This window comes from Sebastes fasciatus, chromosome 20 (assembly GCF_043250625.1).
Source record: "Sebastes fasciatus isolate fSebFas1 chromosome 20, fSebFas1.pri, whole genome shotgun sequence".
Taxonomy (NCBI): domain Eukaryota; kingdom Metazoa; phylum Chordata; class Actinopteri; order Perciformes; family Sebastidae; genus Sebastes; species Sebastes fasciatus.
The window spans coordinates 13,006,064-13,144,828 of record NC_133814.1 but is presented as its reverse complement, the minus strand read 5'-3'; the positions used below and the strand labels follow the sequence as shown (position 1 = coordinate 13,144,828).

At 39.9% G+C, this 138,765-nt stretch overlaps 14 protein-coding genes and 2 long non-coding RNA genes across 48 annotated transcripts in view; 8 read left to right on the top strand and 8 right to left on the bottom strand.

The window, feature by feature from the left end:
- Window positions 1-1,486, bottom strand: part of irf3 (interferon regulatory factor 3) — a 7,239-nt gene extending 5,753 nt beyond the window's left edge. Inside the window, exons 1-2 of one of the 2 annotated variants that reach the window (XM_074620876.1) lie at window positions 1,235-1,486; window positions 1-70 (exon numbers count right to left, since the gene is read on the bottom strand). The exon at window positions 1-70 is cut by the window's left edge and continues 91 nt beyond it. In XM_074620876.1, coding sequence (XP_074476977.1) covers window positions 1-68 — 68 coding nt within the window. In that variant the 5' untranslated portion in view covers window positions 69-70; window positions 1,235-1,486. The remainder of the gene's footprint in view (window positions 71-1,234) is intronic. The other variant, XM_074620877.1, reaches the window with a different exon arrangement.
- A 1,969-nt stretch (window positions 1,487-3,455) lies between these two features.
- On the bottom strand, window positions 3,456-19,719 carry prr12a (proline rich 12a). Its single transcript, XM_074620685.1, has 15 exons — window positions 18,481-19,719; window positions 16,484-16,641; window positions 15,939-16,100; window positions 11,038-15,677; window positions 10,608-10,835; window positions 9,804-10,494; window positions 9,092-9,576; window positions 8,663-8,779; window positions 8,341-8,474; window positions 7,589-8,061; window positions 7,366-7,485; window positions 6,708-6,805; window positions 6,236-6,367; window positions 5,726-5,821; window positions 3,456-4,840 (listed from the first exon to the last, which is right to left on the bottom strand). Exons 1-15 carry the CDS (start codon window positions 18,561-18,563, stop codon window positions 4,706-4,708), a joined length of 7,752 nt encoding a protein of 2,583 aa, XP_074476786.1. The 5' UTR covers window positions 18,564-19,719; the 3' UTR covers window positions 3,456-4,705.
- On the top strand, window positions 17,505-25,959 carry LOC141758898 (uncharacterized). Of its 2 annotated transcripts, none has more exons than XR_012591979.1 (4): window positions 17,505-17,579; window positions 23,952-24,072; window positions 24,920-25,032; window positions 25,584-25,959. It is a non-coding gene; the product is annotated as an uncharacterized LOC141758898 (long non-coding RNA). The 2 variants fall into 2 exon arrangements; XR_012591978.1 differs by lacking the exon at window positions 17,505-17,579 and adding an exon at window positions 18,423-18,548 and having other exon boundaries at window positions 25,584-25,955.
- A 4,268-nt stretch (window positions 25,960-30,227) lies between these two features.
- On the top strand, window positions 30,228-44,635 carry LOC141758897 (serine/threonine-protein kinase BRSK2-like). 3 transcript variants are annotated; one of them, XM_074620688.1, is made up of 19 exons: window positions 30,228-31,246; window positions 31,342-31,436; window positions 31,661-31,746; window positions 32,042-32,182; window positions 32,509-32,625; window positions 33,228-33,261; window positions 33,644-33,712; window positions 33,859-34,005; window positions 34,405-34,436; window positions 34,593-34,757; window positions 35,566-35,663; window positions 36,405-36,558; window positions 36,693-36,753; window positions 38,820-39,450; window positions 39,691-39,739; window positions 39,869-39,992; window positions 40,317-40,527; window positions 40,719-40,808; window positions 42,029-44,635. In XM_074620688.1, the coding sequence occupies exons 1-19, from the start codon at window positions 31,162-31,164 to the stop codon at window positions 42,226-42,228; spliced, it is 2,589 nt and encodes an 862-aa protein (XP_074476789.1). In that variant the 5' UTR covers window positions 30,228-31,161; the 3' UTR covers window positions 42,229-44,635. The 3 variants fall into 3 exon arrangements, with proteins under 3 accessions (XP_074476789.1, XP_074476788.1, XP_074476787.1); XM_074620687.1 differs by having other exon boundaries at window positions 40,274-40,527; XM_074620686.1 differs by having other exon boundaries at window positions 35,566-35,765.
- Window positions 44,636-46,516: 1,881 nt separating this feature from the next.
- On the top strand, window positions 46,517-63,086 carry LOC141758486 (carnitine O-palmitoyltransferase 1, liver isoform). 4 transcript variants are annotated; one of them, XM_074619959.1, is made up of 19 exons: window positions 46,517-46,653; window positions 50,901-51,046; window positions 52,616-52,755; window positions 53,241-53,412; window positions 54,048-54,149; window positions 54,569-54,706; window positions 54,916-54,993; window positions 55,701-55,808; window positions 56,906-56,990; window positions 57,892-58,087; window positions 58,187-58,372; window positions 58,460-58,565; window positions 58,645-58,761; window positions 59,340-59,504; window positions 59,596-59,724; window positions 59,926-60,081; window positions 60,214-60,324; window positions 60,708-60,800; window positions 61,655-63,086. In XM_074619959.1, exons 2-19 carry the CDS (start codon window positions 50,906-50,908, stop codon window positions 61,778-61,780), a joined length of 2,349 nt encoding a protein of 782 aa, XP_074476060.1. In that variant the 5' UTR covers window positions 46,517-46,653; window positions 50,901-50,905; the 3' UTR covers window positions 61,781-63,086. The 4 variants fall into 4 exon arrangements, with proteins under 4 accessions (XP_074476060.1, XP_074476063.1, XP_074476062.1 ...); XM_074619962.1 differs by lacking the exon at window positions 56,906-56,990 and adding an exon at window positions 56,279-56,366; XM_074619960.1 differs by having other exon boundaries at window positions 46,552-46,706.
- Window positions 63,087-71,257: 8,171 nt separating this feature from the next.
- LOC141758236 (troponin T, slow skeletal muscle-like) lies at window positions 71,258-74,149 on the top strand. Of its 2 annotated transcripts, none has more exons than XM_074619441.1 (10): window positions 71,258-71,279; window positions 71,665-71,680; window positions 71,776-71,833; window positions 71,962-72,078; window positions 72,183-72,260; window positions 72,392-72,505; window positions 73,253-73,362; window positions 73,531-73,621; window positions 73,704-73,744; window positions 74,020-74,149. In XM_074619441.1, the coding sequence occupies exons 4-10, from the start codon at window positions 71,980-71,982 to the stop codon at window positions 74,063-74,065; spliced, it is 579 nt and encodes a 192-aa protein (XP_074475542.1). In that variant the 5' UTR covers window positions 71,258-71,279; window positions 71,665-71,680; window positions 71,776-71,833; window positions 71,962-71,979; the 3' UTR covers window positions 74,066-74,149. The 2 variants fall into 2 exon arrangements, with proteins under 2 accessions (XP_074475542.1, XP_074475544.1); XM_074619443.1 differs by having other exon boundaries at window positions 71,263-71,279; window positions 71,776-71,848.
- Window positions 74,112-78,813, bottom strand: dnaaf3l (dynein axonemal assembly factor 3 like). Of its 2 annotated transcripts, none has more exons than XM_074619437.1 (12): window positions 78,739-78,813; window positions 78,425-78,507; window positions 77,484-77,590; window positions 77,300-77,393; window positions 77,046-77,200; window positions 76,737-76,937; window positions 76,477-76,599; window positions 76,275-76,397; window positions 75,341-75,479; window positions 74,996-75,110; window positions 74,755-74,829; window positions 74,112-74,543 (listed from the first exon to the last, which is right to left on the bottom strand). In XM_074619437.1, exons 2-12 carry the CDS (start codon window positions 78,504-78,506, stop codon window positions 74,402-74,404), a joined length of 1,356 nt encoding a protein of 451 aa, XP_074475538.1. In that variant the 5' UTR covers window position 78,507; window positions 78,739-78,813; the 3' UTR covers window positions 74,112-74,401. The 2 variants fall into 2 exon arrangements, with proteins under 2 accessions (XP_074475538.1, XP_074475539.1); XM_074619438.1 differs by having other exon boundaries at window positions 78,661-78,789.
- On the top strand, window positions 78,419-83,337 carry LOC141758239 (uncharacterized). The gene is made up of 3 exons (XR_012591840.1): window positions 78,419-78,557; window positions 81,485-81,644; window positions 81,779-83,337. It is a non-coding gene; the product is annotated as an uncharacterized LOC141758239 (long non-coding RNA).
- syt5b (synaptotagmin Vb) lies at window positions 79,385-86,723 on the bottom strand. 2 transcript variants are annotated; one of them, XM_074619440.1, is made up of 9 exons: window positions 84,772-86,723; window positions 83,366-83,621; window positions 81,685-81,860; window positions 81,492-81,590; window positions 81,196-81,363; window positions 80,660-80,827; window positions 80,404-80,521; window positions 80,133-80,266; window positions 79,385-80,046 (listed from the first exon to the last, which is right to left on the bottom strand). In XM_074619440.1, the coding sequence occupies exons 2-9, from the start codon at window positions 83,562-83,564 to the stop codon at window positions 79,837-79,839; spliced, it is 1,272 nt and encodes a 423-aa protein (XP_074475541.1). In that variant the 5' UTR covers window positions 83,565-83,621; window positions 84,772-86,723; the 3' UTR covers window positions 79,385-79,836. The 2 variants fall into 2 exon arrangements, with proteins under 2 accessions (XP_074475541.1, XP_074475540.1); XM_074619439.1 differs by having other exon boundaries at window positions 83,366-83,569.
- A 132-nt stretch (window positions 86,724-86,855) lies between these two features.
- Window positions 86,856-90,454, bottom strand: LOC141758238 (ferritin, lower subunit). 4 transcript variants are annotated; one of them, XM_074619444.1, is made up of 5 exons: window positions 90,300-90,454; window positions 88,214-88,317; window positions 87,890-88,036; window positions 87,676-87,801; window positions 86,856-87,431 (listed from the first exon to the last, which is right to left on the bottom strand). In XM_074619444.1, the coding sequence occupies exons 2-5, from the start codon at window positions 88,313-88,315 to the stop codon at window positions 87,282-87,284; spliced, it is 525 nt and encodes a 174-aa protein (XP_074475545.1). In that variant the 5' UTR covers window positions 88,316-88,317; window positions 90,300-90,454; the 3' UTR covers window positions 86,856-87,281. The 4 variants fall into 4 exon arrangements, with proteins under 4 accessions (XP_074475545.1, XP_074475546.1, XP_074475547.1 ...); XM_074619445.1 differs by having other exon boundaries at window positions 90,280-90,409; XM_074619446.1 differs by lacking the exon at window positions 90,300-90,454 and adding an exon at window positions 89,399-89,552.
- Window positions 90,455-94,363: 3,909 nt separating this feature from the next.
- Window positions 94,364-110,923, top strand: LOC141759050 (receptor-type tyrosine-protein phosphatase H-like). Of its 12 annotated transcripts, XM_074620937.1 has the most exons (25): window positions 94,364-94,687; window positions 95,679-95,802; window positions 95,954-96,211; window positions 96,596-96,850; window positions 97,088-97,345; window positions 97,717-97,974; window positions 99,112-99,363; window positions 99,577-99,831; window positions 100,071-100,328; window positions 100,623-100,874; window positions 101,125-101,382; window positions 102,283-102,549; window positions 103,560-103,817; window positions 104,001-104,231; window positions 105,177-105,446; window positions 105,619-105,712; window positions 105,800-105,850; window positions 106,038-106,119; window positions 106,279-106,369; window positions 106,495-106,568; window positions 106,825-106,959; window positions 107,214-107,336; window positions 107,619-107,779; window positions 109,113-109,248; window positions 109,742-110,923. In XM_074620937.1, the coding sequence occupies exons 1-25, from the start codon at window positions 94,619-94,621 to the stop codon at window positions 109,868-109,870; spliced, it is 4,599 nt and encodes a 1,532-aa protein (XP_074477038.1). In that variant the 5' UTR covers window positions 94,364-94,618; the 3' UTR covers window positions 109,871-110,923. The 12 variants fall into 12 exon arrangements, with proteins under 12 accessions (XP_074477038.1, XP_074477040.1, XP_074477041.1 ...); XM_074620939.1 differs by lacking the exon at window positions 96,596-96,850; XM_074620940.1 differs by lacking the exon at window positions 97,717-97,974.
- On the bottom strand, window positions 110,879-113,929 carry LOC141759053 (putative nuclease HARBI1). Its single transcript, XM_074620951.1, has 2 exons — window positions 113,095-113,929; window positions 110,879-111,557 (listed from the first exon to the last, which is right to left on the bottom strand). The coding sequence occupies exons 1-2, from the start codon at window positions 113,870-113,872 to the stop codon at window positions 111,157-111,159; spliced, it is 1,179 nt and encodes a 392-aa protein (XP_074477052.1). The 5' UTR covers window positions 113,873-113,929; the 3' UTR covers window positions 110,879-111,156.
- A 464-nt stretch (window positions 113,930-114,393) lies between these two features.
- On the bottom strand, window positions 114,394-117,493 carry pigp (phosphatidylinositol glycan anchor biosynthesis, class P). Of its 2 annotated transcripts, none has more exons than XM_074620952.1 (5): window positions 117,361-117,493; window positions 116,298-116,382; window positions 115,405-115,477; window positions 115,141-115,259; window positions 114,394-114,832 (listed from the first exon to the last, which is right to left on the bottom strand). In XM_074620952.1, the coding sequence occupies exons 2-5, from the start codon at window positions 116,377-116,379 to the stop codon at window positions 114,717-114,719; spliced, it is 390 nt and encodes a 129-aa protein (XP_074477053.1). In that variant the 5' UTR covers window positions 116,380-116,382; window positions 117,361-117,493; the 3' UTR covers window positions 114,394-114,716. The 2 variants fall into 2 exon arrangements, with proteins under 2 accessions (XP_074477053.1, XP_074477054.1); XM_074620953.1 differs by lacking the exon at window positions 117,361-117,493 and adding an exon at window positions 117,232-117,358.
- A 778-nt stretch (window positions 117,494-118,271) lies between these two features.
- Window positions 118,272-123,808, top strand: rexo4 (REX4 homolog, 3'-5' exonuclease). Its single transcript, XM_074620950.1, has 8 exons — window positions 118,272-118,746; window positions 119,173-119,516; window positions 119,602-119,748; window positions 121,757-121,950; window positions 122,076-122,164; window positions 122,255-122,329; window positions 122,434-122,508; window positions 122,711-123,808. The coding sequence occupies exons 1-8, from the start codon at window positions 118,501-118,503 to the stop codon at window positions 122,861-122,863; spliced, it is 1,323 nt and encodes a 440-aa protein (XP_074477051.1). The 5' UTR covers window positions 118,272-118,500; the 3' UTR covers window positions 122,864-123,808.
- Window positions 123,809-135,238: 11,430 nt separating this feature from the next.
- Window positions 135,239-138,765, top strand: part of LOC141758858 (voltage-gated potassium channel KCNC1-like) — a 63,324-nt gene continuing 59,797 nt past the window's right edge. For 3 of the 7 annotated variants that reach the window (XM_074620613.1, XM_074620614.1, XM_074620615.1), the window contains exon 1: window positions 135,240-136,041. The gene's annotated coding sequence lies outside the window, so the exon portion shown is untranslated. Of the gene's footprint in view, window positions 136,042-138,765 lie in introns of all 7 variants that reach the window. The other 4 variants (XM_074620612.1, XM_074620611.1, XM_074620616.1 and 1 more) reach the window with 3 other exon arrangements.
- The window catches only part of LOC141758856 (liprin-alpha-3-like), a 107,312-nt gene continuing 106,362 nt past the window's right edge, over window positions 137,816-138,765 (bottom strand). For both annotated transcript variants that reach the window (XR_012591970.1, XR_012591969.1), the window contains exon 33: window positions 137,816-137,826. The gene's annotated coding sequence lies outside the window, so the exon portion shown is untranslated. The remainder of the gene's footprint in view (window positions 137,827-138,765) is intronic.

Genomic DNA, 138,765 nt, shown 5'->3' with positions numbered 1-138,765 from the left:
AGGACACCGGGATACCTGCCACTGTCAATCTGGCTCCGCAGCCACGGCAAGAGCAGCGGTTTAGACATTTCTGGAGGAGCAAGAAAAAAATGTCACATTAACAGTGTCATCAAGGCTCCATTTGGCATCCCTGATCACCAGTAACATGATTCCCAGATAGTCTATAATCATCTATAATAGAAGGAATCTAATGTTGTTTTTTTATTTAAGATTAGTTTTGTTATAATATCTGAATAATATCTATTAAATTTCAAACCCAGATGCCTGTCCAAATGAGTGTTTTATATAGTCTTGTAGCTATCACTGTGCAGAGTACCTCACACTGAATGAAACAGTGAAAAACAGAAAGAATCAGAGAAAGGACTAATTAATATTGGTAGAAGAACCATAATTATTCATATGTATTTATAGGTTAATATTAATTAATTATTAGTGTGCAGGTCCATCTTAAAATATTCTTTGAGCCTGTAGAGGGCGCTATTTAGTCATTTTACAACCAGATAAAAATGTAATTAACAAATAGTAAAAGGTAAAAGGGAGTAAATTAAAATACAAAAGTAACATAACATGTTTTTTTGCATGTTTGGATGAACTGTTTATTGAAATGTAGAAAAATCTATTTCTAATGCATGTATAAGTTATTAGAATGAGGAATTACTCTTTCTGTCTTTTCCCCACTTAATTATAACATTTTAATAATTTAATAAGAAATAATAAGCAGCACACAGTATCTGAGCATCAACAGCCTGGTTTCTGCAGTTGTAAAAATCTGCTTATATTGGCAACTTCTGAATTGTGAGAGAAAGAGGAAGCAGGAGGAAGCAGGCAGATTGGAGGCCAGGTGGTTCAGTGACCAAAAATACTCTAATATGTGTGCAAAAAAAATTAAATTACTCAAAAACACTAAAGTTATTACAGTAAATTATATGCTGAAAAACACTTCCTTACAAAGAATCAACATATTAATATTGGTGCAGTAATTTAATGATTGTATTGTTGCATTTAAAGTCAAATTAAATAAGTTATAAAAGTGGAAATACTCAAGTACAACCAAGCCAAGTCTGAAATTGAATACAGCATGTAGTATATTTCATATGGGTATATATAGTGACTTTCCCTCTCTCTATATAGATTTACATGACTTGCATATTTGTTTACAGGTTTAATGGATGCAAACAACAGATTTAAAGTCACCTGAAACATGTAAACACTGATAGTATGACAACTCTCCTACCTGCAGTGATGAGGCTTCAGCAAGGTGCGTGTTGCGTTCAGGTGCAGTCGTTTTGAGGGTAAAAAGGCAGAAATACGATGCTGGATAACACTTGTAGGTAGGTATTGTATGAACACGAGCTGTGTGACGAAGTGTCATTCAATCCCAACTTCTGTAATTCTTTAAATACCGTCAAGGAGTCCGCCTGGTTTCTGATCTCATAAGGTCTTCTCGGGAAACTCCGAGTCGTTTAGTTTCGTTTTCCTGATGTGACGTCAGCGAGAACGTCATACCAGCTGGGCCCGCTAGGCGGGGTCAAACACACACACACACACACACGATTATATTCCTATACTTGTGAGGACCCTTAAGGACATAATACTCTATACACCTCTATATACTTTATTTTTTCCCTTTTTTCGAGGTTGTTTTCATATATGCAATTTACAATTCGTAATTACAATAGTTTATAAAACAATTTTTTTAAGTAGTTGAGCTTAAAGACAAACTCATTAAGTACACTAGAGAAAATAACTTCAACATTCAAAATTGAAATAAAATTAAGAAAAGAAATAATAATAATAATAATAATAATAATAATAATAATAATAATGATAAAAAAAATAATAGAGTTAAAAAAACAAAACAATAATAATACAAAAATAAGACAGTAATAATAAATTAAATAAACAAATAAGTTAATAGAAAATAAAAAGGGGAGGGTGGGGAGAGCGCAAATATATAGTAATATCATTAACATGGGCACACACATGCATCCTTCACGTCAGATCACCTTTAAGCATAAGTATATGTGCTTGCGTGTTAAACCATTTAACTATATTTTTCTTTCTGTTAGACTCCATCTCTTCTCAAAAACTTCCTCCGTATTCCTTATTTTGTGAGTTCCCTTTAACATAACTTTTACTTCTTGAATTACACTTTTCCATTTTATAAAATCTGGGGTTTAGTTTTTTTTTCCACCCTTTTGTTATTTGCTTCAGTGCTATGATTCGGAGTATTCTAACATCTCTATGTATATTCTATACACCAAAGTTAAAGATATTAAAAGACATTATACTTTGCTTTTAATAATCATTGGTGTCTTATGTGTTTTTTCCACAGAAAAAAGTTTAGTTAGAAATTCTTAAAGCACATCTACTCTTCCTACCTCATTGAAAAATACAGAATTTATGAATTTGTGGGGGAAAAAAATTGTTTCAAAAGTTTAAGTACTGGATGCAAGATGTCTCCTACTTGACTAAAAAGTCAGTTTACAATGTTTATTTGCTTTCCACATCACCATCGAGTAGGCTGCATTCTGGACCACAGTTGTGATGTCACAAATCATGCTCGTAGGTGCACATCTTAAATTTGATTATCTTAGCAAAATATTACATCCATAAAATGATATGGCTTAAAAGAATACCCTGCTTTTATACTTTTAAAGATACTGATTTAGAAAAATATTTGACTACAGTTGAAGACTTAAAAACTCCAAAATTCTAAATTGGCAAAAACTATTAGATTATTTCAAATTTATTCCAATTGTTTAACAGGCCCAGATTGTTTTTTTGTTTTATTCATCTTTTCCCTTCCTTACATTTTATTTGTTGTATAATTTATTTTATTTTGATACTGTAAAATATTTTTTCAGATTTTTTTGTAATGAAAAATGTTTTGGGATGTTTATGTAACTAACTTGTTGACCTTTGAAAATTAAGTATGGAGAAAAAAAACAAAAAAGTGCACGTCTTAAACTTTCCTTGATTAATCGATTAATTGTTTGGACTATAAAATATCAGAAAAAAGTCTATCCCAGTTTCTCAAAGTCCAAGGAGATGTATTTAAGTGTCAAGTTTTGTCATTCCAAATCCCAAAGATATTCAGTAACATTATATAAAACAGAGAGAAAAATGATAGAAAACAGGATTTGCTGCCATTTTTGCATGAAAAATTACTTTAACGATTAATGGATTATTAAAAGTTACCGATTATTATTCTTTTCGACTTATCGTTGCAGCTCTAAAGTGAGCACAGAGAAATGTTCCTCCTGAAAGCAGATGAATGTGAAAACAGGTTTTCACGTGTCAAACTCTGCACATAGAAGGCCAAACACCCAAATCAAGAAACAATAAGCACATCTTACCACAGCCTTACAAATAAGTGAGGACCGGTAAAAAAAATGTCCTCACAAAGACGGATGTAACACAACGCGCACACACTGTAGGGAAATGAAACAACATTTGTTCTTTGCAGATTTTATTTGTTTCTCAAATACAGGAGAGTTAATGTACAGAAGGACAAAGAATTTCATCAAGAACTGTACAATATTTACACGCCTTTTTTTCCTTTTTTTATGGAAAATTAGATTGTTTTCAAAATAAGTCATAGTATGCACAAACATCAAAATGATAAAAATGAAATGACTATTTCCTCTTTAAATATTACTTATTTATACTCCTTCTTCCCGCACGGGAAATGGATAGTTTACTTCTTTTTCTTTGCACCTGCATGACTGATGATTGAACTGAAGCACAACAATGTTAAGTTTCAAATAGATTTTCCCCCATTCTCTTCTTTTTTTCTTTTCTTACGTTTTTATTTCGTTATTTTACACCCACTGTATTTGATACAATATTTCTGTCTCGACGTCTGTTCTTTTGTATAGAGGGGAAGACGGCTTGGATATGTGGGTTACGACTTTATACTGATCCTGTGGAAAATAAAAAGGTATTTAAAATGTTAGGGCAGCAACCCAGCGCTTGTGAGAGTTTAAGTTAAAAACCTCCTCATATAAATAATAAAAATGTGTTTATATATTATCACACAGCTGACTGGTGCTGCCCTTCACATAGCACAGGATGAGAGAGAGAGCGTCTTATTAACACATTTCATGTTTTCCATCCGCGGACGAGTCCCATGATCACGCTGCTCACGGCACACTCTACAACACGCAGTTTAAAAAGCATTCTCACCCTCTTCCACTCTTTTCAAAAGCCAACAAGCTGATGTTAGTCTTCAAAAAAATAATTTATGTAAAAACTAAGTGGTAATAGTTTCTCTTTGAACTATTGTCTTCATGACACACAGTTAACAAGATGTCAGTGGCTCCTCCGTTGACTTGGCGTTGCGGCTCCTTCTCCTTTGTCCTTCCACTTCGCGTCGCTCCCTTTTTCACTAACGGTCAATTCCCTCTTGACCCCGCCAGTGACCCCTGATCCGGTGGGGTCCCCCCTTTCTCACAGAGTAAGACATTTCTTTAGTCAGTGATCAACAACAAGAAAAAGAACAGAGGCCAGTGTCCGAGGTCACGTGAACAGAGCCCCTTGTGTCCGTCAAGGGCCTTAAAAATTCATCCTCAGATCTTAGAGACTTGAAGAGGGTCGGGGGGGCTGTACAGTAGGATCCATCTCTTTGCATCTTCATATTGTTTTTTTTTTTTTAATCCTCTTGCTTTAATCCATTATCTCTCTCTCTCTTTTTGTGGTGGACTCAGGCTTTGGTGCTGAGCGTGAGCAGCTCGATGAAGGAGCTGAAGAGGGTGTCCAGCCAGCTCTGGTTGGCCATGCACTGCTGCACCACTTCCTCTTGGCCCGGGTCCTCCGTTGCCTGCTCAATGGTGTTGGTCTGTAAGAGTGGGACGGAGACAAAGAGACTCAAAACCAGTGTCTTAGACTACACAGAGCCAGCTTGTATGTGCTTTCTTTTTTTGTCTATCTGAAGAGATTCGTGCTTTACCGTATAGTATATTTGCGGGAATGTGTACGAGTGCCTACATGCTAAAGCACGTGGCTGAAGCATATGCCAATTAAGGCTGGGACGATACATCTATCTCCTGATACGATACCATCACGATACTTGGGTGGCGATTAGATTTTTTAAGTATTGCAATTCGACAAGTATTGCGATTCAGTATTACAATTTAATGCGATTTTTATTAACTTTTTTAACACTAGACCATGGGGGAAAAGTTGGTTCATACACTTCTAGGGACTTTTAATTTGAAAAAATATCTAAATTAATACATTAAAATGTTTGATTTTCACCATGTATGTAGTCAGAAATGCCCTCAAGTCAAATATATCAGTCATTGTCAGGGATTATTTATTACAATTTTTTTCAGCAACCCAAAAATCAAAGAATAAAAGACATTTCCCTCACAAATTAGTGGTATTTTCTTTTTAATTTATAAAGGGACATGTAATGTTCTATACTTCTGGTTAATATAATCCATTCAATCATATTTCCATATATGTATTTTATATATACAATTCCCTTTGTTAACATCTTATTTTGAAAACCGGACGTAGTCACATGTGTATACTTTCGTCGCTAGCTCTCCCCGTCAGCTCCGTTCTCTTTATACATCCATGGTCAGTTCTGTTTGACTGTATTTACCATAAATGTCAGTATATGGATGCTCTACAGTTGTAGCATCAAAAAAATACACATAGGTGAATCGATTTTGTTTTTCCAACCCCTAATACCAATACAAGAAAATTGCTTGCATACCTCTTTCTTGCACTGTAAGAAGGTGTGGTATTTATAGTGATGCAGGGAGTGGAAGAGACTGTAGATCCGATACGTCTCCGTTGACAGTTTAAGGTCCTAGAAAAAAAGAAAAATAAAGGAAATCAGATTAAGATCAATTTCAACACATTATAACACAGACGGAAAAATATAAAAGCTACGGTGAATATTAACCTTACAGTTCCATGTAAGAAAGAGTGAAACTCGCAGCAGGTGTCGAGCTTTTTACGGTAATGGTTAATTTTGTTGATGCAGTGGTTTCGGTATCACCCAGAAACAAGAAAGAATCACCTGCTTATTTAGGCACCAAATCTCCTACTACGGTCCATAGAAGTCCCGATAGTGTATGAATAATTGATAATTATTAATATGATTAAAAGGGTATTCATTAGTGGGGACATTTTTGGTTGTAAAAGTTTCTTTAAAATACATTGAATTATCTATTAAGGGCCTAAAAACACTCCCAAGCCCTCTCAACACTCATACACCTACCTGTGGTTTAGGCAGGGTCTTTTTGACTCTGTTGAGGGTCTTGCGGTTGTAAGCGTCCCCGCTTAGCCGCACCCTCACTGCTCCTGAGTCCAGGGGGTCTACAATGATCTGGGGGTACGCATGCAGGACCTCCTGTCAGGGGAGAGACACAGAGAGACGGACGACAAGGTATTAAGACAAATGTAGAAAATGTGCCCGATTTTTGTACTCGAGTTTGTTTATTTTCATTACCAATAAATCTGTTGATTATTTTTGTGATCATTTAGTATATAAAATGTCAGAACCCGAGCAGCTAATCCTCACGCATGAAGCTGGAAACATTTTTGTATGATAAATGACTTAATTGATTAGTAGATTATTGTTTTAAATTAACTCTGTTTATTGACTAACCAATTCATTTTATGATTAAATCCATGACATTATTTCAGTCGTGAGGGACGGAGAGAGAAACCGTACGTTCAGGAGAGATTACCTGGTGCTGAGAGCTCATGCTGACTCTCCTCAAAAGCCTCCTCTTCTGTTCGCTGATGATGCTGTCAATCTTCCTCATGGGTGGGAGGTACAGCTCGTCTGGTTGGACCAATCAAGGTAAAAGGAAGATTCATTAGTCATCATTCATGTAGCTGCCAATCATTTTTAATACCGAGGGCAGATTCAAAGCAGCTCTCTCTGGCTATCAGCGTTCCCGGGGCTTCCCTTCCACCTGTCTCACCTTGTTCATTTGGATTTCCAAAAATTTTTAAAATGCGTCTAAATATGTACGCTGTAGAATTCAGAGCGATTCCCCCTGCTATCGTAAGATCGGTTTTGTGCAGCTGGATGGCTCGAACTGAAACTTGGCAGCTGCTACTTGTTAGCGGTGGTGATGTTTATTCAACCTGCCTAAACTGTTCACGGATACTTGAAGCCACTTGAGGAAAATAACCATCCAAACGCCTCGATACATCCGTTTCAATGCAGACATTTGATCTGCAGAAAACATGCTACCAGACTGGCAGGTCTGGTTAGGTTAGAGACCTCACACACAGGCTTTCTCACTCTCTTCCTGTCTCCTACATGTCAGTAGATTTTTAAATGAGGCCTTAATTGAAAACATGCTGAGGCGGCAGTGTGCGTGTGCAGTTTCTCACCGTCGGTGTCCTCCAGGGCTTGGATCATGTCGGGGTCCAGCGCTGTGCTGACCAGCATCTCCACGTAGCTCCTGAACATCTCCCTCATGGCACGGTTGTTCACTCCGCCTTTCACTGGCACTGAGGAGCGAGACGAGAACCAGAGTTTAACCCAACCTTCTACCATTACAATGACTTCTAAATGGCGAAAATGCGAGCACAATAAAACAAAAAGGCATCTCACTTTCATTCTCACTAGCTGCCTCCTCCGATGAGTCCGAGTCAGATGATGAAGGTATTTCCTTCAGCCACTTCTTCCTCTTCTTGGGCGGTGGCTCCGCCTTCACTTTGGCCGGCTTGGACTTGGGTGGGCGCTCTGCCTTTTCCTTCTCCTTCCTCTCCACCGCTTTCTTCTCCTCCTTCGCTCGGCCTCTTTCCGCTGCCGTGGTGCGTTTCTCCACTTTGTCCTGCTGCGGCTGCACTCGCTTCTCCCTCTCCTTCTCCTTCTCCTTCTCTGGCTCCCTCTCTTTCTCCTTCTCCTTTGCTTTGGGCACAGCAGCTGGAACCTCCTTCTTCTCCCGCAGTTCTTTTGTTGTCGCGGTTCTTGTTCTCTCCCTCGGTTCACGCAGGACTGGCGGAGCCACTCTCTCCTCTTTCTCTATTTTCGGTGGCGCCTGGGTGGCAGGAGGGGAAGCCATTCTGGGGAGGGACTGGCGTCTGTGACACATGAAGAGATTGTTTTAGAGATGGAAACCATATAGATATGAACAGAATGTGTATAACTTGCCAAAAGTACTTAGGAAAGGACATCAAAGGTATCAGCAAAGTAATTCACGACATCATAACACAAAGTTCATGACCACAGGTGAGAGTTGGAACCTAAATCAACTGGGAAATCGAGAGCAATGCTATTCCCTGATCTGGGCAAATGATCCAAACTAAACCTAGCAAGTCTCAGTTATGAATAGGATTTTTGATAAAGGCAAATATTGGTACCTGAGAGCAGGTGTGGCTCTGCGCCAAGGTCTCCGAGAGCAGACTCTCACATAGTCCTTCTTGTTGACATTCTCCAGAAACTTGACATAGATTCGCTGGTATCGCCTCTTGGCATCTCCAAAGTAGCCAAGATACTGTGCCAGAAACAGAGTAGAAAGATTTGATTACAGCACAGCACAACTTTCAGTGTCATTAATTTGACTGATGACACTGGGACAATACGGTGTGCAAGAATATGCTTTGATGTGGCCGGGACTGTGAAAAGTGTCTAACTGTTTGCAGGTGTGGTTAGATGACTGAGTGCTTGGTGCGGGGAACTCACGTTGCTTGTAGCGCAGAACTGTCTCTGTCCATCTTTGATCTCTGGGCTGAACTTCTGCAGGAGGGCTTTCTGCACCCTCCAGATGGGTGGAGGCTCGCGGCCCATCTGCAGGGCCAGCTGGGCACAAACACACGGCACACAGGTTAAGTATAAAATGTCTCTGTTATCTGGCAGCTACTGAAGGACTCATGTTTCAAATCATTTTACTCATTAAAGTGATTTTCCCTAATGGGTTTTCCTTGGCTATAACAATATCTTAGATTGCACTATTTTAGTCTGTGCAGACACCGTGTCAGTGTGATTTGGTATTAGTTAAAATCATTTATTCACTTTGTTGACTTTACACCAAAAAAGCAAGTAACTTTTCTGTATTTTTGGCCAAACAAAGTATTCATTAACTGTCAATAACACACATTTCCACACAAATACCTTGAGAGTTCGAATGTCTTCCACCCGCACCACAAACTCGTCCCTTTCTCTGAAAATGCCCTCGCCTCCACTCTCGCTCTCGTCCTCCTCGCTCTCTCCGGCGATGGCAGCGTCTTCTTGCTTCTGGGCGAGATGCAGGGAGGTGTTCTTAGGAGCCGGGGGCTCTTCGGGAGAGGCGGGGGACTCTGGAGACGGCATGGGAGACTCCTTCTGATCTGAAGATGGGGGAGGAGGGGAAGTGGCAGGAGGAGGAGTGGCAGGCTGAGGGAGAGTAGCGGGCGGGGGAGGTGGCGGAGAGGGGGATGTGGGAGCGACGGGGCTCGGAGTCTGGGAGTTCTCCTGTTGTTCCTCTGGTGGAGGCAGGGGTGAGGAGAGGGAGAGGGGAGGGAGGGGGGAGTGAGAGGGAGAACAGGATGAGGCGGGAGATGGAGGGACGGAGGGAGGTTCAGGAGTTTCTGGCTCTGGAGGAATCTCGGGGAGGGGCGCTGGAAGGAAAGAAGGGCAAGATTAAGGTTAAGGTCAATTTTACAGATCAATTTACCACAAGAATTTAATCTAATTAATTATTTAACAAGTATATAATGGGTCATTTTATTAGACAAAAAAAAATACAGCAATAGCTCAGCCTGAGGGGAAATTATTAATTTTCTTAAGTTGTAAAAAAATCAATGCAAGAAAATGGGACACGAGAGGAATAGAAAGCTAGTCTTACCATCAAGGCTGGGGGCGCAAAGGGTTTCCAGCTGTGGCTCTCTCTCCTCTGTCATATCACTCTCTTCATCTCCTCCTATGCTCCTCTCCTCCTCATTCTCCTCTTTGTTCTCATCCATGTCTCCATCTTCCAGCTCGAGGACATCCGGTTCGTTGGACTGGGGCATGTCGTGAGGGGTGTGCATGGTGGGCTGTGGGCTAAGCGTGGGAGGCTGCAGCGTGGGAGTCAGCGGGGACTGGGTAGCCTGAGGCTGAGGCAGCGGAGGTGAAGGTGGCAGCGGCGTCTGCATGTTAGAGTTGAGCTGCGGAGTGTCGTACAGAGCAGAAATGGCCGAGGAGATGCTCTTCTGGAGGTCCTGGTTCTTCCCGACCGAGTCCTCCTCATCGGAGGAGAACGAAGGCAAGGTCTCCAGGTTCCTCTTCAGCTCATCCTCCAAGCGCTTGGGGCTGTGGCAGTTGCCCAGAGCCAGACCCCCATTCCCTTCACTGTCCCCGAATGAAGGCGGCGGCGGTGGAGGAGGAGGTGCGGGAGACAGCGGGCGCAGACCTCCTGATTTACAGGGTGAGTTTTCACCGTTGTCATGTTCCATTCCTGGTGAGATATCCAAGCCTGGAGGTCTCTTCCCCGTCTTGAGGAAGTCCAAGAATGAAGCGACGAAGCCGGCTTTGGACTCAGAGTCCTTCTCATCGCCCTAGAAGTAAAACCAAAGAGAGACTTACCACCTCTAACATAGTCAACTCGACAATTATCAAGCAACTTTTTAGCATTTATTGGTTAACTTAGATATAAACGTGTAGCTCTTACTCTTTCCTCCAGCCCCTCGTCGTCCACTCCTTCACTCATCATCTGGATTTTCTGCCTGTTCTTGTCCTGACTTCTGTTGCTTTCAGTGCTGCAGGGGGGTCCAGGACTTAAACCGAGTGAGGGAGCGGAGCCCACCGAACCGTCCGACAAAGCGGGGTCCGTGCCAGACAAAGAGTCCGTCCTCAGCAAGGCATCAGAGGAGGACAGGGTACCGATGGGTAACTTGATCTAAAACAAAAAGAAAAAAAACGTAAGATTTAATGTAATTTGCCTGAACACACAGATATATACTTCTTGTTTATCTTTTTTTCTCAAAAAGGTACCATATATAGCTTGTGAAAACAAACATTAATTTATTAGTAACACACCTGTGCTTAAATGACAATTTGTTTCAATATATCCACGCTTTTCTAGACCGAATGCCACTGACCTTCAGAGGAGGAATCGGCTCGTGTAGCTGCTGCTGCTGCTGGTGATGGAGCTGCTGCGGCTGCTGCTGATGGAGGGGATGTTGCTGTATCTGATCCGGCTCCTTCCCGCTCATTTCCATGTACATATCTTCCCTCCTTTGTCCCCTACCCCGGCTTCCACGGCCCCTTCCTCTTCCTCGTCCCTCCACGGTGAATCCCCCTCCTGTTGTCGTTCCGCCCATCTCCCCCATCATCCCTCGTGGAGTGTAGGGCTCGGGCATTGGGCGGATGCGAGGCCTGCCTCGTGGCCTAGGAGGACCCTCTCTTTTGGGTCTGGAGGGCTTTCGGCCTCTCTTCTTGGGTCCATCCTGAGGCAGAACAGAGTGTGAGCCCATAGAAGAGTAGCCAGAGGAGTGGTAGAAGTCAATGTCACCCATTAAAGGGCTGAGAGACCCACTTCCTCCTCCTCCCTTTCTGCAGCTGGACACCAAGTCTGGCAACAGGTCCGGTAGCCTCCGGCTGTTCAACCGGATGTCAGCTGGCTGGTTGTCTTTATCCTCATCATCTTCAAACTCATATTCTTGAGCGTAACTTTTCTTAGGCAGTGTGTTGGGGTCCCGGCGCTCCTTCAACAGGTGGAAAGAGCTGGACTTGAGGAGCTTCTTGGGACGAGATGAGCAGAAAATGGGAGATTGGAGGCCTCCAGAAGCAGCTCCTTGGTTGGTTCCTCCAGGCCCGGAGGAAAGTTTAGCTCCAGAGTTGTTGGGACCAGCAGGATTGGAGCCCATACCCATAGCTGGGGCCTGGGTCTGTATCAATCCCAGCTGTTCAGTGTTCACAGTGGAAGGGAGCTCGTGGGTTTTAAGGGAGTCTAGATCCAGAGTCATGGTGTTGTTGCTGGGTTCTTCCAGGCCATGACAGTATGGCTCATAACCCTGATCGCCACCATGGTGACCCATCATGTCATAGCTAGCTCCGCTACTTCCCCCTGCTCCGCCTCCACCCTGTCCAGCTTTCATGGAATCCATTCCCTCTTGCCCAGTGTGGCTTTCATTCATCTCCTCCTGTCCTGGTCCTGCACCTCCAGCACAGCTGGACTTGTAGTCCTCTGCACAAAACATGTCTTCCATTCCTGGGAAAAAGGAGCGGTCCTCATCTTGAAGGAGGGAGTCCGGGAAGCAGATGGAAGTCAGGGGTACAAAGCGGTTACTTTGTTGATTCTGGTCTGCTTTCTCCACCGGGCTGACGTTGTCAAACTGGTGCTGCTCGGAGCGCTGCTGGTCCAGCTGGCTCTGCTGAGGGGTGAGCTGGGATGAGAGTGGCTGCTGCGGGTCGGACTGAGGCTGGGAGTGGGCTGAGGCGGACGGTGGGGGTATGTGGTGAGGGTGTGGGGGCTGCTGCTGAGAGTGCGGGTGGTGAGAGTGGCTCTGTTGGTGCTGCTGTTGCTGCGGGTGGTGCTGTGAAAGGTGGTGCATGTGAGGCGGAGTGGATAAGCCGATGTCGGGCTCAGAGAGGAAGGAGTGGAGCTCGGAGGCCGGGTGTTGCTGCGAGTGATGGTGGGATGGGTGCTGCCTCTGCTGCTGCTCCTGCTGCTGTCTGTGGCGCTCACTGCTACCTCCGCTCCTCCCCACGCTGCCTGGTCCGCCGCGTCTGTCCTCTGCGACAGCTACGTCCGTGCTGGAGGTCTGAGAAAGGGAGCGCTCCAGCATGTCCAGGGAAGACACCACTGAGCTCTGTTTAACCTGGCTCTGCTCGTGTTGATGTGGAGGGGGCCTGTGGTTGTAGTGAGCCGCCGCCACCTCCAAAGCCTGGGACTGGAGCTGAAGCTGGAGCTGGGTGGTTTGGGACTGAGACTGAGCCTGGTGTTTACTGGAGCCAAGCGTCCCACCGGCACTTTCCATTACAGCTTGCTGTTGGCTAATAGAGTGCTGCTGCTGTTGGGGATGAGAGTCCATTTTATGGTGCTGTTGATGCGGTTGGTGCTGCCGATGAGAGTCCATCTTGTGGTGCTGTTCTAGTTGATGTTGTTGGTGAGAATCCATCTTATGGTGCTGTTGATGAGGCTCCAGTTTGTTGCGGGTGGTGTGCGACAGCACCGACTGAAGCAGGTGCGGTGGCTGACGGGATTGATCGGTGGGAGAGTCCATGAGGGAGGCGGCAGCTTGAGACTGGGAATGCTGTTGCTGGACTTCCGGCGTTTTCCGAGGATACGGGATTTCGGCGCGCTCCTGTGGCTTCTTTTGGAGCTCCATTTGGGTGTGGGACGGTATCTGTGAGTGTGAGGACACATGCTGACTGTGTGAGGAGTGTTGGGGAGCAAGGGAGTGTTGACTGTACGGGTCACCCCGCCCGTAGTGGACTACCGAGCCCAGGTTGTCGTGGTGATGGAGATGGGAGTGCACTTGTTCAGCGCTGCCTCTCCCTCCGCTGCTCCGGCTGCTTCCAACAGACCTCTCATTCCTTTGCTGCTGCTGCTGCTGTTGCTGTTGATGGTGGTGTTGTTGTTGTTGATGTTGTTGCTGTTGTTGTTTCTTGAGAGACATCTCCAGCTGGTTCTCCAGCCCTGAGATGGCCCCTCCAGACCCTGCATTACCAGTAGATGTGGCACTGTGGGTGCGTATAACACTCTGGGGGTGGTACCTCTCCTCAGGACTCTTACCCATGTCGTAGCTCAGGCCTTTGCCTGAATCAGTGGTTGGAGGCACTGACTGGGGCTGAGGCTGCGTTTGCTGGGATGTCTGTTGGGGTTGTTGTTGAGGATGGTGATGAGCAGCCTGAGGACCAGGACTTGCTTGGGCTTGCAGCAGGTGCTGGATCAAGAACTCGTCGTCGTCGTCCACTTCCTCTTGGGATCTCTGAGAGCCCACTCCTAGCATGGAAGTGTCCTTTGTTTTAGAGGAGGTGGAATGATAGGACTGAGGTTGGGAGCTGGGGCCTCTGGTGTCGGGGTAGCCCTGTGGGGAGGCCAGGAAGGTGGGGGAGAGAACTGAGGGAATGTACTTATTAGAGCCTGGACCTCCTGGAGACTGTGTGGGGCAGCTGGGCACTGGGGAGTGCAACCCTGGACGGATGATGCCCGAGTTGCCTGATGGAGAGGGGCTAGAGTCTGGAATATGATAAGACCCTCCACCGCTACCACCTCCACCTCTCTCATTGGTCATACTATTTCCCGCTCCTCCTGCTGACCCGGAGTTCCCACTTCCTGTGCCGCTACTGCTTCCTCCCCCAGACGCTCCGCTGCCTGATGAACCACTTGACCTTAAAAGGGCCGGGGAGTGACCTGGGGCTCCGTAGCCTAGTGATGGGCTTCCAGCTCCACCCAGAGAGGATGGAAGGGATCCATAAGCGGAGTCAGCTCCATAGATATCAGTGGGGTATGACTGACTTCGCCCTCCTAAACTCCCATAGCCTTTCCCACCCGTACCTGAGCTCAGGTCTTGGGCTTGTGGTGAACTGAAGCCTCCGTAGGACTGACCCAGGTGGGAAGTAGGGGGCTGATTAGGTGAATATGACTGCGTCTGTTGTTGGGGTGGGGTCTGACCAGTAAGAGCAGAGGTGGGGGTCTTCACCGGGGGCACAGGAGAACCATAGCCTGAGAGGCAGGATTTGGGGAGAGACTGGGGGGCTGAGGAGGAGGTGGCAGGGGGCTGCTGCTGCTGCTGTGGGGCAGGGGGAGGAGGAGCTGCTTGAGGGGGTGGCTGCTGCCTGGAAGAGGCTGCGCTGGAGCTGGATGTGGGGATTGAGTTGGAGGGATGAGCGCCAGAGGTGGCAGAAGAAGAGGAGGAGGATGAGGAGGTGGAGGAAGCAGAAGGGGGCGTGTGGGGAGTTCTTGAGGATGACGCTGAACTGGCAGAAGAATAGCCACTGCTGGAGCTGCTTTTGGTACCTTTCCCAGCTGAGGAAGAAGACGAGGAGGACGAGGAGGAGGAATAGGGAGGCTGTATGATTGGCCGATACTGCTCAGTGCGAGAGGCAGACTTGAGGTCAGATGAGGGGCTCTGGTCGCCCAGTGGGCTGCAGGAAAGGCCAGCGTGCCTGTGGTGGGTGGCAATCTGCTGGTACCCCGCCCCTCCACAGCTGAGGTAGTGCTGAAGGGAGTGGGCAGCAGAGGACGAGAGCTGGGACTGAGCTGGCGTGGGCCGCTGGTAGTGCTTGATAACGCTGTCCTGCCGGGGAACAGCCCGTTCCTGAGCCGAATTGGACTGGGACTGGGACTGAGGCTGGGGCTGGGCCGAGGAAAACACCGACGCATTGTACAGCTGGGACGACTGGTCCTGGAGCTGTGATGATAGCAGGTTGAACTGGTGGGACTGCAGGTGCCTGGCAGATGACGCCTGGGCTGATGTGGCACTCGTGGGATCCTGGCTGCCCCTGTAGGCAGCTGCTGCAGCACCCTGCGAGGACAGTAGTCTATCAAAACCCAGGCTGGACTGGGAAGGGGCCTTGATGTGTAGTAGGGGGTCATGTGGGGAGAGCAGGCCATTGGACGTGGGACTAAACGTGGGCGTGTCCTGGAGGGAGAGGGAGGCTGTGGGGAAAGAGCGGCTGGAGAAGGATGCTGGATGCTGATAGGCTGAGAGGGCTGAGGAGGAGGGGAAGGAGCCAGAGCCAGGAAGGGCTCCAGAGATGAATAGTTCAGGAGGAGCAGGTGTGTGCATCGCTGTTAGAAAAAGGAAGACATATTGCAAAATTACTAAGTATCCATCAAGCTATCATTTAAACTAATGAACGCAAGAATGAGTATTTTAAAAGTATTCTATAGTAAGACTATTAACAAGTTAAATGTTATATGAAAATGCTCAAATAGTAACAATGTCAGAATAATAATGAAGGCAAACATTGGGCGGTTCTTTAAATGTCATATTGACTGTGGGGCCTGTTTGAATGTCAACACATGAGGGAAGATCTAACGCAGCCCCACCTGTCTGCCAGGATGGCGTGCGGAACTGGGAAAGAAGGGAGGAGGCGGAGGGCGGAGGCTGGGGACCCCGAGACTCCAGGGCTGAAATCAGATTCATGACGGAGGCATCGGGGGCAGAGGGGCTGGCATGGTGCAGGCCAGTGTCAAAGAGCCCCGACAGACCTTTGGGAAGGAAAAAACAGAACCATGAGAAATGATTAATTAATAAAAAAAAATGCAACTATGAACAGCTAATTGCAGAGATGTAGATGAAATCAAAAATCTAAAAGAACGGATTTTAGGATCAAGACTTAAATCAAAGTTTATCCGGGGAGCCTGCTGTCCCAATGATTTAAATACATCAACTTCTGTTGCTCAAAACAAGATAAACTGTATGAGAATGACCGCCGTGACTGCAGGCTTTAACATCTAGGGCTTCAACTCAATTGAGCTATAATGTGCACATTTCTCAATGACAATCTACCAGGGTCTACACGGGGACACATAATAATTCATTGCTGGGGCCCCTTATGGTGGTGACATGGAAGGTATGACATTTATCTCACCCAAACTCCGTCCAGCTGCTCCCCAAGCCCCGCCTTGGCCAGAGCTCCCTGGGTGGTGATTGGTGGCATAGCCCTGCAGAGGGTGTGGGGTGGCGTAGGCTTGTCGGTGAAGGAGCTCAGACTCAGGGTGGGATGATCTGGAAGTCCCATATACAAGACTATGGAGAAAAGGGGGAGTGAGTGGGGGGAATTGTGAAGTGTCATTAATTTCAGAGGCACATTTGCATAAACTTAATCTGTTCCCCAAAATGTGACCCTTGAGATAAACAACAGTCTTGGCTTTGGGTCACGTTTTTAAGATGCACAAAAGTCTGACATGCAAGTTAATTAAAAATCCAACAAATGAGATGTCAACTCAAGCCTGTTCATTTTGTTTGGGCTCCAAATGTACAACATGTGAAAACAAAAAATCCCTGATGAGCATGATCTACAAGTTAAGGGGAAGGATTTTTTTTTTTTCCCCAATTAACATCTAAACAGAATTAAAAACTTGGGGACATTACACCAATGTATTACAGTAGATGCAAATCTGTCAAATGTAAGTGTCATGCAAAAATAATGGGATAGTTAATTTGCAAATATTATAATGGACTCCACCCTTACATAATTTATACATTTACAAACTAAATAAGCTTCTTATTCAACGCTGAAGGTTTGCAAGTTGCAGGACTTTGCTTTACAACAGATAGATGAAATGCGTGGCTGCCTGGCCAGATAGCATGCTACAGTAGCATCTGTGCTATAGTGCTAGCACCGCCTAGCAGCAAAGCAAAGCACAGCAGCTAGATGGTAGAAATGCAGAGAGACTAGGCCTCAAAACTGAAAGGCCAGGCTTTTTACGTGTAAATAAACCACAAATAACCAACGTGCATGATTTAAACCAAGTGAAAAATACAGTTTCCTATCATATACACTAAAGACAAACGACTAATTAGTCTGCAGGCATTGATTATGTCGATGAAGCTAACAGCTGGATTGGTGCAAGTCGACGCAAATGCATGCTAAGCTTGCATGCAAACACCAGAGACATAGCACAGGGTTTGTTTAGCCAAATATCACTTCACACACCAACAGGAAGCCTGGGTGGCTTTGGACTGTAAGTAAGGCTGCTAACTACTGGGGTAAAAAATATATATCTCAAAATGTGTGCAGATAAATAAGCAATGATGCTTGCACTGTGCACAGGCCTCCACTGACTTCCATGCAACACAGCGCTAGCTTTGCAGGCTAGAAGCTATCCTGCACAGCACAGACGATTTTCATCATCTTATAAATACACATTTTTATGTTTGACAAATTGCAAATTTAATGCATTAATAATATCCCACAATTTAATTATGCAAATTAACACAAACCATGCAAAAATCCCTCAATTTATCTACATCATGCTTGGACAAAAAATGCATTAAAAAAAAAAATAATCACAATTTTATTTGAGTTATTGCACCACCTCTACCTTAATATTTTCTTTATAACAATTTGCAAAAATGCATTATTCTTGGTTAATATGCATGCATCATATGCATTATTCTTGTTGATGTATGTCTTTGCTGCGTCTGCACTCTTCGCAGTTTGCTATAATAAATCCAATGAATTTATATATGTATGGATGGGTCTGTGTCCACCAGGCCTGCTGCTGCACACACACACAGGGAACAATAATTCCTATGGATGCTCCAGACATACCCCCACCTCCACCTAACCACCTCCACCTCCACCTAAGTCTGTCAATCACATCCAATATATACCCACCAACCTTTTCCCTTTCCTCCACCCCGCCCACCCCTTTCCCTTTACACACACTGCCTCTCTATATTCCTGATTATAATATTATTACTGTGTTTGGATGACACATAATGTGCAATAAGCATGGCAACCGTGAAGTGAAAGCCCAATGGCGACAATTTGTTTACATGGAGGCCACACATCACTGCAAAAAAAAAGTCCCATTTCATTTCATGCATGCACATTGTCTGCTGAATCCAATGCATTATTACCTTGCTTTAGCAGATCTCTCGTAGCTCCATCCTGCTCCTGCGCCCAGATCACCGAAGCCTGTTCCCGGGTAATTTCTATCCATTTATGTACACAAATGTGGTGCGATGATGATGATGATGATGGACAGAAAGCAACGTCGCAGTTGTTGCCGATTTTACGCACAAAAAAAATGGTCTTTTCAGGCTATTTTCCCCGGTTTCATAAGCAAGAAGTCCTCAGGAGTGGAAAACAGCATATTGAAAGAGAAATGGAGGTGGAAGAGGAGGAGGAGGAGGAGAAAGCTTTGGAGCTTGTGGATGAAAAAAAAAAGAGAGAAGAGGGGGGTCTACGGGGTTATAATCCAAAAACAGCCTCCAACAAAAAACAGTCTTTCTCCTTTTCCTTTCACATGTATCATCGCAGTCTCCAAAAATCAAGTCATGATGGAAAGATTTAGCTTTGCTGCTCAGGCGGTGGACGAATTGCTGATAAACATTTGATTTGAATGCGTCCCTTTTTTCTCTCCTCCAACACCACCACCGTCTCTCTCTCTCTCCTCCCCTTTCTCTTTAGGCTAGCGATGCTAACACCACACAGAAACGATTGCAAACGAGTGGGCCACGTTGGTAGAGCAAAAAGAAATCCCCGAAATCTTTTCCTTTCAATGCAAATTCCCACCAGCACCCCTCCTCCTCTGTCCTCCTCTCTGTTTGTGCGCTAGCTGCTAGCTGTCACTTCAAAATACGCATCAAAATAAAACAGCTTTTTATTTCCCCCTTAATGCTGGCTCTTCTTCCTCTGATTTCTGCTTTTTCTCTCGCCATTCAAGTAAAAGAAGAGTTCCCTAAGCTAAGTGTAGAATACAAGCTGATAAAACAACACACAAATACCCCGGTTTGGAAGTGTAAAAAGGAAAAGCAGGCCGCGTTTTAAAATATCTTTTACAAATTTTCCTCCGGAGACGCCATTTTTGAAGGCAGGCTTGTCCGTCCTCTCTCTCTCTCTGTCTCTCTCTCTGTCTCTCTTTCTGTGTCTCTGTCTCACCGCGGAGACTCACTCAGTGTCTGCGGTGACCTCCATTCACCGGCCTCTTCATGCTTTTCCAGATTTTCATCTTAATTCAGACTACATTTTACGCGAACAACAAAAAAAAGCAGTCAGCTGTTTGTTGTGGATGCTGCGATTGGCTGAGACGCGTTCGAGTGCACAAATATTTCCAGTGATAACCAGATTTATACATACAGGCCTGCAGCCTCCTCCAGCAGCAGCTCTGCAAAGCAAACTCACATCACAATTGTGTGCAGCCTGTTTTAAGAGAGACTTTTCGTGCATCCAGTCGGATACTTAATTAGGCAAAACTTGCATGCAAAATAAGGGGGTCTTTTTTTTCCCCTTTCATATGCCAACATTTTTAAAGATATATATATTTTTTTGGTGATATTTTTATTACAGGTATTTGTGTTTGCTAGACCTCATGTGTACTTGATTTGTGCACCAGTAGATGGCACACTGGATTTTTACATTGTGTACATTTATACACATTTATATATATATATACATATATATATCTATATCTATATCTATATAGATATATATACACTGTATATTCATGTCATGAAATAAGAAGAAGAAGAGAACAAAATTAAAATAAAAATGTTAAATATCTATATATACATATATATATACATACATACATACACACATATACATACATGTTCATACCTACATACACACATATACACACATACACATATGCATAAACATAAATACACACACATACATACATATCAAAATAGAAAAAACATTTTTTAATAATAATAATAACAATATATGACAACATTTTTAAAGATACCAATACCTGTTTATATTTGGTGATATTTTTTATTACCGGCATTTGTGTCTGCCAGACCTCATGTGTACTTGATTTGTGCGCCAGTAGATGGCACACTGGATTTTATAAAGCCATCATATAAAGGAGGAGGAATCACTGAGACAGACAGAGATGCTCATATTTCATATTTTGACCAGAGACACTTAATTTACTTTACCATCATATTAACCTGTCACTATCTCCAGTTGCAACCTAGATAATATTAGAAAATAATAACAACACCTGAACTGGCATCTAATCTAGTTAATATTGCTGAATGCACACACACACACACACACACACACACACACACACACACACACACACACACACACACACATTAGAAGTCCATTTGTCAGATGCTTAATTAGGCAAAACTGGCATGCAAATAAGGGGGTATTTTTAATCCTATTTCATATGCCAACATTTTTAAAGATACCAATACCGAAACGCATTTTTTTTTTAGGATAGCATTATTATTGATATGTTCTGTGATGTTCTGTTTTAGCAGTTACCATATCTGTTACTTTATTTATCTGCTTTTATTGTCTTGTGAAGCACTTTATAACATCTGTTTTGAGAAGTGCTATATAAATAAATGTATTATTATTATTATTATTATTATTATTATAATACCTGTTTACGCTTTTTTTTTGGTGCTATTTTTATTACCGGTTATTTGTGTCTGCCAGACCTCGTGTACTTGATTTGTGCGCCAGTAGATGGCACACTGGATTTTATAAAGCCATCATATAAAGGAGGAGGAATCACTGAGACAGACAGAGATGCTCATATTTCATATTTTTAACCAGGCACACTTAAATTTACTTTGCCATCATATTAACCTGTCACTATCTCCAGTTGCAATCAAGATAATATTAGAAAATAATAACAACACCTGAACTGGCATCTAATCTAGTTAATATTGCTGAGTGCACACACTAGAAGTCCATTTGTCAGATGCTTAATTAGGCAAAACTGGCATGCAAATAGGGGGTATTTTTCCCCTTTCATATGCCAACATTTTTAAAGATACCAATACCTGTTTACGTACGTTTTTTTGGTGCTATTTTTATTACGGGTTATTTGTGTCTGCCAGACCTCATGTGTACTTGATTTGTGCGCCAGTAGATGGCACACTGGATTTTTATAGCCATCATAAAGGAGGAGGAATCACTGAGACAGACAGAGATGATCATATTTCATATTTTTACAAGAGACACTTTAATTGGCTTTGCCATCATATTCACCTTTGAGCTTTCTTGTAGTACAGTGAACAGAAAACTTGCCACAAAATGACAATTCAAATAAAAAAGGTCAAAATGTTTAGGTGTTTCTTCCCCATGACACTCAACCCTGGAAATGTTTCTTTTCTATAAATCTCTGTTTTACTCTACTTTTTGTTAACTCTGACTGCTTACTGTACTATACCAGAGTGTTAGGTCTGTCTAGCTGAATGCTGCTGTGTATCACACAGAGCTTTTTAGATTCCCATTTCAACATTATAGGTAAAAGTTTACTAGCAAAGGTCAATACTGTAGGCTACAATACTGTATACACAGAAAAGGGATATGCACATTAGTGTTTACAGTAAATGTATTTGTGTGGCAATGTGTTTCATGTATTACAGTACAAACAGAAGATTCACCATTGAGCTTTCTTGTAATACAGTGAACAGAAATTTTGCCACAAAATGACAATTAAAAAAAATTAGAAACCCAGTAATAATGAAAAAAAGCAACTATCTCCAGTTGCAACCAAGATAATATTAGAAAATAATAACAACACGTGAACTGGCATCTAATCTAGTTAATATTGCTGAATGCACACACACACACACACACACACACACACACTAGAAGTCCATTTGTCCAGAAATTCATTGTGTATATGAGTGTTTGTGGCCCTCTAGTGGTGAATTTAACTAAAATACTGTAAATACTTAGTGACTGCAACATTTTATCCATTTCAACTTTTGCACTTTTTGACACTATATGTGCAAAACATGGGAGAAAAAGTGTTTGTTTGTGGAATAAGCATTACTTGTCATTTATTGTAACTTTGCTCAGTTGTTGGTATAACAGTTTGTCTTATTCGCTTTGGCTTATTTCTCAAATGAGATTATTTATTTATTTTCAAAACAATGAGTTCAGATCTCTGAACAATTAGTTTGTTGTTCAAAACAGATTAGAATTTCTCATGCATTCAAGCAAATTGCACGTGTTTAGGCACAAAGAGTAAGAACAACAGTCTACAAATTGCGCAATAACCACTTGCACATGTCTGGCTGAGCAAAACTGATGAGTTGATTCTCAGTGAAATTGTCATCTTTTGAGCCATCACATGCAAAATGATCCATTCAATTATCAAAATCTATCGGATATGCATGTATATTCCATAAATATCTATGAGGGGGTCTCAATTTGTTGTTTTTCACTGAACTATCGCAGCTTTTTTTCATTATTACTGGGTTTTTGATATTTTTTAATTGTCATTTTGAGGCAAATTTTCTGTTCACTATATTACAAGAAAGCTCAACGGTGAATTTTCTGTTTGTACTGTAATACATGAAACACATTGCTACACAAATACATTTACTGTAAACACTAATGTGCATATCCCTTTTCTGTGTATACAGTATTGTAGCCTACAGTATTGACCTTTTCCAGTAAACTTTTACCTATAATGTTGAAACGGGAATCTAAAAAGCTCTGTGTGATACACAACAGCATTCAGCTAGACAGACCTAACACTCTGGTATAGTACAGTAAGCAGTCAGAGGAAAAGGTGCTTCACATTGTCACCCAGATGCCATCGGAAGTTACTCAGTGTTAAGTAAACCTCACAATTTTTCTCAAATACACAATCAGAACAAGACAAGTTGGATGTTCAAAATAAGAAACAAATGTGTGTTCCTATAGGGATTAACCTCAATAATGCTACACATTTATTTTTATCTTTAAAAACCTCAAAATTCTGGATCATTTTTAATGATCAATGCTAATTTGACAATTTCTTGGTGAAAAAAATGCTACAACTCTCAGCCTCTTAAGCCAACAAAGCCATGTAAAACAAAGTCAGGCTTTCCAGTCTCTCTTCAGGAAAAGGCCCTCCCCTGTGGTGAGTATTTTAGATGCATTATGAGGTCTTTGTAATGCACAGTGCTTGACTCAAAAGGTCAGGTATCTGCATATTCATTAGAAAAAATGGCAAAACAAAAGGACAGGAATGAAAGCAATTAAGAAGACCTAAATGATATAGGTTGATGTACATAAATGGGAAAGAATATCAGAGACAAAACTGAATTGTTTTTCTGCTATTTTCTTGATAATCTCAATATTACTTGACACTTTGGCAACATTGTCCTTGTTACATTCAATGCCAATAAAGCATATTGAATTGAAAAAGTGGTAAACTAAGAGAAAGGAGCAAAGAACTCAATTAAACATCTTGCAAAAAAAGTAAATAGACTAGAAATTAAAGTAAGAATTTCAAATCAAACTGTATAATCTCTTGCAGATGATTAATTTCAGTCACTGTCCTGCCTCCTCCCTCCCTCCCTCCCTCTCTCTCTCCCTCCCTTGATCTCTTTAACCAATCTGTAACCACACTTGACTGCAGATCTTACAGCGACGCACCACCACCACCACCACAAACTCCAGCTCTTCTCTCTCAAAATGCCAGACTCTAACGAAGCAGCGCCAGCACCATGCCAGGTTATCAAAGAGGATGTTGACAAATGGTGAGTTCTGACAGGAATGATGTACAATTATAGATGCTGAAAATGGTATTTATACAAATATACATACCAGTGTGACAGTCTTTGGTGAGTTTAAGTGCCAGTGCAGAGTGTTTTTAAACTGTGTGCCCTCAGGGAATGTTAATTAACTGTGTTTGTGTTCCATCTAAATACCGGTCACTTTCCATTACATCAATGTAGCCATCTCAGTTATCATTATTGGCCTCTTCAATGTGGGACATCGTGTGTATTCATATTAACTTCTCATGTGAGCTCAACTTGTAAGAGCGCCTGTGGGGTCATTAATTAGATTTAATGTAGAATTCTTGTTCACAACTTTCAGTGAGTCCACTCCACATCAAAGTGTAATGACATTCACAGAGGGCACTTACAGTAACAGAAATGTCTTGAGAAGTACAAATAGACCTGAGGTTTTAAAATAGGCATCCACATGTATGACCTATAGCAGAAGATCGGCCCATTCCAGGCTGGTTGGTTCGTGTTACATGTGAAGAAGCGACAGACGTTTGGTGCACACGTCCACGTGCAGATTAGTGGAGCTGCTGCACAGATTACTCAATCTTCTTCTTCAACAAATGCAGATGAAAGCAGATGTGCGGGATTGAGTTGAAATACTTTATTATCAGGCTGTACTGATAATCCCTTTGATGCACATGTAGGCTAAACTTAGACATATTGCTTATGTCCTTATGTCCTTCTAATGTTCATTTACTTCATATGATTTGCACAATTTGAACTTAAAATACCATGATATATGTCAAAGAGGATAACCCAGTTACATGTGCAGAAAGTAGTAAGTGTGTATTGTAAATCTGGCTTTGTGTTTCAGTATCAGAGAGAAGGGAGCAGAGGCCTGTAAAGATCTCATAGATGCCTTCCAGGCCTGCACAAAGACGCTGTCTGAGGGATCATGATACACACGGAAGCACATCGTAATAAAATGTAAGTTTGTAATGTAACTATTAACATTGATTTTTTTTTCCTGAATAAAGAGTGAAAAAAAAATCATAAAACATAAATGATTTGCTTACACGTGTAATCACCAATCTCACTTGATACTGGGGTGTTACTTGTTTGGGATTTTTCTACGTTTTTCTTGCCACTTTGTTGCATCGCTTTACTATTTTCACCAGCAGATAACCAAGAACGCCATCAGTGAGTTTATTTGGAGATGAATGCTGAAGCTTATAAAGCTTAATTCTACCCAGAATTACACTAAAATGAAAATTTAAAGGGGAAAATGGTAAAAAAATAAATCTGATCATAAAAGAAACTGAGAAAGGAAATTGGATGTAGACAAATTATAAGTAAGTTGCTTCAATAATAATATATAAGACGAGTGTTTGAGCTTTGATTGTCTATTGTAGGATGAATATACCTTTGAGGCCAAATTGTATTGTATTGTATTTGAATGATATATTTTGTCACATATTCTACATTATATTGCAGTCTCATAACATTTCCCATCTTTTTTTTTTTTTTTTAAATGACAGCTTCACTTTATCAAAGTCCTCCACTTTCCCAGCATTCCCTCCGTTGCTTATTGCGCTGGGCCGAACCATCTGAAGAACTGAAGAGGGGGGGTGATGATACTGAGCTTCTGATACTGTAAAGTCAATGTGAAACTTTGTCTTCATAAATGTTATAACTCCATTATGCACTCTACTATAACACAGATTACCTATGCATTGTAACATTTCATACAATAAATGTAAAGCTTGTCTATTTACCACAGTATATTGTTTTTCTTTGGTAATCACAGATGTTATTATATCAGCCATTTTTCTTAGATGTACTGGCTGTTGAAATGTCTCCGCTGGCCGAGCATGAGTATAAGCTTGTATGTGGAATAGCTACTCTTAATGGAATAAAGAACAGTTCGTTAATCTCTGCTTAATCCTCACATTAGTACCTTCACTGAGCAGTGTAATGTCACTTTTCCAGTCTGAACTCTTGCAATGAGTGTGGGGATGAATGCACAAAGAAAGGACCTGGAAGAGAAGTTCCTTGTTCTCAGTAGCAAGAGTAGATCCTGGTGCTGTTGGCTGAAGGGCAGGTTCAGGATCAAGCTCTGGAGAGACAGAACTCACACGAAGGACTGTAATTAGTTGTCAAACATTCAATAGTGAAAGAAAACTGAGGTGTATGTTTGCAGGTTTATGAATAAGGTAAACTGTCCTCAAAACAACTGCAGACTGAGACATGTTGTCCTACTTTTTCTTTGCTTCTTGGACTCCGTTGTTGCCTTAATTCTTTTATTTCAAATACTGCTTATGGGAAAGCCAAACAATGTTTTACAGTGTATCGGTCTTGTTTGTTATCTTCAATTAATAGACATTTATCATTCACACACGCTGATTGAGGCCTATTATTTTCATTGCACTTAGTACTTTGAGATCAAAAGACCACGTATGTCCCATCAGAACGAACCATAAAATGGTACAGTAGGATGAGTATGTTCTATTTCTGCTCCATGGTTGGAGACAAATCCTCCTGGCTGCGTGTAAATCAACCAGCTAGGCGCAGATGAAGATGGGCTTTGGGGAATTATCCGCCCACGCACAACATTTCAAATTGAGATTTTAGAGATTTTTCAAGGCACTTTACAGATACATTCAAATGTCCTACTTACCCCCTTTTTTTTTAAATATAAAAATGTCATCCCAGCGTGAGTCATTTAAATCAGCACCTAACACTTGTCTTTTCAGTTTCCTCTCCAGATGAGGAGGTGTGATGGGTCACCCTTTCTTTAAGAAGGTGTGCTCATCAGAAAATATATATTTTGAGTGTGGTTTCAGTGAGGTTTAAATGTCCCGACTGCTGTTTAGACTTTCTGGGACATTGCTGTTACATGGTATCATCACATTTGTCATGATATTATGTAAAATGTGGACAATGTACGTAGAAGGTGACACAAAATATGTGCTTTTTATATGAACCACTATGATAATGCATTCAAGTAAAGACATTTTGACTTGTCATAGTCGGAAAAGCTGAGGCAGCTAAATGGAATTCAACCTTCATTCATTTAATTTTTTACACAGTTGTTACATGTCTTCAGTGACAACAGCCCATCAGAAGACATTAAAACTAAATGAACACACAATAATGAAAATCTTAATGAAGCAGTTTAAATGTTTACTAGGGGTTGAAAGTACATTTATGCCCTAAAGTACAGTTTTGAGGTACTTGTACTTGAATATTTCCATTTTATTCTACTCAATACTTCTACTTCACTAATAAATAATCCCATTTTTACCCCACTAAATGTATTGATGGCTACTGAAGGTTACTTTGAACATTAACGATTTTACATTAAGTACAAAATATATGGTCATCTTATAAAATATGATACATTTTTATAGATTAAACTACTATAGTACAAAAAAATGGCCCACGCTGCTATTTTTGATTAGAACATTTTACTGCTAATACATCTGTGCTTGAGTAAAATGATTATGAATGCAGGAGTTTTACTTGTAATGGTGGACAGGGGTGGAATAAGTAGTCCGATTCCAGTAAAAGTAGTAATGCCAGAATGTTAAAAATTCTGTTTCAAGTAAAAGTCCTTCATGTTCACTGCAAGTAAAAGTAGTATTATCAGTAAAATGTACTTAGATAAAACTGCTCATAATGCACATTCACAGTGTTGTATTTATCATATGTTGTATTACAAGCCTGTTTCATTATTATGAATGTATTAAGCAATGTTTCAGAGTTTCAGCTGGCCCAGGTGGAGCTCATTTGAATTACATTACATACTGCTGGGTTAATCTATAACAATGCATCATATTCTATAATGAATTACATGTTTTGTATGTAAAATATTAATCTGAAAATCTTCAAAATTGTGCATAAGTAAAGTATTTGAGTTAGGGCTGTCAAAGTTAACACCATTGTAACGCATTTACGCTAATTAACCACTAATTTCTTTAACGCATTAACGCAACTTGCGATTTTTAGGTTGTAGTGGGCTCAGTTCTAAAGCTAGAGTGAAGATACAGCATCATATGAAACTAGAAAACCATGTCATACTAGCTTGTCATGAAGGAGGCTAAATAACACTCCAAACGTATGCTAAATTTTGGCGAGGGAAAAACTGGCATGGCCATTTTCAAACGGGTCACTTGAACTCTGACCTCAAGATATGTAAGGGTTTCTGGACAAGATTTGTTTTGTGTTGTTAATTGATTTCCAATAATAAATACATACATACATTTGCATAAAGCAAGCATATTTGTCCACTCCTATGTTGATAAGAGTATTAAACATTTGACAAATCTCTCTTTAAGGTACACTTCGAACAGATAAAAAATGTGTGATTAATCACGATTAAATATTTTAATCAATTGACAGCCCTGATTTGAGTATATTTAATATAATATTTAATTTCACCCACTGGTAATAGAGTATTCTTTTTGCTATCCATACTAAAGTAAGAGATCCCAATGCTTCTTCCACAACTGCATGCCATTAAATTATATAAGTTATGCTTCACTTCATGTTTTACACCTGTCATCCATGATGGAGAATGACTCCCACCCCATGCAGGACACCATCTCAGCACTGGAGAGCTCCTTCAGCGACAGGCTGCTCCGCCCAAAGTGTGTGAAGGAGCGCTATCGAAGGTCCTTCCTTCCTGCAGCTGTCAGACTCCACATCCAGCTCTGCTCCCAGTAGACCACTTACACTTGCACACCAAAAAACTGACAATTACCTGATATTTTCAGGTGGAATTTCATTTCATTCTCACTGTGCAATATCATTTTCCACTTGTGCAATTTTGTTAATAGTCTGTTTATTGTCAATACTGTATATACTGCTTCTATTTTTATACTATCTTCTATTTAAAAGGATCATATTTTTGTCACACTTTGTTTAGCTCTTTTTTTTACTGTGTTAGCTGATGCATCTTGTTTTTTGCACTATCCCCTTTGCTGCTGTACGCTGCAAATTTCCCCACTGCAGGACTAATAAAGGAATATCTTATCTTATCTTATCTTATAAGCAGTAAAAAAGTTAGTAGTGCAAAGTACAAAGTAGAAAAAAAATACCAGATATAAAAATACAAGGAGATGAAGAAAAACTGTTAAATCTGAATATAGATGAGGAGGATGAGGAGGAGGACGAGGAGGAGGATGATGAGGAGGAGGGAGGGAGGGCGGGGGAAGTGTGTGGAAGGGTATGTGTAGTATATAAACGTATTTTGAGGAAGATAGATAGATAGATAGATACGGTAGATAGATAGATAGTAACTTTATTGATCCCGAGGGAAATTTAAGTTTCCAGCGTCACAGTTTTTGTTTTATGTTGTGGCGTCTGAAACTTTAATGTATGTTTAAATGCTGCTGTCTTGGACAGGTCTCTCTTGCAAAAGAGATTCTTAATCTCAATGAGTACTACCTGGTTAATTAAAGGTAAAAAAAATGAAAAATCATCACAGTTCCATAGTGCAAAACATGTTAGTTAAAAAGGCAGTTAAAAAGTTAGTAGTGCAAAGTACAAAAAAATAAATAAATAAAAATAAAAATAAATAAAAATAAAATAAAAATAAAAATAAAAATAAAAATAAAAATAAAAATAAAGTAAAATAAACAAATGAATTTAAATAAAAATAAATGTGGTGAAGGGGTCGGAGGTCAAGTGTGTGGAAGGGTATGTGTTGTATATAAGCGTATTGTGAGGAAGATGAGGAGGAGGATGCTGAGAAGGGAGGGAGGAGAGGAGAGGAGAGGAGAGGAGAGAGGATGGAGAGAGAGAGTAGGGACCCGGATGCTGATGCTGAGTGAGACGAAGGGAAGGGAAGAGGAGAGAGAAAATATCGATTTACGGCAAGAAAACCAAAGGGAGGATAATACAGGGGGGCCTCTAAACCCTCCTGCGAGATCAGAAGAGACGAGAGGGAATAAGACATAATACATCTGTGCGTGTTTTGGTACCTGCCGGTGAGGGATGAGAGGAGGAGGACACGCCAAGAAGATGCTGTGATCCTTGATGCTACTTGCAGTGATGTAGAGAGAGAGAGGAGGAGAGAGGAGACAGGGAGGGGGACGCTAGAAGGATGCTTGTTTTGCTCGGAGTTTGCACCTCGACATATTGCGAGTATGCCGTCCGATAAATCTTTCTGTTTGGCCAGAAACTTCCGGAGATGTCGGTTTTTTTGACAGCGTTTTTTGGTCCGGAGAGCTGAGAGCTACAGCTAGCCTCGCTGCTGTCTGTGCGCTGGCGGCGAGGCTACTACATACATAGCATGTTGTACCTGTAAAAACAGGCCTGACAGAGAGGAGAGAACTGATTCATTCTCACTGCTAACAACCACTAGGACGTGTTTAACGTTTTGTTTGTAGTCTCAACCAGCAAAAAAAGCAATTAAACTGCGAGAAACACGGTTTGTTTTTTTTAAGCTAGCGATAATTTTTCTTATTAAACCGTCATAGTTAACGTCATGACGTCATAGGTAACGTCATACATGTATAGTTATACCAATAAGCTAATGTACAGGTTTGCCTATACTGTTGTCATGTTAATCTTTAGGGTAGTGGTCAGTATTTAACACATAAAAACAGTAATTTACTGTCATCTCTCTGCTTTAATCTACTGTTTTTTTGTTAAATATCAAGAACACAAAAATATTTAACCAGGTTTAGATGTTCATTTGTCATCCAGATGTTGTGTTTTTTTTTTACACCCAGTTTGCCTACCTTGTCATGTTTATCTTTAAGGTAGTGGTCAGTATTTAACACATAAAAACAGTAACTTACTGTCATCTCTCTGCTTTAATCTACTGTTTTTTGTTAAATATCAAGAACAAAAATATTTAACCATTAGATGAATAATGTTCATTTATCATCCAGATGTTGTGCTTTTTTTTTTTTTTTTTTACACCCAGTAACTTCAGAGTAGCAGTGTTATCACTGAAATAAAATATCTTCTAAGTTGAGCACCATCACCATCTTGTATCAAACAGTATAACTGTATAAGCTGTATAATAATCACAGTGTTTTCAATAACCACTGTGCGGTAGTAGTAGTTGTAGTAGTAGTAGTAGTATTAGCCTCCAGTAAGAGCAGTATGAGTAAGGAACTGTCTCTAAGTCAGTCAGCTCAATATGTTGGGCCATACCGACTGGAAAAAACACTTGGGAAGGGACAGACAGGTGAGTACACCAAACTGGATTTTAAACTACTATTTAATGTAGAAATGTATACTGATGATGTCTCTTATTTTTGTCTCTCTCATTGTGTCTTTCAGGACTGGTCAAGCTCGGGGTCCACTGTATTACGGGTCAGAAGGTAGCGATCAAAATAGTCAACAGAGAGAAACTGTCGGAGTCAGTCCTGATGAAGGTACAGTATGACGCTTGCTGAGGTTGTTGCAGTGACGATAATGCTAATTTAATACATATGTGTGCACAAACTGCTCCACGTTCTCTATATTTAACTCCTGTATTAGTTCATAGATTAACCTCTGTTCTGTTGCTTCAAAACTGACACTGAGTGGCTTGTGTGCTCTGCTTTACTATATCTTCATCTCTTTTCCTATGCGCCTGTCTCTTCTTCTCTCTAACCAGGTTGAGAGGGAGATTGCCATTCTGAAACTGATCGAGCATCCGCATGTGTTGAAGCTGCATGATGTTTACGAGAATAACAAATACCTGTGAGTTTCCCTCTGCATTCAGAAGAGCCTCACGACTAGGCTAAGTGCAGACTGCATGCTATTTTGTTGTTACTACTGAACTTTGGAGCAGGATGGGTATTAATATTACTCTAAGAACTATATTAATCTGCTCCCATCACTCTAATCCTCACTTTTCCTTCATCTCCTGCAATTATTCTGAAAAGTTTTTGATCTATCTTGAGAAAAAAATACACTGCTGATACAAAACAAGCAGTTGGAGTAGACAGGCACAGAACGTTTTTAAATCACACTGTTGTCCCCTGTATGTCGGCAGGTACCTGGTGTTGGAGCATGTGTCGGGAGGAGAGCTGTTCGACTACCTGGTGAAGAAGGGCCGGCTGACTCCGAAAGAGGCCAGGAAGTTCTTCAGGCAGATCATCTCTGCTTTGGATTTCTGCCACAGTCATTCCATCTGGTTGGTTTTTGCCAGAGAGCAGTGGCTCTTAAATTAAACTCTTTAGACAATAAAGAATCGATGCCAATTTGACGTGTCATGGCAGAAGCTGCTTTAGTCAGTAACATCAAAAATGTATCTTAATACTGACTTGATGGTTGCAGGCACGAATCATCCGTAAATACATTCTTGAGACAGCGTATCAAGTAATAAATGAGTGGAAAAACTTGTGATTGTGTAGCATGAACCAATATTAAAGCCACTTTATCAAACCCTTGCGGTCACAGTTAGGCTGAAATGCCATAATCAGCACTAGAAGACTTATAGTATGTGTTGTATTTGTGCAGTCACAGAGACCTGAAGCCTGAGAATTTGCTCCTGGATGAAAAGAACAACATCCGCATCGCAGACTTTGGCATGGCCTCCCTACAGGTGGGAGACAGTCTGTTAGAGACCAGCTGTGGGTGAGTACCAACTTTGGGAGTGTATTCATAAATAATGTGCAAACACATAAAAAAAAAAAGGGTTATACTTTGTATTTCAGAAACAATGGAAATCTATGCATATTACATAATGTTTTTCTTCATGATAAAAAGTACGGATGTTGCCACAGAAGCTAAAGACATTTTTACGATTACTATTATTTAGGGCTGCAACTAACGATTATTTTCATTGTCGACTAATCCGTCCATTATTTTCACGATTAATCGATTAGTTGTTTGGTCTAGAAAATGTTAGACTGGTGAAAAATGTCAATCAGTGTTTCCCAAAGCCCAAGATTACGTCATCAAATGTCTTGTTTTGTCCACAACTCAAAGATATTCAGTTAACTGTCTAAGAGGAGTAAAGAAACCAGAAAATATTCACATTTAAGAAGCTGGAATCAGAGAATTTTTATTTTTTATTTTTTTTAAAAATACTCAAACCGATTATCAAAAAAGTTGGCGATTAATTTAATAGTTGACAGCTAATTGTTTAATTGTTGCAGCTCTACTAGTATTACTGCCAATTCTTCCAGAACTGTAAGCATAGTGATGTTGCTTGTAACACATTTCTTTCATTTCAGATCACCACATTATGCTTGCCCCGAAGTTATACGGGTAAGTGTTCCTCAAATGTTGGTACCTGTAATATAAATGAGCAAATTATGTTAAGAAATTATTCATTTAGTGGCAAACACAAACACATCACCAAATATAGTCAAGTCAAGTTTTTATGTTTTTAAGAAGGCTTGTCTTGAGGGATTCTTGAAGACGCTCAGCATACAAGAATATTATCTGGTTCTACAAATAAAAAGATGGTTTCACTTTGTTTTGGACTGAGATTGACTAAATGCTGGATTATAATGGATTACAGTGTTTGTTTTGAATGAGATTTCTTGGATAAACTTTAAATGAGCTGAAATTATCTCAATGACATGAATCAATGTGGCTCATTTGTGTTTTCAAATAGTGTAATTCATGTGCATTCTGTCTTTGTCAGGGAGAGAAATATGACGGGCGGAGAGCAGACGTGTGGAGCTGTGGGGTCATCCTCTTTGCTCTACTGGTGGTAAGTCTTTTACTCCTGTCTTCACAACACAGTTTTGTCCTTTTGTTAATCCCCCTTCATATGTTTGCAGTTCTTACTTACTTCCCCCAGAGTTTATTTTATCACATCTGTTTTTCCTTCCTTCCCTCTCTCCTCTTCTCCTACAGGGTGCGCTGCCCTTTGACCACGACAATTTACGCCAGCTCCTGGAGAAGGTGAAGAGCGGGGTGTTCCACATGCCCCACTTCATCCCCCCGGACTGCCAGTCCCTGCTCAAGGGCATGATTGAGGTCAACCCTGAAAAGAGGCTCACGGTATGAGACGGAGCTCACACACACAGAGGGGGGTTTGAATGCCGCAAAACACTTGGAATTGATACAGATCTCGTATGTAGACCATATCCAGAGATGATCTAGTCAGATTTACACCTGTGTTGAATTGTCCACATTGAATTGGGATTGCCTTTCATTCACACAGTTGCATTTACAGTGTATGATTGCATCATCAGAGTGTTTTAGGTGAAGATATCAGAAATCAGAAGGACACATGCAAATTGCGATTTTAATGTACAATGTTCCGAACTGATAGGGTGTCTTGTGCGTGTAAAGAAAGTATCTGGTGGTGTAGCGTTTACACAGCGCAGCTCTGTGGCCATCTGGCTGTTAACAGACTGTAGAAACTAATGGCCCCATCTGCCCTGCCGCCCTTTACAGCTAGAGGCCATCCAGAAACACGCCTGGTATCTGTGAGTATACGTTTCACATACATGACTGTTGAATGAAATACTAATATTTCTAGTGACGCTGCATCATATTTAATCATATACACTATATCTGTGTCATTCATTGTGTGTTACGTGTGTGTGTGTGTGTGTGTGTGTGTGTGTGTGTGTGGCTCCCAGGGGTGGTCGTAATGAGCCGTGTCCTGAGCAGCCTCCTCCCAGGCGAGTGTGCGTGAGGCGAATCCTGTCCCTGACTGAGCTGGACCCAGATGTGCTGGACAGCATGCACTCTCTGGGTTGTTTCCGAGACCGAGGCAAGCTCACACGTGATCTGCAATGTGAAGAGTAAGTGTTTTTTCAACTCTTATTATGATTGTTTCACAGTGCACGATTGTACGCCGAGTGACCAGGAAAATAGAAACACTTCAACATAATGCAATGCGATAGCCATGTAAGAAACCCACTACTGCCTTACTTAAAACGGGCATTTATCAGGATACGGTATGGTATGATTTGAAAACTGTAGTAAAACAATTAAATATTATATGTTGCACACATGTAGTATTTATTACAGGACGGTTGTGTTGGACTGTGCACAGGAGTTAATACTCATCTTTATGAGTACTTAATGAGTTTCAGCATCTGATTTTTATTGACCCCTGTGTGTTGTGGACAGACATTTTGAGTGCTGTCTGAAAGCGGAGAGGGGATATGGTTTCCTCTCCCATCACGCCATGTGAAACTCCTGTTCTGAGTCAGGTTGACTGACTCACCAGCAGGGTTAAAGCATGCAAGATGGCGGATAGACTGAAGCTGAGTGGATCAGGCCTCACAAATATCAAAGTCACGGTGCAGTCAGTCACAACAAAGTCATATCGAGGGCTTCAAATGATGCGCACGTTTGTGCTCCAGAAAGCGTTTGTTGTTATGACGTATTCGGTCGAGGACTGCAGCCTTTGGAGGATCCAGCCCACCTGAACATACCTTAGTATAGGAAACATAGTATGAGGAGTAAGTATGTGGCCACATGTTTGGGCGCCCAGGTGACAATTCTGTCCAGTCTGTTCCAGTAAATATATGTTTTCTTTCATTCTTTCCAAATCTTAACATCTCATCCGACGAGTGTCTTTCTCTCTCACTCTGTTTCTCTCAGAGAAAACCAGGAGAAGATGATCTATTACCTGCTGCTGGACAGGAAAGAGCGCTACCCCAGCTATGAGGACGAGGACTTGCCTCCGCGCAATGACGTAGGTCAGTCATTAGGGGGCAGGAGGGATCCACTCAAGGGAGGGAGCTGCTTTTCACAGCCTCAGTTCCCGGGAAGCATTTGTACCACAGTCTGTGAATACACAGGTACTCATTACCCCTGCCAATGAATTTGGGATTCTTTGAGATTATGTTCTAAACGTTATTACATTTTTGGATGACATATTTAGCCATTAGCCTTATGAATCATATACTGTGTGCAATAAAACATGAGCAATGTGGAAGATAGACAGAAATTTGTGTCCAAGCCTCAGCAATAAGTCATAATTGTCTTTATGATATTCAGACATTGCAGGACATCTGCAAGATTTCTCTATGGGACAACACTGGGAGAAGGCAGCTATTCTGTGTGCAAATAAAGCAACGTTTGTCACAGTCACAGATGGCGCAGTGAGCCAAAGGCCTGTGGATATTCAACATAATCATACTTTTTTAGTACTGCAAAAGACAAAATAAATGCATTGCGAGAGAGTAGCAACAGGGAGCGGGACGATGAAGATGCAGCAACATCTCTTACTGACAGGGAGCAATAGGGTTCATTAGAAATGTGTCTTTTATTTTGAGAAACACTTTAACAATACCACCTCCAGGGAAAGAAACAAACTGAGAGTGGTCTTATTTCTTTATGACAGTCGCACAACATATCATGTAATTATTAAAAAACTACAGCCTCAACACAAGCTTTAAACTGCTTATTGATGTTGGTAAATCCTGTCATAACTATAGCAGACCCTCCTCGAAAGCGTGTTGACTCTCCTATGCTGACGCGCCACGGCCGCTGTCGCCCCGAGAGGAAAAGCCTGGAGGTTCTGAGTGTTACTGAACAGGGGTCTCCTACCCCGCCTCGCAGGGCCCTGGACACAGCTGCACACAGCCAGAGGTAAAATTTATTATGCTTACACGTATACAGTACACACACGTTAAATGTTGCATAATAAGAAAGCACAGAGTTTCTTGGTGGTTATACTCTTTGTCCTTTGTTGACGATCTTTTGACCTCTGGTCTCTTTGTCAGGTCTCGCTCAGTCAGTGGAGCGTCAACTGGCCTCTCCTCCAGCCCTCTCAGCAGTCCCAGGGTAAGGGCCTGTTGGCCAACTTTTAACAAACTGTTGCTGCTTTGATTACCTGCACTATCTCTGAACATGATGCATTGCAAGCATGTATTATAAAATATTGAATTTCCAACATTAATTTGTATTATTTAACTCCCCCCTGTAACCTAGTACAGTTAAAGGATGGGCTCACAGTTTTTTTGAGTCCGTCTTAAGACAATAGTCAGGCCATTGAAAGATCCCTTCCTAATGCTCAGTTACCACGACAGAAGTTTAGCCCTGATGTTCCACTCGCCAACAGTTTTTGGAGCTCCCAGACAAAAGCCCCAAATCAGAGGCAAATCGACGTTGCCTCGGCGCTCGCAAATCAGCGCTCGAGCAATACGTGTGAACTGTTCAAGACATATTCCAGATATCTAGCATGCTAAATATCTCGACATGTTGGGGAGCTACACCCAATGAGAGTGCAAGACACGGGTTGAAGGGAAACCTGGCAGAGGGTTTGCCTGTAACAACAGGAACTTTACTGTATGTGTTGCATTTTCAACACGTACCAATGTTGTCGTTGCACCTAGAGGAAACAGGCTATTTTATGAACACGTGTGCCAATGACAATATCAACAAGCGAGACTACGCGCATGGTGTTTACCGTGCAACTTCTCGCGTGTGTTTTCATGACAAAACATAGTTTGGAGACCAGACATACTCATCAGGGATTCCTACTGGTGAAAGATCTTGTAGTGTGTGACCCTCTGTCGTTGGTCAGTCATGTAGTGTGAAAACCACAACGACTTGAAGACTCCTGATTACAAGACAGCAAAGTGTGAACAGTGCAGCGATCTGACGACTTTGAAAATCAGCAATGAAACACTGTCCAGGAAGCCTCGTATTAGCTTAAGATAAGCTTCAGAAAGCATATTTACACAGAACAACTGTGGATTTTGTCCCCCGTCACTTACATTGGAAGCACATCTCTTTATAGCCAGTGTGAACAGGAGGAATGATTACAGCAAGCAAAATCTGTTTCAATGTTTATATGGGCACCTGACTATTGTTTTAGGACAGACTTGAACAATTGTGAACCTATCCTTTAAAGCCTCAATCTTCTATTTATGTGATCAACATGGTTAGCATTTCCATTGCGCCCTAGAGTGTACTTTGTGCTCAGATGATAACAGTACTGTTAACCAATTGCAGTTTTAGTATTTTAGGCTGGGACTGGGTAATAATTCAGTATTATTAGTTGTTATCGCTTCATTACTTTGTGACAATATTTCCATATCAACATATTGTGGTTCACATGGCTAAATGACAGATAACTTCAATTTTATCTGTATAAGATTTCGATTTTTTTTTTACCATAAAAACCATTACACTTAATTGTATGAATTTGTGTTTAGCTTTTTACATGTAATTTTGAATGTTTTACTAATTACATTGTAAACCATCAATATCGGTACGCTGTGATTACTTTGGAAATTTTTGTGCCGACATTAAACCGCTTTAAAAACATTTAACCACACTTCACAACCCCTTAAAATATCCATTTATCAAACTCCCCGGTCATTCTTACACATCATCACAACACCAGTTCCTCAGATTAAATCTCACCCAGCAGGAGGTTTGTGTGGCGTTTTTTTCTTCTGTCTTCATGTCACTTCTCTTCCTCACCATGCATGAACTAGTTGTATGCACAAGAATATAACATAGAAGCTTCAAATTAGATGATTCATTTTGGTTTATGGGATAATTTGCTCATGTTCAGTTCATAGATGTTAAATAAATCACTGAAGAGGAACACCTTCACTGCCACTGTCCTTTGTCACTGCATTTTTAACCCTGTCACTACCACAACTGTCACTAGACCTTCACTCACATAAGATAGGAATGGCACAAAAAGACTAAAGGGCCCAAATGAAAGCTTTTATAATCAGTCATAGTCAGGTAGCATTGCATTTGACACTTTCACTACTCACAAGATTGCACTCTTTTGTCATGAAGCATGATATTCATTTCCATCCTTTCTCCATGTTCCATCCCCTCTCTTTCTTGTTATCCATCCCTCCCACCCCCACAAATCCACTCCCCAGTCCTATCAAAGCCCCGTCTTCACTTTCAGCCAATCAGACGTCACCTCTGCCACCGCCACCCCCCTCTCAAAGGAGCCCAAACAGGGAAACGCCACCACTCCTCGCTCAGCACGGGCTCATGACAAGCTCAAAGCTCCCCTCAACCCAAAGACCCAGACCCTGCCCACCAAGGGACCGGCAGACCGACCCCATCTGCAGCCCATCAAGTCCCTGCCTCTGCACAACCCATCCTCCCGCTCACCCTCCCCCTCTCCGCTACTGTCACCCATCCCTCGTTTCTTCTTCCCGTCGTCCTCTGTCCTAAAGTCAGTGACTAAGAGCTTCTACCCAAACTCTGCCCACTCTGTGCCGCAGGTAACCCCCCAAGGCTCTCCGTTGCCCACACCCTTGGGCACCCCTGTCCACCACCCTCACCACCCTTCCTCCACCCCGCCCTCCTCTTCCTCGTCCTCGTCCTCCTCGCGGGCGGAGGGAGGGGGAGGGGTGGGCTCGCTGTCACTGACGCCGCCTTCCAGCCCAGGAGGGGGAAGCGGCATGGCGGCCAGCAGCTCGGCCCACTGGAGGACTCGCCTCAATTCTTTCAAGAACAACCTGCTGGGCTCGCCGCGTTTCCATCGCCGCAAGCTGCAAGGTGAGTTTTGTATGTTTCGATGTTATGCGGGCGTCGTGTCTTTACAGATGCTCCAGTATCTGCACGGGTTTCCTCCGTTCTACCACTGGTAAACATTACTTTTCTGTTTCAGCATACTGTATTCCAGACCTCTAGAATGGAAATGGATCATATCTCAATTCTTTTTTCCCCTCTAGCTTCCAGCTAAAGATCTAATATTATACTCAAATGTTCATTTTAATAGCGAGTTGTCTCTTTCAGTTCCCACATCAGAAGACATGTCCAGTCTAACACCAGAATCCAGCCCTGAGTAAGTCACACTCCTTGAGATAATTGCTGAGATGTTTCCACTCTATAAAGCTGTGTGTTTGTGCTCTGGGATGTTTTCTGTGGCTTTGTGTTTTTCCTCCTACTGTATATTTTTTTGTCTGGCTACCAGGCTGGCTAAGAAGTCTTGGTTTGGGAACTTCATCGGCTTGGAGAAGGAGGAGCAGATCTTTGTGGTGATCAGAGACAAACCTCTGAGTTCTGTCAAAGCCGACATTGTCCACGCCTTCCTGTCTGTGAGTATCTGACGTGGTCTGTCTCTCACGCCTCTCACTGTCGTTTGTAGAAAAGCATGGCTCTCACTGGCAAAGCTGTAAGGACTTCACTCACCGTCTCATACTGTACGCACTTCATTTCTTTCATTATTTTCTCTTTTATGTTGTTCTCGCTCACTCGTGGCACGTTGATGGATCACTTTTTGCTTTCACCAATGGCTCACTCTGTCTCTCTTCTCCTCACCCTCACCCTTTGTCTCCCTATACTCACGTTGGCCCCCGTACCTCTCCCGCCTCGTAAGTCTGTCGGTCTCTCTGCTTCTTCTCTGTCTCCCCACCAAACAGATCCCATCGCTCAGTCACAGCGTTCTCTCTCAGACCAGCTTTCGGGCCGAATACAAGTCCTCCGGCGGCCCCTCCGTCTTCCAGAAGCCCGTCAAGTTCCAGGTGGACATTGCTTTCTCCGAAGGCGAGAGGGAGCGAGACAGGGAGAGGACCGAGAGGGAGGGCAGGAGGGAGACGGGAATCTACAGCGTGACGTTCACCCTCATTTCAGGCAAGTGGAGCAGACGTTTAACCCTTTCAATTGAGTACTTGTATAGACATTGGGCAGTGATGCAGCTGAGAAGTTAGTGGCCTATTTGACCAAATTGTTGAAAAATATCCTTAAACACACCAAAATATGATCTGAAAATGGTATAGTTATTGTTTCGGTAGCTAAACTCAACCGTCATATTGTGTCTCCAGGTCCGAGTCGCAGGTTCAGACGAGTGGTGGAAACGATTCAAGCCCAGCTTCTCAGCTCCCATGATCAACCCATGGCGCAAGCCCTATCTGGTGAGACTGCTTATACACACTTAAATTAACATTTTTAACCTTTGACTTTATTCTTCTAGGTATGCACAGGAGCAGTCTTATTTAACAATGAGGCAATTTTCCCGTTTTATGTGGGCTTTTTTTGCGTATTTGTTTTGAAATATCTTTTAATTTCATGTTCCTAACCACATGACCAATACTTCTTCTTACAGAAGAGGATGATGCTGTTTTCAGCATTGACTCTCCAAAACCAACCATCTGTTATGAGCTTTCTGACTATATTTAAGCTTTTGTTCTTTTTTTAAAAAAAATATTTCACACAGTGGTTTGTGTGGAATCAGCATTAACTTCCATTGCTGTCTGCTTAATGTTCTTTAATGCAGGCTAAGGACTTAGTTTCTGTTCAAACAATACTCTTGTTTACCTTGAAAGGTCATAGGCTCCCATCACCTGCAGTGGCCGAAGCAGAGGGAGAACGGTATTTTCCGCCTTTGACTATTTTGCAGTTGAACAACTGACTTCCAGGCTCAAACAGTGGGCAACTCTGGGGTCTGAAAAGTGAAGCAAATGCTGAAGTGCCTTAAATTTGCATTCTTTCTAATAGCCAGCAGGGAGCGACTCCTCTGGTTGCAAAAAGAAGTCAGATTGTATAGAAGACTATGAGAAAATGAGCCTACTTTTCACTTGATTTATTACCTCAGGAAACATCGTAAACATGAGTTTATGGTCTCAATCTCTAGTTCCAAGTCTTCTTCAATACAGCATGATGTTCATGTAGTAAATTATGGTCCCATTTAGAGTCAAATAGACCATAAAGCAGGGGATACTTTAGGGCGTGGCTACCTTGTGATTGACAGGTTGCTATCACGGTGTTGTCTGATCTGGGAGTTGTCTGTGTTTTTGTTTCAGAACTTTAACCCTTTCACGGTGTGTTTTCAGTTCATGAAAGATAATTGTAACATTTTGTTCGCCTAAAAATGTCTTATTCAGCGTTCGGTTGTACTTAGCTCACTTTTGGCTGCAAAAAAACAAAATGCCGAACTCAAGGCTTCAAGAAGGCAGACCACAAACCAATGACGTCACAGTGACTACGTCCACTTCTTATATACAGTCTATGGGCTCGTCCTCCACTTTTTTAATCACACCTACAATTCATTCATTTCTGGTCCGGACCCATAGATACTGTCGCATGTATACGTCGAGAGTGACTTTCCTGTTCTCCTCTCCTGATCCCTTCCCAGATGAGAAGAACGGCCGGCCCCACGGGACCCCCACCCGACAAAACTCGAGGCGTTCCGAGGGTGGGGGCGACAGGTGCGAGTGGGGCGACCGGGCAGACGGCGGAGGCATAGGCGGAAGCGGGGGAGTCCTGCAGCGCAGAGGCTCGGCAAAAGAGAGAACCCGACTGCTGTCCTCCAACGGAACCCAATCCCAACCGTAGGATAGAAAGCGAGACCACGCAGCGGGATGCCTGAACTACACCGGAAAGAAAACAGTGTAACTTCATCTCCAAGTATCCCTGCAAGCCATGAGCTACTCCTATTCTTCCTTGACAAAGTTATTGAAGGTGCTTGACCTTAGCAAGGATTGAGCCTTTTCCCCCTCGTCATGCTTTTTTTTCCCGTCATTCTTTTGATCTTCTAGATCACCAGGATTCCTACCCTTAAATGAGAACCAAGTGTTAAGGAATCCCCCTTTTAATGAAAAAAATATAACATGTGAATGAGCAGTTTTGGTACCCATCATAGATACAGCTTCACAGATCAAACTAGGAATTTTGAAGTGCTAATGTGCATGCCAGTTAGCAAATCAGCCTGCTAAAGGATGCTGAAATGATCAGATAGGCTAGTCTACCATATCATTGTAATACAGTACCTGACACCAAAAAGAAACTTATGACGGTTCTCAAGATTACTCTTAAAATTTAACCAGTGCGCTCATGTCATTATCAAGCAAACATGGAATTACCAGTCCACACTGAAAGAAATATAGATGTATCTCAGCAGATGAACCCTAAGAGTTAGCAACCTGCTCCCACTTCAGTGAGTGGTGATGAGCTGATTTTCTGAGGAGAAACTCCGTCCTGGAATTCCAGCAGTGTCTTCTCCTGAGGTAAAGAAAACCAACAAAGTAAGCTAAGTAAGTGAATGTGAAAAAAAAATATTTTTTTATTTATTTATTGTTTACATATTTCTTTTTTTGAGGATGTCAGTAGCACAGTGATGGCAGTAAAGACGGGGACTGAAAACACTCGGTGTCGGAGAGGGGAAGCTGACCAGTTGCTTTTTAGAAAGTTAAATGTTTTGATTCTTTTGTATTTTCTTTTTACTCAGAGACAATATGAAACAATGCACCTAAGATTTTCGCGTTGGACCCCTGTTGCTCTGAAGAAAAGTATTTTTTGAGTTGAACAGAAATATGAACATTACTATATGAAAAAAAAAAAAAGAACACTATGCGTGAATAGTTCCATGAACCTCATCACAGCTGTTTGTGCCCAGATTGAATGAGAAGAGCATTCCCGTCCTGTGTGGATCAAACAGAAGCCACCTTTTCTTGTCGAGCTTGTCTCCTATCGCCATAGTATTCATGTACTGACTCAGAACAAAATAAAACAACAAAAAAAAGGACATTTATCAATGGACATTTTCATAATGCCGGACTTAAAAAGGCTCGCGATGTCACTTCCTTGTTGAACAGGACTTCAAAATGGGAAGCAAGCAAAGAGTCTCCTAACCCCAACGCTCCTCACTTCAGTGTTCACCAACAAGCCAAGTAGTCCATCACCGCGCCCACGCTCATCACCAGAGAGTCGCACCATTCTGCAAGCAGACGTAGCAGCTCGGACAGTCATGTATTACTCCAGCACTCTTATCAGACTAGTCGATGTTTTTCACCAGTCTTCCATACGGCACAATATGCAACAAAAGTGCAGAATGTTTTCAGAGAGATACACAGTGCTACAGTTCTGTTGATTTAAATGGCATTTTTTTTTTTTGGTTGTTGTTTTTATATTTGTCCACTTTCCTTGCCATCTATTTATTTATATTTATTTATATTTATTTATTTATTTATGTGGTTGTTTGTGTCATGGTATTTGTTTACAAACTAGATTTTATGCCAACAAAAAATATATCATAAGCTGATTCAAGAAACCTGTTCTATTTAAGTTCTCATTATCACTCTGTTTTTGAGCGCTTCTTTCCAAGAAGACTTCGATAGCAGTACGGTTACTTACTACATCTTTGTTTATATCTCTTTTATTGCGCTTATCTCTGGTAACGTGTGTGTGTGTGAAATGGGTGGATGGTGGCTGAGTGAGCGTGAAAACTTGCATTTTGAGCTGATCACGTGCAGAGATTTCGACTGACCCAGGAATATTACATTAACCAACATAGCCAAACCCCTAACAGGCACATACTTTCTCTCTCACACACATTAAATGCTTGCTAATTCACTTCATCTCTTGGTTTTATGCCTCGTCCCTTTTGACCTGTCCGTCTGCCTCTTCACCTGTTGTGTAGCCATCATCACAAGAGAAACTGTACAGAGTTGTTTGCCTCACTTGTCCGTACACACTCTTTGATTGCTCACCATCACCAGTTTCATCACGTCACCTTCACTCTCATTGACCCAACTCTGGCTAAGATTGTAAACTATTCTCCATTCATAAGGGTCAGTAGAATAAGGTGTTTAAAAAAAAAAGAAATGTCTGTATCATAATTTAAATATAAAAAGTGCACTATTATAACTATTGCCTGTGATAAAAAGAACAATTATGATTGAATTGATGGTCAAAATAAAGAGAGATCCACCTTATTGTTATGGTTACAATAATAAACCCTAAATTCATGTGTGTGTGTGTCTATTTAGTTTCTGGGTTAAAATGGTGTCTGTTTATTTTACCTTGCACCCATGCCATAAACGTTATAACTTTAGATAGTTCTACCATCTGGTTGCAAACATTATTGTAGTATTCGCTATAATATCAAATACTATAATAATCATGAAGACAATGGAGTAGAAGCGCTGCTGGGTCTCTGTGGTAATCACATACAGGTGCTCTTTGGAGCCTTCAGGTGTATTGGGCTCATTCAGTCTTGTGAAGGGCTCATTGCATGGGTGGAAAAAAGTACAAAATGCAAGTCTCCCTCAGAAATAATCCAAGGCATACTGTAGTGTTTGAACAAAATTAAAATGCCTTTATTTTACATGGCAATAATTGTTTGTCCCTCAAAAATAATTGTTTTATTTTTTAGGGAGACTTGCATTCTGTACGTTTTTCCACCCATGCAATGAGCCCTTTGCAAGACTGAATGACTATAATAATCATAACATGAACCTAAATGGTCATTATTCCCAGATAAGATATAAGTGAAAGTAGATTTTTGATCTTGGGAACAATAATTTGTCAAAAAAAAGGAAAAGAAAAGCCCAAAGTCAACTAACTGGCTTTTCCTGGAGCTGTCAAATCACAAAATGACAAGTGTCACAAGAAAACCAGTATTTTTCTGACATTTTACAGTAGAAAAAAAGGTTTGCTATGTTATTTGTTAATCAATTGTGTTAAAAAAAAACCCACAAGAATCACACGTTTAAACACTGTAATTTCATCTGGCATAGAAAGTCAATATACATTCCTAATTGCCCCTTCAGATATATATATATATATATTTTTTATTTTAAAATGACAGTATACATAATAACAAAACCAACATAAATAAAAAAAAACAATAAAAATAAATAGATAATAAAAAAAAGACCACGCGAGAGTATGACAATAATTTCACTTAAAAACTTTAAAGATATTGCATACATTCACTGTTTTCATCGCTTTTTTGTTTTGTGAGGAAGAAATTGTTGACAGATATAATTCCATTTCTTTCATAAATACAAAGAATTTAGTTTTTTTGAGGGGGTAAATTTACACTTGTGTATGTGGAACTTCACGAGAATTAAGATTAAATTAATAAGAAAAAATGCATTACTGTCTTAGTCACTGTAATCATAGAATATAATAGAATAGAAAGCTTTATTGTCATTGTATTAAATACAACGAGATTCACAGTTGCCACTTCTGGTCAGTGCTTTAAAACAAATACTTGACAAGACTTAACGAGGCAGATAAAACATATAACAGGTAAAACACACACACAGTTATAAAGCAAATAAAACAGGTAAAGTAGATGTAATAAATAAATATAAACAGAAGTGTTACACTAGAAGTATAAAATATAAAAATAGATGTAATGTAAACAGAGGTAATTGCATTTGTAAAACAGGTAGGGTAGATGTAATAAATAAACATAAACAGAAGTGTTACACTAGAAGTATAAAATATAAAAATAGATGTAATGTAAACAGAGGTAATTGCATTTGTAAAACAGGTAGGGTAGATGTAATAAATAAAATGTAAACAAAGGTAGTTGCACTTGAGATGTATATTGCATCAAAGATATTGCACAGACAAATGTATTTTACATTCAGTGTATTAATATTGCACATATTATTTGTAGCAACAACCAAATATAGCAACCAAATATAATATTTCTATAGTACAGTGCATAATCTGAGAAAAGGTATAAAATTATTGACAAATTTCCACAATTCACATGTATATTATTTATTATTATATATTATTAATATTATTATATTACATATATATTTACAGGACCATTATACTTTCCGATATTGACATAGGCATCTCTCCGCCCCTTAAACGTAGCAGCTCAGGCACCACACAGCTCACCACACTGCGTGATTGCGACATTTCCGACGGTCGCTGAAGGCAGCATCAGCTCCATCCAGGAGAGCATCAGTGTTGAACAGCCAGTTGTTCAGGGCCGACAAACACCACAATCAGAAGGTAAGCTCTCTTCCTGCTACTCTGGAGCCTCGACATTTCACACACAACAGCAGGTATGCTAACAGGGGGGTTGTGATAATGTAGTGCGTTCAAATGAAGACTAAAAACAGTCGCATCTTCTCCATGAAGAAGCTCCATCATCATCATCATCATCAGCATCCTCTGTTGGTGTTTAGCTCGATGCTAGCCAGCAGCTAGCTCTGGTTAGCATTCATATAAACACACCTGCTGTTAATTAGCTAGTCAATTAACTCTCCATGTTTTTAGCATTGTGGCTAACATTAGTGTGGAGCTTTTAAGATGTGATAATAAGACGAGGTTGATGATTAAATACGTAATAATACTGTTATTACTGCTAAATCACATTTGACTTTATATGCACGACCAAACAGGATGTTTTTTGGTGTATTTATCTTACTAAGATGTAAATGTTAGCTGGCTATATTAACCCCTTTTCACTATTCCTGTCTGCTGTTTGGTTAGGGCTGGAGGGGTATCTTGATTATTGTTATTTGCTCAACAAACAATTGTTGACTTTTGGAAGTTGTCCTACCATATGCATCATGCTATCCATCTATCCATCTATCCATCTATCCATCTATCTATCTATCTATCTATCCATCTATCCATCTATCTACCTGTCTGTCTGTCTATCTGTCCTACCATATCAGCATCATGCTATCCATCTATCCATCTATCCATCTATCTATCTATCTATCTATCTATCTATCTATCCATCTATCCATCTATCTACCTGTCTGTCTGTCTATCTGTCCTACCATATCAGCATCATGCTATCCATCTATCCATCTATCCATCTATCCATCTATCTATCTATCTATCTATCCATCTATCCATCTATCTATCTACCTGTCTGTCTGTCTATCTGTCCTACCATATCAGCATCATGCTATCCATCTATCCATCTATCTATCTATCTATCTATCTATCTATCTATCTATCTATCTACCTGTCAGTCTGTCTATCTGTCCTACCATATGCATCATGCTGTATATACAGTGTATAGCTTTACTAACATTCATTTTTACATTCATTTTTACATAGGAAGTTGTCCTACCATATGCATCATGCTGTTTGTACAGTGCATAGCTTTACTAACATTATTTTTTACATAGTACTACTGCCAATCAGAGTTTTTTCTGCTTGTGAAACATTGAGCACAACTCTTCCCAACCCTGCCTCATCATAAAACACTGACAATAAATAAGACAATGGATGTAAAGGTCTGTCTAATTGAAATGTGCATGTGTAAAGTGCTCAAGACAAGAATCCACTCAATACCATTTAAAAAGAAGGAAGTATATACTCTTCCTATTTTTATACTTCCTTCTATTTAAATGGTTCACATTTTGTTACACTTTGTTTTGCTCTTTTTTTTACTGTGTTAGCTGATGGATCTTGTTTTTTCACGTTTTCACGTCGGCCACCGTAGTTTTGGTTGCAATCTGCAACCTCGCCACTATAGATGCCACCAGATCCTACACACTGCACCTTTAATATTGGTAGACAAGTTTACGTGATTTCATCCAAAAAGTGCGGATGGAATATTGGGGAAACCCCCCCAAAAAGTATCTCAGGTTTTTAGCCAGCAATGGGGATGACATTTCGACATCCAACTCTCAATGACAAGGACCCATGCTATGGATTACTTAATGGACTCAAACAATATCTGATTTTACATTCAAATCTGCTTTATATGATAGTGATATCAGCTTCAACATGTCCGCAGTGGCCAGCATGGCTAATAGTGGTTCACAGTTAGTCGGGTTGAGCAGGATTTGTGTGTTTTTGGAGAATTCAAACACGAATATAACATTTAAGATTCTGCACTTCAGAGTTCAAAATTTGAGAATATTTAGTTTCTCTTGTCTGTGTTTTAAACTATGCAATTGAGTATGATAATAGTAACCTGATGACACAGTACTGCAACATACAGCTATTTTCCATCTTTTACTTATTCCTTGTCGGGCAGACTGGCAGGAAAAGGTTGAGAATATATCTGTCACCGTCTGTGAAGTTCTAGTAACTCTTCACTCTTTACTTTTCAATTATTTACTCTTTATGGAAACTGTTATATCCTGGAGGACAAAAAAACACAAAACAAACAAGCATGTCATCATGAAGAGACTAGAGTTACAGTCAAACAGTAGAACGAGGTATTTAAATGTGACATTTCGTTTTTTTTTATTTTTCTAAACGCCTCAGAGATGTTTACCTTTCACCTAGTTTACACATACTGGCCCTGCCTCCATCTGTCCTCTTCCTGCTCTGGACCCGCTGTCTAATGTTGATCAACTTGCTTTCTGTTTGGCAGTTTTCCACGAATCAAAATGCAAAGTTGTATAGTCCTTTATATCACGCAAGTAAAATACAGGGTTGTGTCAGTTCTTCAGAAACTTCCCCTTTAAAAACCGTTAATTAAACTGTAACATCTTTGAACAGACTTTTCTATTCATAGCCCATTCCCTGATTAATTACTCTATTAAATTATGCTATATCTGCAGCCTAATCAAAAATACCATTGTTAAGCTGTATCATTGTCTGGCAGTCTTTTTTTATAACACAGCTGTAAATACCATGAGCTCTAAGGGAATTAAAGTTGCAGACATGCTAAGGATTATACACTGTCGATGCAGATCAATCTACCAAAACATGTATTCCAGACAGTCAAAGGGATGTTGGTAATAATAACATTTAGTGGGAGCAGCATTTTATAAAGTGTCACTGAACAAAGCAGGTGACAGAAAGGGGCTGAAATGTACTGAACTGTGCTAGAGAGCAGAACCTCAATGGGACCCGGCTGGGGACGATGAGGGAATTTGTATGTATGTGCGTTTGCCATTTTTAGACACACACATCGAGAGCAGACGTGGCCTCCACGGGGGTGCAGTCCGTTGTCAGAGTGACTCAACCTCGGGGCGTTATCCATAGCCTATTTGTGGAGGCAAATCAATTCCCTTTTGTGAAGAGAAGCAGTTATTGCCTTAAACAAATATACCCAATCACATCAGCGCGGCAGCCAGTCAGCGCTTTGCTTCCCCATCAAGTTTCAAGCTGACTTTGCACTCGAAAGGACTCATAAATAATATGTTTCTTTTTTGAGCTTTCTCTTAAAAATGCTCATGTACAAAAGGGATGTGCATAAGTGCAAAATATTTTGCAATTCATCATCAGTTTGATGAATCATCTGTAAGTCCCCTTCACAGCACTCGCTGCCACCTTCAGGGCTCAGTTTCCCGTCAGCTGTTACAGTGCACATATGATCAGGCAGCATTACGTTGCTGTTGGCCGTTGGCCGCTCACATTGTTTATTTTTCTTGTTGACAGTGTCGTAATCTGCCCCCTGGGTACCTAAATGTCACAGTTGAGGTCTCGTCAGAAGTATTGTGTATTATTTCTAACTAGAGCAGGCAGGAATTTCTCTTCAGCATACCAGTGAACGAGTTATTTTAGTGTCAAAGTAACACCTTTAGTTGAGCAGTCAACCGAAGAATTGAGCTGCAACAATTAATCGATTCATTGTCAACTATTAAATTAATCGCCAACTATTTTGATAATTGATTAATCGGTTTGAGTATTTTTTAAGAAAAAAATCCTCTGATTCCAGATTCTTAAATGTGACTATTTTCTGGTTTCTTTACTCCTCTTTGACAGTAAACTGAATATATTTGAGTTGTGGACGAAACAAGACATTTTGAGGACGCTATCTTGGGCTTTGGGAAACACTGATCGTCATTTTTCACCATTTTCTGACATTTTACATAACAAACAATTAATCCATTAATCAAGAAAATAATCAACAGATTAATCGACAATGAAAATAATCGTCAGTTGCAGCCCTACTAAGAATTATCTTTATTGTCTGACAGAAGATTTAATTTTGTTTTTGATACAAAAGATTATGCTTGTCGTTATTTCTGAATTTAAGGGGAATGTGTAGCAACCTTGGGCTGTGTGTGTATGACCGTGTGAGTGTATGCTAATCCTGTATGTTTATATACAGGAATTTAAACAAGCTTGTTTGTACATCTTGTTTATGGATGATTTCCATTTTCCCCTGAGATCAGTTGTTTTCACCATGTTTGTTAGTATTGTTGTGCTTGTCTTAGGTGTTTGAGGTTTGACAGTTTGTGTTTAACACAAACATTCCTTGTTGGCTGTCTATTTAAATTTTCAGTTAAAGAAAACATTTCTTTTTCCTCACTTTTCCCTCTCGCTGTGCACAGTCATCATGGCGGAAGCCCACCAGGCGGTGGCCTTCCAGTTCACGGTCACCCCAGACGGCATTGATCTGCGGCTATCCCACCAGGCCCTCACTGAGATCTACCTCTCTGGCGTGCGCTCCTGGAAGAAGCGCATCATCGGGCTCAAGGTATCTCCACTCTGGCTGCCTGTCACACTTGCTGTCCGTTTTGTTTATTCATACTTGTCTCAAGGACGTCTATAATCACATATGTGCCTCTTCTTCCTTGTTATTACTGCTTCTCCTCCTCTCTTCGTGTCACCACTTGCATCTGGGTCAAAGCTAAATGTTGAGGACTCTTAAGTATTCTGTTGACCTGTCCATATGATGCTTTTAGTGTTTCCATTCATTTTTTGCTCATACTTGTACTTGAATACAACAGTGCTGTCTTTAATTGTTTTGATTATAGTCTTCTAACTATGGTATTTTAATTGTATATCAATTTGAGATGTAGTGTTTTAGTTTTGGTTGTATAACCCTGTATACAGGGGGCTGCTAATAAAAGAGAGCGTGCTCTCAGTGTGTTTTTTCCTGCCGTAATGTGTGGACCTCATCATCGATCAATAATGAACGCCACAGATAATGACACACTCTTTGCATGCGGGTGTCCTCATGTCTTTGTTTGATCGTCACTTTCATCATTCAGAATTAAAGGGATAGTTCAGGTGTCTTGAAGTGGGGTTGTATGAGGTATTTATCCATAGTCAATGTATTACCTACAGTAGATGACGGTTGGCAAGCCTGCAGTTTGGAGAAGCAGACAGGAGTTACCGCACGTGAGCGAGGCAATGTACTGCTGTGGACGGGGCCGGCAGCAAAACGTATTTTAGCCACCTGAAAGAAAGACCCTACTAAAAAAATCAGTTTAAGTTTTATATTTTCACCGCTTCACTTTGCCATCAGACAGCCCTTTCTGACGGGAAACGGAAGTCGTTATATCCATCTATGCTCTCGCCAAAGCCACCAAACTCCATTGAAAAAACCTGTAATTCTAACTCTCAGTACACAGGGGTTGCTGGTCTACCGCTGCCTCCATTGCTTAGTTTGTTTGTGTTATTGTGTGACTTTGGTGAAGCTGAACTAACCAAAGTCACATAATAACACAAACGAACTAACCAACCGAGGCAGCGGTAGACCAGCAACTCTCGTGTACTGAGAGGTATAAATGACTGTTTTTTCAATGGAGTCTGGTTGCTTTAGCGAGAGCATAGATAATGGCTTCAGTTCCCCGTCGGAAACATAGACTGTATAGCTAAACTTGAACTGATATAGATTTATTTAGTTGGGCCTTTCTTTTAGATGTCTAAAATAAGTTTTTCTGCCGGTCCAGTCCACAGCAGTACATTTCTTTGGTTCCGTGCGGTAACTCCTGTCTGCTTCTCCAAACCCGCGGCTTGCCGACATACAACCCTACTTCAAAACACCTGAACTATCCCCTTTAATGTAGTGTTTAATGTGAAAGCATTTCATACCAAGTCCGACATGCACCTGCTGCAAAATCCTTAAATTATTAACAGTTAAATTCCTGGTGTTTTGTTGTGTAAATCAGGTTCATGTCTGATAATTTACAACTTTACATGACCTGTATTACTGACTGTGATGTGATCATAACTGAATTATCAGTGTGCATGTCAGTTTACTGATTGTAAACAGGAAGAATGGGATTTCAAATCAGTCTCTCTCCTCTCACGTTAACAGAACAGCGTGATAACGGGAGTATATCCTGCCAGTCCTTCCTCCTGGCTCTTTGTGGTCATAGCAATCCTGGCTACTATGTACACGCGCTCCGACCCCTCCATGGGACTCATAGCCAAGATACAGGAGCACCTGCCAGTCAGGTAACGCATCCCGTAATGAAATGGTTAAAGTTAATGATGAATCTTGGTTGTACTTTGTGTCACAGAGAGATGGATATACAGTATTTTTAGATGTGTAATGTGGTTTAAATGGGCTTTACCGCTTCCCATTCTTCCTTTTTCATAGTCTTCTTTAACATCTTTTTGTTTCTTTATCTTTACTGCCTCTTGTCAGTCTCCCTATTGTTCCTTTCTCTTTTCTACCGTTCTCTTCATACAATAATATAATTCACATTTACTTCAAAGTGAAGAGATACTGCCCACAGCACTGATTTGTAAAATGGGACATATTAATTTGAGTTTCCCTAGCTTGATATTACCATTTTGAAACAGCTAACTCTTGTAATTTAAATATAAATATTTTTTATTTTTCCTTCCAGCTCTATTTTCGACAGTGAGCTGTTTCACTCACTGTTCTCTTTTCTTCCTCTGCCTATCTGTCCACCTTCTCCCGCCGCAATTTGCAGCCAGTCGATGAGCTCCCAGTGCCGGACGTTGGTGTCAGCGGTGCTCTTCAGCACCATGCTGTGGCTGTTGCTCATCTTCACCATGCGCATGTGCCTCAAGCAGCTTCTCTCCTACCACCGCTGGATGTTCGAGAAGCACGGCAAGATGTCCAACACCACCAAAGTCTGGGTGGTCAGTGTTGTTTAACATCTCCTTTTTCCACTGAACAGTTCTCATACACCTTTCGTAGCTATACCTACGAAAAGTAATGCACTGTTATTCGTATATATTCCACAAAATTAATGCATATGTAATCCACGTAATTGTAAACAAGGAAGTATAAAGAGCGACAAACGACACGTAGGGAGGAGGTCGGGAGGATGGGTGGGTCAAAAAACACTGGAGAACGGTGTGAAACGTTGATTTAGACAACGGTTCTTTTAACTCAAACCACGATCTTTCCCTAAACCTAAGTAAGAAGGTTTGTTGCCTAAACCTAACCAAGTTGTTTCCTGTGAAGACATTTGTAGGAAAATGCACAAACGAGAAACAACTTTCTCTTAAACTATCATACGAACTGTTGTATGAGGATACGTTTCACTGAATAGCAACTTCTATATGCTGTTGTTAAAAATTCAATTAGTACAGGATAATGTTTTGGTTTTTAGTAGCAACATTTATGCCTTAATTTGATAACAGATTTCTTTATCTGATTGTTGTGATATTCTACAAAATTACTTGAAGAAAACAAACAGAAATAATTAGCCCTAGGTATGTTCTCACTTTAATACTTTGTTTGTTTTTGAATGCTTGTGTTTCTCTGCCAGGCGCTGGTGCGGATCTTCTCTGGCAGAAAGCCTCTGCTCTACAGTTACCAGGGTTCGCTGCCAAACTTGCCGGTGCCTCTCATCAAGGACACAGTCAGGAGGGTGAGACGTCACGTGAAGCAGAGGAAATGACAACACGCTGATTACTGACCACGAAACAGATGGATCGCTTTCTCACCTCCATAATTTTCTGCCTCTGTTGCACCAAAATTCTTTTTTTTTAATCTGGCTGCAAGCTAGTTGAGAAATGTATAAAAATGCTTAGTATCCACACTTCTAAATTGAAATATATTTGACAGATGAGAGGAGATAGAATGGAAAAGACATTTGGTGTCATATCAGCAGAATTAGATGTGGTTGTAATGGTAAAAGAACTTCTTCCACATCACCAACTATGGGCTTTAATTTATGTTAATTCATTGATTAACAAACCTTTTTTCTATGTTTCTGTATTTAATAAACTCATTGTATTTCTGCTGAATGACGCTTATTCTTCTTCTTTGCACATCTCTTTTGTTTAGCACCTGGAATCAGTGCGTCCGCTGATGGATGACACAGAGTACGAACGCATGACCAAGCTGGCGGCAGAGTTTGAGAGCAGCCTCGCTAACCGCCTGCAGTGGTACCTCAAACTCAAAGCTCTCTGGGCCACCAACTACGTAAGTGGTTGACCACAACGCTCTGGTGAAGTGTGGCTACTTTAAACGTCACTTAAATGTCCAAAGCAAAAGAAATTTAAAATCCCATTAACAATGTATATCTTTGTGAGGTTCTGTGGTTTAAATTATTTATCCTGTCTGAATATGTGAGTGATGTAAGTGCATTATTAGCTCTCACAAGGATTTTATTGTGTGTTTTAATTCTTCAGGTCAGTGACTGGTGGGAGGAATACGTCTATCTACGGGGACGGAGCCCAATAATGGTCAACAGTAACTTTTATGGCATGGTATGAAAATATTTTTGGTCTAAGAAATTTCCAGTCTAACCCGGTGTAGTACTCACTTTGGATCGTTGCATTGAGTTACATTGTGATGCGTTTAGGCTCTATTCAGAAAATATAACGTATTTATAATATATAATATAACGTGTTGAAATGCAATCTTGTAAAATGTAGTTTTTGGAGAGAAACTTGAGGCGGATCATCAGGAATTAATAATAAATTTGCAAAAAAACAGTATGCAAATGGTAATAAAGGAGTGTATGTTGAAGTACATTGGATTTATTGTTTTGTATGGTATATTTGTATTTTATATATTTATAGAATCGTGGAGTTTCACTGGCATTAATATCGACTGCTAAATTTCTGGTATCGTGACATCCCTAAACTGTACCAGGCCTAACAGGTTAATCTATTCAGTTTTATGGCCTTTGAGATGTTTGAGAATTGATTCTGTGAATCATCTGTAGCCGTTTGTTTGTCATGAGGAGAAAAAACATAATGGATATATAATTGTTACTGCGTGTGTTTGACTAAGACTCTTGTTTTAACCTTTTTAGTGATCCTGGAAAAGTGTATGATCATTGTCACATTAGTATTCATACACAACTTCCACACATACAGTAATATGAATGTGTTTACGGATCATCTTTGTTTGCATGACCCACGTTCATCCTTCCCCTCACTGTCCTGTCTCTGTGCTTCCTTCTCCCCAGGACTTCATGTATGTGACGCCCACACCCATCCAGGCGGCCAGGGCGGGCAACAGCCTTCACGCATTCTTCCTATACCGCCGCAAACTCAACAAAGAAGAAATCAAACCTGTGAGTCTAGCCACCGGTCGACCCCAGCTGCCCCCATATACACAGAGGCATTCATTATTCATGTCTCGTTGCTATGGCAACAGGAGACTTGTTATATAGGGATATTTCTTTGTGGAACATATTAGGTAAATAATTGCAATAGAAATGTATGAGACCATCAGTACGTGTTTTGATTGTGTCTTGACTGTGTGAGGAACATCCATTCATCACTGTTTGTGTGTCTTGACTGTTTATGGTAGATACCATGTGCATCTCCATTCATGTTTATGAGAAGACACTTCCCTCATGTTCTCATACTCATGCTCATGCTCTCACCCCTTCCTTTTGTCCTCCTTTCAACCCCTCTTTCACTCGCTTGATTTCTCTATATTAACTCCCCCCGCCCCCGTTTCCTCTCACTCATCTCCCTTTTTGCTTGATTCTATGCTCTCCTCCGTTCTTGCCTTCGTCCTCTCCTCTCTGTTTCCCAGACCTTTATACCAGGCATTGCCATTCCTCTGTGTTCCGCTCAGCATGAGAGGCTATTCAACACCACACGCATTCCTGGAGAGGAGATCGGTAAAGAAACTGACATGCACACGCACATAGACACGCGCTGTGGCAACGTGACGTTTCACACAGTGCTGCTGATATATGATACATGATAATGTCTGAAGTGAGCAATGCTAACACACCACTGCTCCAGAGATGATGAGGCATACTGAAGGTGTCTGAGCCCTCTGGAGTTTAAGCGTGGGAGAGAAAATTGTGTGAAAGAGAGTGTGTGTGAGTGTATGTGTGTGTGTGTGTACGCATGAGTGTGCATGGTCTCTGGATTCACTGAGTCATAATATGTTGGCCATCCTGTCATCTCTCATCTGTCTCCTCTTGCCTTCTGGTCTCATCGCAGGTCTGTCTGGGTTTCTGGAAATGGTCTCTCTCTCTAACTAATGTCTATTTTCTTTGTTTTTCTCATCTTTTCCTTCCTCTCTTCGCTGGTTCTCTTTCAATTTCTTCCCAACGCTCTGGTATCTGTTTTCTATCATCCTTTTTGTTTCCTCTCTTTCTCTCCCTTACCTTCTTTTTTGCTCTGGCCTATCCTTCTTTATCCTGCTCAGTGGTTGTTGAGGTCTGCGGTTCCTTGCTGTTCCTATCAATTTGAGCGGATGTTTGACACTTGTCGAATCCCTGGAACACTAACAGGTAGTATTTATAATTTTACACACCTGACCCAATCCTAGTTTTAGATCTCTCCCCTTAATCATTCAGTTTTGTGTTGTTTTTAAAGGTGCAATGTGTAAGACGTAGCCACATGCATCAAAGAAATAGGGGGCAGCATTTTACCTCTGCTACTGGGTCCATACAATATCAATTCACAGTGATAAAAAAAGCCAACAGAAGAAGCAAGAATACGCAAAATTCGACCAAACTGCTGAGACTCTGAGAGACAGTCAAAGTAACACTGATATCTTATAATCTTCACAAATGGCGTTGGTATATATTGTGTTTATTGTGCCACTAACCGGGGGCTGTTCGGTCCGTGTACACTTTGATAGCTTGTTTATTGGATTAAATCCAACAAACAAACTATCAAAATGTACACGGACGCTGTACCTTCAACGTGATTGACCTCTACTTCTTCTTCTCTGCAACACAAAGACGTCTTTGACATAATGTCAACACTGTAACCTGTTTTAAACTCAAATTCAGTCCAGATCTTACACATTGCACCTTGTAAGGTGATTGGTAAAGTCAGATCACACAACATCCTTCCCATGTCACTACACATAACATGTATACTGATTATTTAGAATATTTATCTACCTATTTATTGTGTCATTTTATCCAGTTAATGCCACAAGGACAGATGCAGTTGTGTGCTGCAATAAAAAGCTAAATTAAATGAATGCATCACTGAAGATGAATGACATGAATGTGAGACGAACCCGTGCCAGTACTGTAGGACAGACAAAATCAAAAGTTTTGAATAAATATACGCACAATAAATCCCTAAATTAAGTGCATCATCTCTGATGTATCTGTGTTTCTATGACATGATTTTGACTCAATTAACAAAATATATATTTTTCTTTTATGTGCGAAGACACTGTGAAACATTGGCAGGACAGTGAGCACGTAGCGGTATACAACAGGGGTCGCTACTTTCGTCTCAAGATGTACCAGGCGGGCAGACTCCTGTCGCCCGGGGAGATTGAATTCCAAATTCAGAGGATCCTTGATGACCCTGCACCTTCCTCTAAAGGGGAGGCCAAACTGGGGGCCCTGACCGCTGGAGACAGGTCAGTTTGACGCGCCGCCAGTGCTTAAATCACATGGACAACACAGCGCACTGCATCCTTAATGTAATGTCATCATTTTTCCCCTGAAATGTTTCCCAGAATTCCATGGGCTGAAGCCAGGACAAAGTATTTCAACAGTGGGGTCAATAAGCTCTCTCTGGACTACATTGAGAAAGCCGCCTTCTTTGTGTCCCTGGATGACGAGGAACAGGGCGTGAAGGCAGATGACCCGGCTAGTTTAGATTCATACGCCAAAAACTTGTTGCATGGGAAATGTTATGACAGGTAATTTTACACCTAACTGATCACTGTCATGTGAGCATGTAACAGTTTTTTATTGGCGTTCAACCCTTATCTTGGTTTGTCATGCAGATGGTTTGACAAGTCCTTCACAGTTGTTTACTACAAGAATGGAAAAATGGGCTTAAATGGAGAGCACTCGTGGGCTGATGCACCGGTGATATCACACGCGTGGCAGGTAAGGAACACGGACGAAAAGTACACCGTTGTCGTCTGGTTCTGACAGGCCGTCGCTTATACTTGCTGTGTTTTTCCAGCACAACATGTCCACTGACTGTTTCCAGCTCGGCTACAATGCAGAGGGCCACTGCAAAGGAGAAGTGGATTCGTCACTACCACGACCACAGAAGCTGAACTGGGAAATCCCTCCAGAGGTAAGGTTTCCATTCACACATTCCCCTGAATTCCTTTGCTCCTTCAGCTAAAGAACACAGGTTCTTGCTCTCGTGTCGGCAACAATCCATATTGGCCCTTCATACACTAGTGCAGTGCCCGTTCAAAACACGCCTGTTCTGAGCGGGCCGTAAACTCGGCCTCCTGTGTTGTTGCTTGCAGATTTCTCAGGAACCGCTCAACCAAACAACTTCACACTAAGCTACTGTAGCTGCATATTTGGCGTACAAACATGAGAGTGGTATCAATCAGTAACACTCAGCAAGACACGAATAAGCGTGTCAAACAGTTTATTTAAGATGTTTTTGTTTTGTTAATTTCGTACTTGAATTATTTCAACCACGGAATGTTCATTTTGAAAACAACCACACGGATTGAGAAGACGAGAGTCTAGCCAGTTGATAAATATATTTTATGTTCACGTTCATTTGACATGTAAAAAGCGGACTCTTTATGTGTAAGAATATGGCAGCATGGTTCATTCCTTTGAAGCCACAGTGCAGTGGTGGCAGGAGTCTCAGTCCTGTTGATGTTAACTGTTGGGATGTGTCTATCTCAGTGTGAGGAGCAGATCTCTCAGTCTCTGGCGGTGGCCCAGGCCCTGGCTGACGATGTGGACTTCCACGTTTTTGCCTTTGAAGAATTTGGCAAAGGAAGGGTCAAGAGGTGTCGAGTCAGTCCAGACGCCTTCATTCAGATGGCTCTTCAGTTGGCCAACTACAGGGTAAACCTCCCTCCAAAGTAGACATTACATTTGGGCATTTGCATTTGGCACTATTATCTGTTGCTATGTGAGTTTTGTTTTTGCGCTCCAGGACCAGGGGAGATTCTGTTTCACATACGAAGCCTCCATGACCCGTCTGTTCAAGGAGGGCAGGACCGAGACGGTTCGCTCCTGCACCAATGAGAGCAGTGCCTTCGTCCGAGCGCTGGAGGGTGGAGAGGTGAGATCGCGGAAACTGTCTCTTGATTTCCATCATTTTTTGTGCGGTGTTTGAGGAAGGTTTTGGTGTGCTATATAATAGTAGAGGATGATCTGCATTGCAAATGATTATGTCTAATTGATACATTCTTCGCATGAGTCATGTCTATTTTTAATATGTGCTATGCCAAGCAGTCATGCCGCTCATGCCATTCTCCACCAGGCAGCAGATGTGTGCAGGCGTTTGTTCCAGGAAGCGGCAGAAAAGCACCAGCATCTATACCGCATGGCTATGACCGGAGGGGGCATCGACAGACACTTCTTTTGCCTCTACGTGATGTCCAAATACCTCAGAGTGGAGTCTCCTTTCTTGAAAGAGGTTTATTTCTTTCCTTTGTCATTTTTATATTTATATCAGACTGTCCAGTTCAGTACGTATCCCTTTAGTAGAACCAACATTGCAGCAGCGACTTCAGCAAACTGATGCGATGGCTTCTTGTGTGTATTTCAGGTGCTGTCTGAGCCCTGGCGGCTGTCCACCAGTCAGACTCCGATACACGTGGAGATGTTTGACATCATCAACTACCCAGAGTACGTCTCCTGTGGAGGGGGCTTTGGACCGGTCAGTGCTTCATTCACTAAGTCATAAAACTGTTTAAGCTATGGCTAAACTGGAAACCAGAAATAAACTTAGTTTTTGCCATTGTAGCTTGTAATTTTGCTAGTTTTGTCTATATAATTACATTTCATCTTACACCACACACTACTCTATGGAAACAACTCATCGTAATGGCTGTGCACAGTTTGAGTTTTGAGAAATAACTGTACCATTCCATGCTTTTTTGCAGTCTTGATAGTGTAAAAATATACAAGCAAATATATTTAATATTTGTTTTAAAACATTTCCTGCACGCACAACGCAGGTTATTCTCTTTTGAAAGTCGCTCTGGGTTCTGAAATTCATTGTGCAGCCCTGAGTTTAAATATTGTCTGTATCTCTTTCAGGTGTCTGATGACGGTTACGGGGTGTCCTACTCCTTGATGGGCGAGAACGTATTCAACTTCCACATCTCGTGCAAGCACTCATGTCCAGGCACTGTGAGTTCAATGAAAGTAGCAATATAATGCTGTTTAAGAAAAGTGGAAATAAATAAACTCCTCAACTTGGTGCAGAAACTGCTGTGCCAGGACTGAATTTGTATTTTTATGCTTCTATTTAGAAAGAGTAGACAAGATACGTATATTTTTTAGGCAGATACCGATATTAATTCTTGAGGGTAAAATGTTAACAACAATAACAGCTAGTGCTGTGTATCTGGCGATACGATACGTATCATGATACAGGGGTTACGATTCAATATATCGTGATATATTGCGATAATGTAATAATAATGTAGAAGCAAGGGAATTTTTTTTATTACAATACACATACATGTACAATTTTAAGAAAAAATGTTGTAGTATAAAGAACACACCACCATTTGCATAAAATCTGAGTAAAAAAATAAACTTTTTTATGCAATCAGATCAGTGGGATCTGCATTTGCATTTATCACAGTCCCTATAACATCCAACATCACAGCACTACTTAAAAGTTAATAGTGTTTTTTAGGATCGATACAGTATCACAAAACTTAATAATGAATCCAATCCAAATTTATTTATAAAGCACATTTAAAAACAACAAAAGTTGACCAAAGTGCTGCTTTCATCAATCCAAATAATAACAGAGATAAACTTTAAATCTGATTAATGTACTGTAACAACCTCGGGGTAAAAAAAAGCTCAAAACAAAAATATGTTGCTGTTAAGGGTGTAATAAAATATTGATACACTTGAATATCACGATATGACATTAAACCTTTTTCGATGAACTTTTGTAAAAATGCTAATTATTTTTATCTCCCAGACACATTGATGTCCTTATTCATTATTCCATGTCTCCCCTCCAGGATGCTCATAAGTTTGGTGCTCAGATCAAACAAGCCCTGCGCGACCTGCTACAGCTGGTGTGCCCCAACCGACCAGAGCTCACCAAGACAGAGAAGAGAAGGCCAGAGTTCAAGAAAGACCTGTAGGAGGAACACTCAGGGGAAAACGGACGCTGAAGGGAAGGTGTGCAAGCATAAATGTTACACTATGAAGTGAGGAAAAACGTTTTTATTCCCCCTCATGCATTGGGAGAATTTTATAGCCAGCCAGATGATATACAAGGGAACAGCTGGAGGTGATGTTTTTACTGATATGCATCTGTATTTGTGTGTGTATATTAGGTGTGTGATGGGTGTGTGAGAAGGAAAAGGGTCCGTAGATTAACAAATGAAGAAGTGTGATTCAAGTACGGTGCGGTTTATTGGTTTAGTAAAACTAAACCAATAAACCGCACCGTACTTGAATCACACTTCTTCACACTTCTTTCTTTCACAGTCAAAAACAGGAAAAAATATGATGTAATAAGTTATTATCGTGACACGTTTTTATTATTTTTTAAAAAAGGACAGTCTGAATTGCACCACTCAAAGTTAGGGTAGAAATCTCTAACACTTCACATTATTGCAGGGAGCAATTTAATATAAATTCAAGCACAGTATGTTTCAACACCATTACGTGCGCCACACTTTTTGTGTCACTGATTTTCTGTTATTGAATTTACTTGGAAAATGTATTTGGAAGCGTGTGATGCATCTTGAGGTCTCTTGAGAGAAAACATGCAGGAGGTGATTTTGGTTCCTACCATCTGAATGCTTTAACAGTGACACTACGCATTTTAAAACATCTTGGAAGTCTGGGACTACTCCGTGTTTACTCCTTATGTATAAAACTGCTTTCTACAAAAACACATGATTGTAATGCTGCGCTGAGAGTGCCAGGCTGTTTATACATGTAGTGAAATTACATGGCTCCATTACATTTACTGGTATTATATTCCGTGCCAAATCACCCAGGAAATAACTTTATGTTTTCAAATATATTCAAAATGTACATACAGATAATGTAGGTCGGTTTCTCTTTCAGTGGTCAGTAGGCATTTCATATACTTACCAAGTTAAAAACTGCACTGTAATTAACTCCAGTTATTTCACTGCCATCTATAAATCTGTTTTGTAATTATTTTTATCACTGTATTATTAAAGAAGCACCATAACAATGCAAGCTATATTTATGAACATCATGTGCAGGTCAGATGTGGATTAAACGTGGAGTGAAGCCATCTGATTCAAAGGATGGAGTGTGTACCAGAGACACAGAATCTTCTGTTATTCTTTATCGATTGCCTTTTTTTCATTTTCAGTTGAGCTTGTCTCGTTGTATTACTATGGTCAGCCTTTATAATGCAGTAATGCGGGGGAACATAAAGTCATTCTTAAAGAAAAAAAGCCACAAGTGTTTCTTTTTGTTGCCTTTAAAGAGTAGGCCTACAATTACCATTGCACTTCTATAACATTGTCAAACTCATGATGGAGAGTTAAAAAAGAGATAAACATCAATGCAGCAGGACCAGCAATATCTCTTAACAGTCTTTGATGATTTTCCTCTCTTCTTTTTTATGGAAGATCTTCCCATCTGGCTGCACCCTCCACTGAAGCTTGAGCCCCTCATCATGCTTTTGTTGAATCTAGGGAAGCAAGAAAAAAAAAACACACCTTTTATTCAAATTAGATAACTATTATGTTACTTTGGTAATCGCCCGTGTACAGCAGGTAGTGAGAAGACAACTTCTTGACTACATTTTAGAGTACACAAAAACTTACCTGCTTCAAAATGGCTTTGCTCACCGCAGAGTCACCGATGTCCAAAAATGAATTTGACGTAATTTCCAACCTCACAATTGTCTTTTCTCTCTTTTCTAAGTCTAAACAAACAGAAATAATACTTTTGGTTTGTTTTGTTAAATCAGTCATGTTGAGGATGGCATTACTGTACTTGATAGAATCGGACTGTAACAGATATTATATGCTCACCCTTATAGCAGCAGAAGGGAGTGGAATAACTACATTCTCTGTCATACCACGACTTGTGAGGGGGAGAATACAATGCACAGATTCCATCATGATTTGGCTGAGAGCTGTACCAGTATCTGAAGGAGCTGTCACTCTGGTCCGACCATTTCCACTCATCTCTGAACAAACCGATCCAGACCAAGGACAGCCCTTCAATCATTTGCTCTGCTACTGCCTGATTTTCAGTCTGGCTCCTCACAGCGGCCAAGTCAGTGTAATTCACTCGACAGTACTCTTGGGCGTCCCTCCACGACTTCTCTTGAAGAACGACCTGCAACCCATCGGATCCCTCATCTGCGAATATTGCAAAATGTACTGTTGTAATTAAAAGGTTTGAAGAGAATGGGGAAAAAAACACTGTGTTGCTTATAGTTTTCAAACTGCTGCATGCACTTAAAGGTGCATTAAAGGGATACTCTGGTCATTTAGTGCTGCACTTTCATAAAGTTAGGAGAGTTACAAAAGACAGATTAAAAAAAGAATGATCTAAATCAAAGCAGGAGAGGCTGAGATATCCTTGGTTTTCTTTAATACGGGTCAAAATATGCTGCAATTCCTACGTTAAAAAAAAAACACTTACTGGGCCGTTATACACCCGGAACATTTTTTTCGTATTCGCACGTCAATACATTTTTTCAAACTGTTGTTTTTGTCATGAGTACTTTCACACAGAACGCGATATTACGCAGTGAAAGAGCGACGCCACTTCTGAGCTTTTGCACCGCAAATAAAGGCATCAACCAACGAACGGGTTGAGTTGCGCCTATATTTATGAAACAACAACACGAAGGCTTTTCAACCTCGACAAAGGCAGCGCAGACCAGATCCACTCGTTCCGTTCTTACCTTTCACAATAAAAATAATATTCGCAGGTGAGTATTTCGCATTTTTGTGCTGACGTGCCCTCCGGTGTGTAATCATCCTTGAAGTCTCTTCTTTTGTAAAACTGAAAAATACAGGTTGAAAACTTTTCATATAAAGCATAAATCTCCCCGTTGTGTCGCTTGTTCAAGTAGCCTAAGGTTTCTCGTATGGCGTCGTATGGCGTCGTATGGCGTCAAGACGTAACGGGTTCATCACAGCCCTCTGAGGCTGGAGGGCGAACAACACCCACTGATGGTTGGTGAGAACCGCAGTTGTAGTGAGCGTTTCTCAACACACGACCACAAGGGGGCAACAATGAGCCCATTCCACACTCAAAAACAAACTTCGACTGAAAGCGACTCAAAGGGGAGATTCATGCTTTTTATCAGAAGTGTTTTCAAACTGTATTTTTCAGCTGTACAGTAGAGAAGACTATAGAAATGCTCCCAATCCAGGTGCATGTTAATAATCCTCTCTCTCTGGTGAAAAATTACCTTAAAAACAGTCTTTATGCTAAACTAAAGATCTAAGTTTTGTCAAGAAAGTGAATAAGAAGGCCATGCAGCTGAGCATGAAGAGGATGAGTGACATCACTATCTAAAGCACTGATTGTCAAATTAAAGCCATCTTACTCACCTGTCTGACAGACAAAAGGAAGTGTTGTTTCACAGAGTGCACTGTGCCATTTCCTATCATCCCCCATGGCTCCGCAGTGGTGAGAGGAATCAGGTGAAATGGCCCCGTTAGCGTATTCAGTTAATCCGTGTCCTACAGACCACATCCAGGACGACGACCCGGCCTTTCTCAGACCAATCCAGGTGTCTTTTGTCACACCACTGGCATCTGACGTGCTCACAAGGCTCCTCATGTCATCATGGCTTCTGACGGTGGCGAGGTCAGTGTACTTGTCTCTGCAGTAACTCTGGGCCTCGTCCCAAGTCTTAGCCATGTTTATTGGGTAGTACACTCGATGAAGGTTTGAACACAAAGCAACGCAACCTGCAGATGGACACCCACCAAAACACCAATAAAGCAGGAATTATGATTATAACATTTGAAAAAAAATTTGAAAGTGAATTTTTTAAAAATATTTTTAATATTTGTTTTTTAATTTCAGCATTTTACACAAAGACACTTACTTGAAGCTAGCAGCAAAATCCCCACATGGAGCATATTGTTTTCTAGCATAAAAGGATAAAAGTTATAATTATAAATTGACGTACAAATCAAACAAAATTCATGTCTCAAATGTTGAAATGTGTGTCGCTTTACAGTGATTCATTTGAACACTAGTGGATACTCCTAGTGCTGGTCCAAGCTTTTTTGAGGCTGTAAGTTGAATTTATTTTAGAGAACCGTGTTTAAAGAAAGATAATTTAGTTAAATAAATACTTAACAGTAAATTATTTAGAAGATTTTTCTTCTGCAGCTAAAATCGAATAAAGTACTAAATGCCTCCAGTGACTTTATTTCTATCTGTTACAGAGCAGCATCTGTAACACAATTAAAGAGTACCCCTGGAAGCATGTGAATGTATTCTAGAGCTGCAACGATTAGTCGATTAATTGATTAGTCGATTGACAGAAAATTAATCGGCAACTATTTTGATAATTGATTATTCGCTTAAATAATTTTTTTTTAAAGAATAAATACCCCCAAATTTTGTGGTTTATGCAATTTAAAGCTGAATACCGTTAGACTGCTGCAGTACAAAACAAAACGTGATGATGTCAATAACGGAAATGTGATGGGCATTTTTCCTGACATTTTATAGACCGAACAATTAATCGATTAATTGAGAATAATTGTTAGTCGCAGCCCTAATGCATTCTTTGACAAATTTGATACCTGCCCATGCTCCATAATAATGAAAAAAAAGAAAAATTTATGATCGAATGAATGAAAACATCTATATAACTCAGTTTCAGGCAGGATTTTAAAATATTGACATCATCGACTTCTCTAAAATCACTTTTTTATTGCCCCCAAAACATCAAATTTAAGATATTTTGTCTAAAATAAAATCAGATTTTAGAAATATTTCAAAATATCCAAATTATCCTTCTTACCTGATGCACAGATGTTTCCTCGTAAGAGATGAAGTGCACTTCTGCAGGTTGTTACCCTCTCTTTCTCTCACTCTTCACACACCTGTTTTGGTCGTTCCATAAAGCATGTTGACATTTGTCTTTATGGAAAAAAAATTTGCATTTGACTCATGCAAGGGCATATTTAAATGTCACAGAAATATTTGTGATTGTAGTTATGTAGCCTATGTACAGCCGGCTGACATAAATGTTATGTGTATGACCTGTTCTATAGATAGATAGATAGATAGATAGATAGATAGATAGATAGATAGATAAATAGATAGATGGACAGACAGACAGATAGATAGATAGATAGATAGATAGATAGATAGATAACAACCTTCGTCCACAGGATCTCTTTGTGTCCTGACAGAAATTGTCTTGTTTTTGCCTCCTTATTCTTTCTCTTCTATCTCTATTTATCCTCTGCCCACCTGTCTTCTGTCTCTTGTTTCAGCTGTGAGGTCAGCAACAAACCCTTTGCTCATTATCCTGCCCGTCAGACTTCAGAAAAACAGCCGCCAATAATCCACATACAGTCCCCTGTCCTTCTTTTCTAAATCTTGCCTCACACACATACACACACATATTGTATTCCAAGTCCCCTCTCCGTCACCCCAGAGGACCCCTTATATAAAGCTCTGTTTCCCCTCTTGTTGTTACTCCCCTTGTTTTCATCACCAGTGAAACATCCTTCTCTTTTGCTGTTCAGGTATGTGCTTTGACTCTTTCTAAACCAAGGTGTTTCTTCTTGTACGGTGCTGTGATTATTTGAAATATGTGACCACCCAGAAGCTGTGGTTTCTGTTTGGGCTTTTCTTTTTTTAAAGCAAAGTCTTCCATCATTTTTATCTGGCGCAATCTTTAAATGGCACTGCAATCGATAAGTAGTTATATAAAAACGTGCACACCATTGGGTTTGATTATTGTTTATGGACTGTGAACATTTTATACTACATTGTTGTTCGATGAATTTCAAGGCTGTAAAACGCTTTGCTTAAACGACTTTAAAGCTGCTATAATCAATATTTTTTATGATAACAGCGGAACAAATGTTATGTGAAGAGGGTTTCTCATAGTGATGAGCACAGAGGATTATCACCACAGTTCCTCTCAGCACTATACAGATGCTTTTCAGCATCTTCCAGCTCGTTGTTTTGATTTTCTGGCTCATGCACCTTTAAAGGAACAGTGCGTAACATTTCGGGGAATCTATTAGCAGAAATGTGATATACTGTTGATTTAAAAAAAGTAGGTTTTCTTTAGTGTATAATCACCTGAAAATAAGAATTGTTGCGTTTTTGTTTCCTTAGAATGAGCCGTTTATATCTACAGATGGCCGCCATGTTTCTACAGGAGCCCAGAACGGACAAACCAAACACTGGCTCTAGATAGGGCCATTCGCTTTTCACGTTTTCGTCAGCCTTCAAAGTTCTCCTACACGCTTGAGAAGTTTCAGTTGGTTGCAATCTGCAACCTCACCACTAGATGCTGCCAGATCCTACACACTGCACCTTTAATGTTTTGATTATCTATTACCCACTGTACGCTACCTGCCCATCACCAATCAATAGACACAAAGTTAGCAACTAGTGAGCATAGTGGAGCATTTAGCAGCTAAAGAGCCAGATATTTACCGCAGGAGTTGGTTGAGACCAAAATCGGAGCTAAAAGAAGAATGAATATTGGGACTTACATTCGCCAGGTGGCCAGAAACCTGACTCCAAATGAATGATAACGTTGCTCCGTGTCTACTGGACGTGTAAATGGCAGCAAGTTTGCCATATTAACTTGAAAACTGCTAATATGTCACTGTGTTCACAGCTTGTTTGCACTGCCTGCAAGTGCCCAAATGTTTAACATTTTAATACTGTAATAGTGAATAAATAACTGATTAAATCAAAGATGCAAATTGACAATGATTGATGAATGGCTGATTTTTTAGTCTGAACATCCTCAGATTTGTTTCCTTGTACAATGTCACAGACACTATATTCAGTATCTGCTTGTATCAGTTACTCATTCAAGCTATATCATGTTAAAGGTGCAGTGTGTAGGACCTGGCAGCATCTAGTGGTGAGGTTGCAGATTGCAACCAGCTTCTTTTGTGTGCCAAGCGAGTAGGAGAACTACGGTGGCTGGTGCGAAAACGTGAAAACGTGAAAACGCAAATGTCCCTCTCTAGAGCCAGTGTTCGGTTTATCCGTTCTGAGCTACTGTAGAAACATGGAGGCCGGCTCCATGAAGAGGACCTGCTCTCTATGTAGATATAAACGGCTCATTCTAAGGTAACGAAAACACAACGATTCTTATTTTTATGTGATTATACACTAAAAAAAACACAATTATTAATAGTATATTCCATTTCTGCTTTTCTATTGAGTAAAATATATAAATCAATTCAGTATTTGGCATCTTTGGAAACTTTGTGATTTCTACTAAATTACAATACAATTCAGGCGGGTGTTGATGATATTATCTCTCTGAAATTAGGAATGATCCCTCATGATAAGCTATTCTTGGTGCCCTCGGGCTCTCTGTCCATCTGTGTCGATCAGTTTGGCCAGAAACATTCAACGGTGAAGCAATGTGATGAATTCCTCTCCCAATCCCTCATCTGCTTTTTGTCCGTGTGCCCGTGTTTATTCAGATTCACATGCTCATGCTCTGAGATCTTGGCTAAAAACTAACTATGACAGGATCTGAGGGACTCGGGCAGCCCGCTTGATCTACCGTGTTAATACACTCAGAGACTGGCAGGGCTTCCAGTTGTTCATTGAAAATAATGTTTTGAGATTTGGTTCGATTGCTGGTGTGTCTACCAAGAAACCAGTTTGCACGGTTTAACTGCAGCTCATCAGATGGTTTTTACTTTGCACTAAATTTATAATAATGTAACAAGTCCCACTGAAATACATAGATAAGCTGCTGAAGTTACGATTAGGAATGATAGAATATTTATGGGGCTCCACATACATTTAAATATCCCCTCAGTTCAGTGAGACTGCGAGTAGATCAAATGATAATAGAGGACTTGGCTGGTGTTAATAGCAGCCAGCCGAACAGCTTAATCTCTCCATCCCACAGTCTCGCTTGTAGATTGCCTTTAGCTGGCTAATACCTCGCTCTTATCCAGGGTAACAGGACACTGCTCCGGCCTAATAGTCCTTCTGACCTCTTCTATTCCTAGATCATCCCTTTATCTTATTCTTTGAACAAAAGCACTGGCCTGCGTTGAGCGTGTAATGCATTCCCAGTGGCCGTCTCAGTAATCATGAAATTTGCTCACTATTTCATTTTTTTACATCAGCAGACTATTAAAGCTCAGTCATCTGGAGTGGCATGCAAACATATTAATTGATGGTCTAGTATTAAAATTAAATTCTCCACATCAGGAATTCAAGTTTTTATCTTATTTATGTGTGCATAGTCAAATGTTTAATATATCGCTAATCAATGTTTGGACTTTGGAACTTTTGCAGAACAGTGACCCCTGTGGCCACAAGTGGCAACTACAAAATACTAGCACAATTAATTTATCCCAACCTTTTTTCCAGTCAGTTGCTTTAAAGTAGGGATGCACCGATTCAACTTTTTAAGTCCCGATACAGATAGCGATACCTGGGCTTTGGGTATCGGCCGATACCGAGTACCGATCCAATACCAGTGTTTAATTAATAAGCTGTTTGCCTCACTGGGGTCATTCTTTTATGTGTAAGGAAACATCAGGCTGGCCTTACTTAATTACTTTCTTAACTTTGTAAAACAAAATGTAATAAATAAATACATAGATATACATTTATTGAATCGTTGTTTATTATTAAAATAATAAATCGTACACCACCAACTTGGCAAAAAAATCTTCAAAATTAACAGGAATTACAAATGAAGTGTAAACCTTTTTAATGCAGAAACAAATTGGTCAAAACTTGAACAGGAATTAAAATTTCCAGTATATAATGTACATAAACATAGAATTGAATTTACTAGATCGGCCCCATTATCACTGATATCCGATCCAGCTATTTGAGTCTGTATCGGTCCGATAACCGATCCGGTATCGGTGCATCCCTAGTATAGTATCCTCAATGTATTGAATGGAGTGAGGCTGCGTTTTATTGCTAATGGATTTATTATTTCAAAAGCTGCATAGTCCAGCTTTAAAGTTTGAGGGCTAACTCCAGTCAACGCATCACAACTGTACTTTGTTTGCTGCTAAATGTAATATCGGAAAAACCCATGTTATTGGCAAATTACCTTTCATATATTGGGCTAATGCTGTTGCATATTTATAACAGTATTGATTTTTTATATTTATGGTTTTCTCTCCAGTGTCGCCATGTCTGATTTAGAAGATCATGGGTGAGTCTATCCAGTCCTACCAGTTAACTTATTTCTCATATAAACTTTAATATAATAATATAATATAATATAATACATGAGCTTCTGTTTCACGGCATGTCTGATATATTCTTTCAATTCTTTTTTATTTAGAGGCCATCAGGAGGGTAAGGACATTCACTCATCCATTTAATAGAGCAGCAGTTTCATCGTTTCTCTCAACTCACTCGCCGTGTCGCTCTCTGTTTCTCCAGAAGAAGATGAGGAGCAGGGGGAGGGAGGTGAGTATGTGTTGTAGGTCTGTGTTGATTTAATCCACCTTCCCTTAGAAATAACACATTCAGATACGAGCTATAGCAGCAACCTGCCAGTAAAAGTGTTCCCATAGGAGAACTATCAAAATGTAAATATTGATTTATTGTTATCCATCCAGTGTTTACATACTTTTCCAGGAGGTTTGACTTTAAATTGAAATTTAACAGGAAACTTTAAACGTTAAATTCCCCCATGGTTATAAACAGTGGCCATGAACTGTGGGTTTTTAATGTATTAAAACGTCATTCAAATTAGGGTTTAACTTGGATTACTTTTTTCTCTGTTTGCAAATCTAACTGCTGTGAACTGATTCACTTTTTCTCTTTTTTTCCCCCTGTTATGTCAAAGAAGAACGTCCCAAATACAAGTAAGACTACATGGAAATACTAAACATCAAAAATATTGACAGATTTTACCACTAAATGCAGTGAAAATAATGTGATCGTATGTGTTATTTTACAGGCCGGTCACACAGCTCGCTGCCCCTAAGATCCCTGAGGGGGAGAGGGTTGACTTTGATGTATGTTCCTTCAAGGTTGTTGTTAATGGAACATTTACACCATTACAGCACCGGAAACAGGCATTCAAATAATCTTGACCTGTGTATCCACTGGTCCCTGGTATATATATGTAAATATATATATATAGGATATCCATAGGAAGAGGATGGAGAAAGATCTTCTGGAGCTGCAGACTCTGATTGATGTCCACTTTGAGCAGAGGAAGAAAGAGGAAGAGGAGCTGATTGGACTCAAGGACAGGATTGTAATGCATTTCCCATACTGATTAGTTAGTAGTTAGTTTCCCATGTATTTGAGAGAGAGTAATAGTGATTAAAGAGCCGTGTGTTAAAGTTGTTTCTGTTATAGGAGAGCCGCCGGGCAGAAAGAGCTGAGCAGCAGCGTGTGAGGGCTGAAAAAGAGCGGGACAGACAGACACGGATTGCGGTATTAACATTGTATTACATATGTTGTTTAATCCATGCATGTCAACGCTCTGCTCAATCACAATATTTCTATAAAAACACTATAAAAGAGCAATTGAAACTGCAGTAATCAGCTGAAGATGACTTCCTCAGGAGGAGAGACAGAGGAAAGAGGACGAGGAGGCGAAGAAGAGGGCCGAGGATGAGGCCAAGAAGAAGAAAGTGCTCTCCAACATGGGGGCTCACTTCGGAGGGTTCCTGGCCAAGGTCAGAATAATACATTTAAAGACAGGTGTGTCACTGTATACTATCAGAGTTCATGTGTGTCTGATAGGGGTGTAAGAAAATATCGATACACATGAGTATCGTGATATTATGTTGTGCGATACTGTATCGAAACACTATTGATTTTTAATTAGCCTCTTAAAAATCCAACAGCCTGCCGTCGGGCCCGGCTGCTATTTGATATTTCGGAGGTTGTAGCCGGCTCAGTTTTAAAGCTAGAGTGATGTTACTGACATTATAGGAAACTATAACCGAAGGAATCCATTGGTACCAGCAATGTCATACTAGCCTGTCGGGAAGGAGGTTAAATAACGCTCCAAAGTTATGCCAAATGTTGGCGAGGAAAAAACGGCATGGCAATTTTCACAGGGGTCCCTTGACCTCTGCCCTCAAGATATGTGAATGAAAATGGGTTCTATGGGTACCCACGAGTCTCCCCTTTACAGACATGCCCACTTTGTGATAATCACATGCAGTTTGGTGCAAAAACCATGCAGTTTTTTTGCATACAGTATAAATGTGTTATTTTTGCCTATTCTAAAATGGTGTATTTCTGGTGTGTTCTTTATACGATGACAGTTTTCCTAAAATTAAAATCGCAATATATGGCTTTGCATACCGTATAGAAATATATGAAATCGTTACCCATGCATCATGATACGTATCTTCCCAATACACAGGCCTAGTGTCGGATCCTCTTAGAGAGTGAGTTGTGTTTGTTTCCTGCAGGCAGAGCAGAGGCGAGGCAAGAGGCAAACTGCGAGGGAAATCAAGAAGAAGACTCTGGCAGAGAGACGCAAGCCACTGGCTATTGAGACCCTGAGAGAGGACGGCCTGAGGTCAGTTTAAGCTCCATTAAAGACGGACGCATTAACATTCATTACATTTTAAACCAGATCTATGTTGTAGGAATGCCAGGTAGTAAGCCAGGCACATACTTTTTAAAGCTGCTGCAAAAAAGGTGCATAAATCTGTCATCTCAACTTGTTAATCCTGCTGTGTTTTAGAGAGAGAGCCAAGGAGATGTGGGAATGTATCTACCAGCTGGAGTCAGAGAAATTCGACCTGACCGAGAAGACGAAGAGGCAGAAGTACGAGGTAAGCCATCTAGCAGAGAAAATACAAAACAGCTATTTTAAGAATGGCTAATTTGTGACGTCAGAATTCGTTTTTTTTTCAGATCAACGTCCTCCTGAACAGAATCCAACATGCTCAGAAATTGTGAGTCACTCTGCTGTAGTCAAAATCTACCATGACACGACCTTCACGCCCCACAAAGTAGAGGATAGTGCAGAGCTGCTTTGCATCGACTATGCAAACATAACCACAGATGGATGGCAACAGTCACGCTGTTGGTGTCGGTGTATATACAGGAAATGGCAAACTCACACCTCTTAAACATTTGTCACTTTATGCACAGGATGCAATCAGTCACACTGAACGCTGACTACAACTGATCATAATCTACTTTATATTTTTTTCTTGTCTCAATGCAGCAAAAAGGTCCACGGTAAGGGAAAGGTCGGAGGACGCTGGAAGTGAACTCACACATGATGAAACAAGAAGCTTCAGGACAAGATTACAGCAATTTTGAAGAGATTTTTGTGTGCCATTTATTGAAATACATCCAATTGCATCTGTAATTATTAAAATGTACTTATACATAACATTTTTCCAGTAGTAGTGTCATTCAAATTGGAAATCGGATTATTATTCTTGAAAAGTTCACAGCTACTACAACCAAAAATGAATCTGATAGGCTGGTTAACTTCCTTACGAAGGAAAAATAAATTCTGTCTGTAAGATCTTGACTGTCATTCTGTTGCATATTGTGAAGGTAAAGCTGTTGTCAATGGGAGCAGAGCAAATGAACCACCTTTACTTCCTCTGTGGTGTGAAAACAGCGTGGATGCCGTCACTCTTCCTCTCTTGCAAAGGGTCAAATTCAGCCTCCAGAGCAATGCTCGCCACTTTCTCTGCAAAGCCTGCTTCTTGCTCTTTGTTCAGATCCAAAATGTACCTGAGTGAAACACACAGACACACAAATGCAACTTAAATACATCGACCACATTACAGTTATTATTAACTTTTTATCAGATGGGAGCAAACATGAAGAAATCAGATACACAAAAGCAAATTGTGAATAAAAAACACAGCATAGTCAGTCACTGTACTCTTGGTGACTGTAGTGTCACCATGGTAACGAGCCCCGTTACTATAAAAACCCTCACTTGGCCAACTCCACGACGAGCACGGCGTCTGGTGCTGCAATCTGTCTCATCGTTGGGCCCAACTGGTGCGCGCAGCTTTAGAGCGTCGACAGGGAGGGAAACAAAAACACAGAAGTGAAACATGGTCAGCAGTCAGATCAGGAGTCTGCAGTCAAGATGGTGACGGGATCCTATTTTAGGTTAGGTTACTATTATTATATTATTAGTACTATTAGAGAATTGGAGAAAAGCAAGCTCTCACCTGGCAGAGAAGTAGATGGTGTTAAAGAAGTGGGAGTATTTCTGTTTTTCTGGCAGTTTGTAAAGTGAGTCCAAAGGCAGGAAGGTGACAGAGATCCCATTCAGACGCATCAAGTCTGGAGAGGATTTGAGAAAAATTCAGTGCAAGTTTCGTACACAGTTACTGTTTTCTGTGTGCTGAACATCAAAACAGGCTTCAGGAGGATGGGAAGTGATCCACCATACATACAAGTTCCCATTTACACTTCTTTAATGCATACACACATCTGCATTAAAACACACTGAAACAAGAAATTATGCAACATAATCAAACATAAACTGCCTGCTCGTGTTCAAAGCCATTTACCGTTAATGGTGACAGGTTTTCGGTCGGCCTCTGTGGATGGCTCCTCTGCCTCTGACTGAGAAGCAGTGGGGCAGCCCCGTCTGCTGGACAGGCACCGGAACAATTCCTGTACATTTGCAAAGGAGATATCCTGGGCTGTCTGTGGATGTGAGGAAAGGACGATACAGACATTAATATGTTCCTCGGCACATGCACAACTTACTGCAACTGTACGATAAAAGGATGTAGAGACACAACTGTAATCTAACACAGTGGTTCCCAACCTTTTTCATTGAGGAACTCCCTTTTCTATCATTGAGTAAACTGACGACCCCTGACTAAGTGACATATTTTATGGATATTTCGTATTATATTCATGCATAACAATAACAGCACAGAACTACTGATAAACTGTATAATTAACCCGAATAATGAAAGCAATAAATGCAGGAAGTTTGTATAAAATGAGCGATTTGGATGAATTTTGAGATTATTTCCTGTGAATATTGATAAGTTTTCCTGTTATTTTGAATACATTTACTTTTAATTATCTGTCTGTATTATTTATTCTAACAATCATGCCTACATAATACTTTTTTTCTTTTTTAGAAATTGTGAAGTGATCTCCCTGACAGTTTAGCCGCTGTTCTATTAGCTCTTTGGTTGTTTTAACTGCATACTTATCTAATGCAGGACGAAGGCAAAGGGTTTATATCCTAAATAATAAATCAATCTTTAAAAATAACATTCTTTTCCTTCACAGAAATTAATGAAATGCTGAGATATTGGCTAACTGCATATTTTTTTAAAAGTTGTCTTACACCCCTTAAAATCTAAAAGGCCTCGCGACCCCCTCAAAGTTTTGGGGGGCCCTTAGTGGGGTTGGGGACCCCCAGGTTGGGAACCAGTGATCTAACTAACATGTAATCCGTGCCTTTACTACTGTATATTTTACCTTGACGTGTTGCCCATTCTGTGTCTTCAGCAGGCTCTTGTCATCAGTCTCAATGCCAAAGGAGAGGTAAGGACTGGAAACGATGTCTCCCCAGTAGCCCCTGACAGCCACTTTGTCCCCTTTCTGTCCACACAAAGTTCCTCCATGTCATCTTATTGCTGCATTGTGTAGAAACAAAAAAAAAAAACAGACTAACACTCACCTGTTTGAACACTCTTGAAGAGAGCAAACTTGGATTGGTTATTTGGTAGACGCCTTCCCTCATTTCGAACGCCAGACCCCGTTCCCTCCATCGCGTGTATTGTTGTTTGTTGATGACGCCACACTGCAGATACAGAAAGAGTGTCCGTCCTTCAGTACAACATATAAGCCTCCAAATTTCTGTCCTTCTAAAAGATGGGCAAATTTAGGGAGTGTGTTTTAATCGACAAAGAAAGGAAAGCACAGAAAATATTCAAATACCCCTTTCTCGTGCAGTTTCATTGTGAGGTCCCAGTCGAAGCAGCTTTTCTTGGAGTCGTAGCGCGTCCCAAGGTGCTGCCTGACCCGATAATCCCAGACTCTGGACATCAAGATAGGGGCAGCACGCTCAGTTGAAGACGACGAAGGCCGAGGCTGCGTCCACAACTTAAATATTCTGGCCAGCTCATCTCGCTCCTTGAACTGTAGAGTATGAAAGTCTAGTTTCACATGGGTTCGACTGAGCAAAAGATCAATCAAGAGGCCTTAAAGAAACACAGAAGATAGGCTTGTTTTTACAAATGAGTGTACCTTGAGAAGAGTTGTGTTCAGACAGGGGTGCGTGGCGGTCTCCAGTGATTCAGTAACAGACAGAGAGAGCTGCGACGCTGCACGTCTCAGTGTCTCTTCCGTCTGGCTGCGGATCTCACCGTTCCCAAACACCTCCAGAAAAACCTCTGTCTTCTCTGAAAACAAAAATCACGGCAAAATAACTTAAATATTAAGAACAGATTTATCTTTATTTACTATTTATAAAGTTAATTCTTGAACATAAGCCCACACACCATTATTCCCCATGCTTTCCTTTGGCACTAGTGCCAGGTAGAGGAGCAGCAGCTGTCGAGCCACCACCTCCATGCTGTTTTCTATCACCCACACCTGCAGCAGTAGAGCAGAGAGAAGCAGCTCACAGTAGAGTAAATCAACTTGTTCTCAGTTCCTGACAGTTTAAGAGACAGAGAGGCTCACATGAAGGCTTTCTTCGCTCTGCAAACCAGAAATGGTCTTCAAAATATGTCGTGGATCTCCGCTGCCAACCAGTAAAACATTGATGTCGCCTTCGGGTCTCACAGGGCCTGGGCACCGGGAGAGAGAGAGAGCATACAGTAGTTCCAACACACCATAGGGCAGCGGTTCCCAACCTTTTTACTTAAGAGACCCCTTTTCTATCATTGAGTAAACTGACGACCCCTGACTAAGTGACATATTTTATGGATATCTCATATTATAATCAATGCATAACAATAACGGTACAGAACAACTGATAATTAACCCAAATAGTGAACAAAATAACTGCAGGAAGTTTGTTTACAACAAGCGATTTGGATGAAAGTTGAGCAGATTATTTCCTGTGAATATTGCATCAGAGATTAGTTTTCCTGTTATTTTATAATACAATTCTCTGCATTAAGTATTTTTTTTTAACAATCATACATACTTAAAAGGCCCTTATCCTGTATATGTCTTACATAATAATATATAATTTAAAATTTCATTTAGTTTTCTTCACAGAAATGAATGAAATGAAATTTTCCTGTATCTCTGCTGGCTTATTTTATATTAATATTAGGTTTGTTAAGTTTCTTTGTACCGAGAATGTTATTATTGGGGACGTTTTGTGAATGTTTGTTCTGTTGTTTCAAAATGAACAATAAACCAATAAATATAATATTGAAATATATAAATAAAATATATATAAAACTGTACTTACATTAAAGTACAATACAAAAGTAACAAAAATGGCTCATTATGCAAAATGAGTGTTTATTATGGATCATTGTTATCAATGCATTAACATGTAAGCAGTACTTGACTGTTGTAATTGGTCGAGGTGAAGCTAATTATGATGTGATGTGATGCAGGTGTGCAGGAGGACCTCGCATCCACGTGCACCTTAGAGGCTCTCTCACCCGCACTCAGCAGGTCGCGTGCAGGACTGAGGCCCCACCAGGTGATGCAGCCGGCGCCCTCTGACGCCCGTCCAACACTCATCCTGTAACAATGACCCAAAGAAAGACAAAGGAAGAAGAAGTACACCTGACTGTAAGTGTCTCACACCAACACTCACACCAGCTAACGCTAGCTGACAGTATTTGGTCAAAAGGGCACACAATGCTAGTTTATCAATGAAACTGTTATCTCTTACCTCAATGTGGTGATAAATGTCTACAAGCTGAGACCAGATATTATCAACTGAAACAAATAGTGATGGAGGAAAACTCACCTCAGAGGCTGACAACTGAGTGAAGTTGCAGCTAACAGTCTGAACAGAAAGTTTGAGTTCTGTTGCTAAGCAACAGTGTCTCCATGGGGAGGAGGAGGAGAAGACAGACGTCATCTACTGGTGATGATGTAGCTGGGTTTAGAGATAATTAGTATGTTTTTCTATTCTAACAATCATACATAATAGTTTTCTTTTTTTTTTTTTACAAATTGTGAAATGCTCTCCCTGACAGTTTAGCCACTGTTCTATTAGCTCTTTGGTTGTTTTAACTGCATACTTATCTAATGCAGGACGAAGGCAAAGGGTTTATATCCTAAATAATAATTCAAACTTTAAAAATATCATTCTTTTCATTCACAGAAATGAATGAAATGTGTGTGAAATGTCTTACACACCTTAAAATCAAAAAAGCCTCGCTACCCCCGCAAAGTTTTGGGGGGCCCTTAGTGGGGGTGTGGACCCCCAGGTTGGGAACCTGGGGATAATTACGGCGAAACGTTGTTGGATAACTTTATTATCCATAATACTCTTCTCTATCTAATAGCATTTTAGAATATCTCCTACAGTTTTTATATAATTACTTCTAACAGTTAAAAAGTGAGAACATCAACTTAATTTACAGTAAGAGAAGCATTGATGTGAAACTGATCATTGTGGGTTTATTTAAATTTGACAAGTCCCAGATCATTACAACAAGCATTTTTTCTGTTGCACCACATCACTACAAAAAGGGCAAAAAGGCCCAGTGTACATGCCATGACATGTAGAAGCCCTATCATGTCTCCAGAGTAACTTTTCAGAAATCCTTCCTTAAACGAAACATATTACAATTTGTGCATCCACATTTTCATAGGTCCATGCATGAGCCTACACCAAAGATGCACAAGTATACAAATACAAAGTAATAGTTGGTTTAACAGTATAAGGTAAATAGGGGATGCAGAGTAACAACCAAATATCAAAAATTGTCTGTAAATCACGTACACGCACACAAAAGTATCTTAAAAGGAACAAAATGGAAAACAGAACATGCGAGTTGAGAACACATCAGGATCAACAACATATGAGCAGTATTTGATACTCGAACAAGGTGCGACTTTAACGAGGTTTTGCTTTGATTGCCGCGTCAACTTCTTCCTCTGGCAGGAGAGTGTGCCACTGGGCTACTGGACGTCTGGGGTTGGCAAGCATTTCTGACCAGTGGCGCAGGCCAACGCCTGTAGCTCCGTAACCCATGAAGGTCTTTCCAATGGGGTCGTTGCTCCCAAGTTTATCGTAGTCAAACACTGTGATGACGACCTGCACTTTCTGAAAGACAAAAGAAACGTGTGATCAAATCATTCCCTATATCTATGACATTTCAGATTGACATCTGATATGAAGATGCAGCCTACCTGTATCTGCTCAAAGGGGACATCAAAGCTGAAACTCTCATTAAAGTAAGGATTGAGCGTGTTTTTCTTGACTGTAGTCTTTTTCTTCTTGATCCGTTTCCCATTTTGCTGCAGAACAATCTTCACATACGGGTCTTATGGAAGAGAAAAAGAGGGTGATATAGTTGTGTTTTGTTGTGTTTATTTGGGCCTCCTCGTGAGACTGAAGTCCAGCCCAGTTTTACGAGGAAATATGCAAATATCTGAAAGAATGATGATGAGGATTAATTACCTGATAAGCCACCAACATCCATTTTCTTCAGATTCTTTGCCTCCATGATGTTCACTGTCAGTTTTCCAGCAGTGGGTACATACCGCAAAGAAATGCAAACATCGCCCAGTTTTTCTTGCTGAAATGAAAATATATTACAGATTACCAGCATGCCCCATCATATTAAAATGAATACATCTTTCATAAAACTGCTGATTATCATGATTTCTTAATATTTAGAAGCAAGGCATAGAGTATACTATTAAGTAAATAATACCTCCTCCTTTTCACCACTCTCCACGTCTCTCCATTGTTGCATCGGCTGGCCCAAATCGACGCTGTTCATGGGAATCTTTATCTCGCCGATTATATCATGCTTGGAGAAACGGTCAAAGTCAAAAACTTGCAGCATCAAAGTCTTTCCGCCCAACTCTGCATACGGGATCTAGAAAGAGAGGTTATTACAGCATTAGGATGTACAATAGGTGAAGTTTTTTTTTGTTTATATGTAACAACATTTACAAATCCAGACAATAAAAAAGAGTGACAGGAGACGATTAAAAACATACTGCTTTGATATTTTGTTTGGGGAGGGATACCTTGACAGATGCCATTCAGGAAATGAAAGACTAAAGACGAGGGGAAGTAGAGACATAGGCCAAACTTCTGCCTCACGAGGGGTTAAAAAGTGACATGTCACCAACAACCTGGAACACCAACACAAGCTGCGACAGAGACACAAAGACGAGAAACAAACAAACAAAACACAGACAACATCAAGTCAACGAAGACACAATGTCAGGCACGTGGTACCTTGAAAATGAAAGTCTCGTTGAAAACGGGGCATAAATTCTTGCGTATAACTTTGGTCTCGTACTTCTTCTTTTTGTCTGGCAACAAAAAGACTTTGACGTAGGGGTCTGAGGTCCCCCCCATGTCCATAGCAGCGAGGTCCTGGGCCTGAAGGATGCCCACTATAAGCTTCAGAGGAAAGACAAGTGTCAGAATGATTATGAAAAGAGCGTATAAACTCCTTCCCGATAGTCATTTGTTGAGACCCTATATTCTAATCATTAATATAAATGATTTTGTTTTCAAACAGGACCTACCTGGGCATCTGTGAAGTTGTAGTCCAACGAGAACTCCAGCCTGCCCAACTTTTCCTGCTCTTTCTCCTCTTCCTCTCCTTCTTTCTTCACCTCGCCCTCCTGCCAGATAAAAACATCGGTGCGTTGGATATTCATCATGAAGATCTAGATCAGGTAAGATTATACAAATAATGTGTTACTTGAAATGACATACCTTCTCTCCAGCCTCTCCTTCGCCTTCCTTGTCCTTTTTGCGGCGACCCGTCTTCCTCTCCCTCACTTTCTTTGGCTTCTTCTTTTTCCCTAAGCACTTCTTGAAAAGACAGAAGATGCAGCACGCCACCAAAACCAGGACCACCACAACGATGGCTGCGACCGCCCACACGGGCACTGCAAAACGAAAAGGTGAATTCACTCATCAGTATTCGCTGTATGTATGCTTATTATGGCAGAAAGGAGTGGATGTCTGATCCCCATTTCGTTCACAATAGTAACATGATGTGGAGAAATCCTGTCCCCCAAACAACAACAACAAAAAACATGTATTTAAATCTAATCTTCAAGTAGACTTCTTAACTTTTAAACACTACCCTCTCCATCGAAGGCTTTGTAAAAGTCTTATGCGTCAGGATTTTCAAGAGGATTTAAATCTTTCACATCTTGAGATTACATCCACTTTCATAAATCAGTTTACTCCTATAATCTAAAACAGTTCCAACAATATTGTTGAACATAAACTCATTTTCCAAAGCTTGGAAACAGAACCAATGGCGTAATATCATCAAAATAAAATATGAAACTATTGAAATAAAATATGGTGCTTCTTACGACGGTGTTTTGGAGGGTTCTTATTAACATTTCTTGACCATACATTTTTTCAAGCACTTGATTATCTAGGGACGGTTTGCTGAGCATGCAAGTGCGTTTTGAGCAACACCCTTCTCCACAATCGGATAATAACACACTCTTAAGCTGGGAGTGGCCTTGTACAACCAGTCGCCAGCAGCACAGTTCATCATTAAGTGTCTTAACTCAAAGCGCCTCAGCAGTAGTTGTTAATTGAAGGGAAAAACAATTGTCATGCACTTTGCACACTGGGCATGAACATCGAAAATAGTTAATGACCAAGAAAACAAGCTCATATTCCTATAAAATCATTCTTTATACTGTTGAATATGTCAAAAACACCCAATACAACATCTTGAACCTTTAAGAAAGCTACACTGGTCAATACAATATGTAATATTATTTCTATATCATAATATCAATTCTATACAGGGGTGGATTTTCTCTTTCAATAACCAAAAATATAGTTTATTTCGACAAGTAAATTAAAGGAACAGTGTGTAACATTTAGGGAGATCTATTAGCAGAAATATAATATAATATTCATAACTATGTTTTCATTAGTATGTAATCACTTGAAACTAAGAATTGTTGTGTTTTTGTTAGCTTAGAATGAGCCGTTTATATCTACATAGGGAGCGGGTCCTCTTCATGGAGTCCGTCATGTTTCTAGAGTAGCCCAGAACGGACAAACCAAACACTGGCTCTAGCGTTTTTTACGTTACTTGAAGGCCACCGTAGTTCTCCAACATGCTTGTGAAACAGCGGAAACGTGAGCCACAAAGTGCAAAACTGTGGTACCGCCAGCCACCATCTGACTTCTGTTGCTCCTAAAGTAGTGTTATTATGGTAAGGATGGCCTCTGAGCGAGGCGAACGACGCTACCACGGTTTTGCTCTCTGCGGCTCACGTTACCGCAGTCTTGGAAACGGAACAGTGAGCAGAGGGGTACTCAGTTGGTTGCAATCTTCAACCACACCATTAGATGCCACCAAATCCTCCACACTGTACCTCAAAGTTATGAAATTGAACTTCTAGAAGCGGCTTACTTGGCAGATGACCAAGTTCATTCATGAACTTCTCCTTCATGTGGTTGTAGTCGTGGCCGGGGTGATGTTCTGTATGCGGGTGCTCATGGTGTTCTGAATGGGAGTGCTCATGGTGAGCCGGCTCTGTTGCTTCCTCTGATTTTGGTTCTGACGGCTCCGCAGCCCTCCGGGCCCGGACCCCGTCACCGGCCAGCCTCATGTCAGCTGTCAAAACAGCAGAATCAGTGCAGTTACTGTCGGTTTGTCATGCTGGCTCCTACAGTGAGAGATAACACAACTTCGTATGCGCGCTGTGTAATCCCTACGTCCACACGTTGCAGTACAGTTCAAGAGCATAGAACATCTCTAAGCCAGATGCTCAACATGGCTGACCCTAATCCCTCTGTTACTCTCATTCTCTCTTTCACCTCCCCCGCCCCATAACCCACGCTTTCACTCCCCCGTTTGCCCCATCCCCATTTTTCTCCATCACTGTCACTGCATGTAACTGGATTAAACTGTGGGGCCACAATATTAATCCAAATTCCAAAAAGCTTAAATAAATAGGGGTTGGTCTCCTCCCTCAATTTTCCTCCCTACGAGAGTTTTCTGTTTATTAAGGCATTTCAAAGGAAGTCAAGTGAACTATGGTCAAATATTTATTTCTAGTTTTCACGAATATTTATACCCATTCTATTAAAGCTGCAACGGTTTATCAATTAGTTGTCAACTATTTCATTAATCAGCATCTATTTTGATAATTAATTAAGTTTGAGTCAAATTTCTCTGATTGCAGCTTCTTAAATGTGAATATTTTCTGGTTTCTTTACTCCTCCATGACAGTAAACTGAATATCTTTGAGTTGTGGACAAAATAAGACATTAGAGGACGTCGTCTTGGGCTTCGGGAAACACTGATCGACATTTTTCAACAACTAATTGATTAATTGAGAAAATAAATCAACAATGAAAATAATGGTTAGTTGCAGCCCTACATATTATTTAAAATAAGAAAAATACTTATTTTTTTTAATATAATGTACATTCATAAATGTTTTTGTTAGCATCACAGAACTTTCTTTTTGTCTAGTTGCAGCTGATTTTCAATAGAGGAAGATTCTGACTGAAATTAAAAGATTATTGGCATCTATTCACATTTATAGGTAACTTATCAGCCGTTTATTAGGGGTGATGATTTTGTTGAGATTCATAGGAAACTACAGGCAAATTATTCACATCAAAAGAACCAGTCAAGAGGTTAACCAGTCCTTTAAGTGGGTATGTTCAAAACCAAATTAGATTTGATCATTAAAAAAAAACAGAATAATAATAATAATACAATTTCTAGCTTTTTCTCAAAGTGTAATTGCAATGTGGTGCTCTTAATCATAACAGAAATGTTTGAAATCGTATGCATATGTATCTTACCTGTTGATATGTCCCTTTAATCCCCTCTATGCCGACAGAGCTTTTGGAGCAACTTTTAGTTCAAGGTGAATTTCTTGTTGCTTCCCCTTTGGCCTGTTGTAGCCCTCACACACCCATCGTTCCTTCGGTACGCTGCTGGCTCTGACTGGAAAGCTCCCTGCAACCCTTTCCATCAAAGCTAAAGCGCTGGCAAATCACTAGAGCAGTGTTGTGATTTAATCCCCCTCACCCCTCCTCCCGATATTAGAATACTGACAACACATCTGTTGCTGTAGGTCTTCGAACAAACATGCACAAAGAGCAACAGTCACCTTTTCTTGTATTACTACTCAACTGTTAAAACTTTCACACACTTTGATTAATTTAAGGCTTCTCCTTGTTGAGTAGAAGTGCCCGTTCATTAGACTGATGAAACATGGCAGTGGTGGTTGTGTTTATCCATTGGATTGAAGAGATTGTAGTGCATCCAGCCCTTCACTAATCCCCCTCAGCATAGCTGTCCTCGCAGTCAGTCGTCAATCTACCAACAACTTTCACTGAGAGTGGATATTCCACCCTGCCCATCCCTTGGCTTACCATTTAACTGTACAAAACACATACCCGTATTTAGAGCGCTGTGAACAGTAATCCCCAGGCATGGTGCCACGCGTTTGCACTGCTACATCTGGAGATCTCAGTGGCTCACATCCAGCATGCAACAGCCTCCTCTAATAGATAACTAACTAAACTGCAGAAGGAAACACACTGGAAAAAAACACTGACACAGGAACAAAAAAAGAATATTGTTATTGCAGGGCTGTTGTACTTGGTTGCATTATTTTCCCCCTGTAGTCAGTAAGAGAAGAGTGTCAACACAGGGCTTTTGTTGTCAGTGAGGTCAGCTAATTAACAGGACCCTTTTTTTCCAACATGAGGGCACTCCTCTAGATTCTCAAAGTGGGGGCCCCCAGGGGTCCGTGGCACTCTGTCAGGAGGTCTGCGAAATAATTTGATATAAATTATAAAATTGTGCTGTATCATTAAAAAGTACATATCTACAGATGGGGACCATTTGCGCCAATAAAACAAGCATATTGTGTCTATTACTACCACCCACGTTAGCTTTGGGCCAATAGAAACTCAGATGATTGTGACACATCAAGTCAATCTGTCAGAATCAGTCACTTCACTCAGGGTGCAACGAATCGTCCACATCGTCAAGTGGCGCTAAGCCCAAACTAGCTAAATTGAGAAAATATGATGACAATTATATCGAGCGACAGACATCAGATTCAAAGCGCCCAGAATATCAGGGCAAAACAAAGTGGTATTTACAGGATTCAAAAATGAATTTCTGTTTATCACTATCAAACAGGTCTGAAGTATTTAGGTTGAAAAGTTTTAGAATACAAATTGCTCCAATGGCATCTAAGAATACAAATGGTACAAAGCATTATACTTAATTGGTGTTACAATTATGAGGGGGTCCTTCGACAATTTTCTCCCCTTTAAGGGGTCCCTGGCCCCAAAAAGTTTGAGAACCCCTGCTCTAGATTAAAGATGTAGAAATACTATACAAAATACAAGAGACTATTTTAAATTGTACCCTAATGATGTTTTTGTAAACACTGTTTACAGAGAACTGATTTGATCCAGATCAATCAAGAAATGGAGAATTGTTCCAATATTTTGTTCCACAACTGTACAATATTCCTATCATTTATCTTGGGTGTGTTGCAGCACTGCATCTCTGAATTGCAACTGAAACACTAACCGACTACTACGCCTGGCTATGATGCACTTTGTTGACACACTTCTCCAACTGAATCTTATCTTTGCTGAAACATGTCATTTACTAAGAAGCAGCATGGTCATTTTTAACCACAAGCTGTCTGGCAGCCTAATGTTAAACATTAAGCTCCCACCCAACAGTGACTAAGCAAAGTCCCACTGTTATCTTTACAGTGTTCTATAGGGACAGACATGACATTAGGGAAAGTACAGAAAATGCATTTAGACTGCAAACAGATCAGATCTGTGTGAACAATTGAACATACAGTTGTTAAGCTGGTTGTAAAAAAAAAAAGACGAACAATAATGATATGTCATCATAGTCTGGCTTTATTCAATGTTTCAATGATATTCCAAATCTTAAATTATCTATTTGACTCAAAAGAGTTTGCATTTTTACAAAATATTTGTGAAGGTTAAAACCTCGGACACACTGGAATGCATGACACATGATAAAATGGAGCTTAAATGAACAAGTGACTCATTAACAGCTGAGGAGAATGGTAGGTTTTTAGCACCATCTTAATGAGAACATTATTTTCCAGTGCGGTTTTCAAGAGAAATAGAGGTATTTTCTGTTATTTTGCTTAGAACTTCTCTTGTGCCATTAGTACAAGAATGAAGTTTGTGGTAAACTGTGAACACATTGTATAGTTTTCTTAACGGAGTAGAAATTTTGCACAGTGTGAGGGACTGTTTCCCTGTAATGTGGAGCTTATTTCACTGTACTTGTGTGACCTTTACAGAGTGTGTTTATCAAAGAGGTATTCTCCCATAGCACCGTGTGTCTCGGACGCAGTGATGCGGGTCAGACTGCCGATGTAATCGCCCAGCTTCTTGATGGTGTCGTGGCTGTCGATGAGGAAGTGCTGCTCGAGGAAGTCACACAACTACAAGAGAAGTAAGAGAAAATAGTGAGTCAGATGTAAAACAATGCTATAAAAAGGTGGTCAAATAGGTGATAAATTAGGATACATTTAATATTTAATAGATTAAACACCCCCTCAGACCTTACAGACTGTTATTTTGCTTAATACATATTGAACTCACACAAACAAAAACATTTTTTATGTGCAACAGTGTAGCTGTTTTTTCATATTCACTATTAGGTAAAAAACAACAGTGCAGACTTACATGAGGGTCAGTGTTGGTGCCAGCTCTGCGGTGCACATCAAGGACACATGTGTTTAGGGACTTCTGGTAGTCCAGGGAAAAGGACATTGCATCCAGACCACCTCTCCAATCCTCTCTACTTGGTTTCTAGAACAGAAAGTTCATGCTTGGATAAATATATGTACCAATCTTAACAGTAGTGGCTTGGAAATGCCCCCCAAATAACTGGACTTACGGCAATAGTCTGAAGCAAAATTCGACCTCCTCTCATGTTCTGATATTCCAGCAGCTTCTCAGCCTGTTCCCTCTCTTTCACCGAGCGCTCCAGGAAAAAAGTGGAGAATTTTGGCAGGGCAACGTCATCCCTGTCAAAATACATCCCCTAGAATTGATAGAGAAACACAGTATTTAGGGATTTACATTGCAGACACATGACAAGAAAGAAGAATCCTGGCAAAGAGGGCAATTTCTATTGTTTTGTTTCAGTGCAAAAACAGGATTTAAATACATTGCATAACAAATTGTCATACAGGGACTATTACTGTTACCGAAATCATACCAGAGAAAGGTAGACATAGGATGCATTGAGCTTCAGGTTGATGAGTTTGTTGATGTCTCCTTCAGTCTCCGAATGGAGGTTTTGTTTTACCACAGACTGCATTTCTAAAAGACAAAAAATATTGCAATCAGTGCGACTGGTACAAGGTTAAACAAACCCCAGCGTAGATAATGCCATTAATTAACTTCAGACAGGTAAGTTGGATCTCCCGTTTTGTAACGTTTGCACAAAACAATCCAGAGACTGCACGTAACTGGATTAAACTGTGGGGCCACAATATCAATCCAAAATCCAAAAAGCTTAAATAAATAGGGGTTGGTCTCCTCCCTCAATTTTCCTCCCTAGGAGAGTTTTCTGGATTGACGACTGTTTATTAAGGGTCCAAAGGAAGTCAAGTGAACTATGGCCACATTTGTATTTCTAGTTTTCACAAAACATATTTATACCCATTCTATTAGAGCTGCAACGGTTTATCGATTAGTTGTCAACTATTTAATTAATCAGCATCTATTTTGATAATTGATTAAGTTTGAGTCAAATTTCTCTGATTCCAGCTTCTTAAATGTGAATATTTTCTGGTATATCTTTGAGTTGTGGACAAAATAAGACATTAGAGGACGTCATCTTGGGCTTTGGTGAACACTGATCGACATTTTTCAACAACTAATTGATTAATTGAGAAAATAATCAACAATGAAAATAATGGTTAGTTGCAGCCCTACATATTATTTAGAATAAGAAAAATACACTTATTTCTTTTTAGAATATAATGTACATTCATTAATGTTTTTGTTAGCATCACAGAACTTTCTTTTTGTCTAGTTGCAGCTGATTTTCAATAGAGGAAGATTCTTATTATTGGCATCTATTCACATTTATAGGTAACTTTTATCAGCGGTTTATTAGGGGGTGATGATTTTGTTCAGATTCATAGGAAACTACAGGCAAATTATTCACATTGAAAGAACCAGTCGAGAGGTTAACCAGTCCTTTAAGTCGGTATGTTCAAAACCAAATTAGATTTTATCATTTAAAAAAAAATTCTAGCTTGTCCCACAGTGTAACTGCAATGTGGTGCTCTTAATCATAACATAATTTTTTGAAATCGTATGCATATGTATCTTACCTGTTGATATGTCCCTTTAATCCCCTCTATGCAATCCAGAGAACAAAGATAGTTCTTACCTTTCCCTTCTCAGCAGAGCTAACTTGGCTAAACTAACGCTTTTGTTCACTCTTGCCCTGTGAAGTAAGCTTTTCAAAGCTCTGCACGTCTTTGCAGGATGGCTTTTATGCAACCTGGTGTTTAAGGGCTTCAAGTCAAACATCAGCCAGACATGTGTCATGTGTTATGTTGTTGAGTTCAAGTGGGATGTAACATCTCTAGTTGGGTGTTCAGAAGGTCACACCAACATTAGTACATTTTGTACGCTGTTGAAGTGAACTGAAGTCCGTTAGAAGCAGAGCACAAATATAAATCACTTTAAAAAGCTATACAAAAGATATTTTTGGGGAGGTATATGGTTGAGGAAGAGTTGTGATAAGGGTTGTGTTAAGGGTTGGTTTATATCTACTTTTTAACTCCAGATGGATAATGTGGGTTGTAAATAAACTTGGACTGCTGTTCATATATTTAATTTGGGATGTAAATAAATCTGGGATAGTTTATATATTATATTATCATTCTTTGATATATGAGTTAATAGAGGAGAAGTGAGAAAGGGAGTTAGGGAAATATAAGTTTTACTTCTACCTACTCCTTTTCAGACACTATTACTCTTCTTTTGTTTGTTATTATTTTGTATCTGTTTTTATTTATTTTTATGTTCGAAATAAATTCATTCATTAGTTCAAGTACATACAGCATTAACTTTACCTCAAAAAGCTCAGACTTTGGTTGGTTTTGTTGAAAGCACTAACAATAACAATAACTACTGACACATGGTAGCACTGACAGCTAACTAGCTGACTGTTTAGCTAACAACTAGCATAACAATGAGCTTAACAGACAAGATATGTTAGTTAGCTGGACCTGACTGCGGCTAAAGTTTAGTTAACATAGTCACCTTTGATTTATGTTACTCACCTGAAGGTCAGTGAGAGTAACGCCGGTATCTTTGGTAAAGCTACCCTCACTTTGCCAGCACTGTAGCTTAGCCTTTATCTTGTTTACATAATACGACACAGAGACACGCCCCCCTGAAGTTATGACCCGCCCCACTCGGCCTCTGATTGGCCAGCACCCGCCCCCCTGAAGTTATGACCCGCCCCACTCGGCCTCTGATTGGCCAGCACCCGCCCCCCTGAAGTTATGACCCGCCCCACTCGGCCTCTGATTGGCCAGCACCCGCCCCCTTAGAAGTTATGATCCGCCCTACTCGGCCTCTGATTGGCCAGCACCCGCCCCCTAGAAGTTATGACCTGCCCTACTCTGCCTCTGATTGGCCAGCACTCACTGCCTTTGTTGGTCTGATTGGTTAGATTTAGGTAAGGAGGAGTGCAATTGGTTTGGACAATATCATGGTAAGCCAATCAGAGGCAGAGTAAGGCAAGGCAAGGCAAGGCAAGGCAAGGCAAGTTCATTTATATAGCACATTTCATACACAAAGGCAATTCAAAGTGCTTTACATACATAAAAGCAACATAAAAGAGCACAAAGTGCATAAGATAAAAACGAATATAAGAATATAAAAATATAAGTTAAAAGAAAAAAATTAAAAGGATAATAAAAACAATCAAAATACAGTAAAGTGCAGCATTTGATCAATTAAGAAAAACGTCTGAGAACAGTTTTTGTTCTTGAGTCTAGATTTAAAAGTGGTCACTGTTGGTGCATCTTTGATCTCATCTGGAAGTTTGTTCCACAGTTGAGCAGCGTAGTAGCTAAAAGCAGCCTCACCATGTTTCCTTCTGACTTTGGGTACTACTAATAGATTTTTTCCCAGTGACCTTAGAGGTCTAGTAGGTGTGTACTGCTGAAGCATATATGAGAGGTAATTAGGACATACCCCCTTTAGTGATTGGGGTTACTAACATTAAGCTAGTTAACTCCATTGTTAGCTCATGGAGTTTTTTTTTTTTTTTTTATTGAAGAAAATTAATTTACAAACATTAAGGCATTGTAATCTAAACTCAATACTTCTAACATACAAGGCACAATTGGATAGGAAAGATAACTTAAATTATAAAATATATATATATAATAACAAAAATAAAAGAGGGGGTAGAAAATAATTAAAGGAACAAAAAAGAAATGCATAAATAAATAAATAATAATACGACTGCACTCTTCCATAGTAGCTCTAGGGGTCATCATCATATACAGTATGTTCAGTTCTTCATAAGCTCTGAGGAGACACTTTGCATGTTGTCCTTTCATTAGTCTTAAAGCACTGAGATGATTGTCCACAAGGTCCCTTTTGAAAAAAATAAAATTCCTCCATTTGGATGCATGGATGAAAACATTTGCCAGCAGAATCAGATTGTTCAATATCAAGTCACTCTTAATGTCCTTCATGTTAATACAAAACACAATATTTTCTCTTGTGAGAGGTGCAAGTAGTTGGATTTTGGTTGACAGCCAGTCCTGCAAATCTTCCCAGAATGCCGCAGAATATATACAGTGGAAAAACAGATGATCAGTAGTTTCAATCTCAGTCTCACAAAAGTTGCAGTTATTGTGATCAACATTAAATCTCAGTCTTAGCAATTCATTGGATGTGTGTTCATATTGTTTGTGCATCTCTACTGCCACCTCTTGCGCTGGGGACGAATGACACATTTCAGACCAAGGTGAGAGTGTCAATCCATCCAGTATGTTTAACCCAACCTAAACAAAATATGCAAGCAACCCAATGTTATATCAGCTAATTGTTTTAATAATTTTTAATATAAAAGGGACCCTATAGGCCTACTGCTGAGCCATAACACTGGTTTAAAGTAAGGCAAGGCAACTTTATTTTTAGAGCACATTTGAGCAACAGGGCAATTCAAAGTGCTTTACATAAACATTCAAGAACATTAAGAAATAATTAAAGCAATTATAAAAACATAAAAACATGAACTATTAGAAATTAAAAACAAGCTAAAAATAAAAGCTAGGATAGAAGCTGAAATAGAGTATAACACACAAGAGTAAAAGCTCTAGTGCAGTATAAGATCATTATCTGGTTTAATAAAAGGCAGCAGCAAACAGGAAAGTTTTAAGCTTTGATTTAAAAGAACTCAGAGTTGGAGCTGGTCCTGCAGTTTTCTGGGAGCTTGTTCCAAATATTTGGTGCATAAAAGCTGAACGCTGCTTCTGCATGTTTAGTTGTGACTCTGGGGACACTAAGCAGACCTGATCCAGATGACCTGAGAGGTCTGGATGGTTCATAACATAGCAGAATATCAGAAATGTATTTTGGCCCTAAACCATTTAGTGCTTTGTAAACCAGCAGTAGTATTTTGAAATCAATTCTCTGAGAGACAGGGAGCCAGTGTAGAGACCTCAGAACTGGACTGATATGATAGTAGCCATCCTGCAGTGGATGGGAAGCCAGTGGATGTCCTGACATGGGGGGTAATGTGGTGGCAGGAGTGAGTTGATAAGTGGAGACAAGTGGCACAGTCGCAGTGTATAGGCTACATGCTGCAATCTGACGAGAAGCTGGGAAAGTGGAGGAAACTGAGAGAGTTGTGATACAAGTTTTGGATAAGCTTCTCACCATGAGTCCAACAGAAAATGACTGATTTAGTGGGCAACAGATTTAGTGTTGTGTTCATAGAAATGCTAAGTAGAAATACAGCAAATGTACAGGAATTTATCTAGTGGTAGGCTATACAGATAGGCTTCACAAAGTGCACAGCATGACCTCACATACTGTCAGCCTGAGTCAGAGCCTTTTGATAAACTTGAGAACCAATGCTACCTCAAATAACCATTTAATTTTATGATTTTGTATTGCTTTTCTCTCTTCAAGAATGACCAGACCCACAAAATCACCTGGAATTTGTGATATGACATGTTTCTTTATATATATATATAGGAAGATTTCAGTTACACCAAAGTATTTAGAGAAACCAATTGACCAATGATCTATGCAAATGCAAAATTTACATTAAAAGTATATCCTATAGGGCTTGTAGTACTAACAGAGTCAGGTTGGAGCTACAGGTTTTAAACATTTATTGACATACTGCATTTTAGTGACCTAACATTTGTAACAGATGTTAGTGGTGATGAATTTTAAGGTTAGTATGGATTGAGACTCAAAGAACATGAACACCATGTTAAATATAAGATTCGCTTGTTAATAACTTTAGAGCGCAGATTTTAAAATGTCATAGAAAAACAAATTATCATGCAAACAGGTGGCAAATATCATGAAATACAGTAAGTTTGCATAAATGGTGAATGAAAATGCTTTTTAATACAAGTTATGCTCTATATCTAATACGGAAGCTCATTACAGTCATTAAGTTTACTGTAAGCGTGAGGTCATGGAATACCAAAAGATGATCATTAAATATCATTTATAAAGGTTACTTCCTCCTCATATTTCCCCATCCAACAACGTTGGACAATGTTTTCTTTGACATACCTGCACTTTTATTGAACGCTGCACGATAATATGAGCCCATAAACACTGTCAAGACTTCATGTTCTGTAAAAAGTGTGTTGGGGATGTTTTCTGTTCGTAGTTCCTTATAGATCTCAACCACAAGGAAGCTATAAATGTCACTGCCTTCCGAGGCAGTTTCAAGAAACCAAAAGCAAATCTACTGTTCTGTGAAATCAGACCAACTGAAGAGGCTAGACGGTGATTTTAACTGAGAAATCATTAAAATATCATTTTAAAATAGTTAGAAAACAAAACAAACAATATTTATATTGAGCAGCATTTGAAAGCTTTATCTAGGTTCATAAAAAAAAAAAATCAACGTGTCATATTATATTTGCACATCATAAAGATACACAGGCACAAACATGAAACATACAGCTGGTATAAAGCAATTACCACTGATAAACATGTAAAACAGGGGCACATTTACTTGATTGACCTACCTTTGACAAGTAGCACATTATGGCCGTTAATAAGGAAGTAGCAGGCGGAGCAAAGGTCTCTGTGGTTGTACAAGGCCAAAAAGGAGAAGCAGCTATTTACTTAGTCACTTGCCAATATGAGAGGGGACCAGAGGTTACAGAGGGAGGACATGGTTAAGAATTAAAAGTCAACACCACTGGAATAAAGTTAATATTGGACCACATCAATCCAGGCACGAAGAATTTCTCTGCCAACCTCAAGTGCTTTTGTCAACACACCCGTGGCAGCACTGAAAATAGAACCGCAAAGTTTATCTTGAGACAACAAAAGGATTTTACAAGTCCATAGTATGAGTGTAGCTTAATAAACCACAATAACGATGAAGCTTTCATCTTCCAAAATCACCTCAGACCACTTTCTGCTGTGTGTCTTCCTGAGTCTACTTTGGGTAAGTATTTCTTTTTTTTACCTTTCCACTCTGATAGTGATCAGATAGTCTACCTATTCAAAAGAAGGTTACCCGTAACAAAAGAAAAGCATCCAAACCACAGCGATGCTTCAGTGCATGATATGAGTCATAACCAAATTCAGACAGCGGAATTACATTGTCTGCAATGTCAGTATGTACAGAAAAACAAAAAGACTTGCACAACATAAGAATGATGGACTTTTTCAGATGGTGAAATATGAATTCATTTTTTCATGGCTGCAGTAATCTATTCTCACTTACTTCCTCAGAGAAACAAAGGCATGAATGAGGAAATAACAATGTAAAACGTAAAGGGAGCTCCAGCATTTGGTATCTTGTTTATTGAATATTTTAGACAAAGCGATGTAGCTGGATACTGTTTAGTATTATTATCTGTATTTATTAGAATAATGGAATTTATTATTTATAATATCATAGAAAATGTAGCCCATGGAAGATATTTTACGTAACTACTGTGCACAAATATATGTGTTTTATGAACAGCTCTTTTAGTAGCATATCTTGGGTGTTGTACTTGTTGAGATTTAGAGGTCGAAGTACAGAACGCTACAACAATTTCCGGGCCATAATTTGCATTTGAAGATGTCAGATGTTTCCTCAAGTTTCCTGCACAACAATGTCATATATTAGTCTTAAGTTGTATGTAAGTGATGTGAGTTTTTGTACCTATAAGGAAAGATTGTTTACTAAAAAGTAGAATACAACGCCTCTAAACAGTGGTGTTGTCTTCATTTAACTCCCTTGTCACACTGCTGGTCACAGTATGTTAGACACAATATAATAGCAGAAATTATATTGTTTTGGGATACTCAAAGATTGCATTAGAGTGAACTATGAGTCCAGAGTCACATGAACACTTCTGGAAATTTTGTTCAAAATTAATTTTTGTTTTGGGGGGTGGGGTTATGCCATTCTCTCTGTGTACCAACCATTCCTATTTGTTTTTTAGGGTTCCACTGACTCCAACACAACATCATCAGCACCAGACACAACACTGACAAGTTCAACAAACCCAACAGAGACAACAATACGGTTAACCACTCCATTGCCAACCCTTCAAACAACAAAAGCACGTAAGTTTGAGCCGCTGTCCTTTATCTTTGGTTGGTGACATGTTTGTATTTGCTTGTATTCTGGTGCAGACTTGTGTGAAGGCCAATTATGATGTTGGATGTGGCGTCTCAAACTTTCTTTAATGAAACTGTCAAATCGTTATCTTTTCAGCTCCTGAAGATGTGAGAAACGTGACAGTGTTGACACAAGACGAAAGTAGCATAACTCTGAAGTGGGACAAAGTTAACAACATCTCAACATACTTCCTACAATATGATAACAAAGAGGACCCCATCAACGTAACTCATCAAAATGCATCAGTTACACATGTGGCTACTTCTCTGACTGCTGGGAGAGAATATAATTTCACTCTCATCACCACGTTTGAGGGGGTCAACAGCACTGGATACAGATTTCAGGCTGTCACTGGTAGGTGATCGTTGACATTTGAAATCAGGCATTCTGCTTGTGATAGACAAATTGCTGTATTTAATTGTACTTGTAATAATCATTTTTCACACAACTTCCTATTTATCAATTAGGCAAAATATAACTTGCAACAGCTAATATCGAGACGTGGTAATATATACATGTTTGGCGGCACCAAACCCCGATATATAATATGATTTAAAGTTTCTGAGTAACAGAGGGGTGTTGCCCACTTAATATTGTTGACTGTGGCTTATGAAATACTGTAATGTAATGCAAATTATTGTTTGAAAAAACTACACAAAACACAAAATTTTATCAGGGGTATCCGGATAATCCACAGATTTTGTTACAGTATCTTCTCCATGTCTTTTTTCATCCTAGCTCCTCTTAATGCAGAAGGTTTCAAATCACTTGACCAAACTGAGACCAGTATAACTCTGCAGTGGGAAAAAGTGGAAAATATCTCTAACTATATAATTGCATTCAATGCAAGTGAGATAAATGTCCCTGCATCAGCAGCACAACAAGTGAATCACACAATCTCAGGGCTCACAAGTGGGACTGAATACAACTTCACTCTCTTCACTGTGTTTGAAACTGTTAAAAGCAGAGGAGTAAACCACTTAGCAGTCACTGGTAAGATGTCTTTCTGCTTATATAGGCCAACAACAAGAGCCAGGGCAGAGCTCTGTAACAATATCTAATTCAAAATTTCTTATTATTAATAGATTTATGTTGCTCACTTAACATTTTTGACTGTTGCTGATAAAATAACTATTCATTTGCTAAAAATACACCACAAAACCCTTTTATTGTGGTGAAAGCCTCGCACTTGCATTCTCTAATGAAACTGTCAACTCTTTATCTTTTCAGCACCTGAAAATGTGAAGAACGTGAACGTGTCAACACAAGATGAGAGTAGCATAACTCTGATGTGGGACAAAGTTAACAACATCTCAACATACTTCCTACAATATGACAACAAAGAGGACACCATCAACGTAACTCATCAAGACGCATCAGTTAAATATGTGGTTTCTCCTCTGTCTGCTGGGAGAAAATACAATTTCACTCTCATCACTGCGTCTAATGGGGTCAACAGCACTGGATACAGATTTGACGCTGTCACTGGTAGGTGATCTTACATTTGCTATCAGGCATTTTGCTTGTGATAGGCAGATTAAAGACAAATTGCTGTATTTAATTGTACTTGTAATAATCATTTCCTCACATACCTCCCTATTTATTAATTGAGTGAAATACAACTTGCATGACATGATAATATACACATGTGTGGCGGTACCAAACCTTGACGGCCGTGACAAAGCTTAAAGTCACCACAAAACCCTTTATTGTGGTGAAAGCCTCGCACTTGCATTCTCTAATGAAACTGTCAACTCTTTATCTTTTCAGCACCTGAAAATGTGAAGAATGTGAACGTGTCACATTTTATCAGGGATATTCTGTCATTTATTTAAACTCCATGTCTTTTTACATCCTAGTTCCTCCTAATGCAGTGGGTTTCAAATCTGCTGACCAAAATGAGACCAGTATAACTCTGCAGTGGCAAAAAGTGCAGGACATCCGCGACTATATACTTTTGTTCAATGGATCTGAGATAATTGTCAATGCATCATCAACCAACGTGACAGTGACAGAATTAATCCCAGGGCTCATAAATGGGACTAAATACGACTTCACTCTCTTCACTGTGTTTGGAAATGTCAGAAGCAGCGGAGTAAACCACTCTGCAGCTACTGGTAAGTGAATTTTCCTCTCATTGCCATATAATAAGAGCCAGACCAGAGCTCTGGAAAGATAACATATTTAAAGTTTCTCAACAGAGGGGTCTTGCTCACTCAATATTTTTGAGTGTGTCTGATGAAATACTCAATGTCTTTTTACATCCTAGCTCCCAGTAATGCAGAAGATTTCAAAGTAGTTGCACTTAATGAGACCAGTATAACTCTGCAGTGGAAAAAAGTGGGAAATATTTTCAACTATAGCCTTAAGTTCAGTGAAGGAGAGATAAATGTGACTGCATCAGAGGGATCTGACCACAATCAATCTCAGAAGTGGGACTAAACACGGTTTCACTCTTTTCATTGTGTTTGAAAATGTCAGAAGCAGTGGAACAAACACTGCATTTACCAGTAAGATGTTTTCCCTCTGATATAGGCCAACAACAACCAGGACAGTGCTCTGTTACAATATGTACATTTTATTTTCCTATTAACAGATGCTCACTTAATATTTTTGACTGTTGCGGATAAAATAATGGAATTAAAAACAAAATGCTGTATTTTATTGCACTTGTAACTACCATTTTAACACTCTTTCCTCTTTGTAAGTTCAGCAAAACAGAACTTGCAGTTGAATAGATAATATAGAGACGTGATTACTTTATATTTACGAGGACTAACTTCTCTTTACATCCTAGTTCCTCATAACGCAGAAGATTTAAAATCAGTTGGACAAAATGAGACCAGTATAAATCTGCAGTGGGAAATGTTTGCCCTAAAAGAGCAGATTCAGAAAACTTTTAAATAATGTTTCATTAATTATAATTGTTCACAAATAAAAACAAAACAAAAGTTATGACAAACATTTCACTAATTATTTTACAAAAAGGACATGAACATTGTATTGATAAATTACAGCACCCTCGTTCTCACCGAGAACTCCCTGAGAATGAGAACAGGCTGATATATAATATAATTTAAAGTTTCTGAGTAACAGAGGGGTGTTGCTAACTTAATATTGTTGACTGTGGCTGATGAAATACTGTAATGTAATGCAACTTATTGTTTGAAAAAAATACACGAAGCATATATCCTGTCACTTATTTAAACTCAGATTTTGTTACAGTATCTTCTCCATGTCTTTTTACATCCTAGCTCCTCCTGATGCAGAAGGTTTCAAATCACTTGACCAAAATGAGACCAGTATAACTCTGCAGTGGCAAAGAGTGGGAACTATCTCTAACTATGTACTTGTGTTCAATGGAAGTGAGATAAATGTCCCTGCATCAGCGGAACAAGTGACACACACAATCTCAGAGCTCACAAGTGGGACTAAATACAACGTCGCTCTCTTCGCTGTGTTTGAAAATGTTAGAAGCAGAGGAGTAAACCTCTCTGCAGCTACAGGTAAGTGAATGTTCCTCTCATAGCCATATAACAAGAGCCAAACCATGTCTTGCTCATTTAATATTGTTTTACTGTAGCTGATGAAATACTGTAATGTAATGCAACTTATTATTTGTTTGAAAAAACTACACAAAACACAACATTTTATCAGGGGTATCCGTATAATCCACAGATTTTGTTACAGTATCTTCTCCATGTCTTTTTTCATCCTAGCTCCTCTTAATGCAGTAGATTTCAAATCACTTGACCAAAATGAGACCAGTATAACTCTGCAGTGGCAAAGAGTGGGAACTATCTCTAACTATGTACTTGTGTTCAATGGAAGTGAGATAAATGTCCCTGCATCAGCAGCACAACAAGTGAATCACACAATCTCAGGGCTCACAAGTGGGACTGAATACAACTTCACTCTCTTCACTGTGTTTGAAAATGTTAGAAGCAGAGGAGCAAACCTCTTTGCAGTCACGGGTAAGATGTCTTTCTGCTGATATAGGCCAACAACAAGAGCCAGGGCAGAGCTCTGTAACAATATCCAATTCAAAGTTTCTTATTATTAATAGATTTATATTGCTCACTTAACATTTTTAACTGTTGCTGATAAAATAATTACTATTCATTTGCTAAAAATACACCACAAAACCCTTTATTGTGGTGAAAGCCTCGCACTTGCATTCTCTAATGAAACTGTCAACTCTCTATCTTTTCAGCACCTGAAAATGTGAAGAACGCGAACGTGTCGACACAAGATGAGAGTAGCATAACTCTGATGTGGGACAAAGTTAACAGCATCTCAACATACTTCCTACGATATGACAACAAAGAGGACCCCATCAACGTAACTCATCAAGACGCATCAGTTACACATGTGGTTACTTCTCTGACTGCTGGGAGAAAATATTATTTCACTGTCATCACTCTGTTTGAGGGGGTCAACAGCACTGGACGCTGGATTGAAGCTGTCACTGGTAGGTGATCTTACATTTGGATTCAGACATTTGGCTCGTGATATGCAAATTAAAGAAAAAGTGCTGTATTTAATTGTACTTTTAACTACCCTTTTCACCACCTTCCTCTTTGTCATTAGAAGAAAACAAAACTTGCAACAGCTAATATAGAGACATGATTAGATACTGCGTGCAATTACAAGGATTAATGTCTCACTACATTCTAGCTCCTCGTAACATACAAATTTATCAGGGGTATCCGTATAATCCACAGATTTTGTTACAGTATCTTCTCCATGTCTTTTTACATACTAGCTCCTCTTAATGCAGAAGGTTTCAAATCACTTGACCAAAATGAGACCAGTATAACTCTGCAGTGGCAAAACGTGGGAAATATCCCTTACTATATACTTGTGTTCAATGGAAGTGAAAACAACGTCACTGCATCAGCGGCACAAGTGACACACACAATCTCAGAGCTCACAAGTGGGACTGAATATTACTTCAGGCTCTTCACTGTTTTTGAAAATATCAGAAGCAGTGGAGTAAACTACAGTCCAGTCACTGGTAAGATGTTTTCCCTCTAATAATAAAAGTCTATAACAAAGCAAAAAAAGCTGTAATAATAACTTATTTATGGTTTCTCGGTAACAGGGGAGTTGCTCGCTTCGTATATTGGACTGTTGCTGCTAAAATACTGAAATTGAATGTAACTTATTGTTTGAATAGAAAATGCACAAAACATTTTATCAGGGATATCCTATCAATTTTTTTAAATTTTGTGACAATTCCTTCATCGTGTTTCTTTACATTCTAGCTCCACGTAACACAGACGTGTTAGAATCAGTCGGACAAAATGAGACCAGTATAACTCTTCAGTGGGAAAAAGTGGATGGCATCCTCAACTATACACTTGTGTTCAATGAAACGATGATAAACGTCACAGCATCAGAGGGACTAGAAACCGTGACGCGCACAATCTTAGAGCTCATAACTGTGACTAAATACAATATCACTCTCTTCACTGTGTTCAAAAATGTCAGAAGCAGCGGATTAAACACCACTGCATTTACTGGTAAGATGATTTCCCTCTGATATGAGCCAGGACAGAGCTGTTGACAGATCACTGCTGCTCACTTAGTATCACTGTTTTTGAGAAAATATCAGAATGGAGTGAAAGTTTTAAAAAAAGTAACATATTATGCGGTAACACTTTATAATAACCATCATTAATAAATGTAAATTGATAATAAAATCATCTTTAGTTTGTTATTTTACTATTAACAAACAATGATATGATAATTAATAATATTTACTAATATTAGTAATGCTATAATTAATGTTATTTTAACAGTTTATTGTTGTTCACATTATAACATTTTATATGCTATATTAAGTACTTGTTAATGATTGACAAAGGATTTCTATAACATCTATAAACATGACATAGATTGATATACCAGATATTTGTAGCACTTTTTTAATGGTTAATAATTGTTTTGTAAACTGTCTATGCACATTAATCGGATGGCTATTATAAAGGTGCAACTGATGATTATAACACCTTGTTAAATGGTTAATAAATACTTTGTAAAGTAATCTATAAATATGATTTAAATAGATACGCAATACTTTGTCAATGATTAATAATTGGTTTCTGGTCCATCTATATATGTAATGTTTATAGATGTTTTACAAATGATTTCTTAAAGGTTTACAAATAATTTAGTAATTATAAACAAATTCTTATCAGCTATGATAATTATTTCATATTCCATAAACTAATGCTAAAATAACTAATAACTAATAACTTACTATTTACTAATACTTAGTAAACATTAGTAATCACCATTTCATTGTTTGTTAACAGTAAACTATCATTTCAGTTTAATTAACTATCAATTTACCATTTATTAATGATGGTTATTATAAAGTGTTACCGATTATAACAACTGTTTCCTCTGTCCTCTTTCAGCTCCTGGAAATGTTAATAATGTGACTGTGTTGACACAAAACGAGAATAGTATAACTCTGTCGTGGAACAAGGTTAACAACATCTCAACATACTTCCTACAAAATGATAATGGAAGTTCCACTGAGGTCAATGGCAACACATTTTATCAAGAGGCACCAGTTACCTACGAGGTCTCTTCGCTTAATGCTGGGACAAAATATAATTTCATTCTCATCACTCGCTTTGAGAAAGTCAACAGCACTGGATTCTCATTTAACGCTGTGACTGGTAGGTGACCTTTGAGTATATACTTAAAGCCAGGTGTTTTGCTTATGATATGCAAATCATACACAAATTGCTGTATTTAACTGTACCTTTTAAAAAAAACCTTTATCAAATAGCCCCACCCGACACAAATTCAACTTCCAACAGACATAGGATTTAGAGGAACTAATGTTTATTGACATTACATTATACTACCTATTCATTATGCACAAGAGTTTGCAACAGATGAATAACATCAAAGCAAAGTAACACTGCAGTGAAAAAGTAGAAAATAGATGCTAAGAACTTGAATTCAATGGAACACACAACTGTATATAGTGACCTGGACCTCATTATAGAAAAATATCCTAACTGCTCGTCATATCTTAAGTTTCAAAGATAAGAAAAAATCTTATCTTCCTATTACAGAAGCAATTCCTAAACTCATGGCTGTGTCCTATCCTATCTTATCTTAACTTAAGAAATCCTAACTAACTGTAAATTTAATCCTTTAATCCGCACTTGTGTCTTGTGACTCATGTCTGTATCTTTGATTAAAATGTACTGGTAAACTACTCCACATGGACACGACATAATATCAACGGCTCTCACTTGTCACTGACTTTTAGGATTCCTAACTTGGGAAATCCCTAAGTTATAACGCTTCTGTAATAGCTAAATACTTATCCAAAGAGGAATAATGATGATAAATGCAGTAAGGAAACATGTTTTTGTAATACCAAAATCGCTAAATGTCATTCTAAACTGAGATAAAATAGGATGTCAGACTTATAAAGTTTCTGTAATGAGGCCCCAGGACTTGTACTGCCTGGATAAAGCTACACAGGCGTCTAACTTGTAAAGGCTCAACCCGACTGTCTCCAAAATATGTCATAATACGCAGGCTATTACTCACACCCCATCTTCAAGTCAGACTGAATCTGTATTTTTAGACCTCTTAGAAAGCTTCTATTCAAAGTTTCTTTCTGCATTTGAAATGTATTCACATTGATACATGTTGTGTGTATTTTCAGTTCCCTCAATGTTGCCTTTGGTCAATGTGACTGAACGCTCTGTGACCAGCATAACCCTGACGTGGCAGAGAGAGAATAAAGACTGGGACTACTTTTTCGAAATGAATGGGGTAAATCCACAACTTCTCACAAATAGAGCTTTGGATGTTGAGTCCCGTTCATTCACGTCTCTCCAGCCTGGAACAGCGTATCGATTCAGCGTGATCACAGTGTTCTCTGGACTCAACAGCACCGCTTATGAAGACTTCACAGTAACAGGTATATACACACCTTCTCAAAAACTGTTGTCAATGTATATTTTCCAATATGACTAATGACATTTGTTCCACATGCAAATTTAAAAAGTCATGTTTCTTGAAAATTATTATTTTTTGATTGAATTATGTATAACTTTAACAAATGAAGGCTTTTTGTCTGCAATTATTTTCTCATTCATTTCAGCCATAGACTGTACCAATGTAACCTGGCATGTTACTACCTCATCGATCCAAGGAAGGGTTGAAGGCTTGTTCTCAAATGCAACAGCCACTAATAAATCCCAAACTCATGTCAGTCCTGGAGGAAGCAACGTGTCATTTACTGGCCTCTACCCTGGCGACACCTATAACGTGTCTCTTGAGTATGAAATAAATTCCAGGACCTTTCAACAGTGTAGCCACAAGCTGACAATCAGTAAGTACAAATTTGTCTTAACACATTAACTAAATATTTGTCTACACTTCCCGCAGAAATAATGTGAAGTACTAACATTAACCATATTTTAAGAATAAAGATTTCAAAGCATTTGAACCATAATGATAGAGGAATGTGCCGTGTACATTCATGTGATTAATTAAGTTTTTTGTGTGTGCTTGAAACCAAAAAACTTCAGCGCACTCTACAGCACCTTTTATTCACACACCACAAATGAATGCTATTGCTATTTGAAATGGTTCTCTATGATTATTATTATGGGCTGTAGCTATAATCATCTTTAATATCAATTAATGTATTTAAATAATAGATTAATTACTTTAAAAAGTGAAAAGAAAATATGAAATGCACACAAATACCCCACCCAAAGTGGACAAATTGCAATTTTTTTCCCGACCAACAATCAAAATTCCCAATCATTCAATGTACCCACTAAATAAAACAGAGAAAAGCAGCAAATCCTCACTCTGGTAAAGCTGGAATGATTGGCATTGTTGTGACTTAAAGGTCATATTGATAACATTTTCATGTAGACAAATAATTTAAAATAAATAATACATCCACAGAGCTTTTAGAAAGTAGTGGGATAAAAGTGTCGCTTTTCCTAGAAACAATTATTATGATTGTGAAATAATCATTTTAAAAATGTTGGCGGGTCCAAAAGGAATGTTTTGTTTATCTCTGTGGAAGAGATATCTGATGTTTGCTTCCCACTTCTAACAAGGTGTGACATCTAGTAGCTCAATGTTATCAGTGTTATCAATAGCACCTTTAAGCAACTTATCATTAATAGGCTATTAGTGGGAATAAAAGATGATTGAAATGCATGAATTTGTCTTTTTTTTTTTTGCCAATACTTAACACTAGAATGTGTTGTTGTTCCTGATTGTATTATAAAAGCACATTTCCACTTCTTTTACTCAGTTCCTCCGCCTTTACGTGGTCACTGTGAGTACTGGGCAGCTGGCTATTCTCTCTTAATCGTCTTGGATGAACCAGACGGTGTGTGGACTTCAGTGGAAGTGAACGTGTCAGGGGAAAGTTACCCAGAGCATGGAAATGGGGAAGAGCGTCTCAGAATCTATATATCTGGATTCCAACCTGCTAAAACATATAATGTGTCTTTAACTTCACTGTCCGGGATCGAAAGGAGCAATGAACCATTAGTTATTTTGTGTCGTACTGATCCAAGGGGTGAGTCAAAGTGACGTTTGCTGATGTAACATTTTAACAATATATTGTCACATTTTTTATTATTGTGCTGTTTGGAATCAGTTATATTACTTGCTTGTTGGTTTTGACATCTGCTGTGTTGAGTATCTACTGTATGTTACAAAGCATTTAATCCAGATTCTACTCCCTGTAGGAGTCATTGCAGGGGCAGTATTTGCTGTTCTGCTTTTTTGTGTCCTGGTCTGTCTGGCTGTCTTCATTTTTTTTAAAAGACCAGATATTATCAGGTTGGTGCTGCCTCAGTTATTAGATTATTTCCCTGAAATGTACTGAATTGCACTCAATCAGACAACATCTTTGCTTCTTTCTCACAGCAGGAAAAAGCAATTAATCGGTGGTTCCAAACAACCAAAAAAAAAGTGCAAGTAAGTATAAGTCATCTCTTCATAATGTTAACACCACTGTCAGAAGACAATGTAGTGAAAATAGAAAATTAGGTCTTGTATAATTAGAGAGAATTAGTAGGTTAAACCCTAATATTTATATATGTCCATGTCTTACATATCATTACTACATGACATGAGTTCTACTTTTGTTGTGTGTTTTTTTCAGAGCTATTTCTGTGGCAAAGTTTCCAGACCACTTCGACCAACTGGGTGTGGACGAGAACAGAGGTTTCAGCCAGGAATATGAGGTGCAGTTAAAAAAACGAATCATGTTTTGTTCCTCTTCTATGTCTTCCTGTTTTCGTATATGACCGTAAACCTGTGTGTGCTGTGGTTCTGTTTCTTTTACTTGGCCATTGACCATTGTCTCAATCACACGTCTGTGTCATCTGCCAACTTCCATGCAGAGCCTCAGTCCTGTTGGCACGGAGCAAACACGAAAGGCAGCTACTGAACCTGAGAACAAAGCGAGGAATCGTTTCAACAACGTCCTGCCATGTAAGCCTGTCCTTCTGACTGCTGGACCACACTATCATGAGCAATAGAGACTCACGAATTCTAAGCAATGTGTACTTTGTTGTGGTGCATTGCAGCTAAACCATCTTCTGTTTTCCTCATCCTAGATGACTGGTGTCGGGTGAAGCTTACATCCAGTCCCAATGGATCCTCCGACTACATTAATGCCAATTACATGCCAGTAGGTATTACCTGATAATGGTCAAAGGCCAGATTTGATAAGCTTGAATCATTAATTATCTGTAGTGAAGTTGCCACAGTTGCAAGTAAGTGGTTGCTAAAACATCTGCACATGAACATTAATTTGAAGTCAAGCAATTTATGCTGACTTTGTGTGCTTTTATGAGCACAAAATTGTGTTTTATGTCACACTAAGCAACGAAGGACTTGTACAAGCTACAGAAGTGTTCGTGTTAACCTTGGCAATTGCTTCTCAGGGCTACAACAGCAGCAGAGAGTACATCGCCACCCAGGGTCCTCTGCCCTCCACAGTCAATGATTTCTGGAGAATGATCTGGGAACAAAGAGTGAACGGCATCGTCATGGTAACCAACTGCACCGAGGGAGGAAAGGTGAGTCATCAGGAAGATTTTGAGATGTTTTATTGACAGATTTTAAGGGAAGTGCGAACTTAATTTAGTGAGTCCTTGTGAATCATTTGCTCTTATAGCTAATGTGTTTTCAAATGATGTCAGTTTACGTTACTGTGCACACAATTCTTTTTTGTGGGGTTTTTCAGTCTCCACAAAGAACTGACCGCCACATTAAAACAACTTCAATAACTTCAATAACCTCATTTTGTTTTTTGTATGTTTCTTTTTCCCAGACTAAGTGTCAACGATACTGGCCTGCAGACCGTAAACCTTGCCTTAACGGAGAGCTGTTGGTCACCATCAGATCTGAGCAGGAGGAGCCTTACTGGACATTGAGGGAATTTAGCGTGAAACACGTACGAAACATCTCTACATTTTTTACGGTGTAACTAAATAGGTTGGGTATTAATATATTTCCAAGTCACGAAGCCCAACAAAGTGAATGAAAACTGTGACTGTGTCAGAGCACAAATAACAATTTATAGAAAATGTTAAATGTAGTTTGCTGTAAAGCTTATTTGAATTTGTACACATTTGCTTTTAAAGAGGATAACGCTCGACGACTTCAACGTTGACTTTGTGAGTTCAAGACTGAGACTTACTTTATTTGAATTCATTTATGTGTATCGTCTTCGCAGAGCAACAACTCAGGGGAGCGCACAGTGAAACATTTTCACTTCACTGCCTGGCCTGACCACGGAGTCCCACAGGGCACCGAAGCCCTGATCCAGTTCAGAGGACTGGTGAGACGGCACATAGAGAGAGAAGGGGCTGGAGCGCCAACTGTGGTTCACTGCAGGTACAGAAAAAGTGCTTAAGTCTGGAGAGTAACCTTTGCCATAGAGTGCTGCAGGAATGATTTATATTTGTAGGCCAACCAGGAAGTAAGCATAGCCCTGGTTACCTCAACAAAAAGCCAATGGGATTTTTTCCATTGGTGTTTGGATTATAGCAGAAGCTCTGTGGCAAATAAACGTTTATGATACTTACACGTTTTGTTCAGCAAGATAATCTTCACACATTAACACCACTTTATGATTTTTGAAGTGTGAATGCAGAAGTAAAAAGCTGACGTTAGGCTATAAACGAACTACACCCTGCATGAACTCGAGTATACACAACGAGGCTGTAAAGGAGGACGAGTCGGTGTGATGACATTTAGTAGTCTCATTTAGCCACTTGTTAACAACCGCCTTTATTAAGACATGTAAAAGCTTCGAAATTCATTAGTAGGATATTTACTGGTGTATTTTATGTCGTAGAACAAAACGTTAAAATCTCTTCAGACCTTATTTCAGCCATCTAACTAAAATTAATATCTATCTGAATATCTTACTGCTGTTATATCTTATGATATACAGTAGTATATAAAATGTTATGTGTGCAACAATAAACTGATAATAGATAGTGTACTAATGTAAGCAGAATGTAATTATGGTCTCTTATCAGCTATGATTCAATATAGAATTTGTAAACTAATAATTTCACATTATACAAACTGATGATAAAATAATGTTTGCAGTTCATGAACGTTAATTATAACCTTTTTGGTTGCCTGTAAATGTCTCATTCAGCGTTTGGTTGTGCTTAGCTCCACCCTCTCGTACCAAACTATACCATATAGTTATCTCCTGAAAAATTCCTAGGAAATTATAAGGAAATTGTGGACCTGTAAAACCTGAAAAAACATTTTGAAACAGATGCTATTATAACATTGCAACTGATGATTATAATTAAATGGTTAATAAATATTTTGTAAAGCATCTATAAACATTATTTAGATAGATAGTTACTGTCAATGGTTAATAATTAGTTTCTGGTCCATCTGTCTATGTAATGTTTATAGATGCTTTACAAACATTTTCTTAAAGGTTTACAAATCATTTGCTAATCACTAAAAAATACTTAATATACAGTATATGCACATTCATTTTAAATAAAATACCAGCTTTTATAACTTTCACTGGCTTAGTTTTTATGTTAGTTGTGAGCAAGAAGAAAATGTTTTGAGGTCAGCAATGAGGGATTTCTACATAAAGTTACAAATCTACTTTGGACATCAGGACAAGCTGATGATGACCGTCATAGTTGGACACTAACTGCTAACCTTTTGCCATGTGTCACTCTCTTAGTGCTGGAGTGGGGAGGACAGGCACTATCATCGCCCTGGATGTGCTGCTTCAGCAGCTAGAGAAGGAAAGAGCAGTGGGCATCAATGGCTTTGTGCACAAGATGAGACTGAGCCGCCCACACATGGTGCAGACAGAGGTAAGACTGATCGTATTAAGGAACTTGAGGCTGAGCTACCACTTCCTTAGTTAGGTACCCGTTTAAGGGTGAGACCTTTAGACACAGCTGGTGATACAGTACAAGCACTGTTACGATATTATATATGCAGTATACAGGATGTATGAATGGTAAGCTTTGCTTTGATTTCCATCATGTAGTTGTTCATATCCATCCTCTAAAAACATGGCTCTGAAATTGTCTTTTCTACTGTCTCATTTCAACTTTTACAAGTCAATATTTTACAAAATATTTACCAAAAATAGACAGTCACATTAATGTAGGCCTCACTGTTCTAAGGTGTGTGTTTATATGCACATTGACATTAGTTGTGATGCTGAATTATAAGTCCAAACACAAAAGTTTGACCTACATTATATTAGGAAACTGAGGCTTGTTAACACCTACGAGGAAGTGACAGACAGTAAAGTTCTGCTTTTCAAATGACCAGCAAATGTGGTTTATCTATCTCCAGTCCCAGTATGTTTTCCTGCACCAAAGCATCATGGACCGTCTGCAGCCAAATGAGAAGACTGAAGAGAACATATATGAGAATTCAGACATGATCTACGTCAACGCCACTGCACTCCGAGAGCTACGTTAGCACGAATGCCTTAACTAAACAAGAATAGGCTCGTTCGAGATGAACTGCGCCTCGCCAGGGAAGTAGACGAGATCAGGCGGCAGCAGCAGGGGGCGGTGACAAAAAAATGTGGTCAATTCGGACAGTTTCCAGCCACCTTCAAAGAATTTACAGGAAGTCACAGGAATAGTTACATCCTGTTAGATCTGATCTGTATGCTACTTGTAGTTTGCAGACCACGTTCAAATTGATTTAGATTTGTTGGTTAATATATATATATATATATGTGGAGGTGTGCGTGTATCTGGCATTGTATTCTATCCATTTGTATGTCTGCCTTGTAATGAACACTTGTTTTGATAAGTGCTATATAAATAACCAATATTATATAATATAACCACACAAGATGTTTGTTATTAGAACAACCTTCAATGCACAACATGAGACTAATAGCCTACAATCTAGTGTTAAATATCACAATTACAGAGACACGTGGTGTTTGTTGTCAAAACGAAGAGACAATCCCATCATGCCCTGGGTCTTGCAGTCGGTAGAAAGCAACTGCGGCGCCTGGCTCTAAAAACTGCGTCCGCCTCGGTCTCGTGAGGTTATCGTTGCCCACGTTTGCATGACGTCCGAGCAAATCGGGCACAAGTCGAACACAAATGTAATCGGCATGCATTTTTTGGCGATCGCCGGTTAATCGATTCTGCGCAGGCCTTGCTCATCTCGAACGAGCCTATTGTCAGCACTATCTGTTAATAAAAAATTAACTTAATGAAAAACTAATTTGAAAGTCTACATGCTATATTTTGTATAACTGTAAATATCAAAAACATTTAAGTCTAATATATTTCCTGTACATGCATAGCATCTTTAGATTTTATTTAACTTGTACATTTTTTGTTTCTCTCATCTACAAAATGTGTATTTTTCTTCTTCTTCTTCTTCTTGTCAACACTCCAGGTGACCGAAAAATGTTTTCAAATTACATTTAATAGCAATAAGAAATGTCGGTAGAAAAGAATGCTTTTCTATTTGTACAAGAAATAAAATATTTTTTATTAACAAAAATATCTGAATGTGTTTTTACAAAGTCTGCAAACGAGATGAAAAACACAATATGCTGTCGCATTTACAAATTAGTGTCAAACTGTCGGAGAACAGCAACAAACTGTGTGTACATCTTGCATTATAAGTTGGCTTTAGGGTCCAGTGTTTGTCCTTAGTGTATGTTGATGGTTTTTTTGCTTCCGAGAGCAGAGAACACACCCACTCTGCTCACGCATACCTCCCCGGTGATGCCTTTATGGGTCCTGGCTAGTGGAGGCAACAGGAAAGTTACGATAGATGAGCTCCTGTCTGGCTTGTAGAGCCTCGGTGTTGGTGTCGACTGGCACTGAATGCTGCTTGCCTGGATGCAGGGGCTCAATCTTACCAGCTACAGGCGGGGGAGGCACGGAGAACTTCTTAGCGATGTTGTGCAGGACACTGCACGCCTTGATAATGTTGGCCTTTTTGTCCAAAGAGCCCTCTTGTGCAAAGCCAAGTTGCATCAGACACCTGAAACGTCTCTTCATGGAGCCCAGCGTCGTCCGCATGACGTTGTGGATCTTCGTGTGGGCGTCATTGAAGCGGGTCTCGCTGTCATTTGCAGGTTGGGGCACAGGAGTCAGGACATGTTTGCTTAATTGATAGCCTTTCCCACCTATAAGAAAAGACAGGAGAGAAGGCAATTAATAAAAAACGAAACATGTAGTATGGATTGTAGAGGGTACAAACTGGCCTTGCAGTGTACAATCTGAGAGGAATTCATAAGAAAAAGTTGATAAAACTATACACCTACTCTAAAGAAACCGCACGATTAAACCAGAAGTGAGCGCTTTCTTTAGAAGATGATAAAGCAGTAATGTTAGTAGCAGTAATTGTTACAAAATGCTAGTATCAGCGTATCAGTATACGTATCAGTGTGTATGATGTAATATGCCAATTATTAAGCCAGAGTTATTAAGTATGAAAGTTCATTCCAACAATCATTAACAAAAAAGACATTAACTTAAAGAGGACTTATTGTGCTCAGGTGCATATCAGCTGTGCTTCAGTACCTCTTTTCACCCTCTGTTTGAAACGCCCCTCCTCACAATAACATTGTAAGTGGTAAAATTACTGAATATGGGATTGCACTTTTAGCCTCGAGTGTTTCCTGCATTAATTAAGGTGATTTTTAGGCCTTTTTAACAGATTTTTCAATGTCCCACATTAGAAAATCAAGATTTGCCTGAGAAAACTTGGCATTACTGATATGTCTACCATTTCTTTTATTAGTGTGATATCTGCATTTTCTTTCTTTTTTTGGTATGATTAGGACACTTCCTGGGGGATTTCGGAGTGGTACTGGGTGTGGTGGGTTTTAATGTATTGGCTTCATATCACAATATATTCCAGAAATCTGAAATGCATAAAATATCCCACATTAGGCTAATTCACCCTACAGTATAAGATAAGATAAGATATTCTTTTATTAGTGGGGAAATTTGCAGTGTACAGCAGCAAAGGGGAGGTGCAAAAAACAAGAAGCATCAGCTAAAACAGTAAAAAAAAAAAAAAAAAAAGAGCTAGACAAAGTGTAACAAAATGTGAACCATTTAAATAGAAGGAAGTATAAAAATAGAAGCAGTATATACTTCCTTCTTTTTAAATGGTATTGAGTGGATTCTTGTCTTGAGCCCTTTCTTTACACATGCACATTTCAATTAGACAGACCTTTAAAGCCACTTAAGCCATTATCTTATTTATTGTCAGTGTTTTATGATGAGGCAAGGTTGGGAAGAGTTGTGCTCAATGTTTCACAAGCAGAAAACCTCTGACGGGCAGTGGTACTATGTAAAAAAATAATGTTAGTAAAGCCATGCACTGTACATACAGCATGATGCATATGATAGGACAACAGAGGATAGTGAAAAAAACAAGATGCATCAGCTAACACAGTAAAAAAAAAAGAGCTAAACAAAGTGTAACAAATTATGATCCATTTAAATAGAAGGAAGTATAAAAATAGGAGCAGTATATACAGTATTGACAATAAACAGACTATTAACAAATTTGCACAAGTGGGAAATGATATTGCACATTGAGAATGAATGAATGAATGAATGAATGAAATTCCACCTGAACATATCAGGTTACTGTCAGTTGTTTGGTTTGTAAGTGTAAGTGGTGTACTGGAAGCAGTGCTGGCATCTTACCAATAACCCAGTATGGGCCGTGCAGCTCCTCCTCCATCTCCCTTCCTTTGAAGGACGACTCCCACATCTCCTGCTCAAACGTGCTGCCCACACAGCACTTCTCCACACTCAGTATGTTTCCGTCTGAGTCGCATATGATCTGGCTCACCACCGACGTGTAGCCCAAGGTGTTGACGAACGACCTGAAGGTCTCCTTCTCGTACGGAGAGGCTCTGATCTTGAAGTGAGCCGGAGCCAGGACGCCCAGCACGTTGGGGATCCCGCACAGCTTCTTAATCTTTAAAGCCACGTTAGTTTTGGCGTCCTTTATTAGCGGGAATGAGATAAACTGATCCGCCAAACCCGCGATGACTCCGGACAGCGCGCTGATCACCGCGGGGCTGTCCGCCTGGTTCGGCGCGACTCTCTGCACGACGTCGGCGGACGAAAGTCCGTGCGCGAAGTAGTTGAGCGAAACCATGACGGTGGCGTCCACTGGCATGGCGGATTTCTTTAAAGCGTTGTTATTCTTCATGCGGATGCGCACCGCGTCCGTGATGAAAGCGATGCAGGGTCTGGTGAGGTGGAACATCTGGAACAAAGCGTCGTCGTCGAAGTCGTCGAAGCAGCTCGGAGGCGAACAGTCCGGTGCGACATGTCCGAGGAGTTCGTCCTGCACCGCCAGCCACACCGGCAGAGCGAAGGCCATTTGTTTACTACTGCAGCAAATACACACGTGTTTAACTCTGGTACAAGGATTACTGGATGAATGATGATGATAAACAGTAGGAAGGATCATGGAAGCAAGGTCTTCTTCTGTAATGTTTAGGCAAAGCTGCTCTCCATCACCACCCAGTGGAGAGGAATGCAGCTATGTAGAAATAGATCATGAAATAGGAAATTACAGTATATTCCATGACATTCCAGTCTCTCCCTGGTTTGTTAAATAATAATTAATTAATATAATTAATAATAATAAAATAAATAATCTGTGGGAATAAAAGGGAAAGCGAGGAAATAGAGGTAAAACACTAATAAAAAAATAAAACACATTAACCTTTATACCTGGGCCTTAAATTGTAGATGTGTTGCAGGTCTAGTGGTGATTCAGATGAATGTATTTTTTATAATAAAATCTTGTATAGTATTGTTTTAATGTCATAAGTCAGAATCAGGACATTTCAGACAGGCAATAAACTGCTCCAGCACCTGAGATTTGTTGCAACTTCACTCCTAAATTTCTAGCAGTGGACGCTGTAAAGATATCAAGATATCACAGCTTATTTATTTCATGTGATAATGATATTGCACAAACATAAATATGTATAAAAAGTATTTATTGAATATAATCATGTGCAACATTTTCATCCAATGTACAATAGGTTAATTCGTTCGCACCGTGACATGGTGTTACATCACATTCAGCATATCACAGTTATTAACACGGCACATCATTTTGTGCGTAAAGGATCAGAAAAAGTCTATTCTTTACCATACATATTTTCCCCATGTTGCATTGTTCCTGGATGAATAAATAAAGCAGAATCCTTCTTTTATAAACAAAGGGTAAACAGTAACACCATAATAAGTCCCCTGCAGCTTCACTTCTTACTCTGCCTCCGGCTAAAATCAGTTCATGTTTGTTATCGCTTGGGCGACAAATAGAAAATTTTGTTGACTTCACTAATGGAAACATCTTTCAGTCTGGGTATTCCCCCCTTGTGGCAGTCTGTTGTCCTCTGGCCTTGAGCGTACACATCTGTGGCAGAGAGGAAACAATAAAGGGTGTTAGGGAAGTTCAGAACACCATGAGGAAATACTTAAGACTTGAGTGTTTTGTCATGTGACCTGATGTCAGATTAACTGTACCATGTATATTTATATTTATATTATAATGTACAGTACATGATATCTTTAGCTTTTAAAATACTTTTCCCATTGCCATTTAGAAATGAATTGCTAAAGTTTTTGTTGTTACTTGTAGCAGAAGTCATTATGTCATAATGTTGCCACACAGCTGCATTGTCACCTAACCAGTAGGTCAGTTAGCTATGGCAATGTCCTCACCTGTGATGTTGTCCACGGAGTCGAGTGGAGCCGTGTTGGTCATGTTCACCCCGAACAGCACCACAAAAGTGATCACGGCTGCAACCAGCAGATAGATTGGCACAGCAAGGGCCCAATACCTACACAAGGATGAAAAAGGTTTCAGTTAACGTTCATAAAACTTCTTATGTGGTACGTGTATTTCCTGAGGCGCACTGTTTCATTTAACAGTCAAAAGAGGGGACTCGTTACTGGATAACTACTATCAGATTATTTTCTACTTACTTTTGAGGCCAGTAAGTGAGACCTATTGAATGAAGCCACTCATCTGGTATAAATGCCCACAGGCAATACAGAACTGTGGAGAAAAGAAAGAAAAGGTCATAATGCAGACATGGTTGACAGGGTTTTTTGTTTGAAATCAAACAGGGAAATTATGGATTGGGCTTTGTTTGCAGGTGCTTTTTTAATATTTAAGAGAGATATCTTAAAAGATAAGATAATCCTTTATTAATCCCACAATGGGGACATTTGCAGGATTACAGCAACAAACAACAAGAGGCATCAGTAAAAAAACAAAAAAAACAAGATCTAATAAATAAGCAATTAAACAATAAAGATATAGTAAGTAAGAAAACAGTAAAAAAACAAGATATAAAAAATAGACAATGAGAGGTTGGGTTCACATTATTGCATATACAGTATGAATATGAAATGTTGATATTGTACAAAATATTGAAAATTTATATTGCACAGTGGAAATTTAAAGCAAATTTGTAGAATATTTAACCAAAACGGATACAGAGAAATATTTTTTTATTCTTCAGTAAATTAAATTAATATAAACTGTATATTATTTAAAAAGGGGGAAATGTATAGTATAAAAATTTGTTTTTATATGTGTAGCTGTTTCTGAATTGACCACAAGCAAAACGAATCTGCACAAAATAATAATAAAAAAGAATGCAACAATGGCAACAAATAGATTGTTAACCTCACTTTTTTAAAAGTCAGATATGATAACATATTTTAAACCCAGTGGAATAATGTCTGTGCTGTTATGTACATGAAAATGTATAAACATGCTATACTATTCACACAGTGTCTCAGCTGGATTTTTCCATTTTAATGTTTAACATTTTAATATTGGTAGAGTGAAACGACAATATATGACTTACAGAAGCCAAACTTTGAGCCCAGGAAAAGGACAAACCCATAAATGGCTCTCTCAGGCAGAGGAGAGGGAGAGTTTACCACCATGATCTGAAACCACAACAAAAAAAACAGAGAAAGGTACGATAACGAAGTGTAATATTACGAGAACAAAGTCATAACTTTTCAAGAAAAAAAGTCGTAATATAACTCGAATAAAGTCAAAACTTTACGAGAATTTTTTTTTAATATTACTCGAATAAAGTCATAATATAACTCGAATAAAGTCACAACTTTACAAGAAAAAAATTCGTAATATTACGAGAATAAAGTCATAATAAAACTAGAATAAAGTCACAACTTTACGAGGAAAAAGTTGTAATATTACAAGAATAGAGTCGTAACATAACGAGAATAAAGTCATAACTTTACGAGAAAAAAAGTCTTAATATTACGAGAATAAAGTCGTAATATAACTAGAATAAAGACAAAACTTTACAAGAAAAAATTTCGTAATATTACGAGAATAAAGTCATATCTTTACGAGAAAAAAAGGAAATAACATGTAAAATTACCACTACTACACTATTTATATATATACACTAATATTATGACTTTATTCTCATAATACTACTTTTTTTCTCGTAAACCTATGACTTTATTCTCATAATATTATGACTTTATTCTCATAATATTATGGCTTTATTCTCGTAATCTCAGATTAATTTTTTCCCCTCAATGTGGCCCTAATACTCGTACATTAAACATACAAAAACAATAAATAAAAATGAAAATGTAAACAAAATAACAGTTATTCATTTCCACTAATGTGTTTATAAATCCACAGGGAGCCACTGGAGAGGAGCTGAAGAGCTGCAGGTTGGTTACAGACCCTCCTAACAGCTAGCAGCAGCAGCAGCTAAGAACATCCAGATGTATTCCTCTCAAACACACACCTACCAGATGCTGTATGTTCCTGCCAACGCACCTAAACGGAGCTTTAGATACAAGATATCTTCGACATACGTATTTATTATAAATATCAGTGAAGAATACGTTAAAAAAACACCTTTAAATCAAAAATTTTACCAAAACAGAGGCTGCCTTTTAGCTTCAAAGCTGTTAATCAACTTCCTACGTATGGTCCCAACTGATATTCAGTCCGATGTGAAACCACAAAACAAGTTTCCGCTTTCCTCAAAGAAGCGAATGAAACATAAAATGTAATTTTAAAACTTATTAACACATCAAATAAATTGGAGTGAATATTATTATTGGAAAACTCGCACTGTAGTTGTTGGGATTGTTTTAGTCTGTAACTAACTAACTAACTAACTCGCGTGTGACGTAGTGATGGGAATTTAGGCTCTTTTTAGTGAGTCAGATCATTTGGCTGAGCTCACCAAGAAGAGCCGGCTCTTTCGGCTCCCAAACGGCTCTTCATTTTACCACTACTGCCTTTTATAATTCAAACAAATTTAGCGCTGTTTTGACCTATGATTAGTATGTGTGCACATATATCACTTAAACTGTTCAATATAATTATACTAAACCTTATAATTTCCAGAATACCGTAATTTTACATGCTGCTTCGTTTCCGACTGTCACTCATCTTGTCTGCTATTCGCGCACCGCATTCCTCTCTCTCTTTCTCTCCTCCTCTCCCTCCTGCTCTGTACCTGTAGACCGTCAGCGCGCCGTCTCTCCCTGCTTGATGGTATGATCCTTGTGTGTCATCACCTGATTGCTCACACGGACGACATTAACACAACATTCAGTCACAGTCAGTGCATGGAATACCCGTGGCGCGGAGAAAATTGTCCTATCATTCTGCATTGAATTAATTAAAGAAAAAAGTAAAGAAAAAAAACAGCTCTCGGATGGGAGCCGGCTCTTATCGTTCACTTAAAAGAGCCGGCTCTTTGAACCGACTCGTTCGCGACCAACACATCACCAGTGTTACGATTTCCTGTTTTTTGCCGGACCCATTTGGCTGCTGCACATCTCGGAAATATACATTTACGCATGGCTTTGGAAGGAGCACCTGAAGTTTGCTACTGAGCTATTTTCTCAGCAGTTAAGGGACACAACAGAGCAATAGTGCGGCTCCAAGGTAAACTTACTGCGGGGAAACATTTGTAGGTGAGCCAGTGTTGACTGTTAGTTGTTTTAACAGTAACTAAGGTTACTAGTAACTGGTAACTAAGCGACGGAGCTCTGACTGTCCACATGGCTGAAGTGGCCATCATGTCAAAGGTGGCAAAGAAGAAAGACTCTCCTGCTAAAACACAACGACCCAAATCTACAGAGAAGAAATGCACAGTGCAAGAGAAAAGAAAACAGTGGATGACAGAGAAGTTCAGGAAGATAAAGCCACAAGCCAAGAACCAAGCAACCAAAGCTAAACCTCCACCTTCAGTGGTACCTCCTAAAGATGGCCTGCAGTTCTCTGCTAACTGGAAGCTGCTACAAGAGGTTTGTCATTGAAATAGTTCCTCTGTAGCTTGTTTACATATCATCATATATGTGCATTTAGCTTTTGTCACATTCATTATTTCCTGAATAACTTTGCTCATTCATTCATTCATTCATTCATTCATTCATTCATTCATTCATTCATTCATTCATTCATTCTCACTGTGCAATATCATTTTCCACTTGTGCAATTTTGTTAATAGTCTGTTTATTGTCAATACTGTATATACTGCTCCTATTTTTATACTTCCTTCTATTTAAATGGTTCATATTTTGTTACACTTTGTTTATCTCTTTTTTTTTTTTACTGTGTTAGCTGATGCATCTTGTTTTCTGCACTATCCCCTTTGCTGCTGTACACTGCAAATTTCCCCACTGCGGGACTAATAAAGGAATATGTTATCTTATCTTAAACTTTTTCCACAGATGTTAAAAGCCAGTCAACCGGAGAAGAAGCAGCAGCAACCTGTGACACCAAAACCTCAGAATGGTGTCCTGCAAAAAAAGGAGGCTAAAGAAAGTTCTTCTAAAATTATTTCCAAGAACAATGTCAGTCCCGGGCAGACAGACACTGGGAAAAAAGTGAAGCACAAAACTGTTCCAAGCAGTGTCGTCCCAAAGGACTCTCAGGTGAACTCGAAGGTTCCGGCTGTCTCGGAGGCGAAACAGTCTGCTGCTGCTCCAAAAAGGAAAAAAGACGGTGGAAAGTCAAACAGCGAGCAAGCAGCCAAGAAAAAGAAGCCTGTGGTTGAAGAGACGAAACCTACAGAGTAAGTGTACAGAACTAACTTCTGCTTATATTCAGGTCAAGAAGAACTGCGGCTGCTAACTTCATCTTGTTCTTTGCTATTGCAGACCGGACATTTGGTTTGATGATGTAGACCCTGACGACATTGAGGCAACGGTGGGAGCAGAGGCGGCAGAGATCATGAGGAAGAAGCAGGGCGTTCAGAAACACAAGGACACAGAGAGCGCCCTGGTCAAGGAGAAAGCCTTTGAGGGGTGAGTGACGACAAAGTCCTTTTGTAGCCTCACAGATGTAGTACAAAAGTGTTTGTGTCATACTGATTTAAAGTGTAATGCCAGTTAAGTCATTAAATGAGAAGTCCGATATGACCTGAATGCAGCATCGGCACCGGTCTAGCTGCAGTGTTGCCTGTGCTTTTAAAGGACCATACTGCTGTTTTTTTATATTTTAGTGCATTTTACAAATAGCGCATATTTAGAAGAATAAATTGACTTTTTGGGATATTTGCTTATTTACTTTCTTGCCTTGAGATAGATGAGAAGATCGATACCACTCTCATATCCGTATGGTAAATATAAGATGAGCTTAAAGACTGAAAACAGGGGGAAACAAACAGCTAGCCTCTCTGAAGGTAACACAATCTGCCTCTCGTCACCACTGAAGTTCACTAATTAGTGACTTCCTGTAGGGATGCACAATAATATCGGCACGTTACCGGTATCGGCAGATAAAGGCTTTAAAGTGAAACATCGGCAGCAGCCAGAAATCAACATTTCCTCCAATATGTTACATAAGAATAAATATGGTGTGTTTTACAGGGCGCCAGAGATGCAAACAAAAATTTGTCAAATGCAAACATACAGTATGTTTGAGAGAGCAAAGACAGTAGAGAGCAAAAGACAGAGAGAGAGGCACAGAGACACACAAGGGTGACTATCTCTGCTGTGTAACACAGAGGATTGGACTCAAGATGAGCCTCTCCTCTGGCACAAATTGATCTATGTTGTCAGGTGTGCCTAGACGATTACCCACCATGTCTACAAATACAACAACTAAACATTTTCATTGGTCGCACCGGTGCGCCTGACATTTAACAGGTCTGTCTGTGTGTGCATATGTTTAGTGTTATTTTTGTAAACAGTTAGTCTGGAGCCATGTTTTACATATAACCTAAGTTTAAGTAGTTTTCTTATTTTGCCCAGTGAATGTGTGCATTCTTTATGTCTACATCTGCCAGTGGCCATCATGATAACAGTAGGCACAATATTATGTTAATTCCACTACAGGAACACTTGACGTTCTCTGCAGTTAAGTGGAAAAAAATATGTTCATATATCGGTATCGGCATCGTCAATTGGCCAAAATGAGTTGGAAAATATCGGCATATCGGATATCGGCAAAAATCCAATATTGTGCATCCCTAACTTCGTGGTCTCAGCTGGTCTCCTTGCAACCTCACGGGGATGACAAGACTCCAGGAAGCTACCTTTAGACGAAGCGAGTTGAACTGTTTCCCCCTGCATCCAATCGTTATGCTACGCTGAGCTAACCGGCTGCTGTCTGTAGCCTCATATTTAACAGACAGACATGAGATTGGCATCAATCTTCTCATTAAACATTAATCTCAAGAATAGGCATATTTCCCCAACGTCCAGCCTATTTGTTGGACATCACTACCTACTATATTCCCTGGCATATCATACTGGTTTAGATTGTTCAACAAGATGTCTCTACCTTTCACACAGCCATTGGTTTCTATTTATTTTGTAACAGCATGAAAATGAACTTGCAGAGACATAACACTTTGTAATTGACAGCAGGGACAACTGTGTTTTTTTTTTTATATCTGAGACTTTAGAATCAGCTTACAAACAGCTGCTTTTACTCCCAAGAAAGCTACGAAATGAACGTAATGTTGTTCATGATGATCCTATTTTCAATTTGTTTGTGTTTCCCTTTCTGGCAACGTAGCTTGTGAATACAAATGTGAACTTGCAGCTGCTTTGAATGGATGTAAAACACATTAAAAAGTGTCAAACACAACAACATTCTGTGGAAAAAGATTGGCACTGAAGATAAATGGCCCAATACAGATACAGACAGAGTCAAATTCCTTATATGTGTAGACATACTTGGCCAATAAAGCAGATTCAGAATAACAATATGTAACAAAAAGAGACAACAGATCTTTCTCAGGCAGGTTGATGTAGTAGTGAAGACTGTCCTCTCTTAACACGCTGTATGCCATCCGCCGACCGTTAGCCTCACCAGAGCCGTGGCCATCGATTGCGAGATGGTGGGAGTCGGTCCTGACGGAGAGGACAGCATCTTGGCTCGCGTGTCCCTCGTGAACCACTTTGGGAAATGCATCTATGACAAATACGTGAAACCCACAGAGAAGGTGACAGACTACCGGACAGCCGTCAGTGGCATCCGACCACAGGACATCAAAGACGGTGAGTCTTGAAAGTAGTTGTAATGAACAATAAACAACTGTATGAAAAACTGAAACAAGTTGCTTGACAATATTCTTCATGTACTTTCAACCCATAATTTATCATCCATGTTTGCATCACTGTAGGAGAGGATGTACGGACTGTGCAGAGCGAGGTTGCTGAGATCCTGCAAGGCAGAATAGTGGTTGGACATGCCATACACAATGACTTAAAGGTAGACTGGATGTAATATGTGTGAGGGAACTAAAATAATTTTCAAAATAAATGTAAGCACTTGTAAACCAATGTTAAACTCCGTTTTCAGATTTTACTCCTGGATCATCCAAAAAAGAAAATCCGGGACACTCAGAAGTACAAACCTTTTAAGAAGGCTGTAAAGGTACTTATACTACTTTAAAGTAGACATACCATGTGCACATGAAACCCCCTGACCCAGTTCTCAGAATCAGTGTTTTATATGATTATTTCCTTTTTTCTCTATAGAGTGGTCGACCTGCGCTGAGAGTCCTCTGTAGAGAAATACTCCACGTTAAAGTCCAACAGGGTGAACATTCATCCGTAAGTCATCAACACAGACACTTTTCCACTTCTCCAAATATGTTATAATGTGCTAAAATGTTCTACCTTTCTCTCACATTAACAATAGTTTTCTAATAATAGTTGATTTAGAAAACATCAGTGCACAAAATTACAAAGAATACCCATTAAAAAAAAAGTAAAACCTAGCATGTTGGACTGATTTCTCCCTCTCTTCTATCAGGTCCAAGACGCACAGGCCACCATGAGGCTCTACACCATGGTGAAAAAACAGTGGGAAGCAGAGATTAAAGCCAGCCATAATAACAAAGACTCAGCCAAGAAGCGTGAAAGGAAGCTTCCTAAGAACAGGTTCAAGAATCTCATGGGATTATGAATTCAACACCAATCTGCAAGAGGACAGTATCATCCCAGGGTCAGAGCATCGCTGACTGAAACGATCAAAGGTTTGGCGAGATGTCCATAAAAATGTGTTTTTAACAGATGGTCGCTCGGACAGGACATTCCAGGATGCGAAAGACTTCAACAAAGTCAGGAGTGTTCTGCCTGAGCATCCCAGGCTGCGGCTCCTCGCACAGGAACCAAAACATCTGGGAGATTATGGAGCTTTTATTTACAATGATCCTTTCAGTCATTTCCTCCTTAAATCTTCCGAGAATTCATTTCCCAACATGGTGTTCCCAGCAGTCGGAGGCAGGTGTTCAAATCACCCAATTTCATCTCCTGAGAATTGAGTTCTCATGAGTTTCATGGGAACTCAATTATCCACCCACTAGCACACAATCAATTATTTTGCATAACGGTTCCAGTATTATATAAATTGTGTGTTTAGATTAGGGATGCACCGATACTGACTCAAATAGCTGGATTGGGTATCGTTGACAATGGAGCCTCTAATCTATTAGATTCAATTCTATGTTTGTATTGTAATTCCTGTTAATTTTGAAGATTTTCTACCAAGTTGCTGGTGTACGCTTTATTATTTTAACGAATAACAATTCAATAAAATTACATCTATGTATTTATTTGTTACATTTTGCAAAGTCAGGAAAACAATGTTTAGGTTAGGCCTGATGTTGCCTAACACATAACAGAATGATCCCAGTCACTTCCACACAGTGAGGCATACAGCTTATTAATTAAACACTGGTATCGGATCGGTACTCGACCCAAAGCCCAGGTATCGGTACCGGGACTGAAAAAGTCGGATCGGTGCATCCTTAGTTTGGATCTTTGTTCTCTCATGACTTGGTTTGTAGTAATGTATTTCCTGGTTGCCTTAAATGTTTTAAAAAGTATAAATAAAACTCCTCATCTGTGATACAGTGTTTGTCAAGTGAACACATCCAAGTCCAGTTTTACCTTAAACTAATCTCCGACAATATAGTGTCTTGTACGATACTATACGATACACTATATTGTCCTCTTGGGGACATTTGTCTTGGACTCAGTGCTGCACACCATCAGCTGCCTCCACAGCAGCATCAATAAATAGAAACATTCAAAACAAACAACAATCCACATGTAAACAGAGAAATGTAACCACAAACAACATATACTGCACATTACCCATATTGCACAAGATCTATATAAAACAGCATAAATAAGAGATAAAAATAAGAATAAGTACACCAAGACGATATTGCACAACCCTATAGCCTCAAGAAACATTATTTAAAATTTTACATTTTGATCGAGGAGGGCACAAACAAGTTTTTAAAACAGTTCAGTTTGCATCTGGGGACTCTGTATTGTCTGCCAGATGGTAAGAGCTCATACTTGTTGCTCATTGACATCATCTTGATCACAGAGCTACTGGTTTACAACCACATAGTTGTCGGATTATTTACTGGACATCACTACCTACTATATTCCCTGGCATATCATACCGGTTTAGATTGTTGAATAAGATGTCTCTACCTTTCACACAGCCATTGGTTTCTATTTATTTTGTAACAGCATGAAAATGAACTTGCAGAGACATAACACTTTGTAATTGACAGCAGGGACAGCTGTGGTTTTTGTTATATCTGAGACTTTAGAATCAGCTTACAAACAGCTGCTTTTACTCCAAGAAAGCTACGAAATGAACGTAATGTTGTTCATGATGATCCTATTTGAATTAATTTGTGTTTCCCTTTCTGGCAACGTAGCTTGTGAATACAAATGTGAACTTGCAGCTGCTTTGAATGGATGTAAAACACATTAAAAAGTGTCAAACACAACAACATTCTGTGGAAAAAGATTGGCACTGAAGATAAATGGCCCAATACAGATACAGACAGAGTCAAATTCCTTATATGTGTATACATACTTGGCCAATAAAGCAGATTCAGAATAACAATATGTAACAAAAAAGAGACAACAGATCTTTCTCAGGCAGGTTTATGTAGTAGTGAAGACCAGAATCAGAATCAGTGTTTTACACACGTGGACAAAATTGTTGGTACTCTTCCGTTAAAGAAAGAAAAACCCACAATGGTCACTGAAATAACTTGAAACTGACAAAAGTAATAATAAATAAAAATTTACTGAAAATGAACTAATGAAAATCAGATATTGTTTTTGAATTGTGGTTCAACAGAATCATTTAAAAAAACAAACTAATGAAACTGACCTGGAAAAAATGATGGTACCCTTAACTTAATATTTTGTTGCACAACCTTTTGAGGCAATCACTGCAATCAAGCGATTTCTGTAACTCTCAATGAGACTTCTGCACCTGTCGACAGGTATTTTGGCCCACTCCTCGTGAGCAAACTGCTCCAGCTGTCTCAGGTTTGAAGGGTGCCTTCTCTAGACTGCATGTTTCAGCTCCTTCCACAGATGTTCAATAGGATTTAGATCCGGGCTCATAGAAGGCCACTTCAGAATAGTCCAATGTTTAGTTCTTAGCCATTCTTGGGTGTTTTTAGCTGTGTTTTGGGTCATTATCCTGTTTGAGGAGCCATGACCTGCAACTGAGACCAAGCTTTCTGACACTGGGCAGCACATTTCGCTCCAGAATGCCTTGATAGTCTTGAGATTTCATTGCACCCTGCACAGATTCAAGACACCCTGTGCCAGATGCAGCAAAGCAGCCCCATAACATAACCGAGCCTCCTCCATGTTTCACATTAGGTACAGTGTTCTTTTCTTTGGATGCTTCATTTTTGCGTCTGTGAACATAGAGCTGATGTGACTTGCCAAAAAGCTCCAGTTTTGTCTCATCTGTCCAAAGGACATTCTCCCAGAAGCTTTGTGGCTTGTCAATATGCATTTTGGCAAATTCCAGTCTCGCTTTTTTATGATTTGCGTCCTCCTCGGTTGTCTTCCATTAAGTCCACTTTGGCTCAAACAGTGACGGATGGTGCGATCTGACACTGATGTACCTTGACCTTGGAGTTCACCTCTAATCTCTTTGGAAGTTGTTCTGGGCTCTTTGGTTACCATTCGTATTATCCGTCTCTTCAATTTGCCATCAATTTTCTTCTTGCGGCCACGTCCAGGAAGGTTGGCTACAGTCCCATGGACCTTAAACTTCTGAATAATATGTGCAGCTGTAGTCACAGGAACATCAAGCTGCTTGGAGATGGTCTTATAGCCTTTACCTTTAACATGAAGGTCTATAATGTTCTTTCTGATCTCCTGAGACAACTCTCTCCTTAGCTTTCTGTGGTCCATGTTCAGTGTGGTACACACCATGATACCAAACAGCACAGTGACTACTTTTCACCCTTTAAATAGGCAGACTGACTGATTACAAGTTTGAAGACACCTGTGATGCTAATTACAGGACACACCTTAGTTTAACATGTCCCTATGGTCACATTATTTTACATCTTTTCTAGGGGTACCATCATTTTTTGTCCAGGTCAGTTTCATTAGTTTGTTTTTTAAAATGATTCTGTTGAACCATAATTCAAAAACAATGTCTGATTTTCATTAGTTAATATTCAGTGAATTTTTATTTATTATTACTTTTGTCAGTTTCAAGTTATTTCAGTGACCATTGTGGGTTTTTCTTTAACGGCAGGGCACCAACAATTTTGTCGACGTGTGTATATGATTATTTCCTTTTTTCTCTAGAGTGGTCGACCTGCGCTGAGAGTCCTCTGTAGAGAAATACTCCACGTTAAAGTCCAACAGGGTGAACATTCATCCGTAAGTCATCAACACAGACACTTTTTTTTTTCCAAATACGTTATAATGTGCTAAAATGTTCTACCTTTCTCTCACATTAACAATAGTTTTCTAATAATAGTTGATTTAAAAAACATCAGTGCACAAAATTACAAAGAATACCCATAAAAAAAGTAAAACCGTGGACTGATCTCTCCCTCTCTTCTATCAGGTCCAAGACGCACAGGCCACCATGAGGCTCTACACCATGGTGAAAAAACAGTGGGAAGCAGAGATTAATGCCAGCCATAAAAACAAAAACTCAGCCAAGAAGCGTGAAAGGAAGCTTCCTAAGAACAGGTTCAAGAATCTCATGGGATTATGAATTCAACACCAATCTACAAGAGGACAGTATCATCCCAGGGTCAGAGCAGTGCTGACTGAAACGATCAAAGGTTTGGCAATATGTCCATAAAAATGTGTTTTTAACAGATGGTCGCTCGGACAGGACATTCCAGGATGCGAAAGACTTCAACAAAGTCAGGAGTGTTCTGCCTGAGCATCCCAGGCTGCGGCTCCTCGCACAGGAACCAAAACATCTGGGAGATTATGGAGCTTTTATTTACAATGATCCTTTCAGTCATTTCCTCCTTAAATCTTCCGAGAATTCATTTCCCAACATGGTGTTCCCAGCAGTCGGAGGCAGGTGTTCAAATCATCCAATTTCATCTCCTGAGAATTGAGATCTCATGAGCACATAAGAACTCAATTATCCACCCACTAGCACACAATCCATTTGTTTGCATAATGGTTCCAGTATTATATAAATTGTGTGTTTAGATTAGGGATGCACCGATACTGACTCAAATAGCTGGATTGGGTATCGTTGACAATGGGGCCTCTAATCTATTCAATTCAATTCTATGTTTATATACTATATATACATTATATACTTGAATTGTGATTCCTGTTAATTTTGATTTAGATCTTTGTTCTCTCATGACTTGGTTTGTAGTAATGTGTTTCCTGGTTGCCTTAAATGTTTTAAAAAGTATAAATAAAACTCCTCGCCATTGAGACAGTGTTTGTCAAGTGAACACATCCAAGTCCAGTCCTACCTTTAGCTAATCTCCGATAATTGTGTCTTGTACGATACGATACACTATATTGTCCCCTTGGGGACATTTGTCTTGGACATCATCAGCTGCCTCCACAGCAGCATCAATAAATAGAAATATTAAAAACAAACAACAATCCACATAAACACATAAACAGAGAAACATAATAATGTAAACCACAAACAACATATATCGCACAATACCAATATTGCACAAGATATATATATAAAACAGCAAAATAAGACTTAAAAATAGGAATGAGAACACCAAGACGATATTGCACAACCCTATAGCCTCAAGAAACATTATTTAAAATTTAACATTTTGATCGAGGAGGGCACAAACAAGTTTTTCTAACAGTTCAGTTTGCATCTGGGGACTCTGTATCGTCTGCCAGATGGTAAGAGCTCATACTTGTTGCCATCATTGACATCATCTTGCTCACAGAGCTACTGGTTTACAACCGCATAGTTTGTCGGATTATTTACTGCCTCAATGACAGCCAAAGTCTGTCCGAAGTTGGACCACAACAGCGTAATGTGTTTCACACATCACCTCCACATGAGTTCTCAGATGATACATCTGTAGAAAGAAGTGCCTATTTTCTGTGTATCTTGGCTTTGGTCTCCATATAACTCTACTTTTAATGTTTTTTGAAACATCTCCACAATGTGCAAGACTCGAGTTTTATGAGGCTGATCTTACCTGTTTGGATCGGGGCTTCTCATAGCTGCACAGTCTTCTGTAAATGTGTGTACTTCCAGTGATAGAGGGATTTAGGCTCCTCGGGTGCCTGCAGTGTGTCAGTGTGATTTGCTGCCGATGGTTGATGGAGAATGTGCCCTTCTCATAGTAGAAATTAAACCTTGGTCAGAGGAGTGCAGGCTCTAAATTATTATGGAGCCCGATCAGACTCTGGAAGCCTCAGGCGGATGAATACGTACCTTCTTTATCTTTCTCTGACAAACACACCGGTACCCTTCAGCTTTAGAAGGATGAACTGTCTTTCCAGCTTCAAATGCTAGTGTATGTTTACAATAGTGCATTATATGGTTGCCTTGAAGCAAACGTAAATTCAGTATTATCTTACACAATCTCATCCATGCTGGAATTTCTATGTGATTTTTCTTCTCTTTTTTTTGCAGTCATGGTGATGAAACAAGGGATTTTTTGCTCCCTGTGTACCAACAGTATGACGGTGTGATATGCTGCCCAGAGGCTGATGCAAAGTGTGCCCTACATTGCTGAAGTGAATGTGACGCCCTTGGTCTGCAGCCTGCAGGCTCTAAATTAGGCTCCGCATGGAGCCCGGTCTGACGCTGTGAAGGCCTCTGGTAGATCACAACAGAAAACCTCTGAGTAAATTTGGATGCGTGAGTTGACTCATCTGCTGATAAAAAGCCTTTTTTAAGATTTTGTTTTCTGGATAACACTGGGTGTTTTGGTACAGCTTGTACCAAAGTTATTGTGATGCAACAGAATAGCACAGATGAATCCTCACTGGATTTCCCCCATGTGTGGTAGCCAATAACAGTCTCCCTCTAGTGGTTAAATATTTAAAGACAAGATGAAAAGTCAGAAGAAGAACATACAGAGCAGATTTGATAGATTATAGGAAATGTATTGCTGGAGATAGTTGATGAAAGTTTTATTATTTTTGAATTTAAGTCATCTGAACTTCACACTGCATTGGATACAGCTCAGATTAACCACACTGGATATATGAATCTCACCAAAATAGATACATTTAACAGTAATCAAACATTAAAGTTGGGCATAATAGCATGAATACAGTTACGCAACACTCAACAAATATTCCAAGAAATAGCTTTCTATCAGATCTTTCTTTCAATAGAGTATAAATGAGTGTTGTTGTGCTCAACAACGACAAAAATGGACTGTAAAGTAGACACAACTTACTGCACTTTGTGTAAATGTATTATGAATAAGCAAGTTTCCTGTTATTGTTTACAAAGATTCATATGTTTTGCAATTTAGTTTGTAAGTTCACCGATGTCCCTGCCACAAACTACAGCCTCCATCATGATCATAAAGCTGAATCAAAACCTCTCTAAAACACTTTCAACAAAAGCTAAACATAACTTTAATGAGGTGTAGGATTTATTGCAGGATATCTGTATTAGACTGGATTAGTTTTACCTAGGTGCACATAATAATACATTACAACTGAGTGTTTTATGAATGAAAGGCTGTTCTCCATTAACAAAAGATGTAAAACCTAGAAAGATTACGCTTCCGATGCTCTCTAGGGATTAATCACTCATTTATTTACGACTACAAAAATACAGTTGTGGTTCAACATTTGGTTTAGAGACTAATTATGAGAAGATGATTGAGCCAGGGCAAAAATAACACGAGTCCACACTGTGAAGGGATTAATTAGGAACGCTTTTATTCAAAACTTTACACCTGCCAAGCGACTATTTCCAGGATATTTGGATACAGCGATCAAACACCTCAGATTATGACGCTTAGAGAAATGAGGCATTACTCAAGAGAACTTTTAAAAAAGGCTTTTATTGTGAAAACTTTCAATTTCTGAGAAATTGTATGGAAGCAACACAGTGTTGCAATCATCTTTCATCCATTGCTCCATCCTTCCTCTTGCCGCCTGTATGGCTCCAGAACACGTCTATTTGATTAGATATTGACGGCAAATTTCATTTTAGCTTAAATGAGTTCAAAACATCATTCCATGTCAGCTGGCAATACCATTTCCTTTAGCGCGTCTGTATGTTATAATTATATGTGATCGCAGATGGAGCCTGGAAGAACACCCCAAAAATCCTATTTAATCAATTTGTCTGTTATACACACAGTGGGATACTGCACTTATAAAACTATGACCTCAGTAAGGTTTCGGTTACATTTTCGTAATAATACGGTATTTATGTCTTTTAATTCTTAAATGAATCAGGTAATTACTACTGCTCAATAGTGCATGACATAACATAATGAAGCTGTAGCACATACCTCTGGAGGACTGTAGCGTCTCTTATAGCATGCTAGAATTGTCCTAATAACTAGTGCTGGAAATAACATGGTAATAGGACTGCATTTAACAAATCTCATGATAGGTTTGGAGGCTGCCAACACTTGATTCATAATTCAATAAGACGTAGCTTACGGTCTTCCATTCTGCTGCACACTGTCTCAAAAGTGATTAGAATCAATATTTGTCACAGACCCCTGTGGGTTTTAAACACGCGGCAATTCTGCAAAGTTTGATTTGTGCGTTTTGTTTAGTTCTTGTACCGAAATCTATTTTATATCCCCTCGTGCAACCAGCTTCCGCTGAGCGTAAAACACATTACAGAACTGAAAATCACGTGAAGTGCACGGGAAGCACTGAGTCAGTGGACACTGTTTTTCGATCATTGATTGACAACATCAATATAGATTATTGAAGCACCGGTTACTCATTGTGAATTAGTCTTTGCATCCACAAGGCCAGCAATCCTTTCACCCTACAGTACAGTCCCCATCTGTGCAACTATATTGGACATGGTAGATATACTGGTAGAGGACTTTTTTAATTTGAATGATGTATACAATGTCTACCCATACATTAACGACCATAACATTTACTGGAAATAATGGTGAACCGACCGGCTGAGGACGCTGCTCCGTCAGCGCTTGAGAACCTCCTCTTGACCACACAATGTATCTTCAGTTCTGCTGCTCACTAATCCCTTATGCATGAGCTGCACCACAATGCCGTCCACAGACTGACTTTGGATGTGTAATGCTCACTCTTAGGACGAACAAAGTTGAGCATTCAGTATTTATGCAGGTTGATGAAGAAACACTGTCAGCTACTTTCTGTGGCCGACTTCCTTCTGCATTTGTTCTGGTCTGGTGACGCAGAGGGTGAATTCACTTTTAGTTTGACGCAGAGAGTGTTACCTTTGAACATACAAATGTTGTATGTTCATTTCATTCTTATAGTTGATAGCGGCGCGGCTCTATAGACAGCAACGTCGCTCTGTCCTCAACAACAATGGGATTAATTGCCAGTCAATTTTGTATAGTCATCGTTCCCCAGAGGATGAACCCTAATGACTTTGGTGGTCTCCTGACATTTCCTCTAGCGCCACCAGGAGGTTGACTTTTTTGGTTCAAGGTGAAATGTCTCTCTAACTATTGGATGGATTGTCGTGAAATTTCTTACTGATATTCAAAGCCCCTTGATAGTAAAATCTAATGACTTTGATGATCCCGACCTTTAATCTAGCACTTTGGTTTACGACTAGAGCGGTTCCGATACCGATATCAGCATCGGAAATGCGTCTGATACTGTCCAAAATTCGGTATCGGCAAGTACGCTAGTCTTTGCACCAATCCGATATCATAATTCATTAACCCAGGAAAAAAATCAACTTGTTTAACCGGAAATCAATTCTTCTTCGACGCTCCGAAACAGTAGTCTTCACTGTGCTGTTGCCCTGGATGTATCATGGCTGCCACTGGCAACTACTGTTTTAGAGCAGCGAAGAAGTCCTGATTGCAGGTAGTTTGTCATGTGACGGTAGCAAACAACAGTGCGGTGCTAGTGGAGAGTGTGACGGTGGTCAGAGCGAGGAAAATGTCAGCCATTTGGCAATATTTCACAGTGGAAAATCCAACAAGTAAAACGGCGATATGTACAATATGTAAGGCTTCTGTTTGGGGGTGGCACTAGTGTTGCCAGGTTCTACTGCATTCATTCTCTGTATGTATTGTTTTACAAAGGGTTTAACCTGCAGGCCATACAGCAAAGATAGAGATCATATCCATACATGGTCGGCAGTAAACACCTGTTAAATAATAATAATAATTACTATATATTTTCTTTATTACGCTGGTATCGGATCGGTACACGGTAAAAATGGTATCGGAACATCTATCCATCTATTTATGACCAAATACCTGCAAAACTCACATTCCCATCAGCCTCTGCTGTACTTTGTGTTTAGTGCTAAAACTGAGATGGTGAACCTGGTAAATATTACCTGCTAAACACAGCATTGTCACAGTGAGCATGTTGGCATGCTGATATTAGCATATACCCCTTAGCACCACTGTGCATAAGTACAGCCATATAAAGCCGCTAGCTATAGACTCTTTTGATAGGCTACTGAATGCTATAAATACTGCATAAAAACGCCTACAGACTTTGCTGGAAGGGCTCTGGCTGCTGTTTTTAACCGCTTGAATTATTGCTTACCTGTATAAATCATGTGTTTGACCGATCCTAGATGCAGGGCTTTGAAGGGTTGTAAAGAACAAGGAGTGATATAGTGCAGAACAGAGTTATGCATTGTTTCCTGAGGGTAATATAAAATGGCTGTAAATCTCACACGTGTGACATACATTTTAGACAAACAATATACAGTACTGTACATACAGAGAAAAGGCAGCGTTACGAGACCTAAAATGCTTTCATATTTACATAGGAATGTAGCTCATGTACAGAGTGACTTACAATTAACAGGTCTTGCTCATGGGCTCCTATAGCCGGACATGTAGATGCTGTGCGGATCAAACGTGTAATCTTGTGGCATATTTCAGCAAAAAAAACATGGAAAACAAAGGAAAAGGCTTCCCAGAGATAATACAAAGTAAAAACAAGGTGTAAAGTGAGAACATTTAATGCAGAACACAAAAAGGCAGAGATATGCAATCCACACAAGCTGCTGATCCAAGCCTGTTTTGTGTTCTCCATAATATGAGGTTTGTGTGTTTGTGCACATATTAAGCATATTAAATGTTCCTTTGTACTTTGTATGATCTACCAACACACTCTCTCCCCGCTGACATAATTCCCAGCTTTTAATGCGTCAGAATGTATGTAAAGATTTGATTCACTGTAAAGACAATGGCTCTGTGTTCAGCGCTGTAGCGTTAGAGCTGGGAGAGGCTTGACCGTTATCATGGTAGAGTTCGTTCACATGGTTTTCCTCCAGACAGTCTCAACACATACAAGTCAGATTGTTTGGAGACTCTGTAGATCTGACTGTTGTTTGTATTCGTCTTAACTTTGGAAAATGATAAAGGATAAGGGATATACGTATAAGCAGCCCTTTTGCATTTTTAATTTGTTAATTGAACAGTAACATAACCTCCTTTGTACTAAATGCACTTTAAAGAACTTGCATTTCTCCTTTACTCATCCTTTTTCTGTCAGCACTTTGCTCTCACGAGAACATCTCGCGGTCAAAGAAAAATGCTACCGGCACCTAAGCAATAGCCTTTTGGCCTTTTACTACTGTTGTAATTTTTATGAGGCCGCGTTGCACTCGACCCTGAGTTTCCTGTCCATAAGTGCATCAGCAACATTGCTTGGCCCAAACCTATAGGCCTCCTGCTAAAACAGTGTTTGTTTTAAGACTGAAATAATCTGTAATGTTCCTGCAGTGTGTCTTGTGTCAGGAATTTAATTGAAATAGTGGCATTTTTAAAGAGACAGATCCCTTAAAGCTACAGTGGGTAAAAATGGAGCAAATATGATTTAAAAAAAAGTTATTTTTATTTTATAACGGTCACTTTATCCTGACAGTAGTGCATGAGACAGGTAATCGGAAAAAGATCACATGCCTCTGTGTCCTCCGGTGTCCTTCGGTGTGTCCTCCGGTGTGTCCTTCGGTGTCCTCCGGTGCTCCTAATGGCATCTGCAAGATTTCACAGACCAGAGGAAAACAACCAATCAAAGCTGAGCTGGAGCCTTGCCGTCTCTGAGCAGCTGTCAATCACTCTTAAACTCTGATCAAACGGTCAAACTAGGCAGCGCTGATCAAATATGAATCAATATTCTGTTACTGTAATGTCTATTTCTCACCTCAAATGTTTTCAGAAACATCTTGTAGGGTACTGTTTAGCTGTAAAATGAAAAACTTTGTGACCCGGCAGCCATGTTGAGATCAGTTGAGGAAATACCAAGCACCGCCCACCAGCCGGAGCACACTTTCTCCTTTTACAGCTAAACAGTACACTACAAGATGTTTCTGAAAACATTTTAGGTGAGAAACAGGCATTACAGTAACAGAATATTGATTCATATTTAATCTGCGCTGCCTATTGACCATTTGATCGGAGTTTGCGAGTGATTGACAGCTGCTTCCCTTGAATGAACAGCCAATAGGAACGCTCTCTCTCTCTGAAATGACCTGTGATTGGCCAAAGTCTCCCATCACTGGCTAGATCTTTTAAAGCCTGAAAACAGAGCCACTAGGAGGAGCAGAAGTCTCTCTCAGATCACTTAAATTGCAATATGCTGAAAGGTTAAATATTCTTCCTACTGAAGCTTTAATGTCTGAGAACAGAGAGTGCCTTCTGAGGAAAATACACCAAAACAGTGTTTTTTCCTCTTCTCCTTGTTATTATTATTAATGAACATACTACTCCACAATCACTGTCTTCTAACCCACCTGCTCCTCTGCTACCACATGACTGCTGATGTCAGCCAGAGAGAGTCAAGGCTGGGAAACCTGTAGACAAAATGGTGCGTCCATCCAGCACAGTAGTGAGCATGTGTGGGGGATATATAAGGAGGAAGAAGAGGGGGGAGAAAAAACAAACCAATTAAACAGATGATTACAAATCTTTCCTCTTATAGCTCTGGTGTTTTTTTTTATAGCATATGTATTTATGAAGTTCAGCAGCCCATATGATAAATTAGCCTCTGTATTCACCAGGGTCCTCCCACCCCTCTGTCTTGTTCTCTAATCCGCCCACATGTATCGTCTGAGGAGGAGAGAGAGAAAAAAAACTAGTGCAGAAGGTGACGCTCCTCCAAAGGAACAGAGAGAGGCACAGAGAGAGGAAAAGAGGTGTCTACAGGCTGCATCTCGATTGAAACATTTGCAAAAAAGGGTTGGAGACAAGAGGAAGAGCTGAATGGTAGCTACACCCTGCGCCTGGAAGCGTAGAGACACTGTAACAAAGGCTGGCAATTATTTTTTTTGTGGCAATAACAAAGAGGTGGGAGAGAAAGGGGAATCGAGGGGAAATAGCAACAACAACAACAACAAAAAAGCAGCCAGTTTTCAGGGTGGACTTCTTGCTTCATTTCATCCGAAAAAGACTCATCCCTTTTGCCCATCATCAGCATGACCATAAGCTATAAGTAACAATCGGCAATAACGCTGTCCACAAAACGAGATTTTCAGGCGCGCATATTTTGATTTCGAATTGCCTTTTGCGAGAAACTGGATATACTCTGTGAAATCATAAGAAAAGAGGTGATCTAACAAAGAAAAACTACATTTTGATTGATCTTTTTTTTTAAAGCTTGATGTGCGTGTTTCTGCACGCACTCGAAACGAACCTGAACCAAGTGAGTATTAAACCGTGTCTGTATATATATATATATATATATATATGTGTCTGTATATTTTGGTGGTTTTATATTCTATCCGTCTATAATAGCAGAGCATTTATTGGACAGCTCAAAAAAAAAAAAAAAAAAGCGTCTAGCCTACATTCAACAAGTCTCGTTATATCCACAATAACTGGCATTTCTTTTTCCTCTTCTGTTTTGATCATCATCCATATGAGAATATGTGCAAAATGTTCAAATTAGACTGTTTTTCTTATTATTTATAGCTGCTATAACGCAAAAAGAACTGCACTTTTACACATTTTTACACATTATACACTGATATGACGCTTAAAAATAATCTTTTTTTTAAAAAAAATAACATTTCCTCATTGCACAAATGGTGGGTGTTTCCCCATCTATACACACCACTAGATCCGAGCAGTTTCATGCCTCAGAGGGGGGAATGTGTGTGTGTGTGTGTGTGTGTGTGTGTGTGTGTGTGTGCGTGCGTGCGTGCGTGCATTCCTCTTGGCATCATTGTGTGTGTCTGTCTGCTTTTCCATGTGTGTATTGTGCATTTGTGTGCATGCATTTGTTTTCAGTGTGTGTGCACTGTGGCAAGTGTCAAGGCCTGAAATGGAGGTTTTGATAAAGGAACCATATATAGGAGGAGGGTGACACAAACACACACACACATATGAGAGAGAGGAGGTGTGAGGAGGAAGATGATGAGCACTGGAGCAGAACCACAGGAAAGGACAGAGCGTCACCGAGATCCAGGAAGTCTATGGGGGCAGTTAAATGTCTAGACGTGGTCTTCTTCTTCCCCCCCACCGCCACCACCACCACATCACCATTCCACTGCATTACACACACAATGTAGTTTCATAACGCCTCTTCTTCCTTCACTTTCCCAGAGCATGCCTCGCTTTTTTCCTGCCAACTGTCTCCAGCATGCTCATCCCTCCTCTCCATGGGAACTCTCTTCCTCCATTTGCTCTCTCCCCTCCTCCTCCTCCTCCTCCTCAATCCTGCATTATGAATCTACAGCTGGAGCTATTTTTAGATTGAGGGTAACCCAGAAAACACCCTTTCGATTTTAGCAAAAAAAAAAAAAAAAAGCCTCCCCACTAGAGACAGTGGCATGCTGTCGGTGGATGTGATTGGTAGAGTATAGTGATGGGGCTGGAAAGGAGGGCGCTGCTGTTTAAGCAACGGGGGGGAATAAATCTATTTTGAGGCTGTGATTGAATTACGCATCTGTCGTGTCCTGCCTGTGTGGTGTTCTTGCCTCTGACCCCTTCCTCTCTGATGGTTTCTCTCTCTCATCTCACACGTCTTCTATACCAGCAGAGAACTTTCCCCCTCTGTCCTTCAACTAATCCGTCACCTGATCGAGCATCTCTGTGTTTGAAAACACTTTGACCTTGAGGCTGACCTTTCAAGCTCTCTCCGTCTCCTTTGTTCCCTCTTGTCTCTTCACATTCAAACTTCTCTCTCTCTCTTCTGTCGAGAGTCTATAATCTGTGACTTCCCTATACCCCTCCTCTATGTCTAATCGCTGGCTATAGTTCACAGGTCAGGGATGAGCGCAGTAGTACTTCTTCCATCATCTCAACCACATCAGTGCGCTGCTGGATCATAATGGTCCTAATCAGCATCATTAATTAGGAGCAGACAGGTTTAAATGGCCTAAGAGAGAGCCGAGAGGTGCGGAGGTTAAAGCTATTTTGCTCTTGATGCAAATTCTCCTAGGAAGCAAGATTTTAAACACTGAGGGATATTTTAGCTCAGATTTATCCAGGTCCAAAAATAGCGTTCCTTCCCGACATGACACACTATCCCTTGGCTTGCACTCAGTCAGTGCTGTTTCAGGATTTTTTCTTCTGACCTCTCCTATACACCACAATCGCTAGTCCTCCATCACTCCCTGCATTCACCCTGCCTCCTTCTGTCACTAGTGAAGTCTCCCTCAGCAGGGTTTATCTATCCCACAAAAAAAAATCTCAATATTTATCCTCCTGTTGGGCTGGAAGGATTTTTAGTCATGGACACTGGCTGAGCTCTCAGAGCTCTCTTACAGGCTTCATTTCTGCTGGTCTATTCCTGAAAATGGCCTTATGTATTAATCATCCCCAGCCAGCTAAAAGGAGTCTTTTTTTCTCTCATACAAAGTGGAGGTGATCATAGCAAGAGCTTCATGGGAGAGGAGGGGAGGGTGGGGGGGTGATTGACCAACATGCAGGAGACCTCCAAGGTGTGTGTTGGTGCTGCAGTATATGTGTGGATTGGTCAGCACCCTGGAGATCTCCACGCTGGTGTTGCTGAGTAGAGGAGCTGCCATTTCCCTTTCTGCTTTGCTTAATTGATTGGCTCTTTAATTCATGTTCTGGGAATTGGCCGCTGGTGAGTTTTACTATGATGAGAATTGTTTTTTTCCCCTCTCTCTGTGTACATTAGCTGTCTCAGAGCTATACTGGGTCATTGTGTGGCCTTGTTTTTTTCTCTGCACCCTGTTTTTTTTCCCCCTTCCCATCCATTCATGACATTCATCTTCATTCTTATTCATTCATACGCACACCTACCTCTCACTACTATCCTCACTCGTGCGGTGCGCGAGTGAGGAGTGCACCTTTATCTGGCTTCTTCTTCCTCTCCTGCCTAAGTTACACCATGAGGTGCAATGACAATTCAAAGAGGGAGGAGGGAGGAGGACATTGCCTGTGTGTGTGGTGTGTG

What these genes read in the sequence shown, in the direction of transcription:
- prr12a (XM_074620685.1), bottom strand. Translation starts at nt 18,563, where the DNA reads ATGGATAGAAATTACCCGGGAACAGGCTTCGGTGATCTGGGCGCAGGA. An exon ending in GAGAGATCTGCTAAAGCAAG is followed by an intron (nt 16,642 to 18,480) that starts GTAATAATGCAT and finishes TTTTCTCCATAG; the next exon opens with TCTTGTATATGGGACTTCCA. An exon ending in TCTTACAGTGCAAGAAAGAG is followed by an intron (nt 4,841 to 5,725) that starts GTATGCAAGCAA and finishes CCACTCTTACAG; the next exon opens with ACCAACACCATTGAGCAGGC.
- LOC141758897 (XM_074620686.1), top strand. Translation starts at nt 31,162, where the DNA reads ATGAGTAAGGAACTGTCTCTAAGTCAGTCAGCTCAATATGTTGGGCCA. An exon ending in ACAGCTGCACACAGCCAGAG is followed by an intron (nt 36,559 to 36,692) that starts GTAAAATTTATT and finishes TCTCTTTGTCAG; the next exon opens with GTCTCGCTCAGTCAGTGGAG. An exon ending in ACACCAGAATCCAGCCCTGA is followed by an intron (nt 39,740 to 39,868) that starts GTAAGTCACACT and finishes TCTGGCTACCAG; the next exon opens with GCTGGCTAAGAAGTCTTGGT.
- LOC141758486 (XM_074619962.1), top strand. Translation starts at nt 50,906, where the DNA reads ATGGCGGAAGCCCACCAGGCGGTGGCCTTCCAGTTCACGGTCACCCCA. An exon ending in ACAAAGAAGAAATCAAACCT is followed by an intron (nt 55,809 to 56,278) that starts GTGAGTCTAGCC and finishes TCTGTTTCCCAG; the next exon opens with ACCTTTATACCAGGCATTGC. An exon ending in GAGCGCTGGAGGGTGGAGAG is followed by an intron (nt 59,725 to 59,925) that starts GTGAGATCGCGG and finishes ATTCTCCACCAG; the next exon opens with GCAGCAGATGTGTGCAGGCG.
- LOC141758236 (XM_074619441.1), top strand. Translation starts at nt 71,980, where the DNA reads ATGGAGAAAGATCTTCTGGAGCTGCAGACTCTGATTGATGTCCACTTT. An exon ending in TTGGACTCAAGGACAGGATT is followed by an intron (nt 72,079 to 72,182) that starts GTAATGCATTTC and finishes TTTCTGTTATAG; the next exon opens with GAGAGCCGCCGGGCAGAAAG. An exon ending in CTGAGAGAGGACGGCCTGAG is followed by an intron (nt 73,363 to 73,530) that starts GTCAGTTTAAGC and finishes GCTGTGTTTTAG; the next exon opens with AGAGAGAGCCAAGGAGATGT.
- dnaaf3l (XM_074619437.1), bottom strand. Translation starts at nt 78,506, where the DNA reads ATGAGTGTTGGACGGGCGTCAGAGGGCGCCGGCTGCATCACCTGGTGG. An exon ending in TGAAACTGCACGAGAAAGGG is followed by an intron (nt 76,600 to 76,736) that starts GTATTTGAATAT and finishes CTGTATCTGCAG; the next exon opens with TGTGGCGTCATCAACAAACA. An exon ending in AAAACCTGTCACCATTAACG is followed by an intron (nt 75,111 to 75,340) that starts GTAAATGGCTTT and finishes AATCCTCTCCAG; the next exon opens with ACTTGATGCGTCTGAATGGG.
- syt5b (XM_074619440.1), bottom strand. Translation starts at nt 83,564, where the DNA reads ATGAGGCTGGCCGGTGACGGGGTCCGGGCCCGGAGGGCTGCGGAGCCG. An exon ending in GGATGTTGGTGGCTTATCAG is followed by an intron (nt 80,267 to 80,403) that starts GTAATTAATCCT and finishes CTCTTCCATAAG; the next exon opens with ACCCGTATGTGAAGATTGTT. An exon ending in TCCCCTTTGAGCAGATACAG is followed by an intron (nt 80,047 to 80,132) that starts GTAGGCTGCATC and finishes TTTGTCTTTCAG; the next exon opens with AAAGTGCAGGTCGTCATCAC.
- LOC141758238 (XM_074619444.1), bottom strand. Translation starts at nt 88,315, where the DNA reads ATGCAGTCTGTGGTAAAACAAAACCTCCATTCGGAGACTGAAGGAGAC. An exon ending in TTTTGCTTCAGACTATTGCC is followed by an intron (nt 87,802 to 87,889) that starts GTAAGTCCAGTT and finishes TTTCTGTTCTAG; the next exon opens with AAACCAAGTAGAGAGGATTG. An exon ending in GCACCAACACTGACCCTCAT is followed by an intron (nt 87,432 to 87,675) that starts GTAAGTCTGCAC and finishes CTTCTCTTGTAG; the next exon opens with TTGTGTGACTTCCTCGAGCA.
- LOC141759050 (XM_074620937.1), top strand. Translation starts at nt 94,619, where the DNA reads ATGAAGCTTTCATCTTCCAAAATCACCTCAGACCACTTTCTGCTGTGT. An exon ending in CCTTCAAACAACAAAAGCAC is followed by an intron (nt 95,803 to 95,953) that starts GTAAGTTTGAGC and finishes TTATCTTTTCAG; the next exon opens with CTCCTGAAGATGTGAGAAAC. An exon ending in AAACCTCTCTGCAGCTACAG is followed by an intron (nt 99,364 to 99,576) that starts GTAAGTGAATGT and finishes TTTTCATCCTAG; the next exon opens with CTCCTCTTAATGCAGTAGAT.
- LOC141759053 (XM_074620951.1), bottom strand. Translation starts at nt 113,872, where the DNA reads ATGATCCTTCCTACTGTTTATCATCATCATTCATCCAGTAATCCTTGT. An exon ending in CGGCCCATACTGGGTTATTG is followed by an intron (nt 111,558 to 113,094) that starts GTAAGATGCCAG and finishes CTTTTCTTATAG; the next exon opens with GTGGGAAAGGCTATCAATTA.
- pigp (XM_074620952.1), bottom strand. Translation starts at nt 116,379, where the DNA reads ATGGTGGTAAACTCTCCCTCTCCTCTGCCTGAGAGAGCCATTTATGGG. An exon ending in CTCACTTACTGGCCTCAAAA is followed by an intron (nt 115,260 to 115,404) that starts GTAAGTAGAAAA and finishes ATCCTTGTGTAG; the next exon opens with GTATTGGGCCCTTGCTGTGC. An exon ending in CTCCGTGGACAACATCACAG is followed by an intron (nt 114,833 to 115,140) that starts GTGAGGACATTG and finishes TCTCTGCCACAG; the next exon opens with ATGTGTACGCTCAAGGCCAG.
- rexo4 (XM_074620950.1), top strand. Translation starts at nt 118,501, where the DNA reads ATGGCTGAAGTGGCCATCATGTCAAAGGTGGCAAAGAAGAAAGACTCT. An exon ending in ACTGGAAGCTGCTACAAGAG is followed by an intron (nt 118,747 to 119,172) that starts GTTTGTCATTGA and finishes CTTTTTCCACAG; the next exon opens with ATGTTAAAAGCCAGTCAACC. An exon ending in AAGGAGAAAGCCTTTGAGGG is followed by an intron (nt 119,749 to 121,756) that starts GTGAGTGACGAC and finishes GCCGACCGTTAG; the next exon opens with CCTCACCAGAGCCGTGGCCA.